General features: G+C 36.8%; 4 protein-coding genes across 4 annotated transcripts; 2 read left to right on the top strand and 2 right to left on the bottom strand.

Moving 5' to 3' along the window:
- Positions 1–3,714: 3,714 nt before the first annotated feature.
- On the bottom strand, positions 3,715–5,043 carry LOC135154179 (uncharacterized protein F54H12.2-like). The gene has a single exon (XM_064099488.1). It carries the CDS (start codon positions 5,041–5,043, stop codon positions 3,715–3,717), a length of 1,329 nt encoding a protein of 442 aa, XP_063955558.1.
- A 2,412-nt stretch (positions 5,044–7,455) lies between these two features.
- On the bottom strand, positions 7,456–10,259 carry LOC129273183 (uncharacterized). The gene is made up of 2 exons (XM_064099419.1): positions 9,980–10,259; positions 7,456–9,740 (listed from the first exon to the last, which is right to left on the bottom strand). The coding sequence occupies exons 1-2, from the start codon at positions 10,166–10,168 to the stop codon at positions 9,417–9,419; spliced, it is 513 nt and encodes a 170-aa protein (XP_063955489.1). The 5' UTR covers positions 10,169–10,259; the 3' UTR covers positions 7,456–9,416.
- A 15,277-nt stretch (positions 10,260–25,536) lies between these two features.
- Positions 25,537–26,427, top strand: LOC135154178 (uncharacterized). The gene has a single exon (XM_064099487.1). It carries the CDS (start codon positions 25,537–25,539, stop codon positions 26,425–26,427), a length of 891 nt encoding a protein of 296 aa, XP_063955557.1.
- A 28,531-nt stretch (positions 26,428–54,958) lies between these two features.
- LOC129262032 (uncharacterized) lies at positions 54,959–110,122 on the top strand. The gene is made up of 9 exons (XM_054900068.2): positions 54,959–55,133; positions 82,795–82,887; positions 83,771–83,843; positions 84,529–84,578; positions 88,508–88,621; positions 88,761–88,832; positions 89,255–89,351; positions 98,993–99,074; positions 108,057–110,122. Exons 2-9 carry the CDS (start codon positions 82,828–82,830, stop codon positions 108,265–108,267), a joined length of 759 nt encoding a protein of 252 aa, XP_054756043.1. The 5' UTR covers positions 54,959–55,133; positions 82,795–82,827; the 3' UTR covers positions 108,268–110,122.
- Positions 110,123–144,179: the final 34,057 nt, after the last annotated feature.

The raw sequence follows: 144,179 nt of genomic DNA, 5'->3' as shown, positions 1-144,179 counted from the left end.
ACTTCATATTCTCTAGAAAAGACGCATTTAGAAAACTTTGCACTAGGTATCTTAGCAAATCACGATCCAAACTCTGGGCACGCAGACTTTGCATATTTCATGCGGTCCAATCATTCCTTTCCAAATTACCGAAATGCCACTTACTGATGTTCGAAAAAATCGGCATACGGTCTCCTGTGATGGGACCAATGTTACAATTTGTTAAAGGTATTTTTGTTCATGTACTTCGTTTTACTTACATGTTGTATGTAGAAAGACGTAATTACTTCTTAGGGTCGTCTCAGACGATGATACTGTCATTTGTTGCAAGGCAGTTGTTGAGACGAGGTCTACAGTTTTTACGACGACGTTGATTAATCATGTCTTTGAAATTTATTCACCCTTTTACTTGCATTATAGCAGGCCCCACGGGTAGTGGAAAGACTGTATTTGTGCGTAAACTTTTGAAATTTAATCAGGATATGATCGAAAAACCACCGCAAAAAATAATATGGTGTTATGGGGTGTACCAAAATGCCTATACGGAAATGTTAAATGAAATTCCAGGTATTGAATTCATTGAAGGATTTCCAAGTAATTATGAAAGTCTTATCGATCCCAATGTTCGTAATTTAATCGTTGTTGATGATTTAATGGAAGAATGTACTAAAGATGCTAAAATGACAAGTTTGTTTACACGTGGGTCTCATCATAGAAATCTATCTATTTGTTTTATCGTTCAAAATCTTTTTCACCGGAATAAGGAGACTCGTACTATTAGTTTAAATGCCCAGTATTTAGTGATCTATAAGAACCCTCGTGATAAGTCTCAAATCATGCATTTGGGGCGTCAACTTTATCCCGGTCAGGTGAAATATGTACAAGAGTCGTACAATGATGCGACGAAGAATCCTTATGGATACCTCTTGATAGATTTGAAATCCAGTACCCCCGAAGAGTATAGACTAAGAACGAACATATTTCCAGATGAGTTCACCACCGTGTACGTTAAAAAACTATAACACCCTTGATTTTGTATTGCAAATTTCATTTCTCTCACGATGGCTCAAAGCGTTAAGAACCATTTATCGGAACTCCGTTTGCTGGCCAAGGGCCCTCCTAAACTGCGTAAAGCTATTTTACAACATGGAAATAGAGCATTGATTAAGTGTTTATCAGAATGTTGTGCCAACACTTTAAAAGGCAATGTGCCACTATCATCGGCTCAAAAGAAAGCATTGTCACGGCACAAGAAACATATCCGAAAACTAGCTGACAAGCGAAACAGTCATCGCAAGAGAAAAGACATTTTGATACAGAAAGGAGGACTTCTTGGCTCATTGTTAGGTCCTGTATTGTCCATGATTCTCAAGTAGTAAGATTTCCAATACCAAAAGCATGGAATTTACTAAAAAGATGACCTTGGTGCCGGAAGAGATAGCACGTGCCGTACAAGCATCTGCTGTGAAAGAGCAACCGATTCGCCATGCCTTATCCAAACTGGACAGTGAGATGCGTGTCATTTTAAATTCTGAAGGACTAACGGACAAAGAAAAGATTTTGCGTTATAACGAAGTATTACAAAAGTTTTTGCATCTCCATAAACATGAAAGCAAACCTTTGCCCATTCACATCGGTATTGAAGATGTTAGTGGTAATACAAATGCCAATGTCACTCAAAATGTCAACACAAATCTTGAACCAGAAATTAGAAATAAAGTATTAAATTTGTTACCCACTACATTAAAGAAGCGGGGAACTTTGTTAATAGATCATTTGTTATCAAATCAGACGCCCTCTTCTCAGCTGTGGAATGACCGTGGAGAACTGTTAGTGGATGGACAAATTGTTCATGGTTCTAATGTAGTAGATTTGATATACGATGTATTGAAGGGACGTAAAGCGTCAAACCCATTAGGGTGGCAACATTTTCTTCGTTTATTAATTGATACTAATGTGCCGGAATCTTTGCTTTCAAATGTTGAACGCCGTACTTTAATGAAAGAAATTAAGAGCAAGACTTCTAACGAAGCAACAGATTCTCCAGGTTCCTCCAAAATATTACCACTTACTCCCGTTTTAACCACAACTGTAAAACCTAGTATTAAACCAATAGTAAAACGAAAGTATACCAAAAGAAAACAAGTGTCTCGTTCTAAAAATCCAGCTTTGAAGTGGGAAAGCTTTTAGTTCATACCTACATGGACTGTATACTGAACTTTAAAGTTTCAAGTTCGATTGTCAGATATCATGATCAATGTATGAATATTCAAATTGTTTCGTGTGTACATTCTCTTTTATTACATATTGTTATTGTTTGTTAAACTGAGTGAAGTACGGACATGGCACCGTAATCATAATGTACAGAATATTTAACTTTTAATGATGTTGTTCATTTATCCATGTGTCAGTCAAAGTAAAGTTGTCAAGAATGCATATCCATAAACATCAAATTGTTTTTTAAGGGTAACAATTACAAAACTCTATACATGCAGAAAGAGTAACAATTTCTCCTGGATAAGTGATGAGTTCTTGTAACTTTTCACTCGTGTGATAAATCCAACTTGGGTTCTATATAATGTCTAAAAATATAAACGGTGATTCTAATTCTTTTCCATGGATAAATGTATAATGTATTCTTAATCAATCCAATATATGTGCGAGGCTAAAAGAATGACGCTGAAACTAGAAGAGTTTTATATTGTAATGCATCAGTTTATTCATGTGCTCAAATACATTTGCAAATGTACATAATAAATGATCAATAATGTAAAATGACATATATAAATGACTATTCATGCAGTCTTTTTTTAAAACGTGTCTACATTATTAAAGCTAAGATTGTGACCATTAGAAGGAGAGAGTGAGAGAGTAGAAGAAAGAGAGAGAGAGAGGGGGGATGCAGAGAGATGGAGAGGGGGGGGGTAGATAGAGAGAGAAAGAAGTGAAAACAGATGAGGCATGCGGAGAAAACGAGGGGGCACATATGTACATCGAAAATGATAATAATAATAATAATATTGATTATACAAAGATTCAGAAGTGAGGAAGTGAGAGAGAGAGAGATATAATCATATAATAATCAAGTTAATATTTACATAGGTATCTATACTCCGAATATGCAATTTGTTTGGGAGGGCAAATTTCGTTTCACATCTTATATTTTCAACTGGGGGGGGGGGGATATGAATAGAATGGGTCATGAAATATTATGAAGCTCTCTGAATATCAAGTCAGCATCATACATGGGTACATTGAGCTTGTGTCGGGAAAGAATATACGCATACACTTTGCGGTCATTTTGTTTACGATTTAATCCAAAACGTGATACAATACTGGACATGCTATTGCCTCGAACTCTGTGCAAAAGAAAATAGAGGCAGTACTGTCCACATACTGCAGACCAGTGAGATTGTATTGACCGAGTATTAAAACTCCAGTCACGAGCATTAATGTCTAGGAAAAGTTTAAGATTTAAAGAACACATCGATGGATGTCTACCAAACGAATCAAAGAAATCCGCTTGACCAAACTTGTTAAAATAAATGGCAACCCAATGACTACCAGGTTGGTCATGGTTATCTAAGTTAACGATGAGAGCCGCTGGAAACCTGGTTACTGAATCCGGTAACCGGTCAACTGGAAAAACTCCTATGAAAGTACTAGTTAATGTAGCATTGGATTTAATCACACTTTGAATTTGTAAGGCATTCATGCTGAAATAGGTACTGTCCTCTAACTTCCAAAGTCAACGATGACATTACGGTTTCGATCAATTTCTATAACACTTTCATATTCTGCGTATACCAGTACATTGATGGTTTCAGACAGAGGTTCGGCAAACTGCATCTCTAGACGTACATTGCCATTTTTTCTCAGATTGAAACAATCACCAGAAGACAAATCAGGGGTTAAATCAAACGCGTACAGGGTATACCCATGACCATAATCTTTTCTGTCAATCTGATTGCCTTTATCTTGAAACATGGAATTGATGCCAGAAAACAGCGTCTGGTATGCCAAAATATAGTTCGGGTCTTGTTCGGAGAACTTCGGGCGTAATGGTTTCCAAGGAACCTGTTCGGAGTCTGCGTACAAGGCCATAAAATTCAAATCGTAGTGATGAAAGTTGAATGGATTCTTTCTGTAATCCCCATTAAAGGCAGTATTGCTGACACATCCAACAACTATTCGTTTTGGAATTTGGCCCAGAATGAGGCTTTCTCTGGTGAAAGACAAATTTCCGCGAGGGATGCTAAACGTCTTGACATCTGCTCGTCTGATAGGGTATTTAGCAGTTTGTGTCTCTAAATGTTTTGCATGACTGAGACATGCTTCTGGGCTCAATCTTACACGTCTAACCTGAAGAGAGGCGCTTGTGATGACAACTCTGTAGTTTGCATTTACGTTGCTTGACATGAGACTGAAACTATTCTTACTACGATTCAGTTTAAGTTTGATATCGACACCGCCTAATAACATTCGCTCTTGAAAAAACATGTCCAAATGCAGAACGCCAATCATGTCGAGTGTCTTACTATTTTTGATAAATTCATAACGTTTCTTCATTCCATCATTTCCTTTCACAGCAGCCAAGGGATTGCCATCATCCATGTATCCTGGCGTGTCCTTGTAGAATAACGATGATGTGAGTTGAGATTCTTTCGCTGCAGGTCCAAAGGTTAGCAATGATTCAAACATCGAACGATAGGGATAGGTATTGGTTGACGGTGTGATCAGTCTATCGTTGAGCATCATGTCCACATCACTGAAGAGAGCGTGCATGAAAAGGTTTGTGGGAGCAACTTGGGCGTCGTCGTCCAGGGGTGTACCGTCACCATTCACTACTTTAATTTGTAGGTGCAACAAACTCTGCGATAGGTCGGTGTACTCATCGGTAGATCCTTGTATATGAAATTGAATAGGAGTAGCATCCGCGATGTTGGTCAGGGGAAAGTATTCGACCCATTTTCCATTTTCAATGGTTGTTTGCGTGGGTGGTAGAGTGAATAAATCAACTTCAGATTTTGAACACTCGCAAGACATGCTGTGGATCTTTTCCATGTTGAGTTGATGTTTCAGAGCTGGTTATGCATCAAATATGTCTGAAGTCTTCCTTCTCTTGGCTTTTGTCACACTGTTGCCTTTTTTCTTTGGACGTCCCCTTTTATTGGGCTTTTTCTGTGCTTTGGTTCGATGATTTTGCGACAACTTTTTCAAGTTAGCTGTAGTTGCGCGCTGTACGCTTTCCCCATTCAAGACATCTTGTGCTACATTTATTCCTGTTTGTAAAGCTTTCTTTCCAAGAATTTTCCCACCTTGCTTAAGATACGGAATGGCAGAACGTAGCATCCCTTTTAGCACACTCCCAAGTCCATAACCACGTTGCGTACGAGCACCACGGAACACTGGAAGAGATCCTCCTCGATGCAAGATATCATAAGCCATGATGAATTCAGTTTACATGAGAAAACTTTGCTTCCGAGTGGATCTAAAATGTAGTTTCACGACTACTTTCCCACTTTGAAATGGTACCTTTTCACCGTAGTCACTCCTTATATTAATCTCTATTGTGTCGATATAATTTGTCTTAACTGGTAAGTAATGTGGATTATTGTAGGACTGAGTAATAATATGTCCAACCTTCTTAGGGTTCGTGGGGACAATTCGTAATAACGGGGCACTCACATCACCCACCCGTTGATTTTCGATGATATCCGTGTACACGTACATTGCAAAGAGTCCGCCGTTGATGTCGGGCAGGTATGAGGCCTGCGTATTTTCAGATAGATTTTTCTGTGAAAAACCAAGAAGTTGGGCTAGTCCCTCGCAAAGGTTAATCTGGGTATCTGTTCCGATGTGAGCTTCGGTCTTGAACGTGAGTGGGTTGATGCTAAATTGCGCATTATTCTTCAAAGACCCCGGAAAGGATTCGTTCAAGGCGGTGCATATACTTTCTGCATCGCTATACTGTCCCTCTGGTATTCGGCCCGGGCCCAAAATCTGCTGCCCCACCGTAAAGACATATTTATTATTTTCATGATTGACATTTAGCCACGAATGGGGATAAATTATATCCGAAAGCGCCACCTCCCATTCCCCCCGCAAAATGAGGGGTGTTGCCAATTTCGTCGTGAAATTGGTAAGAGTGTTACGGGGAAAATAATCGAAGGAACTGTTGCTGGGCAGCGTTACGTAGACTTGATCTTCACTCTCCATGATCGCAACGCCTAATGAATACATTATGACATGGCATTTGATTTTTGAATATTGTCAACCCATTGGTTAAAAGATGGGGGATAACCTAGAAATTTCACAAAATATTCAGTTTTACCCCTTCGTTTACGCTTCTTTAGTATTTTCTCTACTCTATAAATGCCGTCTTTTTTCTTATCGACCTTTTGAAGCTCTTGTTCGTAAAACGTCCCCAACAACTTTTCCCCGTGGTCATCCACTAACTCGTACACGGGCACACCTCGCTTCTTCCCTCTCTTTATGTTGAATATCTCTTCGCTCCAATTTGGAAGATACCCCTTTTCAAATGTCTTTTTGGCTTTGCTTATTCTAACTCTATCTGCCACGCTAAATCTTTTAGGTTTGGTGTTGGTTGATTTAATTTTTGAACCATACAGCGTTTTCCAAACGTCTCCTTCATTTTTTTTACTGACCAATATTGGTTTTGTCTTGATTGATCGATGGTATGAATGGTTGTAAGCATGCACTAGCTTGCTGAGGATGGGAATATATTTCTGAGTATTACGGTGCGTGAAGTATTTGAACATTTTTTCCTTGAGAGTGCGATTGAATCTCTCGACTACGCATGCTTTGGTCATATTTTGGGTCGTATAAAAGGAAATCTTCTTTTCTTTGAGGAACGTTTGAAACAATTTGTTTGTAAATTCACTACCCTTATCCGTGTGAATGTGATAAGGTTCCCTATCAGACTTTTTGATAATTTTTTGGAGTGCTGATACTAAACTTTTCCCTTTTTTATCTTTTAGAGGAACCACCCATGCAAACTTGGATAAAACATCGATGCATGTCAATAAGTATTTATGTCCAGCATTGTATCTAGAGAGAGAAGACAAATCCACCAAATCCATCTGCCATACATCATCCATCCCATAAACAACGACTCTGCTTCTTTTAAATTTTCGTCTTACTGGACGATGCAGAGTATAAGTATCATTCCCTTGCAACCACCTCTTGATTTGTTTTCTCGATATGTCAAACACACCATCATTCTTTACAAATTTATAAAGTTTTTCAGCACCACTAAAACCAGCTTCATGCATCGGATCAAAATAGATTTTTCGCAAATATTCTTCCATCTCGTTCAGCAGTCTTCACCCCTCGACATTCACCAATCACCACGTGCAAAACATAAATGACATTCATCAAACAGTTCATTCAGAATATATATGTTGTTTAAAAAACACACTATGTACAATAAACAATGGACAATATAGGAAGTTTCATGTATTTCATTATTGAGCAAATGTTTTTTCGCTACTTTATTATTCTCAAACATAATTTCAACCATGAGCTGCAAATCATTTCAAGTTTGTAAAAAAAACAAAAAGGTTTACACACATACAAAAAAAAAAAGAATCAGGATTAAAATTTACACATTAAAAAAAAAAGTCCAATTTAGTTTTAAGATCAATATTTACATAACAAAACCATCAATTTAGTTTTCAGATTTACGTTCAACAAAAATTATATTTAACACGATGCATGAAATCAATTTCTTTTTAAATATTCATTCGCAACAACATTCAAATTTTAAAATGAACGATCAAATTTAAAATCGAGGTTAATATTTTCAGAATCAAATTTAGTTTCAAGATTTAAGTTCAACAGAAATTATATTTGACACCATGCATGAAATCAATTTCTTTTTTTAAAAGATTCATTCGCAATAAACGACCAAATTTAAAATCAAGATTAATATTTACATATTAAAAGAATCAAATTTAGTTTTAAGATTTAAGTTCAACAAATATTATATTTAACACGATGCATGAAATCAATTTTTTGTTAAAGATTCATTCGCAACAATATTCAACTTTTACAATGAACGATCAAATTTAAAATCAACATTAACATTTGCACATTAAAATAGTTTCAGTTTTAAGATTTAAGTTCAACAAAAATTATTTTTAACACGATGCATGAAATCAATTTCTTTTTTTTAAAGATTCATTCGCAACAATATTCAACTTTTACAATGAACGAGCAAATCAACATTAACATTTGCACATTAAAAAAGAATCAACTTTATTTTTAAGATTTACTTTTCACAACATTAAAACCTAACGTAAAAAAAAAAAAAAAAAAAATTTTTTAAGAATCATCCGCAACAATATTCAAATTTCAAAATGAACGATCAAATTTAAAATCAACATTAACATTTACGCATTAAAAAGAAAAAATCAATAATAGCTAAAGTAAAAAAAAAAATGAAAAGAAAATAAATCATTCTGATTTACCTTGTTAAACTGAGTAAACAATAGAGCTGGACATACATGTGTATTACAAAAGCGGTCCCATTTTCAGTTCAGGTAATTCTTTGACTTTTCTTTTGACCTGTGATTGTGTGCCTTTCTTTTTAAGTCCGGAATTGAAGAATTCAGCGGCTTCGGCAACGCAGTAGTCGTATTCATCTTCAAACATACCATGCACGTTGTACACTTGATCGGCAAACCAAAAGAAACGTTCTTCGTTGAGCATATTCAATGCTTTATCAAAATACTTGTCAACTAATTCTTCCCATGGCAGCCAGATGCAATCCTCGTGGTCCTTCTGACTTGGATATTTATTTTTGCATCCTTCGCAGGACTCATGAACACTCTCATTGATGAGACCAGATATGGCCTTAACTGCCATGAGGACGGGTGACGCTGGTAGATGACTGCCTGCATCCTCCTTATCCTCATCCTCCTTATCAACATCCATGCTCTGGTTTTCCGTTTCTTGCTCCATCACATCATCGAAAGAAAGTTTCTTGCGAAGGCTTTGTAGCTCTTGGAGAACTTTTTCGGATATATCTACCTCCATCTGAACCGATTGGGTTGGTGGAGTTGGAGGAGAGCTTCGTCTTGTTGTAGGTGTCGCCACTCCTTCTATGATAGCGTGTTGCCTTCGCAGTCGATGACGGCGGGTTGCTGGCGCTTTCGGGGGAGAAGATTTGAGCAGTATGATGTCCGGTGTTAGCATCTCTTGGGATGATGCCTGGGATGACTGGCGGCCAGATACCGTGGGTGAGGTTTCCATAAGTTGTTGATCGAGTTCGGCGAGGGCAGCCTGGGTACAGAAAGAGGATAGAGTGTCGATCAGTCAGGGAAATGTGACCTTACACATACATTTTTTTAATGACGTTTTTAAAAAACAAAATTTGCAAGACCAATGAATGTTAAATTGATGCCAAGTAGAATCTATTTCTTTACATTACTGAATGCTCTTACAGCATTGCTTATTTCAAATTTTGCGCCAACCAATTTCCACCAATTTTCGGCAGTTAAATTGATGCCTTTTTTTCCCGGGAGCATCCTGTTAGACCCATTCATTTTATAGTATTCTCGGACATTCACGTATGGAACGCCTCTGAATTGCTTGACAACGGCAAAGCGTTTTCCTCCTAAATGAAACGGTTTTGAGCCCTCTTCAAATTCACATTCATTGACACGTATTTCCTGACTGAAATGACACCCAGCCTCTTCCCGCATTGTATACCCATTTTCTTTGCTTCTCCCAGATGCCTAATACATAAAACAAGATGATAAAATATATTAAGTATGCGAATCTATCGTAGCTGTTACTGAAAACCATAATTCAAAAGTACACGTCATGCAGTAAAATACTTAACACCGTCATTAGTTTTGATAAAGTTGGTTGTAGTTGTTTGAAATGATTATTTAAAAAAAAACATAAATATAAGTATACACAATAACACATCCCTAATATCAAAATAATATCATACTTGAATATTGAAACTTACCCTTAATGCAAGGATTCCTGGAGGAGTCTTTGGTTTGAGTTTCTCCTGTACTTTCACCGGTGAAAGTGAAAAGTTGGCTGGGCATAGAACATCGTGGGCGTGGTTCTCTGGTATCACAAGCTTAGGTGTATTCAGTTGACTGTTGCTCATGGAGGCAAAAGTATTCTCCGGTGTGTTGGTGGCCATCATGGTACAGGCAGTAATACGTAATGTAGATCCGTGCTCTTCAAGTACTGATTTGTAGCTCAGGGACTCAATGATCCTAGCGCAGAATTTACTTCACTATTTATGTTTTCTTAACTACACGTTCCTATGGACCATCCCTCTCGACCAATCAGAGTACATTTGTTTTTTAATCGACCAATCACCAACAATCACCCTTTTCACGAGCCAATCACAAGCAAGACGGTTAATTAACATTCAACCAATCGCTGATCTCGAAACTTCATTTTCTGACTAACAATTTATAAAATCACTCCTTGATGATGGAAGTGACTTTTAATTGGTCAAACACAAAAGAAAACAAAGAAAATGTTAATTGAACGAAGGTCGCTAATTAAAAACAAAGGGACTTTTAATTGGTCAAAAACAAAAGAAAACAAAAGGACTTTTAATTGGTCAAAAACAAAAGAAAACAAAAGGACTTTTAATCGAACAAAGGCCGTTAATTAACGTAGGAAGGACATTTTAATTGGTCCAATTATGACTAATTAAAAACAAAGAGATTTTTAATTAGTTAACGGATGTCTTAATTGGTGTTAATTAAATTTTAATTAATCACTAATTAACAACCAATTAAAACTAATTAAAAAGTCCCTGTCTGGTTAGACTAGCATAACTACTGATAGGTATCGCGGAAATAATACTGACCAAAAAATTATTTTTGTAATGCATGAACAGAAAGGTTTGCCCTTTTTTATAGCTATATATTTACAGAAGTAGTGAAATGTCTGTCCAACCTGTATTAAGAACATAATACGTTAAAAAGCAAAATGTCAACCAGCATGTTTGTTTTTTTCCTCTTACTTTTAGTTCACACGATGGATTGGATGTTTGAACAATGAATTATTACATGTTTTTATTATAAATTCGCTGTGTGCCTTGTCTTTATTAATACACAGAATTACACATTAATATGCAAAAATATTTAAGTAAAGCATATATTCATGTAACCTGTCATAATACACAATCGGTTACTCTGAACAAATTGATTTTTTCGGAAAAACTTTGTTTTAACTTAATACAGCGGAACAAATAATGAATACAGGCAAGTATTCTGTTCCAACAAGCATGTAACGTTGCAATGACTTATCTATATTTGATAAGGCAAATTGTCAACACAGTAAAATAGTAGAAACCGTACATGAAATGTATAATATAAGCAAGAGAAATGGATGGTACAGCCTGTAATGACATAAGTGCCTAAAACTAAATATAAAGATAATAGTACAAATCACCGCTTCTTTTTTTACCTTTTACTCCTCAATATGCGAAAAAACGTAGAGTACCTAGGGGTGTGGGCTACTAAAACTAAAGCACTAGCCCTTTATTTCTTTTTTAACAAATTGAAAGAAGGGAAACCCCCCTACATACACCCAAAATATTTTTCAGGAGCAATCTTCCAATCGTCTTTTATCTGGAGGACTTTTAGTTCAAATTTACTCATCAATATGCGAAAAAACATAGAGTATATAGGGGTGTGGGCTACTAAAACTAAAGCACTAGCCCTTTCTTTTTGTTTACAAATTGAAAGAAGGGAAACCCCCTCCACCGCCCAAAATATATTTCAGGAGCAATCTTCCAGTTGTTTTTTATCAGGAGGACTTTTAGTTCAAATTTACTACTCAATATACGAAAAAAAAAAACATTGGGTATATAGGGGTGTGGGCTACTAAAACTAAAATACTAGCCCTTTGTTTTGTTTACAAAATTAAAGAAGGGAAACCCCCCTCCATACACCCAAAATATTTTTCAGGAGCAATCTTCCAATCGTCTTTTATCTGGAGGACTTTTAGTTCTAATTTACTCCTCAATATGCGAAAAAAAACATAGAGTATATAGGGGTGTGGGCTACTAAAACTAAAGCACTAGCCCTTTATTTTTTTTACAAATTGAAAGAAGGGAAACCCCCCTACACACACCCAAAATATTTTTCAGGAGCAATCTTCCAATCGTCTTTTATCTGGAGGACTTTTAGTTCAAATTTACTCCTCAATATGCGAAAAAACGTAGAGTATATAGGGGTGTGGGCTACTAAAACTAAAGCACTGGCCCTTTCTTTTTGTTTACAAATTGAAAGAAGGGAAACCCCCCTACACACACCCAAAATATTTTTCAGGAGCAATCTTCCAATCGTCTTTTATCTGGAGGACTTTTAGTTCAAATTTACTCATCAATATGCGAAAAAAACATAGAGTATATAGGGGTGTGGGCTACTAAAACTAAAGCACTAGCCCTTTATTTTTTTTACAAATTGAAAGAATGGAAACCCCCCTACACACACCCAAAATATTTTTCAGGAGCAATCTTCCAATCGTCTTTTATCTGGAGGACTTTTAGTTCAAATTTACTCATCAATATGCGAAAAAACATAGAGTATATAGGGGTGTGGGCTACTAAAACTAAAACACTAGCCCTTTCTTTTTGTTTACAAATTGAAAGAAGCGAAACCCCCCTCCACACACCCAAAATATATTTCAGGAGCAGTCTTCCAATTGGCCCTCATCAGGAAGACATTCATTCTAATTTACTCTTCAATATACAAAGAAACATCCTATATAGGGGTGCGGGCTACCTAAAAACCAGAAAATCGTGTTTTTTTTTTTTGTTTTTTTTTTCTTCTTTTCATTTTGTTTTGTTCTGGGTTTTTTTTTTTTTTTTTTTTTTTTTTTGGGGGGGGGGGGCTTTTGTTTTGCTTTTTCCGGCTCGCTCGCTTCGTTTCTTGCATTAAACAATACAATTTTCAAGGTAGGAAATGTCCCTTTTCTTCTGTGCCCCCCACTTCCAACTTCGCTCCGCCGCCCCTGAACAGGAGTGCTACTAAGACATGGGAACTAGCCCCGTGTTTGATTAAACAAATTGAAAGAAGGGAAACCCCACCGTTTGTTTGATTTGTCCAAGAACGCGTGCTATTCTGCGCACGCAAAATCCTGTATCTGATTTATCTTAGATAGCTAATATTGTTGGCTGGAACCATAGAGATGTATACTATATATATCTCTAGGGCACACGAGAGTAATTCATCTGCGCGCAAAGCATGCCGGACAGGCGTAAGTAAAGATCACATGACTTTATTGATTAAAATAATTCATTAAAAATAGATCGAATGTTTGTATATCAAAAGAAAAACGATAGAGATAATGCTGTGTTATACTGTTTCATAATTAAGGCGTTTTGGGAGGCTAGACTGCATTTTTGTATTTCATTTTAATTATCATTACCCACAATGCAGTTTTGGTTTTTCTGGCAATGAACTGGCCGAAATTATGGTTAGTCTTATTTCAGGCCATTTAACTTTTGATTGAGCTGGGCAAGTACCTGATTAACATATCAAGTCTTAATGTACTGTTAATTGTGACTTATGTCAGTGGATTAAAGCAAAATCTATCGAGGGATTGATTTTTAATGATTTTTTGATGAGCTATGATATAACACGTGAGTGAATGGGGATCTGTAATACTCATGTGTGCCCTATAGCGCGACTACACTTCTACACGGTCGTTGCTATGGCTGAGCGTCGTCTGCTAGAAATCGGTGGTGAGAATGCTTGAGAATGCTTTAAACAGTTTTATACAATGTAATAGGTTATGTTTGACAACAGTTGATAGGTATATAACTCGGCATTTAGTGCATTTATCGCTTACTATGATGAAATGACGCTTTCAAATGCAAATTCAATGCTTATTATCATTTATCATGCAGAAATGCGAGTTTCTACAGCCAACAGGAGATCAGATCTGGTTGGTTTGAGAGTGTGAAAAGAAATAAGTAGGAATTTAAAAATGATAAATAACTACTAATTATCATCAAGGATTCCCTATTTTAGTGTTTAGAGCACGCCGAGAAAGAAAGATGAGCAAAACATTTAAATACATAAACTTGTCTCAGTCAGATGTGTAGATTGCGCACTTAAATTGCGCACTTCGTTGAAAGCTACGCGGGGGGGGGGGGGGGGGGGGGGCTAGCTGAGTCGGGGTACATATACCTCATCCTCCTGGCTTGTAATTGTAAGCAGGGCGGGGTTGATGGTATATATCTATAGCACCCCCCCCCCCATCCAACTTGTGAGTTATGATATAAGGAAGAGATGCGATATGAGAATAAGAATTGCTTACACTCTTTGTTTGTTAATTGGCAATTCTCTTTTATTTACTTTGTTTATTTTTATGCGAATAAATAAGGTAATAATTCACTTCGAACAAAATTAAACATGCAAACAAGAAGTTGTAACTCCACATAATATATATTTTAGCCCATTGATGGACATCAAACAAGAAGAACTTGTAGCTGCAATACCATAGCGTATAGGAAGCGCAGAAAATATATGAATAGAACACGTATTTTTACATTAAAATGAGGGGCGTCTAATGAGACGTTTTCTTTTCTTTTAACGCGTTTCGTCAGATTAGGTATTGAATGCAAGGTATCAATCTATTCAGGAGAACCCACTCTTTCGTTTGAGACCAAAATATTCAACTTTTCTTTGTTTGACCCTCAGTATATGGCTGGAACTGTTGGCTGGCTTGCTGTTGGCTAGCGTATTGTTGGCTGACTCTACTCCGGCCCTATATATAAACAAGGTTGCGACATGCACCAGGGGAGTGTTTCATCAACATTTTCATCCGACAAGTTGTCAGATCTGACATCTTTCTCTGATGTTGATTGGCTGAGAGGTACTGTTACTATGGTAACTGTCGGATAAAATGGGACTTGTCAGATAAAACGTCCGACAAGTCCTTTCATGAAACGCCCCCCGGAAGTAGCCGTCATTTGCTCATGGAGCTTTTGAATAGTTCCAAACCATAGAGATGCGTTAATATTAGTATACATCTCTATGTTCCAAACTCACCGAAGTTTGTGTACAAAGTCAATGGGGGAGATTTTTCGACAGCAAATTTCAGGTAATTGAAATTGTTATTAATAAAAACAAAATGATAGTTTTTAAAGAGAATTTTATGTGCTTCATTTTGATATGATTGGTTTGCAATAATTTTGAATTTTAACATGCTTTTTTACTAATTTTTAATAGTTCCAAGGCGTAAACATGACAGTAAAGATACGGTATGGGACTGGCAACTGTAGCCGGCAGTGCCGCGGCTGGCTCAGTAGCCCGATATACGCTGTGGTTGTGTTTCCTGACGGGTTGGGTGTCCGGAATCACGACATCTCCTTTAATTTTGAAAAGTTTACAAAAGATACAAGCAATGTCTTTGATTTTTTTTATAGCTCAGAATGTAAGAAAATATTATAAAGAACAAATAATGATGGTGATAAGCATTATTAAAGCTATATTTTTTGCTTTATTTTGCTGAGAAGTGAGATAAAAAAAAAAAAAAAGTCAGTGAGATAAACTAGCCAGGCGGCTTCTAGAGAGTAAAAATAATTTACTAACGTAAGGTCGAGAGTAACATTACGTTAGTAAATGATTTTTACTCTCTAGAAGCCGCCTGGCTAAGATAAACAACAGCAAGCCTAAACTTCTACAAATACAAGGCTTCATTTTTCAGTGTCCGGACACCAAACCCCTCATCGATGTTCCACAGATCCAAAACAAATTTCCTGAAAATGAATCCCAAATTTTCTGAAATTCATAGACATAGACAATTCCTGGAATTTTCCATTTTGATTTTTAATGAAAATCTGGCAATAATAATTAATACAGTGAGCCTAAATTTGGTCCAAGAAGTGACCAAAATCAAGAAATAAAACATTTTTGTTCATCATATCCTCTTGAAAAATAGGAACAAAATTACGAAATAACGAGCGCAGAAAATTTTGAGCTCCGACGACGGAACCTATGTCTGGATCCGGAGGAAGATCTAATATGTTAGATCTAAATCTTTGTAAAATATTACATGAATATTTTAAAGTTGGTATGGTAAATTGTCATTTAATTGTAATCATGGGCGGATCCAGGATTTTCCAAAGGCTTATTATATTCACTCGCGTTCGTAATCACTCGCGTCGGGTTGGTAATCACACGCGTTTTTTATTTTTGGCGAATTTTTTTTTTTTCGGTGCGATTTTTTTTCTAACGGTGTCTTCAATGGGACAAACGTACTGGAAAAATAAAATGAAATTGAAATTCGAGTTTCGTTTTATTTTAAGCTGGTAAGTGCCTTAAATAAAACGTTCTCGACCACTGTTTTAAGATAACAAGCAAATTTTGACTACTGTTTTAACATAATCACATTCCACATCTTAAATCTTAGAGCCATAGGCGGCGGAAGCGGGGGGGGGGGGCTCCCCCTAAAAAAAGAGAGAGGGGGAGAAAGGAAGGGAAAGAGGGAGAAAAGAGAAAGAAAAAAAAAGACAGACAGAAAGAAAGAAGCAAGGAAAAAAGGAGAAAGAAAGGAGAAAAGGAATAAAGAAGAAAAAGGAGGAAAGGCTACTTTCGATTTAGCTTTGCCTTTGGAGGATTTTCCTGAAGTCTGTGGTATTCTTTATAAAGCATAGCGAGGTGCTACAATTTCATAATATCACTTTTTATTTGCTTCTCCCTTTCTTTGTGAATTATTTTACACTAACGTAAAAATCAGGGAGGAAAAAAGTGCTGAAGAAGAAAAGCAAGAAGGAAGGAGGAGGAGAAGTAGAAGAAGAAAAAAGAAGATGGAGGACATAAGGGGGTAAAAATGAAACTAAAAAGAGAAAATTGAGGGGAGGATGTAGAAGAAGAGAAAGAGAAGATAAAATAAGGGGAAGACTGAGAAGAGAAAAGGAAGAAGTGAGAAGGGAGATGAACACTAAGGAGAAAGGGAAGAAATTGAGAAGTAGAAGAACAGGGAGAAGAATAAGATGACATAATAATGGGAATAAAAAGAAGACTGAGAAGAAATAGAAGTAGGAGGGGGAGTAAAGTGCACTCTGGTTATAAAGAAGTCCGAGGGACCAACAAAATTGTTCCTTTATACAAATAATTGTGTGTGTGTGTGATATAAGTTTTTTTTATATAATGATGGTGCACTGAACAAAATTTAAAAATGGTAAAATGGATTTTCATTAATCTTGCAGGACGTTGCAGGGTGAAAAATATGAAAAAATTTGGGGGTTATCAAGGACAAGAAATCTACACTGTATTGTAATGTATTTACAAGTGTATATTTGTTGTTGATCACAATGTTTTATTTATGTTTATGTATCCAGCCTACTGTGACTCCCTGAAGCCATGTCTTCTGTTTTCCAATCCATTATTTCTGACTCAATCTGAGTTACCTCGTGCTTGGAGTTGTTTAAGGGGCCTGGATAAATGACGTAGCCGACAACTTCTGTTTTCAGGAAGGCACCGGGACGGTACGGTACCTTGGCTTTGATCGTCGCGCGAATTTTTACCGTGAGAGCGCGCACAGCCACAGGGGCGGATCTTGACCAAAAGCTTTGGTCTTTGTGTCTATTAATTATTATGTTGGTTGTTCCGCTGAACTCCGTTGGCTCCACTCACCAAATACAGAGAAATTTAAAAAAAAATTAAAAATGTTTGAAAAAAACTCCTCGAAACAGACTGCTGCCAGCTGTCTGGGGCGGATCAAGCTTGTTTTCTATTCTTTAATTGCCGGCTTAAAACGAAACTCAAATTTCCCTGCATGTCTGTCCCATTGAAGACACCGTTAAAAAAAAATCGCACCGAAATAAAAAAAATCGCCAAAAATTCAAAACGCGAGTGATTACGAACCAGAACGCGACGCGAGTGATTATAAACTGCCTTTCCAAAAGGGGAGGCACATTTTCCTGAGGAAAAAATTGACATGCAAAAATAAAAGGGACTTCACGTTCAAAGGGGGGGGGGGGGCACACTTCTGCATTTCTACATTACAATTTTAAATTTTGCTTCTCAAGGGGCCCCCCTTGTAATTTTTGGATTTCCCTGAATTTCCTGGAATTTTTTTCATTTCTGGAACCTTTCCTGGAAAAAGTAAAAATTTCTCGAATTGCGGGAAGAGTGGAAGCACCCCATCCTCTTGCACTCTCCAACCACTCTTTCTGTCTTGAGTCTATGCAACATTCATGTACAATACACACTCAAAAAGGCAGATCCATTCAGTTATTTGTTTTCATTCTAGACTTAGAAATCTTTTTTTGTTATTCACAAGAGCGCTCAAAAACTTTTAATTTTGAGCATATTTTTGTGAGGCCCTCTGTGACTGATGCAGATCTTCATCTCCACAGACTCTCTTTTTAATCTCTTTTTAATTAGAAAAAATTTATAAATTTCAAGAATTCAATTAAGTTTTGCATGTGCCAAGGCATTTTTTTATGATGATGAATTCACTGTATGGACAAAATTGACTGTTCCAAAATATCAAGTATTCATCCAGTCTAGATCAAGAGAAAATTGACAATCTTGTTGACAATCTTGTTCACCACACAGGTTCCTGTGGACAAGGTTATCACAACCTTGTGATAAAAGTGGTGTTAGCTTAGCACTGCATTTTTAAAAAGTGGTTTAAGACCACATGGATGTTATCACAACCTTGTAGTATTGGACAAGTGCCCCTATCATACCACTAGTTGCATGTCGGACAGGTTGGGTATCTAGACCAAAAATTTCTTCGACTAGGCCAAGTAATTTGAAATGGTTTGGAATTAAAATCAATTCTTTGTAGTTTTTCAAAGAAACTTTAAAGGCCTAATTTAGCATACATGCACATGTAGACCTCTACTCTGTTGATATGTATGGTGTGATAACTAAGTAATTTCAAAAGCCAATGATAATACGTGCTTAGTTGACAAGATAATCATTGATGCACCAAACTTATCTAAGTTAGATCTAAATTTTTTTCAATTTGATTGTGGAAAATAAAATAGGCCCTACATGTAATTGCTGCCGATTGATCTGTTTTGGATGAGAGGAACTACTGGATAAGCCAGTAAGCTGTGTAAGTATTGTGAAGGAAACCCCTTTTCGTGAAAAGAAAGATCTAATCTTCAAAATAAAGATTTAGATTTCCCCATATTCCATTTTTTTAATATTGAGCTTTGTTTGTTTACATCACGTAACTGAACGCTAGTATAGTCATTGAATGCCGGCGATCAGCTGTTTTTACTATGTGAACTGTGACCTGAATTCCGGAGAGAGACTGGTGAATTTACTCGGATTAATTGCTAGTGTGCGCGCATACGTGTTAGCGCAGAGGAATTGGTATATTTCTGCTGAGTCACGCCATATTCACGTAGAGCCAGCAGTATGATCTATTTATGGGACCGGTATGGTCTGTTATGAAATTTTATGAGCGTTTACATAGCTCTAAGTCAAAATTATAGAATCTTACCTTTTGTGTAGATTCTCTGGAAGTTGATTACAGCATTAATTTATTGCTGGAATTTCTTCATTCATGTTTGGATACTGTTATTTTCCTTTATTCTGAGACAAATACCGCCATGATTTTGAACTCTTCCTTGGATCTAAGACTAAAGCTCTGATGCGCGCATACGCGCTATCATTGGTATTTTAAAGTATTGAATTTGCATAGCATCCCGCCGCGTAATGTTTATGTGAAGAGAGTGGTTTTTAAAGCACTAAAATTACATAACAACCCGCCGCGTAATGCAATGAGCTCAGAAATTGACAAAATCCTGGCTGGGGGGCCAAAAGTCTATAAATAGGGGAAGTTTGAGGAGTTTGTCATATCGTCTGGAAGCTCTCTTGAGTTAAGTTAGCTCTCCTAGTCAATTCACATTCACTCTCTCGAGAATTCTCGTTCTCTGTTTCTCAACGAACGTAGAGGGCAGCAACACACAAGCGTGTTGCTCTAAGGAAGGTCAACTCCGCTCGAATTTTGTGACCACTTTAAAAAATAAGGTGGGGTTTTGGGAAATTTGTCGAGTTGATTTTTTTTCATTTGTTAATTTCAAATATTTTTTAATGAACAATTATTAGATCGGTTATTCTGGGTATAAATATTAAAAATATTACTTTTATTTTTAAAGAAAATATTTAGCTTAAATAATCATGATTTTGACATTTTTCCTCATTTTGGAATATTAAGTCTGTGACGAGGATACCTCATATCTCTTATTTTCTTCTGCTGAATTTCGCTGCACCACTAATAAATGCATAGACAACCACCGTAATAATCGAGGTCATTTTTCTGGCCTGGGCGCGCCGAGTCTGGGCCGGTCGCGCAGCTAGCTAGTGACGTTGATGATGCGCTGGGGCTTCAGGCGACTCGTCATAGATCTAGCAACTTAGACAATGACGTCTAATTTGCCTGGCTTGATTTGAAGTGTAATGGCTTCAGGGCTGATGTTTATCAACGATGATTGTTCAAGGTTAGATTTCAAATTTTAAATGTCATTTGACTTTTAAGTCTATAAATCTGAAATAAAGGCGCTGTATCCCCGAAATCCGGGTCTAAATTTCAACTCTGAGTCCGAGACCATGGCATGGACGGCGAAAAAACAACCCATGCATCGGATGCATTGCATTGGCTGCGCGCTGCGCTGCAGCTGCACTGTGATGATGGGTTCAGCGAAGAGCTCAGAGAAAATAAGGTGGTTATATTCAATCCCGAAATGCTTTGCGAGTGGTCACAAAATCGTCTCGACGCAAATCACCTAATACAGCCGTCTGGTGAAATCGCTGATAACAACAATCACCGATTTGGTAATGATTTTAGTTTCCTGAAACTTATATTTGTAAAGTTTTAAATATCAAAGTATGTTTTTATATGTATGTATATTCCTTAACATATTTTTAAAGTTATCTTTGATATTGTTGTAGTCATATTCTTTCATATTCGTTTTTTGATCGCTACTAATTTGTTGTTGTATTGGATCGGCATTTGATTTCGTTGGCATGAACAATAAAATACGCGCGCAGCTCAGCTGCATGCGCGTATCGAGTTGACCTTCCTTAGAGCAACACGCTTGTGTGTTGCTGCCCTCTACGTTCGTTGCTGTTTCTCTTTCTACATTGTACATTCTTCTGTGAGTACATTACGTCATAATATGACACATAGATTCATTCAGGGAATTCAGCGAGAATAATGATGAATTTTAACTACGAATTCAATTCAATTCAATTCAATTCAATCATTTTATTTTCCACTTTCAATTTCATATTTACAATTTTTGATACAATTGACATAGTAACATATAATCACATTTGAAGTACATACAAAAAAATTGATAACATTATAAAATTACAATAGACAATTATCAAATCGAAATATAAATAATTAAAAGGGAGGGAGGGCCAACTGATAAGCAGAGCTTGTATAATGTAGGCCCCCCTAATGTTGTAATTACGTGTTTATAGCAACTGAATTGCTCTTTTGTAAAAACAAACAAATAACAATATTTACATTATGTAATATATACATTATTATACAAATCATATGCATCATATTAAAAAATATATGAATCACTCATAGTGTATACAAATTATTAAAGGTTTCCTTCTTAGCACTGAAGGCTTAATTTGTAATTGATGAATTAAATATTTAGTAATAATTCAGGAGAAATGATTTAAGTCGTTTTTTGAACATTTGTATAGAATTGCTTTGTTTTATATCAATTGTAAAAGAATTCCATAGCTTAGGACCCATAAAAATAAACGTTTTTTGAGCAAATGATGTTCTGTTCAGTGGTAAATGAAAAGAGTTTGCTTGGCGTGTGAAGTGACTATGAATCGAACTATTTTTAAAAAACATATCAATTAGAGGCATAGGTAGTTGTTTAGTATTAAGCTTGAACATAAACTGTCCAAGTTGAAAAGTGTACAGTTCTTTAATTTTCAGAATTTTATTTTTCAAGAATAGATTATTTGTATGTGCCCGGAAATCTGCATTATTTATTACACGAATAGCTCTTTTTTGCAATATAAATAGTCTATCGATCAGCCAAATTGTTGCATTACCCCAAGCAATAAGTCCATAATTTAAGTAAGGGAGGATTAATGTAGAATACAAGGATAACATAATAGTGTGTGGTAAGAATTGTTTTAATTTACCAAGGATCCCAGTATTTCGAGCAATGATTTTGCAGACATTGTCAACGTGCGGTTTCCAGGAAAGCTTGTCATCTATGATTAGCCCAAGGAATCTAGTTGATCGGACCCTTTGGATGACAGTACCATAAAAAATTACATCATTTGGTAAAGCTTCAAATTTATTACTAAACAGCATATAACTAGTTTTATCAAGGTTTAGTGATAATTTGTTTGCTTTTATCCAATTTGCAACGTTTTTAAGTTCTTTATTTAACATTTGCGTCAATTGTTTTGGATCATGATGTGAGAAAAATATATTTGAATCATCAGCAAAAAGAATGAATTGAAGTAACCTAGACGACTTTTCAATGTCATTTATATAAATTATAAACAAAAGTGGACCCAGAATACTGCCCTGCGGAACTCCGCAAAGGACAGGCTTGTGTTCAGAGAAATTGTCATTAAGTGAAACGAACTGGGAGCGCCCTTTAAGATAATTCCTAAACCATATCAATGGTTTTCCCCGAATGCCGTAATGAGAAAGTTTGAAAAGAAGGATGTCGTGATCAACAGTATCAAATGCTTTAGAAAAATATATGAACAAACCAACCGTATTAGAAGACTGGTCACTTTCTTTAGCTACCTTTTGAACTAAAGAAAGTATTGCATGAGTAGTGCTACTCTTTTCTCGGAAGCCATATTGAGTATTAGAAAGAATATTGTGCTTATGAAAGAAATTTGTTGTACGAATGTGGACCAACTTTTCAAGGATTTTGGACAAAGTTGTTAGCAATGAAATGGGTCTATAATTATTTGTTAGCTCTCTATCACCCTTTTTGAAAACCGGAATTATTTTCGAAATTTTCATTGATTCTGGAATATGTCCAGATGATAAAGACAGATTGAATATATGAACGAGAGGATGAACAATATAATTCATAGTTTTTTGCAGAAGGTTGTTATCGATTCCATCAAATCCTGCACTCTTATTCAATTTCAGCCCATATATGATTTTGATTATTTCTTGTGGGTAGGTAGGAGAGAAAAATAAAGAACTTTCGTTTCTATCAGTCAGATAATTATGAAAAGAGTGATCTGTTGATGGTATATGGCTAGCGAGGTTAAAACCTACATTGGAAAAATAATTGTTAAAAATATTTGCCATTTGAATTGTATTCTCAATTATAGCATTATCATGCCTAAGCTTAGTAATCTTAGGATGCTTTGATCCATTGTGAAGGGTAGAATTTATTATCTTCCATGTTCGTCTTAGATCATTTTGACAGCGATTAAATTGGTCATGATAATATACCTTTTTTGCTGTGCGGATGACACTTGTAAGTACATTCTTATAACTGGTATACTGAATCCTTGTTTGATCAGTACATTTAGACAAGTGTTTATAGTATAACCTATTTTTTTCGATTTATCGATCGCAGAATCGAATTCGTAATCCAAGGAAGTCTTGGCGACTTCTTATAATTTTTAGACTTATGTGTAGAATAAGGAATATTTCGATTTACGTGAGACATGAAAATGTCAATAAATTTATCATACGAATGATTAACATCTTCGTTATTAAATACATCATGCCAAGTTTCTTCCTCAAGGCTTAACTTCAAACGATCAATGTTTTCGTCACTAAACACGCGTCTTTTTGTAAAATCACTGGGGGTATTATTTGGTTCAAATTTATCAGTGTAATGCATAAATATCGGAAAATGATCGGATATATCTGACAGAACAATTCCAGCATTAAACTCTGACTGTATATTTGAAAAGAAGTTGTCAATGAGAGTTGCTGAAGTTCTGGTTATTCTAGTGGGTTTAGAAATGAGTGGCAGGAAGGAAGCAGAGAGGAATGTCTCTAAAAATTCATGTGTGGAAATATTAATATTACTCGATAAAAGATCATAATTAAAATCTCCCATTATTATACACTTTTTGTTTTGAACAGAATGATGATTTAATAAATTATTCAATGAGTCAAGAAAATCAGTATGGTTGCTTTGAGGTGGCTTATAGATAACTCCTAAGATGATTTTGTATTTATATCGGTCAGTAATCTCGATAAACAACGTTTCCAACGATTCACTTAAAAATGACATGTCTTCAATGACAACATAATCAAAGTGATTCGGTACAAAGAATGCAACGCCACCACCTATTCTATTTTCACGATTTTTTGAAAGCATATCATAACCAGGTAAAGAAAACAAAATGTCATTTTTGTCTGAAAGCCAAGTCTCAGTTAAACCTAATATTGTATTTTGTGGAACTCGAGTATTATCAAGAAACATACGAAAACGTTCACAATTCTTATTTAAACTTCTGATATTAAGGTGTAATAGGGATAGGCAGGAGTCGGGCAAACTTTTGAAAACATTTTTTGCTAAGTTCTCAGTGTAATATTTAGAGGAAATAAGACCAGAAGCATTATCATTTGGATCCAAATCACATTTCAACTCATCATATTTATCACAAATCTCTTGACTAAGATCATCAAAATCATTAGAAATGATCGACATTATAATCAAATGTTATTTACAAGGAACATATAGACAAGATAATATTTACTTAATCTTGGCCATGTCTTCTCGAGAATGAATAATGATAGGAGATGCCATATCTTCCTTCCTCAAGTATATCCTTCCATTATATGTCTGTAGTGGTTTTCTTATCATCAAACACTGATTTCAACATGATCAGAGCTTGATCACTTTATTTTACATTGATCATGCAAAGAGAGCTGATTTACAACTTAATTAATTCTTTTCATGGAGCACCTCTCAGTTAGCCTATTCAACTTGATTCTCCTGTCTATCTCTAAGCGGATGTTTTTCTCACTTAGCAACGACTAGCCAATCAGATTTAAGCTGAGAGCAACCTCATGGTTAATTTTTACACTCCAACACACGCGGTAGAAAGTCTTCACCTAGTAAGGACATGTACAATTTCTGCTAGTCATTTTTCTTTGCAACACAACAAATAGCTCTTACTTTGGATTTATTTTTCATCATCAGGATTTCAAGTTCTTCATTTTCCATCCTTTTGATTTTGGACATATGTAAATATATATTCATCGCTTGTGTTATCCAAGTGGACAGCGTGTAATATTTCTAGGAGAACATCTCGTGTCACGATTACCCTATTCGCGACGCGTTTCGCTGAGGCCTCACGTGCGCGGTCGTTCTTCATCGCGACATCGTTCTTCATTCGCATTTATCTTGTTTATGGACATCGCATTAAAGGATCCCGATGAATTAATCGCCACTTGATTTTCTACATTTTTGCCTTCGCATAGAGGACCTCAGTGCTGGTGAGTCAATCAGATATTTTTATGTTAAGAAAGTTCTCATTTCCTACAATTTGGTGACCCCGACGTGATTTTCGAGACGCAACAATTTTCATCATGAATCAACAATCAGCTAATCCAGCTGCTGCGGTATCGCATGTCGCTGCAGTCGCCTTAAAGCTTCCCCCATACTGGCCGAACGATCCCGCTGTATGGTTCGCTCAAGTACAAGCCCAGTTCATGACGAGGGGAATTATTTCAGAGGAGACTCAGTTTGCGTACATTGTGTCTGCACTTCAACCTGAGATTGCGCAGGAAGTCAGGGATATTTTAATGAACCCTCCTAAGGACACACCGTACTCGCACCTCAAAGCAGAATTGATTCGCAGGACATCAGTCTCGGAGCAGAAAAGACTCCACCAGCTACTTACCCAAGAGGAACTAGGGGATCGAAAACCCTCCCAGTTATTACGTAGAATGGAACAACTGCTTGGAAGTGATCATCTTGATGAAACAATCTTCAAACAATTATTTTTGCAGCGACTTCCACATCATGTCCAGACAATTCTAGCGTCAAGCCGCGACGACATGAAGGTGACACAGTTGGCAGACTTGGCTGATAGAATCATTGATATTGGTTCAACAAGTACTGTTTCTGCTGTTAGTTCGCCCTCGTCTTCTACTTCTAGTTCAGAGTTGTCACAACTTCAACAGCAAGTAGACAGACTTACATTTCAAGTGCAGTCATTGACTACGCAACTTCAACATGAACGTGGTCGATCTCCAAATAGGCGCCCTCAACGTCCAAATACTCATTCAAATAGACAACGTAGCAGGAGTAGCAGTCAAAAGCGTCCTCTCTGTTGGTATCACTGGAAACATGGTGCAGAAGCTCGCAAGTGTACACCGCCATGTAACTTTAATCACGCTTCTTTGTTTTCGAGTGATTCTCAACAGCCTTCTTCCAACACCCATGCTCAGGGAAACGACAGAGCCAGCCGGGATTAAGAGCGACGACTCGTGCTGGTGCTAAGAATAAGAATGGTCGCTTGTTCTACATTCATGATCGGATCAGTGGTACTCAATTTTTGGTAGATACTGGAGCGGAAGTCAGCATAATCACGCCATCTGCAGTTGACAGACAACGGCATACACATTCAGAGTTCACATTGGAAGCGGTTAACGAGTCTCGCATTCGTACGTATGGTGAACGCTCCATCACTTTGGATTTAGGCCTTCGAAGGACTTTTCGTTTTGTTTTCGTGATTGCCGATCTTCCTACACCCATTATTGGAGCCGATTTCCTGGATGAATTTGGACTGGTTGTAGATGTTAGGCATCGAAAACTTATTGACTCCACTACAAAGCTCACGATCGACGGCATCCGTGCTCCACTTCACACGCAGTCTGTCAGTCCTATGTTTTCACGTTCATCGACTACAGGCAGTGATGAGTATAACGCCATCTTAAAGGAGTACCCAGACATCACTCGTCCTGACTATCGCCCCAAAGCTGTCAAACATTCTGTTACGCACCACATTGTAACGACAGGACCTCCATGTTCCGCACGTCCACGTCGTTTAGCTGCTGATCGCCTGACGATAGCACGTTCTGAGTTCGAACATATGCAGGAACTGGGGATCGTTAGACCGTCGAGTAGCAATTGGGCATCCCCGCTCCACATGGTTCCCAAATCTACACCAGGTGATTGGCGCCCATGTGGGGATTACCGTGCTCTTAACGCTCGAACTGTACCAGATCGCTACCCAGTCCCACATATCCAGGACTTTACAGCATCATTGAATGGCAAGAAGATCTTTTCGAAGATAGATCTCATCAAGGCATACCATCAGATACCCGTTGAACCATCTGATATACCGAAGACGGCAATTACCACACCCTTCGGACTCTTCGAGTTTACGCGAATGCCTTTCGGACTTCGAAATGCAGCCCAATCCTTCCAGCGTTTGATGGACGAAGTGGTCAGGGGCTTGCCTTTTGTCTTTGTGTACATCGACGACATGCTAGTTGCTAGTGCAACAGAGGAAGAGCATAAGGAACATCTCCGACTTCTTTTTGCTCGCCTTCACGAGTATGGTATTGTGATCAACCCTGCCAAGTGTGTGTTTGGTGTGAGCTCTCTCATCTTCTTGGGACATCACATCAGCGCAGATGGCATTCGACCCCTCGAGAAGCGCGTGGAGGAGATCCGCGAATTTGCTCGTCCTTCTTCTATTCGACAGCTCCGTCGTTTTCTAGGACTTGTCAATTTTTATCGACGATTTATCCCCAAGGCAGCAGCTATCCTCGCACCACTTACCGACATGCTCCGTGGTCAGCCGAAGAGATCAACCAAGGCAGTTGAGTGGACGGAAGAGCGCATCAGTGCATTTGAGCGTGCGAAGGAGGAACTTGCAAATGCTGCTTTGCTTGTACATCCTTCGACAGATCTCCAAACTAACTTGATGGTTGATGCATCAGATGTAGCAGTCGGTGGCGTCCTTCAACAGTACGCTGATGGTATTTGGAAGCCAATTGCGTTCTTTTCACAGCGACTCAAACCTACCGAAATAAGATACAGCACTTTTGGTAGGGAATTATTAGCTGTTTACCTCACGATTCGCCATTTTCGCTATTTCTTAGAGGGACGCGAGTTCACAGTCTACACAGATCATAAGCCATTGACCTACGCTTTGCGATCAAAGCCTGACCGTCACTCTCCAAGAGAAATCCGCCAGCTAGACTATATCTCGCAGTTTACATCAGACATACAGCATGTACACGGTGTAGACAACACAGTAGCTGATGCCTTGTCTCGACTGCATGTGGATGCTCTCCACACATCATTTACTGTTGATTTTGATCAGATTGCAGCCGACCAAATTGATGATGAATGGGAAGAGATACAGAAATCAACTTCACTGACATTTAAGCAAGTACCACGGCCTTCAAGCGACGGAATGATTTGGTGCGATGTCTCTACAGACCACGAGAGACCTTACGTCCCGAAGAAACACCGCCGCATGGTATTTGAAGCGTTGCATAATATGTCACATCCTGGTGTACGCTCTACCCAAGCAATGATTACTTCACGTTTTGTTTGGCCAAGTATGAACAAGGACATACGTACGTGGGCTCGTTCATGCTTATCTTGCCAGCGCTCTAAGGTCCATCGACATATCAAGGCACCACTTGGAACCTACACTGCGCCAGACGCCAGATTCAGTCATATTCATGTAGACTTAGTCGGTCCATTGCCTTCGTCAAATGGATATTGTTACATGTTAACCTGTATTGATCGGTTTACAAGATGGGCCGATGCTTTCCCAATATCAGACATTACAGCAGAGACTGTCGCCAAGACACTTGTGCATGGGTGGATTTCCCGATTTGGCGCACCCTCAACCATCACCACGGACAGAGGTAGGCAGTTTGAATCGCAACTCTTCCAAGCACTCACTTCACTTCTTGGGAGCTCTCGTACACGCACCACTGCGTATCACCCTGCGGCCAATGGTATTGTGGAGAGATTCCATCGTCAGCTCAAAGCAGCACTTCGAGCGCAATCTGATCCCAGCAAATGGCAAGAGTTTTTGCCTATCGCACTTTTGGGCATACGCACAACGGTAAAAGAGGATCTTGGATGTACACCAGCAGAACTGGTGTATGGAACTACACTGAAGGTTCCAGGTCAACTGGTGGCACCAACGACTCCGGACTCTTTCTCCAACCCAGGCGTTCATCGCCTTCGCAACTATATGATTGACATCAACCCTGCACGAACGCGTTCTCAAACTACTACATCGCATGTTCCACCTGATTTGCAAGATTGCTCGCATGTATTTATCAGGTGTGATGCTGTCCGGCCATCACTTCAGCCGCAATATGATGGACCTTACAGAGTTGTTAGTAGGACGCCAAAGTTTTTCATTTTGGATGTGAAAGGGAAGAATGATTCCGTCAGCGTTGATCGTCTCAAGGTTGCTCATCTGCCATCTACTACAAGCATGGACAATTCAATTCAACATCATGCATCATTATCATCGCTACCTACTCCTACTGCCTCTACTCCACCGGTGCGGACAACCAGATCAGGTCGCCGCGTCCATTTTCCAGCTCGTTTTGCCCAGTTTTCCAATGGATGAAAGGACATCTTACATTATCATGGGACCAATGCTTTGTATCGATCAACTTAACTCTTGTTCGTTGATCTAGGAGGGGAGTATTGTAGTGGTTTTCTTATCATCAAACACTGATTTCAACATGATCAGAGCTTGATCACTTTATTTTACATTGATCATGCAAAGACAGCTGATTTACAACTTAATTAATTCTTTTCATGGAGCACCTCTCAGTTAGCCTATTCAACTTGATTCTCCTGTCTATCTCTAAGCGGATGTTTTTCTCACTTAGCAACGACTAGCCAATCAGATTTAAGCTGAGAGCAACCTCATGGTTAATTTTTACACTCCAACACACGCGGTAGAAAGTCTTCACCTAGTAAGGACATGTACAATTTCTGCTAGTCATTTTTCTTTGCAACACAACAAATAGCTCTTACTTTGGATTTATTTTTCATCATCAGGATTTCAAGTTCTTCATTTTCCATCCTTTTGATTTTGGACATATGTAAATATATATTCATCGCTTGTGTTATCCAAGTGGACAGCGTGTAATATTTCTAGGAGAACATCTCGTGTCACGATTACCCTATTCGCGACGCGTTTCGCTGAGGCCTCACGTGCGCGGTCGTTCTTCATCGCGACATCGTTCTTCATTCGCATTTATCTTGTTTATGGACATCGCATTGAAGGATCCCGATGAATTAATCGCCACTTGATTTTCTACATTTTTGCCTTCGCATAGAGGACCTCAGTGCTGGTGAGTCAATCAGATATTTTTATGTTAAGAAAGTTCTCATTTCCTACATGTCCAAAGGAACTTGAAGCCGGCCTTCTTCCTTTCCACGTTCACTTCTCCCAAGAGAGCTCGAGTTGCAGGGATCAGGTTTTCATTGATGAAGATCTTCCCAGCTGGTGCTCCGTGGATTCCAACATCTTTCGTCGAAACGCTTCTCATCTGTCGCCTTCCTTCGTACACAGCATTCCGAGATCGGCGATTCGTAAATCTCACGATGATGGGTCTCGCACCTCGTCAATCTTTAGGGGAACCAATGCGATGGGCGATGTCGATGTCACTCTTCATGATCGTCTGATCCACCTTCTGTGCCACCTTGAGTGCTATCTCCTCCGGATTTTCGTCCTTCTGCTCCGGAATACCCGCTATCTCGAGATTCACCCTGCGATGATACTGATTCAGGTCTCGAACTTCACCACTCAGGTCACCAACTCTCTCCTCCAGATTTCTGTTCTTTGCTTTCAACTCCTTATTCTCATTTTGCAGTATCTCCACAGTAACCTTCAGTTCATCATACTTGTCACTCAGGAACGACAGTGACTGTAGAATTCCTGTCTGTCCTTCCCGAACATCATGGAGCGCAGATTCTAAGAGCGACAGCTTGCCGGTGAGCGTTGAAGAGAGCCTCGATATCTCATCCTTCAGATCAGAGAGGGCATCTGACCCAGTTTTTGCTGAATTGTCTTTCCTCGGTACGTGGCGCCATATCCGGGAAAGGGGCTGTTGCTTTGTTACGTCACTGGCATAAAGAGCGCACTGGAGACAGGAGGATGATGCGTATCTATGGTGAATACCGTTTGCGCACCCTTGGATACGTGAATTTTGTTATTGTTTCTAGGCTGGAAAAGGCGAAAAATACATCAAACATCCGACGATAACACGCGGGTGATTAAATGAGACGATAAAATAGTTACACAGCCGCAGTCCCTGACGAATGCCGAAACAGATGATATAAAAAGAATGACACCTTTCTAAGAATTGACGGAAAAACACTGTGAAATTCAGGAGCCCGCAAAAAGTATGTCCACCTCCTAGTATCTCCTAGTCTTCTTGAAATCATTCGTCACCTTTTTGGTTAGTGACGATTTTTGGCAGCCAATACTCTGTTGTATTTCTTTATAGTCAGCTTGGACTTATCAGTTGTTCTCAGAAATTGGGCAGTTATTGTTACTCTTTAGCAGACTTTGATTGATTTGTCAAGTCTACTAATTGTTTGCTAGATATCTAGAGAAGATATGTGAATGCATTTATTGGTGCTTATTTGTGCTCTTTTTGACATGAAAACAATTGTTTAGAGCAGATAGAAATTAATTGATGGTCACGATAGTGAACATAATGCTGACTGCTAATTTATCTTTCTGGAATCTCCTGAATGGATATTTAATTACCTTATTTAGGAAATTGAATAATTTATGCATTTTATATTATGAATTTATTTCTGACTTGATGACAATATTTAGGCAGTCCTTTTTAGGACTCTTGACAGTCTGAATATTTAATCAAATTATCTAGTCAGAGAAATTAAATTACTGCATTGATAAATTTATTCTACCAACGTGGAAAAGGCTAGTGTCAGATTTTCAATCTCTAAATAGAGATTATCTTTTGGGTCAGTAACATTTGGCATAAAACTGTCAAGTTGTTCTGGAATGTGTGTTGTTTTGGTATAGCTTTGAATATTGATCTGACTTTGGGATTTTTCCACATTGGTCGTTTAAAGGATATTTATTGATAGAGACGTTAACTCAATTCTAATTTCAGGATTAATGACTTTGATTATTTATTTACATTTCTTACATCATATACAAATAGGATCACACTAAACAAAGCTAGTCATCATGAGTGTTCGGATGTTAAGATCACGTGTTACATAGGTGTCAAGCATGCTATTCCCGTAGTTACTAAGACCAGAATACTTAATGTTATTAAGATCAGAATACTTAATGTTATACAGATCAGAATACTTAATGTTATACAGATCAGAATACTTAATGTTATACAGATCAGAATACTTAATGTTATTCAGATCAGAATACTGAATATTAATTCTGATAATCTGACAAATACAATGTAACTAGAATATTGATTCTGACATTAAGATTACAAGGTAATCTATGTAAATAATCAATGAAATGTAAATACCTGATTATCAATCAGAAAGCATTGGTAAACAACTTGTAAATAATCTAAACTCTCTGTGCAGTCATTCATATGTTTTATTAAGAATACTTGATGTTTATAGTCATAGACTGAAGTAAACTCAGTTTATAGATGAAGCTCAATTCTTCATTTAGAGTATTGACGCTGTATTAATAGATGGTTGATTTAGTTACAGTGAAATAGGAATAATTGCTTAGGTGTTGGTCTTTTCGACTTGTTTTCACTTAGCTGTATTCTCAGACAGCAGGGACAGGGTTAAGGTTTCCGGTAGGCTTTAATGCTAAGAAAGGTACTATGTGAGTCTATTCTTGAACCCGTGATGATTAGAGATATTTACGGATTTCTGAGGCTTTTCATCACACAGAATGTTGGATGTTGTTACAAACTTCACACCGACAAAGTGAGTGGAAGTTTTGTAGGCGCTGTAAGGCTGGTAAACAAGGCCCGTTGAGAGGTTGATAGGATAAGGATATTATTGGAGATTGGTGTGTTGTATTGGGTTAGTGACATTGGATGGAGAAAGTTTATGAGTAACTGCTGGCAGTTTAGATAGGATTACTCACATAAGTCAGAACGACAGAGAAGAACCATTGGTCCTGGAACTTTTGTGGAGAGTAGATTACAGTCTTAAGTTGAAATAATTCTTAGAGAGAACACAACTCTACGGAGTATAAAGTACAGAACTAAGTAGGATGTAGTATAGCTACAGCTCGATATTTACAATTGATACGGATTATTGCTTAGTGTATTTAAAACAGTGAATACATAGGATTTATTAAGTTAGTAATTAATTATTATTCTATTTATCATTCTATCAATTTAAGAGTGACATGCACAGACTTACATTTAAGTTATTTACTATGTAGAGTACGTTATACAATTTTATATCGCTCATTCCATATTCAATGAATTTTTATACTTATGCAAATTGATGTAAATATCCAAATTTTATCGTTGAAATGTTTCAGAATTGTTAACTTCAAGTTTTCTTATATTAAAGTTCAGTTGAACTTTACTTGTTATTTCTTAGGAATCAGTAATTGGACTTGCACACTTGAATAGAAGGAACATGATTAGTGACCAGTGTTTGTTGAGAATGATGAATCCAATAAATTGGATTTGTTGTTAAGTCTTAGAATTAGAAATGGTGATCAATTGATTAGTGATGATTGATTGATGATGTGATTAGGGATAATAAGTACCGTACAATTAGTTTAAGCATCATTTGAATTAGGTTTCTTAGTTTATTTTTAGACCAACCTTGTATATTGCAAGAAAACGGAACTCGTCATCGAGCTTGGAAAACTACGCTTACCTAGTGAGACCCAGTGATAGAGCCTGTGCAGACCGGCAGAGATAGCGCGATCTAGCGCGCGCTAGATCGCGCTATCTCTGCGGTGTGGAAGGTACAACGTCGTTTCGGTCCGCCCAACAGCGAGCCACGGCGAGCCAAAACGGCGTGCCACTGGAGCACCTCTTGGGGGTGGTCCACGAGAGATAGCGCGGTCTAGCGCGCGCTAGATCGCGCTATCTCTGCCGGTGTGAACCCGAGCTACGATAGCACGCCGGAAGTCATCTACACGCGGGGAATTTTATACTCATTCTATTTTGGTGCGATCTGAATCTGAATCGGTACAACTCAACACTCCTAATTTTATGGAGTAAAACGCGTCGGAACATCGTGAAAATAGAAATATAGTAATTAATTAATGCGTCATGGCAACAGGACCTCTCAAAAAAGGGGGTGCTACGATAGACCGCCCACGGTCCCCCCTTGCGGTGTGAACAGCCTCATAAAGAGCAGATTTGAGAACTGAGGAAGAGACTAGAATGATTGATTGCGAAGCAAGGACTGACCGCTTCTATGATTGCCTATGTGCATACAACTGCACGTGTGTGATGTGGATATGCCTGATCGTGTGTGTGTGTAGAACACGAGGCGAACAAACGTTTTGTATGTGAGTGAATAGAGATTTGGTTCATGGCTAACTCTATCGATGAAAGATGAGAAATATTATGGTTATATCTCACTTAATCACTCAGTGAGTAAACTCACCAGTTAAATTCTGCTGTGAAGGTCAGGACGCTGGAGTATGACAGAAGTCTTGTGATGGGAGAAAAGACGGTTTTCTTCAGATCTTCGGAGCTCCTTCAACCTCTGTGGTTCTGGCAGAATGGAGAGGCTAGAAGTTGGCGGTCGATGCAAGAAGTTGGACCAATCACGGACCTCGTAATAGAACTCAGATATTATGGATCGTGAGATGGCTATTCTGATTGGTGGTTCACTAGCTCTTTAAAGTTCTCATCGAAGAAAAGTTTCTTCATTACGGTCAAGTGTTAAATTATGCTTGGCTAAGAGCTCAATAACTCTATAAACTATTGTGGTGGCAGCATACTATTTTTGAAAGGTTATTTTGATAGGGTCTCACATTACATTTTTGGTGGCACGGCGGTGGGATGGTCTTTTCAAAGAACCCCTCCACTTAAAAAAAAAAAAAAAATACCAGCACATTTTTGTCTGCTAAGTAGTAGAATGATCTGTATTAAGTATATAAAAATTTTGCTATTATTATGTATAGTTGTGTACGGTACTAGTAGATATTTAGGAATGTATTGTTTAAGCTATAATAAAGAAGTTGTGTTTTGAGTTCCTTATTACAAGTGTGCATTAAATAAGTTAAGATTGAATAAGGAAAATGAGCATTTATATGTCCTGTGGACATAATAATAGTGAATCAATCACTGTAAATAATAAGGAAATCTATTCCTTTTACAATGTAAGGGTATGTGTGCTTGACATGATAAAAAAGTATTATATTAAACCAGAAATAAACAAACATCCAAATATATCAAAACTATAACACTCAATATGGTGAAACCAAGCGTCGAGCTACAGTCTGAGTAAGCAGCTGGATAGAGGGGAGAAGTTGCGGAGGCTGAATGGTTGAAATGACACTGACGCTGGATAGGTTCTCACCGTGAGGCTCGTAGAGGCAGAACTGGAGGTCTCAAACAGTCTATATGGTCAGGAACTCACCTACCCAATCTGACTTCACTTTGGACAGATGACTTGGTCCTGGAGAGAATGCTGAAAACTTGTTGCTGAAGTTTCGGACTAGGCATCGACAGCTAAGGATAGTCTACAGGAACTAGGTCAGGCAATTAGGGAACTGACTTGCCTGGCATACCCAGAGCGGAGCATTGATGCTGGAGAGGCTTGCTCGTGGACACTTTTCAGAAGCAATTGACGATGGTGAATTCAGGGCCGCCATTTTTCCGAGCTCACCCCAGGACGCTAGATGAGGCGATGGCAGCTGTACTGACAAATGGAGTCTTTTCTACAGACGGAGAAGGCAGGAGAGAGGAATAAGCCACGTCACGTCGGAGCAGTAGGGGATGGAGCGCAGTCGTCACCTGCAGATGAGAGAGTAAAGGAGATAGAAGAATTAAAGTCAAGCCCGCAATGCGAGAAATCAGACTGATGATAGAACAGAAGAGTGTGAAAAGGATTGGAGGCTAACCATGAGTTGTGTACTTCAACTGGAGAAGCTGGACACATCAGTCATGATTGCAGCAAAGTGGAACAGAGAGGTCCAGAGAACTAGGTGTTCAGATGGAGGTAGTGAATCTTTCGAGAAGCTAACTAAGCTGGAACAGATGTTGATGAGATTATTGGAATGGACTTCTTACAGGAAGCAGATGAAACTATTGATTTTGAATGGATGATGTTGGGTATCAACTCACCTTGGAAAATTGTGCTGGACATGTCCACTTGAATGCTGATGGGTTATCCAGACGACCTTGCACCGATTGCCGACATTGTAGGAGATTTTAGAAGACTGGAAGTGAAAGAGAAGAAAATAGACTTTATTTCTATTTGATTGTGAATCTGTGACATTAATTGAATTTATATTATTGTTTTTCGATAGTGAACTATATTGGATTCTATCGTGCTTGCTTAACACGAGATTTTGACATGGAGGCTGGAGAGTGTGATGAAAAGGAGATGTCTACCATAACATTTACGCCAATAACTGAAGAGGAAATCAGGAAGGCACAGTTACAAGATGGAGACATAAAGCATATTTTGAGATGGAAGGAAATATGCAGTGAGCGACCGAGCTGGAAAGATGTTTCGCACCTATCATCAGCTACTAAGGTTTACTGGGTAAACTGGACTTTGCTAGAGGTACAAAAAGGTGTCTTGATGAGGAGATGGGAATCAGAAGATGGGAAGGAGATAACTTGGAAAATTGTACTCCCTCGTTCCTTGCGAAGTACAGTACTGGAGGAATTACATGGTTCTCAAACAGCTGCTCATCTTGGAGTCAATAAGACATTGCATAAAGTACAGAGGAGATATTACTGGGTTGGACTTGCTGCAGATGTGCGATTGTGGATTAAGAGATGTACTATCTGTGCACAGCTGAAAAAAAACCCAAAGAAGAATAAAGCTCCACTTCAGAAATATAGAGTTGGTGCACCACTAGAAAGGGTAGCGATGGACATTTTGGGCCCTTTACCCGAGACGGACAGTGGAAACAAGTATGTGTTAGTCGTGGGAGACTATTTCACGAAATGGATAGAATCGTACCCATTACCAGATCAGGAGGCGGAGACGGTTGCTAGGGTACTAGTGGAGGAGTTTATTTGTCGGTATGGAATACCAAAAGAACTACATAGTGACCAAGGGAGGAATTTTGAGTCAAGGCTGATGGCAGAGATGTGTAAGATGCTTGGTATTAAGAAAACAAGGACTTGCCCACTACAAGGAGATGGATTTATAGAAAGATTTAATAGAACCTTACTGGGTATGGTGTCGTCATTGCTCAATCCAGATGACGAACAGAAGGACTGGGATGAGAGGATTCCGTTCGCGATGTTGGCATACAGATCAGCAGTCCAGGAATCAACTTTGTACGCGGGCTCCTAGCCGGCTGGGAATCGAGAGATAATCGGGCTGGTTTGGTTCACCTCCAACAAGGACCAACCCACGATTAATTAAAACAAGAAGAATGTGGCTTCTTTTTGTACACTGTAACGTTAGATCTAAGTTAGAGGGAGATCTGCATCTATCTTCAGTAGATCGAGACTCAGTCAGGAATAAACTGTGAAGCGGAGTGTGGATGAAGATACGCCTGTCAATTTTTTGTGTCGATCCTCAGGCTCAGTCCTCACTTTGTCTTTGTTTCAGATATCAAATTTAATTAGCATAACTTCAGGCTTCTGCAATTAGCCCCCACCCATTTTAACTCTTATTGTTATTTATGAATATAGGGTAATTCCATGCCAATTCACCCAATGAATGTGCAATTTTGCACCCGACCCTCTGAGAATTCGTTGTAAATTGGTACACATAAAATTCACCATGGCCCACGCACAAAACAAAAAAAATAAGTCCAACTGGTCCGTCGGTTCTCGCGCTACGGCCCGCCCTTTTCTCCTTGTTTTGACAAAAATGGGCGTGACCTTCAACTTTCAATGGCCACTGCGTCGTAACGTGTTGACCAATTTTCATGAAACAGGTACCATTTATTAGGAAATTCAGAGAGGAATCCAAAACATGCATCAAATAATGTATTGGAGCGATTTATAAGGTCGTGACCTTTGACCTTTACTTTGACCTTGAGTTTGACCCCCAGACAAATGATTTTTTAACTTGATTTTCATGTATGTTAATTATTAGTATGATATTGACAAAATATGTTAAAATCAATGATGATATTTTATTTCTTCACCTTTTACAACTCTTCCAAAAATACCATGAAATTTCACTCTAGTCCCACATACTGATATTCATGTTAGGAAAGTGTTTACCAGTTACATGATTTCTTCCAATCTTAAGTTACAGTATGCATGCACATGAAAAGAAATTAAGCTCATCAGTTCACAAATGAAACATTAAACATTTATGCTCATGAATGGGTATCTGTTTAGGCATTTTGATGTTCAGCAATTTATCATATACTGTATATATATATATATATATATATATATATATATATATATATATATATATATATATTCTTGTTAGTAAATAGGCATATTATACTCAACAATTTGATGATAAAAGTAAACACTTTACTATTAAACAAGTCCTAATTCGTGAGGTCTAAGAGAGGCATACTTCTCTTGATTGCGCAACATTTCATATCATTCAAATACGGCGACTTTGAAGACCCGTAGAAAAAAAATAAGCACATGAACCTATATTATCTTATGCATTTTAATAATGCATATGTACCAAAGTAACTCTCTGCAAAATTTGGTGAAAATGACATGGACTTCATTTTAACTGTACCCTGTGGAACGTCCTTAATGCATGAGTATGGCAGGGGGTCCTAATGCTGCGCGGGTCCTAAAGCTACGCACAACGAACGTAGAGGGCAGCAACACACAAGCGTGTTGCTCTAAGGAAGGTCAACTCCGCTCGAATTTTGTGACCACTTTAAAAAATAAGGTGGGGTTTTGGGAAATTTGTCGGGTTGATTTTTTTTTCATTTGTTAATTTCAAATATTTTTTAATGAACAATTATTAGATCGGTTATTCTGAGTATAAATATTAAAATATTACTTTTATTTTTAAAGAAAATATTTAGCTTAAATAATCATGATTTTGACATTTTTCCTCATTTTGGAATATTAAGTCTGTGACGAGGATACCTCATATCTTTTATTTTCTTCTGTTGAATTTCGCTGCACCACTAATAAATAAATGCATAGACAACCACCGTAATAATCGAGGTCATTTTTCTGGCCTGGGTGCGCCGAGTCTGGGCCGGTCGCGCAGCTAGCTAGTGACGTTGATGATGCGCTGGGGCTTCAGGCGACTCGTCATAGATCTAGCAACTTAGACAATGACGTCTAATTTGCCTGGCCTGATTTGAAGTGTAATGGCTTCAGGGCTGATGTTTACCAACGATGATTGTTCAAGGTTAGATTTCAAATTTTAAATGTCATTTGACTTTTAAGTCTATAAATCTGAAATAAAGGCGCTGTATCCCCGAAATCCGGGTCTAAATTTCAACTCCGAGTCCGAGACCATGGCATGGACGGCGAAAAAACAACCCATGCATCGGATGCATTGCATTTGGCTGCGCGCTGCGCTGCAGCTGCACTGTGATGATGGGTTCAGCGAAGAGCTGAGAGAAAATAAGGTGGTTATATTCAATCCCGAAATGCTTTGCGAGTGGTCACAAAATCGTCTCGACGCAAATCACCTAATACAGCCGTCTGGTGAAATTGCTGATAACAACAATCACCGATTTGGTAATGATTTTAGTTTCCTGAAACTTATATTTGTAAAGTTTTAAATATCAAAGTATGTTTTAATATGTATGTATATTCCTCAACATATTTTTTAAGTTATCTTTGATATTGTTGTAGTCATATTTTTTCATATTCGTTTTTTGATCGCTACTAATTTGTTGTTGTATTGGATCAGCATTTGATTTCGTTGGCATGAACAATAAAATACGCGCGCAGCTCAGCTGCATGCGCGTATCGAGTTGACCTTCCGTAGAGCAACACGCTTGTGTGTTGCTGCCCTCTACGTTCGTTGGCTACGCACCACTCATCGCGCATGCAGTTTTTATGGCAAATGCGCACTCTGTGTGTGGAACTGTGACTGCAGAGTGACGAACGACTCCTATTCAATTTTTTTCTACAGAGGCTGCAGTAAATCTCTAAATGCAGAGAAAACCCACACCTGTTTAGAATTTTAGAGTTATATTCGCTTAAATTTCATTTTACCCTATAATAATATGAATATATTTTAGAAATTGAGGCACAGGAAATACTATTTTTTTGCATGATAAATCGTGTGCGTAGCTTTAGGACCCCTTCTGCATCGGGTGGCGAAATCAAGAGGTGTTCGGAAAACACGGCGGGATTTTCGTATTTGTGAGTTTTGCGATATTTTCTTCTTGGTTAATGATCTTTAGAATGTTTGCCACAAATTAGTGAAAGATATTTGTTGAAATATTAAAATTGGGATAGTTTTTATTGTTTGAAAACAAAGTGCGTAGCTTTAGGTCCCCCCATCATACATGAATAACTTTAGCGTTTTATCCAATCATACAAGTGCATTATGCGTATTTTGACGTCATTCTCATGAATAAAACATAGACTCTCCAAAATCAACCTTCAAATTGTCCGCCGGTGTACCGGCGGATCCTGCGCTTGGCAGATACTGTTCTAGGCACCAAATCCGCCGGCGGAAAGTGTTCTACTCCGGCGAATTCAGTACCAAAAAAGGCCACTCTCTTCGGAAGATATCGTTCTTGCGCTATCGCGATATCCTTCACTCACATACGTGGAGGTGCCGTGGCCGAGTGGTCTAGGCGGCCTGGCTATACATAGAAAGTCCGGGGTTCGATCCCCGGCCGCGGCACCTATGCCCGTGAGCCTGGAGGCATTTAATCTGCAACGCTCTTTTACCTTGCTTTCAAATAAATGGAAATGCTATATGCATTAGTGGTAACTATATAGGTGTGCACTGTAAAAAAAAAACGTCTTGTAATAACAAACAATCATTTTTATTTATTTTATACCTATTAAATCCTTCTTATCACAATTTTAGGGATAAATTGGATACATTATGCACCAATTATGATTGATACAGAGCATGGGCGGAAATCCCAGGGGGGACAGGGGGGACGTGTCCCCCCTACTCAAAATAGTAGGGGGGACACAATATCAAATGTCCCCCCTACTATTTCTGGTCTTTTATGATGGTAAGAAATTCATCATTCAAAATCGAAATAAAACGTGTATCTTAGGACGAGATGACCTTAATTTTTGGATGATAACCTTTCTTTTTTTTTTGCTTGTCAAATTTATTTTCGTCGAAATGACCTGAAATTTGGGGTGATAACCTTTTTTTTTTGCTTGTCAAATTTTCCAACCCCTTGTCCCCCCTACCTTTTGGGAGAGATTTCCGCCCCTGATACAGAGTATTAAATAAGGGCAAACAATGGCAGGATTTTGTAATAAGTTTTCTAAAGGGAAGTATAGATAATGATCATTGCAAATGAAATTCTTGATTTGCGAAATTCCTATGTATTATTATTATTTCCTCCACATTTTCTCGTATATTTTTTTCTCCCTTCCCTCCTCTTTCTATTTCTCCCTTTTTGGTGCTATATCACCCACGCGTATACGCCCCAGATATATTCATAATGTGCCAGAAATGCCAGGAAACTGGAGAAGAGGCAAAAGGGGCGAAATGAGCAGGGACAGAAAGAAAGGCAAAAAATAAAGAGATGAAAATCCAGAAGGGGGTATAGTAATTAAGAGAAACAAAAGATATAAAGGAGAAATTATATTTCACTAAATATCCCATATTGATCTTAAAATTAGATGACTGAGAGGTAAAATAAGGAGCATACGATACGTGGCGTATCTAACTTTTGTCAGGGTGAACTTCCGGTCCCCAAGTTCAGATTCCTTAACAAAAATATTGAAGAAAAAAAGAATTAAAAAAAATACATGATAAATTAAAAATAGGCCTACAATAAACTACATAAGAAATAAATCATGTTTTGACATTTTTTTTTGGGGGGGGGGATTTTTGTTAGAAATGTCAAATTTATGTTTTCACCCAAAATTAGCATTCTACAAGCAATAATATGAGTTAACAGCAAAACATATTTTCATACACTTATTTGCATCATTTATTTGGAAATATGAAGTTTTAATTTGTTGAAATTTTTCTAAACATTTGTAGTTAGTTTCAAAAACCTATATGCCTATACAGTGCGTATCGAAAAAACGGGACAGATTTGAAGTCTATAAAATTTTTGTTTCAAATTATGACATCTATATATTGGTGTTAATAGGTGCTCTGAGGTCTTATCTTTCAAATGCCATTTAAAAAAATTAGTTTTATTCATGCTTGAGCGAACACGGAATGTTTTTGTTTGGGGTTAAAAAGGAATCTTGCGCCAAAATGGCATAACATGATAAATATGATGATCGGACTTCTTGCTATTCAGCAGACTTCCTTTTAACCTTTTAATTATCTTTGACATAATTTTCGAATTATGCTGTTAAAATTCATTTTCGAATCTGTTTATTTGCCTGAATTGTTCTGTTGTTTCTTTTTAATATGTTCTCTTTTAGCTTTCAATATTCTATAAGCAAAAACAAAATTTTTAAACCGAAGTATGGGAAAGCGTGTATTTTTTTTAATCCTTCCATTGTGTGCTACAAAGGTCATGGTGCTTTTGAACAGTGGCATACAGATGGGTGGGGGCTCGGGGTGTTACCCCCCCCCCATAAAAAAAGTGGAAAGGGAATACAAGGAAAGATAGAAAGTGAAATATTATTTATTTTCTAAATATTTTGTCAAAATCTATCACAGAATTGGATATTTAAAAAGTGGAAATTTTTGCTTGCTCGCTCACAACTATTTAAATACATTTTATCCGATCTGCCATATCTAGCTCCTTCAAAATTTACTCAATACATTGCCATTGAAAGACATGAATCCTTTCCTGTTTGCCCTGTCAAGCACTTAATTAAACTTGGTCAAGGAATCAATGACCCATTGAAAAAAGGATTCATGTTTTCTATTATAGAGGTACCATAACGTAATTTTTTCACCTAATAAAATACGATCTGAATAACTACAACTTCTCCCAATTAACATGATTAATAACGCAGATCTTCTTCCTTGGATTGACAAAAGTCTTCTTTTCTTACTTCAGGAAAATTCAAAGGTTAAAGAAGTTTTAATGAAAAAACAAAACAATTCAAGTAAATAAATACATTTGTAAATAAAATTTGACAGCATAATTCGAATATCATGGCGAAGATAATGAAAAGGTTAAAAGAAAGCCTGCTGATTAGCAAAAGTCTGATCATCAAATTTCTAATTTCTAGCTGCCATTTTGGCGCAAGCCTCTTTTTGAACCCCCGACCAAAACGTCCCGTGTTCGCTCAAGCATGAACAATTTTTTTAAAATGGCATTTCAAAGATAAGATTTCAGAGCATCTATTAACATCAAAATATAGATATCTTAATTTGAAACAATTTTTTATAGACTTTTCAAAACTGTCCCGTTTTTTTTATACGCACTGGGGGTGCACATTTTCGCCAAACAGTCTGGCAAACTGACACTAACATTAACTTCACGTAGGGCGTACAAAACAAAATGATGAAAATTTCATCAAAATCTGATAATAATAAATAGCAAAGTTTTGGCGCATGTGCCAGGTCTAAGTATACATGAAATATCGAGTCATTGTTTCTCCTATTCCCTCACCGGGGTGAGGGAATAGGAGAAACAATGACTCGATATTTCTCACCCCCATCGAGCCCTTCGTCAATCTGTACGTTATATGCAAATGTTATTTAAATGAGGCTTTTCCGCGGGTGCTTCCTTTCCGTTTGTCTATGACAAAACCATAGAGATATATACTATGTAATTAGTATACATCTCTATGGACAAAACCTATAACAACGCGCGGGAAGAGTTCCCTCTCTAAAGGCCACCGCACACCTTACGACCCGACCAGTCGCCGACTGGCTTGCGACTGAGTGAGGGGAGATGTGACGTCACAGCGCATGTCAGCTTCAGAGTCGCAGACCGGTCAGAGACAAGTCGCAAGGAAAATCGGAAGGATTTGACATGTCGAATCCTTATGACTGGATCGCAAGCTCAATCCAAATTCCAGCCAATCAGACAGCAGAGTTGCACGACGCGTATATGATAAACAACGCGCATACGCAGTAGTAAACGCATTTTCTTTGTTGTTATGCCAAAAAGCAAAAAGCGCATGCGTGAGTCGCAAATCGGATCGCAAGGTGTGCGGTGTCGTGGCTTATGACTGCCTTGCGATTCATCTCCCCTCTCTCAGTCGCAAGCCAGTCGCCGACCAGTCGGGTCGTAAGGTGTGCGGTGGCCTTAACGTACATTAGCTCCCTTCGGGAGCTTACGTATACACGTAAAGGCCACCGCACACCTTACGACCCGACCAGTCGCCGACTGGCTTGCGACTGAGTGAGGGGAGATGTGACGTCACAGCGCATGTCAGCTTCAGAGTCGCAGACCGGTCAGAGACAAGTCGCAAGGAAAATCGGAAGGATTTGACATGTCGAATCCTTATGACTGGATCGCAAGCTCAATCCAAATTCCAGCCAATCAGACAGCAGAGTTGCACGACGCGTATATGATAAACAACGCGCATACGCAGTAGTAAACGCATTTTCTTTGTTGTTATGCCAAAAAGCAAAAAGCGCATGCGTGAGTCGCAAATCGGATCGCAAGGTGTGCGGTGTCGTGGCTTATGACTGCCTTGCGATTCATCTCCCCTCTCTCAGTCGCAAGCCAGTCGCCGACCAGTCGGGTCGTAAGGTGTGCGGTGGCCTTAAGATCGTATCTCTGTGGTCGCAACTAGTGTCCCTGCAACTAGTGTCCCACTACCTGCAACTACAACCTTCAAGGCCCTATATAAACAAGGTTGCGACAACAGGGGTCAAAGGTCAAATTTGAAGGATCTCGAATAGTTCCAACCGGGCCTTTTTGTCGACTGCTACCATTGGAAATGCGTGCAAAATTTTGAATCATTTTTTATAATTATATCGGAAATCGACGTTAGAAATTCATTTTTACACTGCACATCCATATCAATATATTAGCGACCACCTAAATTTATCAAATTTGTACAATCTTATAACAAAATCCGTGAAATATCGTTGATTTGAAAAATGGCAACCGAGTTCGTCGCAAGCCGCAAATGCCCACTGCTGCTGGTAGCGAGCGGGACGCTGCACTAATTTTCCCCGGAACTGTCGGGCTGGATGTAAGGTTCTGCTGGCCCCCCACGGGTCGTTTGGAGAGCGAGAGGTGAGCTATGTACCGGAATGTCATGTGGTGCCATAAATACTAGTTTCATGTCCTAAATTCTTATTGTAGATGTTGCGCCGTTGTAAATTTAGCTGAATTTGATTTTTTTTTACCAGAGCACTCAAAAACATGAATGATTTGAGCATATCTTTGTGCTTGTCTTTACTAGTTTGAGTCTGACTGAGTGGGCCCTTAATCAGTTAATTAATTTATTTTTTATTTTATTTCTGATATTTAACATGTTTGAATAGGCCACAGGGCGGCACATATCATCAACTTGGTGGTTTTCCATGTGGCCCTATTAACAAAAAGTACAGCAAAAAATGTTACTAGATGATAGATCTATTAATAATTAATACAAAATACTAATAGATCTAACGTTAGATCTAGTCTTTCTAGATCTACATGCAGTGAGTTGAAATAATCATGACAAAATGTACAGGCAAAAAATGTATGCAAACATGTTATAAGAAAGATTATTGGTATCCTTAATTGGGAATTATGTTCATTTAATATTAAAATCAACTATGACAATTTGAATCAAGCTTGTGAATTTAGATTTTGAAGATGAAACATATATTGCCTATTAATTGATGGAAAGTGAGATAAGTGCTGTGCAGAATGCAGATATTCAATTCTACTAACCTTATTTTTAATAAGAACAAAATTAATTTCAAGAATTCAATTCATTTTGGGGGCTTGGGGCCAATGCATGAAATGAATTTACAACCAGGACTGTACCAAATAGTGAAGTGCTTTATCCAGTTTAGATCAAAAGAACATAAAAAAAGAAAGTAAATATTTATTCATTTCAATCACCACACAGCACAAGGTTTACAGGATAACATTAGGTTACTTAAATATAAAATTTTACATTGGATAAGTGGTCTTGTCAGTTTTCACCAGAATAAGGCTAGTGCTAGTTTCCCCTTATATTCCTATCGCTACAGAATTTTTCATAGCGTTCTTAATATTTCTACCCTTTATGCCCTGTAAAAACATACCATGGTGTTCTTTGGATTTTATACCATTTCAATGCCTTACATACATGTACCTTGTTGCTCTCGAGATCAACATGCTTTATTTTATTTTCATATATGATACAGGCCAGGGTTATCCTTATAGTTGCCACCGTGATGTAATAACTATTCCAAAGGAAAGTGAAATACCCAAGTAGGCCTAGTACAGTACTAGACCAAAAGCTTTAGTATCTGTATTTGGTTGTTTTGCTGAACTGTGTTGGCTTCTCTCACTTAGTAAAATGTCAGAAATTGTTAAATAAATCCCTAGAAATGGTTATTCCTGTCTAGCCTAGTACCAATTTGGCTATAAACTCTTTGTTGTGTACTGGGTGAGTTCAATTCTCACGAGGCATATTCGAACATCATTGACCACCAAGTCTATGATAACCCTAAATGCTTTCATGGTGTCAGTACATGGACAAATGAGTTTAGTAATCCAGTTGGTTTGCATGTAGCTTCCTTTTTTTTTAAATATTACTTTCATTTCTGCACTGCCAATACTTTGCACATTTTCTAGACCAAAAATCTTCAATCTCTGTACCATCTCAGATGTTGTTCTGGAAGTTTCCATGGCAAAAAAGAATAGTGTAGCAAAAAACATCTGAGATAGTGTAGTAGGTTTCATGGTCATCATGTATCTTTCTTGGGCAAATGTTGGTCCTGAAAAGGACCACCCAATCTTGACGTTGCGACAAGTGTGTTCTTGTCGTCCTACTCATGCCTTGTGTACTGAAAGCCCTCTCGCTCAGACAGCAAGTATTGTATGTGCTAGTCCTTACGTGGAGCCACACTTAGAACAAGTTTCAATCGGTCTGTGCCTGCAAACTAAACTAATGTGGCCATGGCACCTCCTCACCCATCCAATGCCATATAAGTTCATATTGGCATTAAAATGTATTTGCTTAATAAAACAACCTCTTTACAACTATCTAAATTAACGCATGATCCAACTATATTATCATTACATGTACACTAAATATGAAATAAAAGAAACAATTGGTAGAGAGTGAGAGATTGACCCTCATTTTATGCTGTTGCCACCAATGAAAGTTCTTAATTTAAATTTGGAACTTCATGAGAGTCGAACTCATCCAACATTGCACAAAATGCGGTCAGAAGACAGGCGGAATGATACATGATGAAAGATTTAAAGGAGAACATTTCAAGGAAATAAGAAAGATTGACTGCACAATGCAGCCCTACATGTATGTAATATAATCACATCTTATTACAATCATGATGAAAATCAAACAATCATACTTACACAGCTTACTGACTTATCCAGTAGTTCCTCTCATCCAAAACAGATCAATCGGCAGCAATTACATGTAGGGCCTATTTTATTTTCCACAATCAAATTGAAAAAAAAATCTACATTTAGATCTAACTTAGATAAGTTTGGTGCATCAATGATTATCTTGTCAACTAAGCACGTATTATCATTGGCTTTTGTAATTACTTAGTTATCACACCATACATATCAACAGAGTAGAGGTCTACATGTGCATGTATGCTAAATTAGGCCTTTAAAGTTTTTTTGAAAAACTACAAAGAATTGATTTTAATTCCAAACCATTTCAAATTACTTGGCCTAGTCGAAGAAATTTTTGGTCTAGAATTTTACCCAACCTGTCCGGACATGCAACTAGTGGTATGATAGGGGCACTTGTCCAATACTACAAGGTTGTGATAACATCCATGTGGTCTTAAACCACTTTTAAAAAATGCAGTGCTAAGCTAACACCACTTTTATCACAAGGTTGTGATAACCTTGTCCACGGTTAGTAACCTGTGTGGTGAACAAGATTGTCAATTTTCTCTTGATCTAGACTGGATGAGTACTTGATATTTTGGAACTGTCAATTTTGACCATACAGTGAATTCATCATCATATAAAAATGCCTTGGCACAAAACTTAATTGAATTCTTGAAATTTATAAATTTTTTTCTAATTAAAAAGAGATTAAAAAGAGTCTGTGGAGATGAAGATCTGCATCAGTCACAGAGGGCCTCACAAAAATATGCTCAAAATTAAAAGTTTTTGAGCGCTCTTGTGAATAAAAAAAAAAGATTTCTAAGTCTAGAATGAAAACAAATAACTGAATGGATCTGTCTTTTTGAGTGTGCATTGTACATGAATGTTGCATAGACTCAAGACAGAAAGAGTGGTTGGAGAGAGTGCAAGAGGATGGGGTGCTTCCACTCTTCCCGCAATTCGAGAAACTTTTACTTTTTCAAGGAAATTCAGGGAAATCCAAAAATTACAAGGGGGGCAAAATTTAAAGAAGAGAAGCAAAATTTAAAATTGTAATGTAGAAATGCAGAAGTGTGCCCCCCCCCCTTTGAACGTGAAGTCCCTTTTATTTTTGCATGTCAATTTTTTCCTCAGGAAAATGTGCCTCCCCTTTTGGAAAATCCTGGATCCACCCATGATTACAATTAAATGACAATTTACCTTAGCAACTTTAAAATATTCATTTACTAATATTTTACAAAGATTTAGATCTTCCTCCGGATCCAGACATAGGCTCCGTCGTCGGAGCTCAAAATTTTCTGCGCTCGTCATTTCGTAATTTTGTTCCTATTTTTCAAGAGTACATGATGAACAAAAATGTTTTGTTTCTTGATTTTGGTCACTTCTTGGACCAAATTTAGGCTCACTGTATTAATTATTATTGCCAGATTTTCATTAAAAATCAAAATGGAAAATTCCAGGAATTGTCTATGAATTTCAGATAATTTGGGATTCATTTTCAGGAAATTTGTTTTGGATCTGTGGAACATCGATGAGGGGTTTGGTGTCCGGACACTGAAAAATGAAGCCTTGTATTTGCAGAAGTTTAGGCTTGCTGTTGTTTATCTCACTGAATTGTTTTTTTTTATTTTATCTCACTTCTCAGCAAAATAAAGCAAAAAATATAGCTTGGATAATGCTTATCACCATCATTATTTGTTCTTTACAATATTTTCTTACATTCTGAGCTAAAAAAAAATCAAAGACATTGCTTGTATTTTTTGTAAACTTTTCAAAATTAAAGGAGATGTCGTGAGTCCGGACACCCAACCCGTCAGGAAACACAACCACAGCGTATATCGGGCTACTGAGCCAGCCGCACTGCCGGCTACAGTTGCCAGTCCCATACCGTATCTTTACTGTCATGTTTACGCCTTGGAACTATTAAAAATTAGTAAAAAAGCATGTTAAAATTCAAAATTATTGCAAACCAATCATATTAAAATGAAGCACATAAAATTCTCTTTAAAAACTATCATTTTGTTTTTATTAATAACAATTTCAATTACCTGAAATTTGCTGTCGAAAAATCTCCCCCATTGACTTTGTACACAAACTTCGGTGAGTTTGGAACTATTCAAAAGCTCCATGAGCAAATGACGGCTACTTCCGGTGTCGCAACCTTGTTTATATAGGGCCGGTGTACCGGCGGATCCTGCGCCTGGCAGATACTGTTCTAGGCACCAAATCCGCCGGCGGATATGGTTCTCCTCCGGCGGATTCAGTACCAAAAAAGGCCACTCCCTTCGGAAGATTCGGAAGATATCGTTCTTGCGCTATCGCGATATCCTTCATTCATCACGTTCACACGTCATGCATGCACGCGCACCGCGCGTGAATAACGTTGCGAAATGAAGTTCGAAGAAGAGGTGGGTTAGCCTTAGTCTAATTGAGAGCCAGCTACCTTTCGGATTCTAGTTACATTAGGCCTTGAAGAGGAAAGCCTCAACATTTTGCCTTTATTCTGATGATTAGGGACAGAGTCAGACTCAGACTGACGTTAATCAGATATTAAGTTTGCACAAAGAAGAATCTAACTTTGAGCTATTTTTTGGCATTATATTCAGTAAATAAAATCATATTCTACACTTTTCCTTTGCTTTTCTTTCCTCCTTTCTTTTTGTTCTTGTTTGTAGAACTTTTTGGGACCATAGCCCAACCCTTCCATACGCAGTGCTGTGCGGTTGGGGTCCGGAATTTCTTGATATCAAAGCCATTTAAACCTCGCAGATTGCCGCTATTTTAATCAAATCGCGGGCATGTACAGGATATAGCTTTTACACAACACATTTATTCAACCCAGTTGCGTAATGAACCAAATATTTTGAGGGGCAAAACATAGTAATGTGGGAAAAATCTGTAAAAAGTCGCAAAGCGATCGAGCTGGAAAAAATGCCTTTTGAAATTAAATTCTAATTATGTAATTGATTTTTCCATTAGATTCAGCAACTAACAAATTTCATTGTTTCCATTCATTTCATTATACCTTGTCTCCTTTAATTTATTTTATTTCTCTTGGGTGTGGAACCAAGACCCCCCCCCCCCCGGCGCATGTGCAGTAATTGAACGTGATTGTGAACGGAAAGCGTTATAGAGCAATTTGAGGTTCAGTATAAATGAAGAGCCCCTACTGTGTGGGGTCTGGGGCAAAGCCCCGGTAGCTTATTTACATAAAATTTGGCTAGCTTATAGCACAATGTTGTATGCAGTCCATCTTTCTTCCCGCTCTTTAATTTCAATCATCGGAAGCCCGGTCGTGTTATTTTTTTTTTCTTGTCCCTTTTCTTTGTTTTCCAAAAATTAGCTTTTGACTAATTGCATTTTACCTTCGTTTCGCGCTATTGTTTGCCATTTTGTCATCTTTTAATTTATTTCCCACCGTGCTATTGCATTACATATGCCTGTTTTGGAATGATTTGTTCTTTCTCAAATGTTCATTTTCCCGATTTCCCGTCCTTTTCCATTAAAAAGGGTTTTGTTCTTCGTTTTCTTTTCACTTTTTCCTTTCCTTTTCCCCTCATTCCCCTTTCCCTTTCTTTCTCCCTCCTTTTTTTTCCTTTCCCGTTTTTCTTTTATTCCTGATGGTTAAATCCGACAGGGGGCAACTCCCCCCCCCGCCTGTTACGTCATGAATATCCATTAGGTGGACTGATGATGTCACATCTCCACTTGTTCTTTTGTAATTTATTATATGAAATTAGGTTTATTCAAATTTTTTCCTCCAAGAACTAGAAAATTTGGATTGACAACTGATTTAGTGCATTAGATATTTATTGCTGCAACTTATTTCATTATAAGGGAGACATATTATTCACACAAGTATGAAATAAATGAAAAAAATATGGTTTTGTGTGATAACATAAGAAAACGGAAAATGGGGATGTGACATCATCAGCCCAACTAATGAATATTCATGATGACTGTTTTCACAAAATATTGCTTAACTTTAAACTTCAATAACTTTATTATTTGTTATCCGATTTTGATGAAATTTTCTGCATTTTGCTCAGTGAATTCTACTCTATGTATTAAGATATAAATATTTTCAGCCCGGACCATCCCTTTAATTCAGATTCCTTAACAAAAATATTGAAAAAAAAAGGAATAAAAAAAAAACAAATTAAAAATAGGCCTACAATAAACTACATAAGATATTAATCATGTTTTGAAATTCTTTTTTTAAATGTTTTCACAAAAAATTAGCACTCTACAAGCAATAATATGAGTTAACAGCAATATATATTCATAAACTAATTTGCCTCATTTATTTTGAAATTATGAAGTTTTAACTCGTTGAAAATCTGTAGTTTTATAAAAACTATAGGCCTATATGGGGGTACAAATTTTCGCCAGTCTGGCAAACTTACACTAATCATGGTGTGAAAAAGCACAGTTAAAGATTTCGATGCATACTGCGGACTTAAAGTAGTATAAATTTTCACGCCCAGGACCAAAATCCAATTGAAAGCAGTTGGATTTCCAACTGGTTTCAATTGGTTTCAATTGGTTTTAACTGGTTTCAATTGGTTTTAACTGGAATTCAACAATTTCCAGTTGAAACCAATTGAAACCAGTTGGGCAACTGGAAATCCTAACTGGAACCAGTTGGGTAACTGGAAATGACTTCCAATTGGAAATGATTTCTAACTGGAACCAGTTGAGTTACTGGAAATCCCAACTGGAACCAGTTGGGCAACTGGAAATCCTAACTGGAACCAGTTGGGTAACTGGAAATGACTTCCAATTGGAAATGATTTCTAACTGGAACCAGTTGAGTTACTGGAAATCCCAACTGGAACCAGTTGGGCAACTGGAAATCCTAACTGGAACCAGTTGGGTAACTGGAAATGATTTCCAATTGGAAATGATTTCTAACTGGAACCAGTTGAGTTACTGGAAATCCCAACTGGAACCAGTTGGGCAACTGGAAATCCTAACTGGTACCAATTGGGTAACTGGAGATGACTTCTAACTGGAAAGATGGGTAACTGGAAATGAATTCTAATTGGAACCAGTTGGGTAACTGGAAATCCTAACTGGAACCAGTTGGGTAACTGGAAATGATTTCCAATTGGTTTCCAATTGGAAATTTTCCAGTTACCCAACTGGATCCAATCGAAACCAGTTGGGCAACTGGAAATCCTAACTGGAACCAGTTGGGTAACTGGAAATGACTTCCAATTGGAAATGATTTCTAACTGGAAATCCCAACAGGAACCAGTTGGGCAACTGGAAATCCTAACTGGAACCAGTTGGGTAACTGGAAATGACTTCCAACTGGAAATGATTTCTAACTTGAACCATGCAGTTGTGTAACTGGAAATCCTAACTGGTACCAATTGGGTAACTGGAGATGACTTCTAACTGGAAAGATGGGTAACTGGAAATGAATTCTAATTGGAACCAGTTGGGTAACTGGAAATGATTTCCAATTGATTTCCAATTGGAAATTTTCCAGTTACCCAACTGGATCCAATTGAAACCAGTTAATTTGCATATTATCTGCCAGTGTGCACAGATTAATGTTTTATGAGATTCATCATCATTAAAGGAGAATGAAACTCTTGGAGCAAGTTAGCTTTTGTGAAAGCAGAAAAATCAAAGAATAAGATCAACAAAACTTTGAGTAAAATAGGACTAGTAATAAAAGAGTTATGAGCATTTGAATGTCGAGATCACTAATGCTATGGAGATCCTCCCATTGGCAATGCGACCAAGATCTGTGATGTCACACACGTACAACTCTCCCATTTGGACACTGAAAATATACCCCAAAACATCTCTTTTTGTTCATTCTAATCATATGACAAACGATTCATCAATGATATAATGTTGTGAAACCTCTGTACTTGTCATCTCATAAAGAGAACACCTCACCTTGTGATAGACTCTATAAAAGTGAGAATATAAGTGAAATAAGTACTAAAGTAATGAGGGAGTTGTACGTGTGTGATATCACAGATCTTGGTCGCATTGCCGTTGGGAGGATCTACATGGCACTAGTGATCTCAATATTCGAATGCTCATAACTTTCTTATTATTCATTCAATCTTCCTCAAACTTTCAACAATATGTTTCTTTGATTTTTCTCTTTGATATGGATTCAGCTGGTTTCAAGGGTTTCATTCTCCTTTAACAATGTATCTATTTAATTCTTTTCAATTTCAAGTACCACACTTTTTAAAGATAAGTATTTAGAATACTTAGCAGTGAAAACCATGTTCATAAATGTTATAGATTATAATTAAAACAGATTAAAGGATAATTAGTACACCACTAACTGTTACCAAATTACATCAAATAAAAATACATATATTTGAAGATCTTCCTTATTAATATATACATACGAAAGTTTGTATTTTATCAATGCCCTTTACATTGGTATTAATAGACATAAAACACTGCTTCTGTGTTGGCATGAGCAGTAGTTAGTGCAAATGCTAATTAATTTGTAACTAATTAAGATCATTCCAACTGGAAGTTCCAATTGGATCCAGTTGGAAACCAATTGGTTTCAACTGGTTCCAGTTGAAACCAGTTGCCTCCAATTGGATTCAATTGGTTTTAATAGGGAAATTGGAACAACTGGAACCAATTGCCAACTGGTTCCAGTTGCCCAATTGGTTTTAACTGGAACCAATTGGCAACTGGTTTTCAATTGGAACCAATTGGTTTTAACTGGAACCAATTGGCAACTGGTTTTCAATTGGAACCAGTTGTTCCAATTTCCCTATTGAAACCAGTTGGCCAACTGGTTTCAATTGGTTTTGCCCTAATTGGTTTTAACTGGATTTTGGTCCTGGGCGTAGGGCCTACAAAACAAAATGATGAAAATTTCATCAAAATCTGATAATAATAAATAGCAAAGTTTTGCATGGCGCATGTGCCAGGTCTATGTATACATGATATATCGAGTCATTGTTTCTCCTATTCCCTCACCCCCATCGAGCCCTTCGTCAAAAGCGGTATGGATCCGCCCCTGAATAAAAATTCACTAAAAGTCTAAAGGCGGACGAAAATCCCCTCCCCCCATTGGTAACGACATTGCCAGAGCCGCGCATGCGCGCGCTGCCGAGGTTGGACGTCTGTCCAAATAAATATTACACGTATCGTCAATAGAACCAAATCCGCCGAGGAACCAAATCTGCAAACATCAAGCCGCGTCAAACCCGGCGGATATGGTTCCGATTAAAAACGATATCGGCCATTCAGAACGATATCTGCCGGCGGATACGGTATCCGCCGGTGGAACCGAATCCGCCGCTACACCGGCCTTGCGTAGGGCCTAGCTAGCCTGGCCGCTCTTGTATGTAACGTAGCAACGGGAATTGTAGTTGTCTAGCCCGGCCCAGGCATTGCTTCCCTTTGCGTTTTTCTAAGACTTAAAGGAGGTCGTTTTCCTTGGTGAAACATCGTTCGGCACGTCATTTAGTTTCTTGCAAGTCATAGGGATCTATTTCATTAATCACAGTAAGTTTTTTACGAATGAATAATTGGCAGCCGGTACCGTAATTTACACCGTCGTGCAGACGTCCTATTAACTAAAGTCTAAGATTAGGGTAACCCAGAGAGCTCCCGCCCGCGCAGCGGGCGGGAGCTCTCTGGGTTAAGATTAGGGTGTCTGAAGCCACACTGAAAAGTGTCAGCATAAAACAGGCTAATTTAGGGGAAAATATGGCACATTTTTTCGGGGATGTTCAGGGGTGGTATTCTGAGATCCATTTTATCTCAGATAAAATAAAATATTTTATCTCCGTTAAAATCAGTGAGATAAAATACCCTTAAAATCTCTCCGAATTGGTATTCTGAGAACAATTTTATCTTCATTTTATCTCTGTAAGACACACCTATTTTTTAATCAATATCCAATTAGAAATGCGCTTTTATAGCTCTCTCATACCACTCAACCAATGAAAATCCATTCCGCCAGGAGGTGTGGCAAAGGAGTGAGATTGCGTCAATTTATTGACTTCAAATACGCTTGCAAAATACGCTTACGGCTTGCGCGTCTTTACAGAGATTTCTTTTTAAAAAATGACAATACTCTCATCTTTTTTTCGAAGTCTATATCACATCTTTTCAAGCATCATTTCAAAGACAATATTAGTCAAGAAAAGTCTTATGAAATACTTCCTGATTGTACAGGAATAACGTTAAGGTATTATTCTCAATAAATATATAATTTTTCTTAATTTTTATGTCAACATTTGTAGTTAATTCACCAAGAAATAATGATGAAAGCAACGTCGCAGAGATAAAATAGCCCCTACCCTCTTTTAAGTTTATTTTATTGTTTCTTCAAAGTAACATGGGCGCAAGCACATCATCCGCGTTGCATGGCCAGATACGCGATGGGTATGTCTACGCAGGCACTCCTCTGTTGCGTATCATCTGTAGGCCTAGATACGCAAGATAAAATTTACATGCAAGATAAAATTCAAAATTTTATCTGAGAGATAAAATGTCATCTCAGAATACCAATTTCATTTTAAGAGATAAAATAAAATATTTTAAAGATAAAATGACCTCAGAATACCGCCCCAGGCTACTAGAAAAATGTGATCTGAATTGATTATTAATTTGTGTTTGGCATGTATGGAAAGAGAAAATTCAGGGGCTTCTTTTGACAGTAAGGACAAGTTTATATGATCATTTTAAATAAGGATTTGCAGATAAATTGCAAACCCTTATTTTTGTGTGTGTTGAGATTGCCATTTCTCCATGCGTTTTCTATGGGAAAATGAAAATTCTGTTTTGCACAATTTTTTTCACTTTGTCGCAATTTTATCATTGTGATCTGGTTTCCAAATCTTTATAAAAATCATACCATCAGATAGAGCATAAAAAATCCTATTGGACTCTTTATGGACAAGTTTTTGGCATTAATAATAAATTTATAACAGCTCTCGGAAGCTAGAAATTTGGATTTGTGTGTGTCCATTTCTTAACTACCGGTAGGGTGTCTGGAGAAATTTTTTTTTTCTTATTTCAAGAAAATGTCACATTTTCTTTGTGAATTTGAAGAGAAATGACCTTCAGACTGACAGAAATGTAACATTTTTGAAAAAAATCCAATTATTGGCTGCAAAAAGGAAGAATGAAATTAGGTAAATTTTCAGCATTTCTCTGCCATAGACTGTGTAGTTAAGAAATGGACCTATACCCAGTTGTTTTGTGTCCGGACAGGTTGTGTGTCCGGACGATCAGTTTTAGAAAGTCATTTGAAAAAATTTACAAGCAAAGTTTCATAAATGTTTGGTACAAAATGTTAGGAAATATTATAGAGAACAAAATAGAAGATGATTACAACTATCAAATTCGTATTTTTAGTGTAATCCAAAGACAAAAAAGAAGGCTTCAAAAATATAAAGTGTCCGGACACCCGACCCCCCATCCTACTCTCTAACTGTTAAATGCAATAAGCCAATAGGCAATAGACTGGGTTACAGTCTCTGTAAGTCTGTTACAGTTTATTGTTGGTTGTTCCGCTGAACTCCGTTGGCTCCACTCACCAAATACAGAGACCGAAGTTCTAGCTCGATCTGTACAGCCTACAGGGGACTCAATGGGTGATTTCAAGTACGGTGTTGAAATCTGGTGTTGGTGTTGTGACAACACCAACACCAGCCACAACACCGTACTTGAAATCAGGCTGGTGTTGGGATCGACCTCGGAAAATATGACGTATTTCCGGCAGTTCGTGTTGAATGCTGGTGTTGAATGTCGTCTGCTGAACCCAGCACTGCGGCTGGTGTTGACGATCTACGTGCAATTTCCCCATTCACCAACACCAACTCCCAGGGATTGGGAAAATCATGATTTCAACTTCGGTGTTGGTGTTGGTGTTGGCAATCTCAAGCTCGTGAACGGGCGGCGAACACGAAGAAACATCCCCGTAAAATCAGCTTTTACAGTTAAGATGAGTACAAATCATTTGATTGAGCTGTATATATTTTAATAAAGAATAATGTTTCGAATTCTTGAATTAATTAAATCATTGGTATTCTGTACGATGAGAATTTAATGCATTTATCTCCGATTTCATTTTCGTCGTAGAGACTTCTCGCGTGAAGTTGAGATGATTTAGCAGCGCAGAGGCGTGACGTCATGTGTTATCGATATAGCAATCGGTATCATTCCTCTGAACCTAGCTCGGTGTTGGAGCTCGGTTCAGCGGCCTTTTTACGCTCTCAACACCAACCCCGAACACCGAATTTGAAATCACCCAATGGCCATATGTTTTGGAATGCACTTGATCCTGACATTACACATGCTGTCAGTTCTACAGTGTTCAAACGAAAATTGAAATCTTATTTACTGAATACTGAGTATGGAAGTGATTCGCAAAGCCTATTTTTCGTGTGTTATTTATCAGTTAATGCTAAATTTTCAATACGTTTCGCCCCCCCCTTTCCCGGGCCTGGCTGGTCTCTCTGTCCTCATGTCCCCTTTTTTGTCCCTTTTGTACATAAATGTGTCCCTCGTCTCTCCCCGCCTCTCTCTTTAGTTATATTATATTATATTTATATTGCCATTTCTGTGTAGTTTATCCTATGTTCTTTGAATTAGTAATGAGGAACCTTATTTTACAAGCATTGCTTCACTTAGGTCTCCTCGTCTTTAAAATTATTTCTTTTCTGTCTTAAGCTGTATAATATATTTAAAAACAATATTTTCTGCATACTCTGTTTTATGTATACCGGTACCTGTATGTTTTATACACACTTGTATGTTTGTCATGTATTCAAACTCAAAGTTGGAACTGGAAGACAAATAAAATGAACTTATGAACTAAAAATGAACTTATTAAGTTCGGATAAAACGGAAGTAAAGTTGCGCGACAGCCGAAGTAAGTCACTGTTTTTTCTCCTTAACTTAGGCTTAGACTTTAGTTTAGGTTTATTTTTCCCCGTTTTGGTTTAATTCAGGCCAAAACGGAATAATAATCTTTATTTTGGTACAGTTCTTTTTATATATTTTTATGAAATAAAGACAAAAATCGATGAGCCCCGTTGGGGGGATTTTGCATTTTGTACGACTACGAGGAGAAAAAAAAAAATGTTAAAAAACTCCTCGATACAGACGGCTGCCAGCTGTCTATTCTTTTCCCACCCATGGGTCCAATTCATCTCGCGTGTGAAGGATTATCATATTCACCTGGTGCACGCGAGAGAGGCAAATCTTTCATACCCTTATTGCTCAAATAACGTATCATTACATTATAGCTAAGATTTCAAATTGTGCTATGACACTTACTGGACCATATGGATCATTTTTAATAAAAAAGGAATTTTTCTTGATCTTCACGGAGATGCCTCTTGATCCGCGTTGATATCAATTTTTGCCTAGTAAAGAGGGTACGCGATATTCATAAGCCGGTTTGTTTACGGTTCTGCAGCTTGTACTGCTAGCTGCATTGTAAGTGCTCAGCATTATTTTCTTGCTCGTTCAATCCACTTTCATCATCATCTTGTCAAAAGATGGCGTACTTCACCTATAAGTATATGCATGAGATGCAACCTGTTGATGTTCCATTTTCAATTTTTAACATATTTTTTTTATTTAAAAAGTACACAAAAAAGAGCAAAATCGCTTACCTCGGCCTGGAAAGTGGCTTTGCATGTCTCTTCCACGGAAATAAAAGGAAGGCTGTTGGTGGCGCTAATACAGTTCACAACCTTAATTCAGCTTGTCGGTATTTTAAAAACTAGATTCTTGATTCATTGTATGCGCAATTCCAATGATTGTTTGATAAAATAGAGACACCAATAAATGCGATAACTTGAAAAAAATACTTTTTTATTATTTTTGCTGACAATAATACTTTTTGGAAAATATTCAAAGCAATGACAAATTAAACAAAATATATAGAAAATTCTATGTACCTTGAACGAAGCCCCGCAAGTGCTACCGTTCGTTTGTCAATTAACGTTCCACCAAAGTCTTTACAGTAAAAAGATTGGACACTATGCCGACTTCGCGTAACGCTTTGCATCGATTTACGTGTAAGATAGTTTTTGTGTCTAGTCTTTCCCTTGTAATGTCTATGATATGAAGATAAATCGCGCGCCCTCTTTCGCTCATTAGACGAAAAATTTTAGAACTCGCAAGGTTGGTTTGTATTTTGTCAACGAGTAGAAAAATCAACGCTTAAATGACGCTTTTTGAGGGATATTCATCATATTAGTAGGAATTGACTTCACATCATTTGGTAAGTTTCGTAGGAGGACTTCATTCTATAAGTCCTCTTATTAAATTTACGGAAATTTATGGCATTGTTGAATGCGCCGTGCCTTCAATTTTCCTTTACACAGCGGCAGAGATGCACCCATGGGTGGATTTTTTGTACAATTTCCTATTATGCGCTGACTACTTGAATCGAGAATGTTCGATAGGAAAAATTCGCATTTCGATTGTTTACGTAATTTCCACCGCAGTATTGAGGATCTAAGGATGGATCGAACGGAGTATCCTGGTCGAGATTCGGAGGTAAGCGTTAAAAATCATTTTTATAAATAATTTCAACTCTAATTTTAAAATTAACTTATTTCATAAGATTGACATTAACGTAGTGAAGAAATATTGAAAGTTTTGGCGTGTTTTATTCCCTCACATTCGTGTGATGAATGAAAACGTCAAAATGCACTATGAAATCACATGCATTGTGCGAGGTTAGTATACTAATTGGAAAAATCCAATATGGCCGCCAAAATATGCAAATTACCCATAAAAATCATAAGATTGTCCGCACATTGGCTAGAAAATCCTTTGTGTGGCAGGAGTGAAATAATACTATCTAAAGAAATTATTTTGATAATTATTTGATATTCAAAATGGCTGCCATAGATCCCTGTATACTCTATTATGTACAATATGAATGGCGAAAACTAATTTCACAAAAATGAGCACTATATTACTGTAAGTAATTGTGATCTATGAACGAGGTTATGTATGAAAATCATTACTAACAAGATATATCATTTATTATGTCATGTATGGGATAAATGCTGACATATTTTGATATTCAAAATAGCCGCCATTGGCCCTAACAGTATCATGTACAATGGAAATGGGGACCCCAAAATGACAGGAGTGAGCACTAATATGGATGTTGTTGTGATAAACTAGTGGAATACTGACTAAAAACAGAATTGTTAACGAAATATATTATTTAATATGCCATGTTTGTGATAAATGCAATATTTTGAAGTTCAAAATGGCTGCCAAAGGCCCTAACTGTATAAGGCCTATGTACAATGTGAAAGAGGACCAAAGATATCACAAGAGTGTACTGAAATGCATGTATTTGTGATGAATAAATGAAATGGGATTCTGTCTAAAAAACATAATTTAACGAAATATATCATTCAGGTTTCATGTTTTTGTTAAAATACTGTATTTGACTTTCAAAATGGCCGCCATAGACATTGACTGCATTATACAATGCGAACTGGGAAACCGATTTTCATAGGAAGTAGATGCACATAATTGTGATCTACAATGTATGAGTAAAATATGTTTGAAAACATAATTTCTAACAAGATAAATCATTTCTTCTGCTAGATTGGTGATAAATACTGTATTTTGAAAGTCAAAATGGCCGCTTCGGGCCCTAACGGCATTGAATGGGGACTAATAATTGTAATAGAATTTGACTTTTCTTGAGTAAATGGTGTTGTATGAATAAAATATTGTCTGAAAATATGATTCTAATGAAATATATTATTTAGGTGATAAATGCTATATTTCAAAATTCAAAAAGGGCGCCATATGCCCATATGCGATGGATTTAGTTATGAAATGGTGTTTAAGACAATGTTTTCCTCATGCATCACAGTCATATGCATTTTATGGTTCCGCTCATTCTTGTGAGCAGGTTACATAATTCAGGTAGGGTTTGTAGCGGCTATTTTGAATGTCAAAATACAGTATTTATCACCTACATGGCAGAAGAAATGCTATATTTCATAAAAATAACGTTTTCAAACGACACTTTATTCATAGAACTAAATTATATGCATTTCATAGTCAAGCAAATCCAAATTTCTACAAAATTACCTGTCCCCATTTACATCGTAGATAATTCTGTAAGGGCCTATATAGGGGCCATTTTGAATTTAACAATTCAGCATTTAAAAATAGATGATATGTTTTGCTAAAATACATGTTTTCAGAAAATATTTTACTCGTAGCTCACAATTACACATATTTTATGGTTCTTATTCTTGTAAAAAAATAGTTTCTCCATTCGCATTGTACATAATACGCATAGGGCCCGTGGCGGCTATTTTGAATTTTAGAATACAGCATTTATCACGAACATGGCATATTAAACAGTATATTTTATTAACAATTATGTCTTAGTCAGTATTCCACTCATTTAACTTAATATGCATTTAAGTGATAACTCTTGCGATTTTTTGTTGTCCCATTAACACTGTACATACTGTTCGGCCGTTTTGCGGCCATTTTGAATATCAAATACACCATTTATCACATATACGACATAATAAATGATTCACTTTGTAAGCAATCCTTTTTGTCTCGCCTGCATAGCAGAGCGAGACTATAGGCGCCGCTTTTCCGACGGCGGCGCCGGCGGCGTCAACATAATATCTTAACCTAAGGTTAAGTTTTTGAAATGACATCATAACTTAGAAAGTATATGGACCTAGTTCATGAAACTTGGACATAAGGTTAATCAAGTATTACTGAACATCCTGCCTGAGTCTCAGGTCACATGACTAAGGTCAAAGGTCATTTAGGGTCAATGAACTTAGACCATGTTGGGAAAATTATTTTCAAAATCTTAACCAAAGGTTAAGTTTTTGAAATGACATCATAACTTAGAAAGTATATGGACCTAGTTCATGAAACTTGGGCATAAGGTTAATCAAGTATAAGTGAACATCCTGCTCGAGTTTCAGGTCACGTGACCTAGGTCAAAGGTCATTTAGGGTCAATGAACTTTGGTCAAGTTGGGGGTATTCGTTGAATTACTATCATAACTTTGAAAATTTATGGATCTAGTCCATGAAACTTGGACATAAGGTTAATCAAGTATTAGTGAACATCCTGCCTGAGTTTCAGGTCACATGACCAAGGTCAAAGGTCATTTAGGGTCAATGAACTTTGGCCAAGTTGGGGGTATTTTTTGAATTACCATCATAACTTTGAAAATTTATGGATTTAGTTCATGAAACTTGGACATTAGGTTAATCAAGTACCACTGAATATCCTGTGCGAGTTTCAGGTCACATGACCATTGACAATGGTCATTTAAGGTCAATGAACTTTGGCCGTGTTGGGGGTATATGTTAAATTACCATCCTAGCTCTGAAAGTTTATGGATCTAGTTCATAAAACTGGACATAAGAGTAATCAAGTATCACTGAACATCCTGTACGAGTTTCAGGTCACATGACCATGGTCAAAGGTCATTAAAGGTCAATGAACTTTGGCCGTGTTGGGGGTATTTGTTGAATTACCATCCTAACTGTCAAAGTTTATGGATCTAGTTCATAAAACTTGGGGTATAAGAGTAATCAAGCATCACTGAACATCCCCTGTGAGTTTCAGGTCACAAAACCATGTCAAAGGTCAGTTAAGGTCAATAAACTTAGGCCATGTTGGGGTAATTGTTGAAGTGCCATCATAATTGTGAAAGTTTATGGATAGAGTGAATGAAATGTGGACATGGGTGTAGTTGACAGTCTTAAGTCTCCGTTCAAATGTCATTTATGGTCAATGAACGTGGTATCATGTCATTATATGAATGATGTTTTTATGAATGATTATTAGGTGGTCTGTCTATGACGGATCACCTCTTAAGGACGTTCCACAGTTAAAATGAAGTCCATGTCATTTTCACCAAATTTTGCAGAGAGTTACTTTGGTATCTATGCATTATGAAAATGCAAAAAATAACATAGGTTCATGTGCTTATTTTTTTTCTACGGGTCTTCAAAGTTGCCGTATTTGAATGTATGCAATCTTGCGCAATCAAGAGAATTATGCCTCTCTTAGACCTCACGAATTCACCAAATGAGTTTAAATCACCTTTACTCAGTGAATACCGCATAAAACTTTATCAAATTTTTAAGATATATAACAAAGTGTATATTAAAGTAAGAGAAAGTCTTTTAATTAGTAAAACTCTATCTATTTGGAGTAAGCAGCGCCCTCATTTGGCAAGAATTGTGCAAAAACTCGGAAAAAACAAATTTTCAAAAACGTGAATCTACTCAAAAATGAAAAAAGTATTTTGTAAGCTGCACTTTTTTCAAAATCCATGTCATTTTCATCAAATTCGGCTAAATAGTAGAGGAATGCATATCAAAGGTGTAGGGAAGTAAAAAATGGGGTCCATGTGCTCGTTTTTTAACTATGAGTGTCCAAAGTGAGGCGAGTTGGCATGAAAATCGCCCAAAATGCGCCCAAAACGTGCAAAAGTCTAATAATGCCGTCTAAAATGCGAATGGTTCCGTAGTTTTGCCCCCAAACATTCAAAATCCATGTCATTTTCATCATACTCTCTAGATTTGTACAATAATATATTTTGAAGACATTGAAATATTAAAAATGTGGGGTCCATGTGCTCGTTTTTAAACTATTGGTGTCCGAAGTGTTGCAAGTTGGCTTGAAAATCGCCTAAAAAGCGCCAAAACATGCAAAAGTCTCTTAATACCCTCTAAAATGCAAATGGTTCCATATTTCGCTCCCAAACATTCAAAATCCATGTCATTTTCATCATACTCTCTAGATTTACAGACGAATATATTCTGATGACGTTAAAATATTAAAAATATGGGGTCCATGTGCTCGTTTTTAAGCTATTAGTGTCTAAACTGTTGCGAGTTGGCTTGAAACAGCCCAAAATGCGCCGAAAACAAGTAAAAGTCTGATAATATCGTCCAAAATGTCTAAAATACAAATTTTTCCGTAGTTCTGCTCCCAAACATTAAAAATCCATGTCATTTTCATCATACTCTCTTGAATTGTAGAGGAATATATTCTGAAGACGTTAAAATATTAAAAACATGGGGTCCATGTGCTCGTTTTTATACTATCAGTGTCCAAATTGTTGCGAGTTGGCTTGAAACAGTCTATGCGCCTAAAACTGGCAAAAGTCTAATACTGTCCAAAATGTCTAAAATACAAATGTTTCCGTAGTTTTGCTCCCAAACATTCAAAATCCATGTCATTTCATCATACTCTCTAGATTTACAGACAAATATATTCTGAAGACGTTAAAATATTAAAAATATGGGGTCCATGTGCTCGTTTTTAAACTATCAGTGTCCAAAATGTTGCGAGTTGGCTTGAAACAGTCTATAATGCGCCTGAAACTGGCAAAAGTCTAATACCGTCCAATATGTCTAAAATACAAATGGTTCCTTAGTCCTGCTCCCAAACATTAAAAATCCATGTCATTTTCATACTCTCTAGATTTACAGAAGAATATATTCTGATGACGTTAAAATATTAAAAACATGGGGTCCATGTGCTCGTTTTGAAACTATCAGTGTCCAAAATGTTGCAAGTTGGCTTGAAACAGTCTATAATGCGCCTAAAACTGGTAAAAATCTAATACCGTCCAAAATGTCTAAAATACGAATGATTCCTTTGTCCTGCTCCCAAACATTCAAAATCCATGTCATTTTCATCATACTCTCTAGATTTGTAGCGGAATATATTCTGACGAAGTTAAGACATTTAAACTATAGGGTCCATGTGCTCGTTTTCAAATTATCCGTGTCCAAAGTATTGCGAGTTGGCTTGAAACTGCCCAAAATGCGCTGAAAACAAGCAAAAGTCTGTTTATACCTTCTAAAATGCGAGTGGTTCCGCAATCTTGCTCCCAAATATTGAAAATCCATGTCGTTTTCATCATACTTTGCACATAGATACTTTAGCACCTGAATACTCCAATTATTCAAAAATTAACGTGGGTCCATGTGCTTGATTTTTTGCTATAGAGCTTAAAAATTTAACCCAAACTGGATGATGTTCTTTAGAATTGCGCATCCAAAATAATTTGGCATTTTTAGACCTCACGAGATCACAACATTGAGTTTTAAGCCCTATTAATCAGTCAAAATCGATGAAAATTGCAAGTTGGCTTGAAACAGTCTATAATGCGCCTAAAACTGGTAAAAGTCTAATACCGTCCAAAATGTCTAAAATACGAATGATTCCTTTGTCCTGCTCCCAAACATTCAAAATCCATGTCATTTTCATCATACTCTCTAGATTTGTAGCAGAATATATTCTGACGAAGTTAAGACATTTTAAACTATAGGGTCCATGTGCTCGTTTTCAAATTATCCGTGTCTAAAGTATTGCGAGTTGGCTTGAAACTGCCCAAAATGCGCTGAAAACAAGCAAAAGTCTGTTTATACCTTCTAAAATGCGAGTGGTTCCGCAATCTTGCTCCCAAATATTGAAAATCCATGTCGTTTTCATCATACTTTGCACATAGATACTTTAGCACCTGAATACTCCAATTATTCAAAAATTAACGTGGGTCCATGTGCTAGATTTTTTGCTATAGAGCTTAAAAATTTAAACCAAACTGGATGATGTTCTTTAGAATTGCGCATCCAAAATAATTTGGCATTTTTAGACCTCACGAGATCACAACATTGAGTTTTAAGCCCTATTAATCAGTCAAAATCGATGAAAATTTCATCAAATTTTGCAATATGATTAATAATTTTATCTGTGAGATAGATAATCTATCTATATTGCCGTCAATTGTTTGCTCATTTAAGTCTAACAACACTCTCAGTTCTTAGAAATTGCGAATAAGATACTCAACCTCAAAAATTTCAAATTTCAATAACAAACTTGAGAAGTAAAAGAAATGCTGCACTTTATTCAAAACCCATGTCATTTTCATCAAACTTTGCAAAGTTGTCGAGGAAGGTATACCTAAGAAGCGCAAACATTAAAAAATATGGGTTCATGTGCTTGTTTTCAAACTATCAGCACTCTTATTAGAGCAAATTTGCTTCTTAAAACACCTGAAAACGCGTCAAAAGCAGTATCTATGTGAGGACAAATTCCGAACCACTTTTTCATTTATTCATACTCGGCATGCTCGGGGTCATATTCATCATACTTTGCAGCACTACAGAGAAACTATTTTGAAATTGTAGAGGAATAAAAAAAATGGTCCATGGAATATTTCCAGTTCATTAGCTTGATAAAATAACGCATCAGATCTGCAGTTAGTGCAGATAAGGAGAAAAATCTGCTCTCTTCACCTACAGCTGATTAAATCACAAGTTCATCCTTTGTGACGTCAGCGCGCAGAGTGTAAAATATGCGCAGTTCATGATGCGCACAAACATAACTGTGGAACGTCCTTAATTTCGTCAGAATTTTCTTTATTATTTATTTATTTTTAGCACCTATGTTTGTCGCCAACTTTTCTCTGAATTGGCTGAATCAATTTAGCTGATTTTTCTGTCATATATAGAGTCTATCATAGAGACGGCATACTAAGCTTTTCAAGGTCATCTGGTCATGATGACGTCATCTACGCGCCATTTTGTAAAATTCTCAATTTGATCATATCAACATAACAGATCATCAGTAATCAACCATATTCACATCAAATAAACTTTACATCAAAGGTCATCTGTCAAGGTCATCAAAGGTCATGTAAAGGTCATGACGCGTTCGTACGCGCGCGTCAAAGCCAAAAAAAATCTCCAAATGGCCTATAAAAATTTTTGGGTACGTTTCAAGTCATTTTAAGCATTTCAAAATTTTGCGCGCGCGCACGTATGCGCGCGGGTTTCTGCGCGTAACTCCTTAACGCAACGCAGAAACATTTTTTTTTTTTTATACCATTGCATTGATAATATAATTCTGAGCAATTTGATACCTTGATCAACCTTCTACAACCATTAATAACGAAATTAACACCCGTTAAAGTTTGCAGCACGTGTTCGCGCGAGCTCTCACTACAAGCCATATACAGGCAAAAACATGCCTATTGAAAATTTACTGTATCTCTTTAAATAGTCAGTTGACCCCAATTTTTTTTTTCATATATCGATAGAGTATGAGTTGTAGATTTGATTTCATGTCATTATTGTCCCTCAATTTGATCATGACGTCATCAAAATTGCGCCTAAACTGAAAACTTCATTTTTTTCGAAAATGACGTCATCAAATTTATGCAAATTTGAATATAACTCCGTAAATGTTGATCGTTTTTCGCCCAGATTTCGATATATTGTAGTTTAGAATGTACTCTTTCACCTTAGTTAACATGAATTTTCATTTTGAGAAATGCATCATGGCGTAAAACAGCGATGAAAAGAGGCATGTCATTTTTCCTCATTTTGCGTGTAATCTCTAAGGGACATGACTTTTTCTCAAAACTAGATTCTACATTCCTCTATTTCGTGAGCCATATCTCCATTTTTTCTTGTTAGTTTTCCCTGAGCTTTTAGTATGCTGTAGCTGAGATTCTAAGCTTTCGGGAATGTGCCCTCCAATTTTTGATCAGATGCCGGGATCATGCCCGTTTTTCGCTTACAAAATTGGATTTGCAATTCTCAAATTTGCTTACGTGTTAACTCTATGGGGAATATCGTGGTTGAATGGATAACGCACTTGACTTGCGTTCTCGGGGGCGCAGGTTCGAGTCCTGGGGTGAACAAGATGATTTTTTTTTTGTTCATTTTTTTTTCTTTTTACCACCTCGTACATGATCCTTTATGATAATTAAAAGGTATGAAAGTTAAAATTTAGCAAGATAAAACAGATTATAATTACTTTTTTCATATCACATGTATTTTCATATATCAAAGAGACTCTTTTCACAGTGCTTTATCATCTCCCGTCTTTCACAAGTATTCCATCCATAATGAACATTCCGTTGTCATCATGAAGATCATATTGATCTGCATGAACATAGCAATAGTGATCATGATGGCGAGAATAAGGACAGACCACCTAATTCGTCCGCATGACGAATTAAATTCTAGTTTTATAGTAGTTTTCAAAGTTAGCACTGCTGCTATATTAAATTGCGTAATGCAGGCGAGACTGCCAGAGGCGTTCCACTTGTTAATTTATTGCTGCACTCATAGATCACAATAACTTGCATTTAAATGGTCACTTTCCTGAAAATTAGTTTTTCCATTCATATTGTACATTTTAGATTATTGGCGGCCATTTTGAATATCAAGAAAATAAAATTTTAGTCAAAAATCTCTTTTAATAACTATTTCACTCCTGTAACACAATTACATTGATTTTATAGCCAATGTGCTGGCAATTTTATGATTTTCATGGGTAATTTACATATTTTGGCGGCCATAGGCCTAGGCTATGTGCAGAAAAGGATAAAGGTTACACGAGTGGCATCATTCAGATTCGTAATCAGCACCCTCGAATTGACAAGAAACCATCATAAAATATATATATGAAAAAACAAGGTTTAGTCCGTTTGCTATGGGGCCTATCCTGGACTAATAAGCAAGATTTATCCAAATACTCTCGTAGCTCAATTCATCTCCCTGCAGAATCTGGTGAATTGTGAAACTTTTTTCTCAAAGACTTTTTAAAACCACTTTATCCTCAAGTAAAATTGATTATTTTTGTACCATAGAAAAAGAGTAAATCTTACTCTTTTATATTGGTCAATCCTTTTGAATAAAAAAAGTGTGCTCTTATATTTTAAAGCTTGACAAGTCTGTGTCTAAGTTTGGAACAATTAATAATAGAAACCAAGGCCATCATTGAAGTAAACAATTGCATACAGAATTCTACAAAGAACAATACAATCCAAGGTAACTTTAAAAAAAAGATGAACTGCCGTTTGCTATATGATCAATGATATACCTGAAATCAAAACCAATGTCATGATATTCACCATAGTTGAGTTGTTATGTACACTTTTATTTTATACCTGAAGATCTCGAGTTGAAACACTCACAAGGAAATTCCTTCTCGAAGATTATATATGGATTGCAAGATTTCCTTTCATATAATTTTCATATTTATATGAATAATTTTCCTTTCACTTTTTATTGTTGTAAAGCACTAGGGAAAATATTTGGATAAGTGCAATATTTAAACAATCAAACAATTATGAAGAAGTACAGCCATTTGAATAAGGTTGGAAATAATTTCAAACTTTCTTCAGCTAAAAAAAACAAAAAAACATACGCCTCTGGCAGTCTTGCCTGCATTACGCGATTCGATATGGGCATTTTCACCACAGATGGACACAGAGGCAAAAAAATCAAATTGATATTCATGTCAAATGCTTTATGTTTTTTGATAATACAAGACCTGAAGTTTCTGGGACAATTTTTTTTTCCGACTCTGGCAGCATTTTTCGACTCTGGCAGCCATTTTATATTTCAAAATGGCCGCCAAAGTATGGATACAAATTAGTGTTGAAAATGGTATATTGATACATATTTTGTTTTGACAGATTTTTAAAGAACATGTTTGATCATGATGTTTTCCCCTGTGATTTAGCTTGCTATTATAACACTTTGTAAAATCCCATAGAAAGAAACACCAGTAATTCATTTATCTGATTAAAAAATATTGATGAAGAAGGTGATATGGTATGTAACGTCAGTTACCAAAAACATGAACTTTTTTTTCTCATTTCCCAGAAAAGAGTATATATTATATGAAACTTGGTAGATTTCCTTTTTAGGTAACACCCTCCCTTCTACACCAAAATTAAAGATAATCAATTAACAATCAAGCCATAGGGTACCATTAAATATTTGTAACGTCAGTTACCAAGTGGAAAATGTAATGTCAGTTACCGAGATGTAATGTCAGTTACCATGATAAAACGGTCACCAATAGTGAAATGCAAATGCGGTCAATTTTATGGTGAAGAATTATTGTATACTTGTTATTGAAGTATTAGTTAAATCACACCAGAAGGAGCTTGCTATTGACTTTTAAAAAGTATAGTTCACAAGGAATACTATATAAAATTCATGAAGTTGCATTCCAATCGTGCAAAAAAAATTACTGTGAAATTGTTTGCATACATGTATGTACATGTACTTTTTTTTTGGGGGGGGGGGGTTTCGAGGGGAGGGGGTAGTTTTCCCAACCTATTGCCTAAATCTGCAACATTTGATAAGCTTAAAGGACAAGTCCACCCCAGCATAAAGTTGATTTGAATAATAACAGAAAAATCCAACAAGCATAACACCGAAAATTTCATCAAAATCGGACGTAAAATAAGAAAGTTATGACATTTTAAAGTTTTGCTTAATTTCACAAAACAGTTATATGCACATCCTGGTCGGTATGCAAATGAGGGAACTGATGACATCACTCACTATTTCTTTTGTATTTTATTATATGAAATATGAATTGTTCTAATTTTCTCCTCATTGTCCTGTGAGACAAAGTTTTATTCCTCCCTAAACATGTGGTATTACCATTGTTATAACATCTTATGGCTCAGTTAGTTGGTCCTTAATGTCAAATTGTTAAAAATTGAAATATTGTATAATTCAAACAATAAAAAACAAAAGAAATAGTGAGTGATGGACATCATCGACTCTCATTTGCATGTCACTGAGTTGTGCATATAACTGTTTTGTGAAAAATAAGCGAAACTTTAAAATGTCATAACTTTCTTATTTTACATCCGATTTTGATGAAATTTTCAGCATTATGCTTGTTTGATTTTTCTCTATTGATTGAAATCAAATTTTTTCTGGGGTGCACTTGACCTTAAACATTGCAATGAATGGGGGTTTCCAGGGCCCCTTTTTTAGTTTCTAGGATTCTTTTGAGTATTGCCGGGCTAAAAGTAAATTCCTGGTTTTTATACCTGTTAGTAGTGCAGATGTGTGATACATTTTTTGTTTTTGGTTTACAAAATGTATAGATGAAAATTGAAATTTGACAGTTCTGATGAATGTTGCATGGATCTACTAAAACTGTCTCTGAAGAAAATTGAAATTCGACAGATATGAACAAGCATTGCTTGCACTGACCAGAATATAAATCAATAAAACTGGATGGCTGCATGAGATTCAGGGGAGGGGTAGCCTAGGGGAGGAGACCCTTATTCATTTTGCCTTTTTTGAGGGGAGGGGGAGGTTTGATAAAAAAAACGTTTAAAAAGTCAATATAAAACTAATGAATATATGTAAATGGGTTTATAAGAGCGATTCCATACGTGTCGTCGGGACATTTTGACAATAATTTTTAGTTTCCTAGCCGAATGCTTTTGCAATAAAATATTCTTTTTTTGTCAATGATAAAGCTATAGTTGGTAGTCATGTAAAAAACTAGTAACCGACACAAAAATAATTGATTATGGGTAAATTATAGGTGAAAATGTTGTGTGTCGTACGGGACGCAGAAATGTCCCGTACGACGCGCAACTAGTATATTTTTGTTAGTTGTCAGATTTTTGCATGTCTACCCAGAAGTTCTTTAATATTACCACAAAGCAAATTTAAGTTCTTCGTTCGTTTGGACAGCAGGTTGAAAAATGTTGTGAAAATGGTTGATTTTTCTATCATGGAATCGCCCATAATCAGAAAAATCCATGTGTACAGTCAATGCAATATTAAATTACTATAGGAATACATGTAGCTGCTATGACCCCCCCCCCACCCCCCGAGTAAATGAAACATACATGTACATTTCTTATCTTTTGATAATTTAAAATATGAAGTATTTTGAAACTTGTATGATTTTAAAAAGCTTTACATATAACTACCAAGAAAATTATGCCTTTGAAAATTATGTAGTACTTGTAAATGTTAATGTGTAATGTCAGTTACTGACTAGTAATAATAAAATGTTCAAATCAAAGAAAAGGAATGAAGAAAATAATTTTTTTTTTCATTGAAATGTTCCTAGAAACTCAGGTATACTTCCACATCAAGCTCCCTTTCATGTGAAGCCCTGCACAGAAGATACAAAGCAATGATTCCACATAGTTGACTTCCATATGTTATCTCTATGGCAAATTAAGTGTAACGTCAGTTAGCATGGTCGAGGAAAAATTATCATAGCCCCCAAAAGACAAAAACAAATTATTTGATATTTTGACACATCTTAACCTAGTAACGAAGGAAATATATACATATTCAAATTATTACTCTATCTACTCAGGGACATGAGATATTTCAATTTTACGAAACACCCTGAAATTGCATGTCCTTTTTGCGTAACGTCAGTTACCGACACATTTTTGCTTGCTGATGCGTAGCAAATGTGGTTACATTAAAAAACTTAGTATCCGAGTATACAGCAAGGTTCACTTTATTAACTCTATCAAAAGCAAACTCCCATCATTTATTGTTTTAGAGATACACACAATGAAAGGTGTGTAAAATTGTGCCATGTAACGTCAAGTTACCGTGAAAATGCCCATATACATGATATAGAAGTCAGTGTTGACTTTGAAAGCACTTATTGAATAAATGTTCACAAAAAACATAAGAAAATACTATGTTCATTGACCCAAAATGACCATGATCATGTGACCTAAGACGTGTGCAAAACAATCATTCATACTTGAATACCCTTACATGTATGTCTAGATGTTTCATGAACTAGATCCATAAACTTTCTAAATTATGATGCCAATTAGACAAATACCCCCAACACGGGCAAAGTTCTTTGACCTTAAATGACATCTGATCTTGGTCATGTGGCCTGAAATGGGCACAGGATGTTAAGGGATACATTGTTGATCTTATGTTCAAGTTTCATGAACTAGATCCATAAACTTTTAAAGTTATGATGAAAATTCTACAAATACACCAAACATTATCAAAGTTCGTTGACCCTAAATGACATTTGACCTTACACAGGATGTTCAGGGACCATGTGATAGAAACCAAAATTATCCACTCTTCATAACTCGCTATACTCTTGCAAACCTCATGGTTAGCTCCCAAGTGACTCAGCAAGCTCGTGCAGAACTCGCAGCTGGTCGTATTAGGATCGCGGGAACTCGTGTATGGAAATTTATGGTAATTTATGCAAATTTCCCCGATTTCTAAAGAGTTGCAAAGAGTTTATGACGAGTTTCTTACGAGTTTAGCGAGTCTACGTCGAGTTGTTCCAAGTTTGATCGAGTTTTTCAAGAGTTCTCGAGAGCTTGACAAAATTTTGAAATTTTTAAAAATTGCACGAGCTTACTGCGACATCACTCGAGTTGCGTCGAGCTTCCAAGAGTTGTTAAGAGCTGTGCCGAGTTGCTGCCAGTAACAGAGAATTATCAAGAGTTGAATGAAGAGTTACCACGAGAAGCCCCAAAAATCAACTTGCCACACCTCGCACAATCTCTTACACTCAACTCGGCTCTGTGTGAACAATGCATGAGGCGCTGAGCTCGGACCCTCGCGCATTCGATGTTTTGAAATCGGCAGCGAATTATTTATAGTTACACGTGTGATGAACTCCATGTTGGCTCTAAATCACCAATTTTGAGACTGATAGAAGCATGGAAAAGAAGTGAAACTTTGTGTAAAGTAAGAATATTAGTTTTAATTGTTTTTAAAGATCGTGATGTTGCATTAATTTTATATTTCCCCACCATAAAATCCCACCTTTGTCACTCGGAATATCAGAGCGAGTTCACGGGCTCGACGTTCGGGTAGGTGGAGCGTAGTGTAGCGGTAGTGAAGTGGAGTGGAGCCTGCACGAACATTGCTTGAGGTAATGTTGTCCCACACGTACGTAGTACGATGGGGGGACCTAAACCTACGCACTTTGTTTATAAATGATAAAAACTATGCCAATTTTGATATTGGAACAAATTATCTTTCACTAATCTAGACTGTGGCAAAAATTCTAAAGATCATTGACCAAAAAGAAAATAGCACAACACTCACTAACGCCGTGTTTTCCGAACACCTTGATTTCGCCGCCCAATCTTACGTTAGAACTGGTCACTCTAGGCACCATGCCCATCCTTTTCCCTGTTAGAAAAGTGAGTGCATGCGAATAAAAGTTGGACATAAATTACCAGATCTCACCATGGAGCTCCGTGGTGAAATTAATGTTTATATTAGACCCTACTACTTATGGAGTATAATGAATGAATAGTACTAGGGATGCCACCCCAAAAATTGAAGTGTTGTAAATCTAGTTTTAAATAGTTTAACTGAAATAAGCTCTGAAACAGGAATAAAATGACACCAAGATCATGAAAATTGGACCAGGGGTTGCCGAGATATGGCAAATTCAAATTTTGAAAAAAGGCAGATTTCCTGCCGAAAAGTGGCCAAAATTGCAAAAATGTGTTTTTTGCCATTTTTAAAGCTACCTATTTTAAAACTTGATGAAGTATAGAGGTTGCTTTTCCTTGGGGCACCTAACATGTTAACCACCAACAAGTACCTGAAAAATTGGGTCCGAACTACTTTTCGTTTTCATATTAACGGAGTTCAAAATATGGGGAAAACCCAAATTTTCAACTTTGGAACCAGAGGAAATTGGCAAAAGTCCAGCTAATTAATATGCGAAAATGGCTTAATTTGAAAGTGGATGGGCAATTAATCATAAAATTTCACAGAGATGTAGTGTTTGTAATTTTGATTCATGTATGTTGCTCTTGTGAGCATATATACAATAATATGCAAATGAGGTAGTAATTACATATTCATTTGTACATAACGAATGGGAAAATTGCCTAATTAATATGCGTAAATGATATAACTTGAACAGGGATAGGCAGATAATCACCAAATTTCGCAGAGGTGCAGAGTTCTTAAGTTTACTTCATATCTGTTGTTCTTGGGACCATAAATATAATAATATGCAAATTAGGTAATGAATGAATATTCATTTGTACATAACGAATGGGAAAATTGCCTAATTAAAGTTATAACTTAATGGAAAATAAATGGCAAAAGCCAATGTTTAATACAAAATATTATTGATTAAGACTCCTTAAGACTAGGAAATTTAATATTAATCTCATATTGATGTAACTTCCAATCCATACTAAAAACTTTTTTTATATCAGTCTTTATTTATAAAGTCCAGCTAATTAAAAGGCGAAAATGGCTTAATTTGAAAGTGGATGGGCAATTAATCATAAAATTTCACAGAGATGTAGTGTTTGTAATTTTGATTCATGTATGTTGCTCTTGTGAGCATATATACAATAATATGCAAATGAGGTAGTAATTACATATTCATTTGTACATAACGAATGGGAAAATTGCCTAATTAATATGCGTAAATGATATAACTTGAACAGGGATAGGCAAATAATCACCAAATTTCGCAGAGGTGCAGAGTTCTTAAGTTTACTTCATATCTGTTGTTCTTGGGACCATAAATATAATAATATGCAAATTAGGTAATAAATGAATATTCATTTGTACATAACGAATGGGAAAATTGCCTAATTAAAGTTATAACTTAATGGAAAATAAATGGCAAAAGCCAATGTTTAATACAAAATATTATTGATTAAGACTCCTTAAGACTAGGAAATTTAATATTAATCTCATATTGATGTAACTTCCAATCCATACTAAAAACTTTTTTTATATCAGTCTTTAGTGAATACTTCATTAAAAAAATTCAATAACATTTCACACTACTAGGGTGTAAATACAATAAATGGATCGGCAGATTAACGTAAGTGCGCACGCGCAGTAAAAAAATCATTGAGCTGGGGTACGTGGTATCATTTATAACATACAGTGCAATGTACTTCACACATGCCCCCGGCCTCGCCCTTGCCGTTAGCCTTGGAAGTTGGAATGTTAACTACTTTTCCTCAAATAAAAATAAAATAAAATCGATTGAATTAACTCGAAGAAAATACAGCTCGTAATTGTCGTATACAAAATAAAACGTTCAGGATACTTTGCAAAATACCTATGAACACAGCCACAAACTCAATACAGTACATGCACCCCACCTATTCACTAGCTCCCTATCTTTATATCACACAACAAAATCATCCGATGACATGGGCAAAATCTTGAACAAAAAAGAAATTTTCTTATCTAAATGACCGCATCTCGCACTAAAAATGTCACAATCGCATTTCCTTGACATCATAACAGTCAGACCGCAGGTCCCTATGCTAATGAGCAAAAAGGCCAGATTCATCCAAATCATCTCGTGGCTGAATCCTCCTCCTTGCCAAATCTCATGATTCTTGAGATTTTTTTTCTCTAAGAATTTACCTGTTTAAACTCAAGTTAAATGAAATATTATTGCACCATCAGATAGAGTAAATGTTATTCTTTCATATTGGTCATTTATTTTGTATACAATAAATTGATAAAGAAGTAAATTTCTGGCCTGAAAATGTGCCTCAAAACTGAATTTTCTTCCTCTGTTTTCTTTTGCAAATTGTGCAAAACTTTTTATTTTGAGCCTCAATGATATATACATCACCATGAAGCTGAACTTCTGTACTTTCTCACAATGCCACTCTTGATATGCGGCACCTTTTAATCGGGTCAAGATCACACTTTTCCCACCAAGGTACAAGACGAGATTTTTGAAATTTTGTACTTGCATGAAATCCAGAGTTCTGATTGGCTGGATAAGGTTCACAGAACAGCAGGCGCGGGTAATTTGAGGAGGTTACCACATGGGAAGTGTGATCTTCCCATGAACCCAGGCACTGGAACCGTTGGAATTTGCCAGTGTGCGGTCTCTTTGACCAATCAGAGTGCAGTATTCTTGTTTTCAAGCTACTTTATGTACTTGGCCAATGAAAAGTGTGATCTTGACCCGATTAAACCAATTCTTATTTTGAAACCTATACCATTTTAAAGCATACATATTCAGCTTTATCATGATCTAAAAATCATTTGGGCTCAAACAAAAAAAAGTGTGAAAATAGCAGCTTTTTTCAGGGGAAAATAATTATTTTGTAGCATATTTTAGATCAAAGTTTTAACCTATAATACAAATCTTTGAATAAATTCAAACACATGACCTGAAAGAATGTTTCTTCTTCTTTACAATGATACCAAAATCATGAAATTTGATGCACAATTAGAGCAGCAATGACCGAATGAAAAGAGGTGTTTTGGTCCGCATCAAGCTCATTAAATATGCAAAACATCTCAAGTCATAAATATCACTTGGATGAAAGAAGCCACTTTCTTTGGACCTGCCGTCTGACTGATAATTAAGAAATAAGGGGTCTAAAAAAGTGAATTTTTCGGCAATTTCGCAATGTTAATGGATTTTGGAAACATGTCCTCGCATAAAATGGACACTTCCGCGAGCCAATGCGGGTCGCCATTTTTTCCCGGAAGTCATTCACTATAACACACAGGTTCATACGAGAGAATGTGCTGACTCGGTTACTGAGAAAGTGAAATCGGCATACCTGTATCGGCCGCACAGAAACGCTGTTAGCATAACATTTCGCTAACACTGCGCTCTGTTAGTGAAAACAATGCGTCAAGGCGGTGGTCACCCGTGAAAGGTGTGACTGGCCCTACTGTTAGCGTTCTGTTACGCTAAAAACGCTTCTGTGTGGTCGCAACTGGTTTTTATCTCCAATAGCAGAGTGATCAAGTTATCAGATCATCATGAAAATTGCTGGGTATGAAATGTGAGAAATCAGGATTGTGCAATCACAAGCGAAATTGACGAAAGTTCCTTGAGACATTTAGAAATCTAAGTACTAATCAACCTATCAACGATAGACATCGTTCTGGTCTTCCATACTCCAATTGCCTGCCCTGGGGATTTTTTTCATTGTCAAGGACATAAACTTGGAATGTTCCACTTTGACATGAGGTTTTAAAAAATGAAATTGGGCAATATAATAACGTCGCTAATAGAGTTTCAAAATACCTTTCACATCCCGATCCCCCCCCCACGTAAGACCAAATTCTTCGTTTATGTAATCTTGGTCAATGGGAATCAGCTGATCTTACGTATGAATGGGTTGATTATGCTAGGATTTCATCGAAGCCGTAGTTGAAATATGTGTCAGCAATGGGTATGAAAATATAGGAACTTAAAAGAGGTCGGTTCCATTGAGACTTATGGGACATTTGATACTTTTTTCCATTTAACTGAAGTGCATATCTGGAATAGTAGCTGCACAAATATGGATTTACTTTATTAAACTATAAGAGGAATGCTGAAACTTACCATATACAAAAATGTATGCTTTCAGCTTGGTTGCATAGGGTGCTAAATCTTCAGAAATGTCACTGTGACTGATGGGACGTCGATGGACCACACAAATTGAGCTCTTTTGTTCAAGTTGCCATAACTATCTCAGTTTGTTTTATGATAAAGTTTTTAGATTTGGGCTTGAAGATTAACCAGTGATAGGGCTCACTAACAGTACTTGAATTGGACTTGATTCATTTCATTTGTTTCAGTACCGTAAGTAACGGTGTATTAACCGCACCCGTGTATTAACCGCACCCCCCATTTTCGGATGGAAAAAAAAAAAAAAAAAAAATCATTAAAAAAAAAAAAAAAATCATTAAAAAAAAATTTAATCAAACTTACTTTCTATCTCTAATATGCGTATTTAAGAAAGAGTCAAGAACCAAAAAATATCGAAGAATTACTGGTAAAAAATGATGGGAAATCAGCGCTTCATCACTTATCTGCAAGTTGCCGATATTATTGGCCACTTCCACACTCCGAGTCACCTCACACACACACATATGGTACCGGTGTTCATTGCAAGTACCGATACCAGCATCAACATGGGGGCTCACCCATACGAGAAGATCGTTCATATCATATTTCCTGCATCACAGCCCCACTTTTGCTTTCAGAATTCTGTCTAGCATTCAATGTCTTGACATGAATTTTAGACAAGGGAATACGGGAAGGTTCAAGATACGAGAAATTTGCGATTTTGTTCAGGTGTTTTTCTTGTCTGCTTTGAACCACTACCGGTAGTTCTCAGTACGTGTGTGGCGGTATCTTACAGACAGCAAAATAGGAAAAAAAAATGCTAGTACCGGTATACCGTATTTTCAATGGGAGCTCTGGGCGGGAATAAAGTGAATAATAATTAAAAATAAAAAGTCGGAAGGAGTGAAGATGGGGATTGAAGATTGATTTTGAGATGATGGATGATAGAGAGAAATGAAGGAAAGGCAAATGAAAGAAATTAATTGTCAAATAATACCAATAATTTGTCAAACAAAATAACTTCCACGGAAAGGTAAAGCGCCAGCTTACGTTGACGTTGCGATAAACATTACACATGCATGTCTTATTCGGCTAGCTGCACCGCGCTGTGCGATCGATTGGCGTCTGAACTTTGCCGCGATGACTAAAAAATGACAACAAAGACAGAGTCACACCATTAAAAAAAGTCAGTTTCATGAAGGTAGGTGCGTTTGTTACCGTGATATAACTTTGAGGGACATTTACGGCAGATACCGGTAGTCATAATTGCTTCCCTTTTATACCCGCGGCTCATACCCCTCTAAACGGGATTGCCCCAAGCGGCTATGCTCGGCCACCCGACGCGAGTTGAAAACTGGTAGTGGTATCGGGCTGAGATTGGCTTGGCTCAGACCTGTCACCGTGTATAAACCGCACCCCCGACTTTTGATTCTGTCCCGCCGAGAAAAAGGTGCGGTTAATACACCGTTACTTACGGTTGTTTGCAATCGTGTGTGACTTGTGGGACTAGTGAATGTGACTGATAGGACTCTATCTTATTTCACGGAATTTACATTTCACCTCAATGACTTTTTAAGTAAAACTGAATTTCAGCATGAAGAAATATTCCCTAATAAGATGACACCTTTAATAATACATTCCATTGTGTCAGAAATAAATCCAATAGGCAGAAACATCTTTTCATGCACTTCACATAAATAAAGGGAACATTAACCAAAATAAGCTTCTTAACTAGCCAGCAGGCTTTAAGAACTGTAATCAAATAAGTACAAAAATCAATAAACAATTACAATCATTAATATTTAGTACAGAGATGAACAATGAAAAATTATATTAAGAATGTACACACTTTTCATTGTGACTGATGGGACATAATGATTGGACATATTTGTGATAGATGGGACAAATGAATGTTGCTTTTCTAGGGACTGATTTTCCGTTTAAAAAAATTGTCTTTTCCGTTTCAGAAAATCTCAAATTCCGTTTCAGCATGTCAGAAAACGGAAATTCCGTTTCTCCATAGACTTTGTACACACGGAAAAGTGACAATTCCGTTTACACATTGAATAGCAAAATCACAACACGTACCGTACACTGCACTCGCACTGGTCAAAATTTGTATCTGCTACTGTACCAACAACACAATAGAATCCGTTCTAATCGGATCTATGCGGGTGCATAAAATATTTTTCGAACCCCATTTAGCATGCATACATCCTCACCTTTCACATTATTAGCATTATTTCACGGTGAAATGATATTTCATCGATAATTTTTGGGTTTTCAGTCAACGGCTTTTGCCAATCCGCCATCTTGGATTTTAAGACCACGATATCGTGCTGTTACATCTTCAAACGTAGAGGGCAGCAACACACGACCGTGTAGTGAACGATATGTGTGCATGTGAAGCCCAACCCGGCCGGCCGGGTACGGGTAGTCTACAACTGTAGACCCACATCTGCAGTGTGTGTATCACAGCTGATTCAAGGAGTCTGCATAGCAGACTAGGTCTACTAGAGCCTGCAGACCTGGAATGGCTCGCTTCGCTCGCCCTTTCAGGCTGGTTTGCTTCGCAAACCAGCTGCAGATCCCACTTCACGAGCCATTCAGAGTCTGCATAGCAGACTAGGGTACGGGTGCGGGGTACAATCGAGTACGTGTGCTGATGTCGAGTGTAGTCACGATGTGTGAATTGTCATGATAGTAGCGAAGTGAGATCGTGTTTTCTGGGGTTTTGTGGCCATTTGATATTCTCATTTTGTTGTGATTTTGGAGTAATTTCTGTTGCTATTCTGTGTATTTTGAGGGAAAATACGTTTTCCGTGATTTTCCATTTGAAATGCCACTTTCCGTTTCAAAAGGCCCTTTCCGTGAATTCCGTCCGTTTTCCGCGATCGCGGAAAATCACTGTTTCTACTTTTCTCTATCCATCTCGTACAGTATGGTAAGAAAATTACTTGTCGGTGTGTTACATGTAAGCAAATTAAGACATTAAATACTGTCATGAAGCATATCAATATTCTCGTTAAAATATCCTCTTTCGTGTTGAATGCTGATGTTTTTCATTAGTTGTTGATGTTTATGATAAATGCACATGCAAATTTTTGACAAAAAACATGAAAATTTTTGCGTAAATTCTTGCTAAAAAAAAAATTATTAAGTGGACTGTCCAGAAAACTATTTCAATCAATTTCTACTATCTAAACTATAGTAAAAAGCGTATTAATTAACGATTTTCCCCCATTGTCTGTGCAAAAAATATGAAAATAATTGATTTTCATGAAAAATCCAAGATGGCAGCCAAAATTGCAAATTTGGAACCCCATGGGACACGATTTGTCAAAGGGAACATTAAGATTCATTAACTATACACTTCACAATGAGTTATTACAGGCAGACTTAGATCGTCTTGTTTCCTGGTCTGACAAGTGGCTGTTAAAGATCCACCTAGATAAATGTTGTGTACTTACAATTGGAAAAAAGAATGATGAATATAATGGCTACACAAGGACACATGGTAATGCCACAAATAATCTATCACAAGTTGAAACAAGTACAGATTTAGGCGTGATCATTGACACAAAAGTTAAGTTTTTACCAACATTTTCAGGCATTTTTATCTGAATTGAAATACCCTTGATACTCTTCTTTCTGACTCATTAATATGAACCAGAATAGCCTGGTGGTTGAGTCGCTGTCCGGAAAGCAGTACATGTAGATGGCAGGTTCCAATCCCACTGGTTCGAATTTTATCTGACTTATGATTTTCATTACAGATCGAGCATGCGATCTTAAACACATAGGAGTAATGCCGAAAATTTGTTTACAAGAAGTTACATTTGACTTTATAATGCTAAGCGTTTGACAAATTCAGCACATCACATCTGTTTATTATTAGAATTATTATTTTTTTTTTAGTTTGAGTTGCAGTTTCCACATTGTACGTGTGCTTCAAACCAACAGTATGTCATAACCATTCTTGTCTTTTTATGATGTGCAGTACTTGATCCCAAAGTCTGATGTGAATGTCAACATGGCCTCTAACATTGCCAAGCAAAGCATCTATCCTATTGAGAAGATCGCCTTTGGATCTGTAAGTTTTATTCTTAATCTTTAATAGCTCATTAGGAATTTTCTTAGGATTTCCAAGCTCATTTGAAATCATTCAGGGCTTCATCTGTGATTTTCGTTTGGATAAAGAATATTTTGATTTTAGATGAAGGAAGGTTCAGTTATCCACGTACCAAAGTAAACATGATTTTTTTTTCATTTCTTGTGTATTCCATGGGTTAATATAATATTGTAAGTACAGTTGCTATTCTGAGCTCCCTACATGTATATGATGGTTACATTAATTAGGTATAGTTTATAAAATACTCCTTGGATACCAGAAAATTCAGGATATTGCAGGAGAGAAGTTTGATTGATATTGCTGCCTTAAATTTTGCTTTTATCATCTATCATAACTTTTTCTTAATTATTGTTTTGTGTCCTCTTATATCAATTATTTGTATATCCACAAATATGGCAGGAAATGAGAAACAGAAAGATTCCCTTTATTGTTGTCAGTAATTTTTATGAAACTCATTTTTTTTCTACATTGCTCCATTTTCGTAAGGAATTTGAAATACGTAACCCCTCATATTTTTTAATGCTGAAAACTTGATCTTCTATATTTTGTTATCATTGCTTTTGTAAATGTTGTTTATATTGTGATTCTTTTTCTTCTGTAATTTACCTAAGTTGTTGCCCTGCATGTAATTTATTAGTTCATGACCTGGGCTTATTTCCTTTTTATTATGTATTCACCTATGTTCCTTTGTTTGATTTTGAATATTGAATGAATTGATGAAGAAAGTGATCACATTTTATATTGTATCATGTTACATATCTTTTTTTATTATTCTAATATGCAGCAGTTAGGCTTTTGTAAACAATGTTAGATTGGTGTATGGATTTACCTTTTAATATTTCAGCGGGATCTTCAGAAGCGATATGAAGAAATTCTTGGGCCTCTCACCTTATTTGCCCCCAAGTTTGATGAAGAAGGTAACCTTTCTTGTATTCTTAATTTGTAAAAGAATATAGAAAAGATTGGTGATATGTTTTGGCAAATATTATTTAAACCTTCAATTTCATGTCTTTTGATCATATTAACTATGTAAAATTAAGGTATTGAAATTTCTTAATACTTTAAAAATTTGACATTCTTTAAAATGTATGCTTAAAGATATAAAGTGTAGTATTAGTTCTGAGTTTGAATTGGAAGAGAAACTATGCCAAAGTGATTGGTAATGCACTTACATGTAAGAAGTGGTATTTGCAGTAAGTCATTGAAACCACCAAAATTATTCTGCTGCAAGTCACATGCATTGCACATAGATATCATTTTATGGGACTCTTCACACAAATATCACTCTGACCATTGTAACTGTTCATAAAGGAAAATAAGTATGTTGGTATTTTAAAGGTACAATTATTTGCAGTGGAGGATTTTTCTATGGCTTTTTCTTCAAAATTTCATGAAAATAATTTGAAAGCTCACAAATTTTAGTTGTGCTTTAAATTGGAATTTGATAGAGTTTTGCATTACCTAGATAAGAAAAAAAAAAACATGATAAGTTTTCTCTCATTTGAAAATATTGATTTTACATTAGGCCTACAGGGTAGTGTATTTTGTACTTTTTTTTTTACTTGATGATATTTTGTTACTTGATATTATTTTGTTAAACAGCTGCAGAGAAAGTTGACCTCAAGGTTGAAAGGCCTGTCACACCAATTGATGTAAGTGGAAATCATGAAATTCAACATTTTAAATTGTGAATATTCATTAAATTGTCCTGTAATTTGTGGTTGATCAAACATAAACTGTGATTTGAAATTAGTATGCCATATATTTATTTTCATTTGTGTGAAATATTTACTGGGGTTCAAATTAAAGAGTGTTCTAAATCAGACGAAGCAAAGGCATTAAATTTGTGATCATCTCATACTTAGTGTGGAATGTACAGTTGGAAAGTATGAAACAAAAAGAACAAAATTGTCATATTTTCATTTTTCATAATTTTGTGTTTGTATGACATACTTAAATATTTTTGCCATCATATTAAACTTTGAAAGTTTATGGATCTAGTTCATGAAATGTGGGCATAAGGGTAATCAAGTATCACTGATTGTCTTGCACAAGTCTTAGGTCACATGATCAAGGTCAAATATCATTTAGGGTTAACGAACATAGTCTTTATTATCATATGGATGGTGTTTTTTGTGAATGAATATTCTGTAGTCTTTGTTGAAGTCAGCACTGCTGCTATATTGAATTGCATAAATAATGCAGGCGAGACTGCCAGAGGCGCTCCATTTGTTATGACAACAGTTATGACATCCACCAGAATACTGATTCTGTCATATCTCTGAGAAAAGACAATGTTCAGAATACTGCCCCAGGATTTTGTTGCATTGGTAGCATGAAAAATAAAAGACACATACCCGGTACCCATATGGTCATTTTCAAACATAAGTGGACATGGGGGTGAAAATTGAAACTTGCTAGAAATCAGTAGGCTTCAATGGTTTTTGAAACTAGACATCTCAAAGTATGTTTTTCCATTTCAGTTACATAAAATTATTCATTGTGTCTTGAAATACAGTGAATTTAGTGCAAGGGAAATTTAATGTTACAAAATGCTGATTTTTGCATTAAAATTCACATATTGCCTATCACAATATAACATTTGTATTAGAGGCATAATTGTTAGCAAGATACAAGCTCTGTATTGTATCTAACTCCTTAATAACAAACAAAATATTATCTGAAGTGCTTTTTTTTGAAAAAAGTAGATCTTTAATGTTTTCAAAACTGGTTGTCGTGTCACTCACGTTTTAAAGACAAAAAGTTTTCTAGAGCTGTGTATTCTGAAAATTAATTTATCCCAGTACAGGAGCAAATACAGTTTTCCCATACCTTATTGTATATAAAGTTACTTGGTCCAATGTGTTAAGGTTAAGCTAAAATTAACTGTTAAAGTTGTGTCGTGTCACTCACAATGTCGTGTCACTCACGAAATGTCGTGTCACTCACGGTCTCATATTGTGTATAAAAAGGACATCAAATAATTTTCAAAGCATTTTATGATATAAATTCAGGGATGGAGTCAAAATGTTGTTCCTGACATCATTTAGGCCTATGTAAGGCTAATATTTTTTTTCCATTTTCCCAACTTCACCCCCATCATTGGAAATATTGAATTTGACGTTTAGTTCATCTATTTTCTTTCCTCTCCATGGTTTCCTCAGTTTCAAAAATCCTGACATCTTTCCATTCATGTGAAGACTCAGATCCTAATTCATATTTTAATAATGTACTGAGATAAATGAATATACTAACATAATCAACACAAAATTATGAATATATCAAGAGAAAAACCACTATACATAGTAATGAACATATTTACAGACGCATAAATATTTGGTGATGGTTCAAGTTAGTTAGGTATGACTTGAACATTCTCTGTCTCCATTTACAGAAATGAGCAGAACGTTCACCTATCTTTTTAGGAATGTTATTTCTTTGTCTTACTAATTAAGAAAGGTTTAAAGCTAGCAAGGTCAGGGATCTTATTTTGAAATTTGCAGAAATAGATAAAATATTCTAATGGTAGAAAAGTGTATGAAGAGATCTCCGTGAACACCAAACATTCTTTCAAAATCAGAAAAAACTCTTTCCCTTCTTATCAATTAAATTTAACCTTTTTTGCCACAAAGCTTGTATTGGAGGACATGAAATAAACAATTTTTTTGTAAGAACATCTCAGGTGAGAATATTCTGAGATTTAAAAGAGCATTTTGGATATTGCTTGAAGTAGCTACATGCCTGGTTCAAAATCATTCTTTGTTCGGCCACCATTAGTACCACTAGTGATGAACTAGGGTCTGCACAGCAAACTACCGTGAGCGGGCCGATGTGGGTTCAGAGCAGATTTGCATTACACATAACAAATTGATAGAGTAAATTATGTACTGTATATGTAGGTCCCAACAAGTCCCAACCAAGACCGAATTTGCATTTGAGCAACTTTGGTGAGTTGCCATGTTTTCATGAAGATCAATTTTTCTTGGGGGGTACCCTGGTTAGAATTGAGCTGGACCTTGTGGGGGAAAAAGCTATGCCATATGGAGGTATTTGATGGTTTGGGATGCTGAATTGAATTTCAGTGTAACATCCAAGGGCTCATCAAAGGAAAGGCTAATGACTTGTAGTTGTAGGTAATACCAACAGACTGTGCTGTGGCTTTTTGCAAGAATCAGGTACTGACTGGGCGTCTTTCACCTCGTGGCTTTCCATGTATTACCCGTGGTTTGGTTTATTATCAAATATAATGATAATTACATGTAGCAATGAAAAGCAGCTTGCAAGATTCCTGCTGAAAATCATAGCTCTGAATTTTGGTCCAGTGCCTTTGGAGGGGTCCACATACAAGCAGTGTTCAGGAGAAAACCAATGCTTGATGAGTTGAACTTGATCCCTATTATAGTCTCTCAAGGATTTGCTAATAGTCCATCTGAAGTGTGCAGCCAAGTAACTGTGGTTTGGTACAGTGTACAAAAAAAGACATTGAAGCTGCCATGTCCTATTTGGACAATGCCTAAAATATTTAAGGAGGATAATATTGTAATCCAATATTTAAAGAAAAAGGAGTCATACAATGATACATGACATCATTGGCTACCAGACCATGCCAGATGATGCGAGTTACTATTGAGAATACGTTTCTTACAAGGAAAAATTATTCCATCAGTTGTGGATGCTGAATTGTAAACCCGTAAACTGTCATTTATAGATAGGGAGAAAGAGTTAAAGTTTTGAATGAAAACAGGCCACAAAAAGAATGTTTGAGTTGATGTCAATGCCAAGACCACATAACACCTCCTTCAAGTGCCTCCTCCTCCAAAGAGGAGTGTGGTAGAAGCCCGAGTGTGACCATAATGCGGTATGGTATAGGGAATGTGAGTTGATGGGCAAATATGATCATAAACCAAGAATAAATCATTAGGATAACACATTATCAACTTGAAGAAGGCAGTTGTTATGTAATTAAGCTTGTTTTTTGGTTGATGGGATTTCACTCTTGTACATCATGCCAAAAATACTTTCGTTGTTGTGATAAATGTTGTATTTTTGCACTTGTCGTGTCACTCACGTTTTGGATGTCGTGTCACTCACGGTATATAGGAGGGCACCATTTTCCATAGATAAGGTTTGATTGATTCTGACTATATGTGCTAGATAGGTACACTATTTACGTACATGTATGGGTACTCACAGTACTCCTGGAGAGCTACTTGGGCACGAATCCAATCATAAGTGATAATGGTCCGAAACCCATGTCCAAAATTTGTCGTGTCACTCACGCATCATTTTTCAATCATATCTACTAAACAAATTGTAGAATTCGAATCAAACTGTTAGTGGCCCATGCCAGTCCTACATTGTATATAATATAGTAGTCATGATTGATTCATAACCTTTAAGTTTTAAGATATGAGCCCTTAACCCTCTCCGATTGTCGTGTCACTCACGTTTGAAAATGATATATCCTAAATAACTTTGTACACACATCTTTTTTTGCCTTTTTTCTTTTTTTTAGCTGAGCTTTGTTGCACTATATCTCTGTGATTCTTAAATGTCTGCATTGCCTTTCACGTTATAACAGGACAGCATCAAATCACCACCCATTACGTTTTCTGAGCTGGCTAAATTGATCAGACGTAGGATTGCTGCACATTCAGAATGTCCAGATCTAACAGTGGAGGAGCAACAAATGCTTGTAAGTCATTTAATCTGTACCCTGATATGGGTAGCACCCCCCCCCAAAAAAAAAAAATGTAGAGCGATAACATTTTCAATTTTGACTCAGGATAGTTTAAAACTTCTTTCTTTTTCTCTCTTTCCCTCTCACTCACCAGGCTGGTGTAATAATAGGAGAGGTAAACTCCATCTGGCCAGACATCAGAAGACAAGTTGATGATCCTTTCTTGGTAAGATTAAGATATTAGATTACTTCCTTCTTCCATTATCATTGTGATCATCAACATCATAATCATTATCATCATCATTATGAGTACTGTAGTAATCATCATTAATAGCAATGCCGCCACCTCTTCATCATTATCTTCATCAATGCCACCACCACCACCATCATCATTATCATCATCATCTTGACCATGATCATCACTACCATCACCATCAACACCATCAAGATGACTAAGTTTGCCTTGTAGTGATTTAACAAATTATTTGTATATCGAGAACATTCTGGGATTTATTATCTATATTGATTAATCTTTTCTGCTGTGATTTACATGTAATTAGATTTAAATGAAAAGTAATAATCAAAGAAATTAAATTATAATTATTTAGCCCAAATTCCTTGTAGATTTGTTTTTCTTCCGTTTTTCAGACTGTTGAGGAGAACAAGGAGCTTCAGCGTCGTATTACTGTTCATATTGTGACTGTATGTCAACAACTTTTTCAGCACTATGTTGAAAAGGCTAAAAGTAAGTCAATATCAGAAGATTCCTGAATTTTTAAACTATGGTTTATTTCTTGTGAGTTACATATTAGTCAGGCAGCATATGTCATGATTTACCGGCTACTTCAACAAATTGGCTAAGTCTGATTTTTCACTTTTATGTGATTTGTGACATCACAAGGAACAAGTTTTAACTTGGTGACAAATTTCTAATGGTCATCTTGACCATGTTACATGTAGGTGTCAGTAGGGGTCAATTTTTAAAATTGCCCCAATTCTGTCGAGTGACACATCAAATTGTTTGTCTGGTTATACTGAACAAAAAAGTGTACACAATCATATACTCTTGACCTCCTGTTAAAGTAGAAATATATTGCAAATCCTAAAAATTGAGAATTATATATCAAATTAAAGGAGAAAATAAGAATACGATGGTGTAAATCATTTATCATGGAGACCGATGGAACTCAGTTAATTGATAGTTTAAAGTTCTCTCTCTGAATGCTTCAAACACGCAGAATTACATCCGCGAAATTGGGGGTTTTTGATGACGTGCATGAGTGTACGAGAGACGTGATTGGCTCTCCCACGTCAAGCTCCACTTGCATGCAAAACCTGTTGCGAGTGTACGTTTTCTCCACACTGTCACTGAATACTTCGATCACGAAATGAAGGAAAACCCAGAAGTTTATCTAGATTTGGATTTTCAAATGGATGATTTTGAAGATGAAGAGAATGATGATGAAGTTTCTTGCTCTAGAACAACAAAGTGACGTAGATGGAGGTAAATTAGGGGAATTACGCCGGTGATGATGAGTTGGACAATTCAACTTGCATGTGGATTCGCTACCAACTCATGCAGCTGCTGGCTGCACCGCGGGTCAAATCCATGAAAATGAATTCCAGCATGACCACATCCAGACAGAGTCTCTTCTCTCTATCAAAAAAATAATGAGAAGGAAAATAATGATATAACTGTACTTACAAACTAGTGAATATATCCGAACATGAAAGCAAATCAACTCAACGAATAGCAGCAGACGATATGCACCGACGATGAACTTTACGTGGCTGGGATAGATTGTCACTCATTCTGCATGCGATTGTAAACAAACAATCACAAACACAGAGCTAGATTACTCGCCTTGCTGATTGTTTACAATCTTTTATATCTAATTTTAATTTACCTCAATTTTTTGCTTCAAAAAAGGTTTTATCGTAAATTAAAAAAGCGTACCAGGTGTTACTATATTTTTATATAGAAAAATAATTCCCAGAGTTTCGTAATTTTGTGAAAATAATGAGATAGAAATTTTATCTAACAGAACGAGTGACAATGGATTTTAGCAATGAGCGTGCAAATCCCTTGACAAGTTCACTTCTCCTGTCTTTAAGAGATGACACATTCATAGCATGTAGAAGTTCATTGTATGGCAAGATACGCAATGCCCTCTTCTGGAATTGCTCAATGCCATCAGATATTTGGCGGGTAGCGCTAGAAGCCCAAACAGGCACAGCAAACTCAATCAACAGTCTAATGTGCATCTTGTAGATAGTGTTCTTGACATATTTCTTGACATGTCACACCATTTCTCTTAAGCTTATTAAGAATGAACTTCTTACGAGAAGCATTACTGATGATTTGAAGAATATGCAGGTCCCATCTAAGGTCATCTTGAATGATGACACCAAGTAATTTAATAGATGACAATACTTCCAAGTCCTTATCATTGATCCTAAGCTGCAGAAGAGGTGGATTAGCACGAAGAAAGCTTACTCGCAACGCTTTACACTTAGCTGGATTCAACTTCATCTCATTATCGTTGCACCACTCGACCAGATTATCAAGATCATGTTGTAGGCCAGAAGATTGATCTCTTAGGACAATTTTGATGAGGTCAACATATTTCCATCGATTCTCTGTGGAGCAGGCAACATCATTGACCATGACAAGAAAGAGGATTGGGCCCAGTTTCGTACCCTGTGGAATGCCACAGGTGATGTTAAGTCGAGCAGAAGTTGTCCCTCCGTATCGAACAGCCTCTGAATGGCAGGACAAAAAGTCACGTATTGTTGGAATAATAGATCAATCAACACCTGTCCTGATCAGTTTTTGTCTCGCCTGCATAGCAGAGCGAGACTATAGGCGCCGCTTTTCCGACGGCGGCGACGGCGGCGTCAACATCAAATCTTAACCTAAGGTTAAGTTTTTGAAATTACATCATAACTTAGGAAGTATATAGACCTAGTTCATGAAACTTGGACATAAGGTTAATCAAGTATTACTGAACATTCTGCTTGAGTTTCAGGTCACATGACTAAGGTCAAAGGTCATTTAGGGTCAATGAACTTAGACCATGTTGGGGGAATTATTTTCAAAATCTTAACCGAAGGTTAAGTTTTTGAAATGACATCATAACTTAAAGTATATGGACCTAGTTCATGAAACTGAGGCATAAGGTTCATCAAGTATTAGTGTACATCCTGCTCGAATTTCAGGTCACATGACCAAGGTCAAAGGTCATTTAGGGTCAATGAACTTTGGTCAAGTTGGGGGTATTTGTTGAATTACTATCATAACTTTGAAAAGTTATGGATCTAGTTCATGAAACTTGGACATTAGGTTAATCAAGTACCACTGAATATCCTGTGCGAGTTTCAGGTCACATGACCATGGTCAAAGGTCATTTAAGGTCAATAATAATAGGCATTTATATAGCGCCATCTATCTAGAAATATTCTATTCCGAAGCGCACAAGAAAAGAAAGAAAGAAAGTTTAGATGAGTGTCAAAGTTCCAATAACTAATACTGTTAGAAAATATAAGACTTCAGTTTAGATTTGAAGGTCTCCAGTGATGGTATCATTCTTAAATATATGGGCAAATTATTCCACAGAGAAGGTGCTGAGGCAGAGAAAGCTCGCGCACCATATGCAACTTTGGCCATGTTGGGGTAATTGTTGAATTGCCATCATAACTTTGAAAGTTTATGGATAGAGTGAATGAAATGTGGACATGGGTGTAGTTGACAAGTCTTAAGTCACCATTCAAATGTCATCTATGGTCAATGAACGTGGTATTATGTCATTTTATGAATGGTGTTTTTGTAAATGATTATTTTATAGTAGTTTTCAAAGTTAGCACTGCTGCTATATTAAATCGCGTAATGCAGGCGAGACTGCCAGAGGCGTTCCACTTGTTCAATAAAAATTGTGTGGTTGATATGGTCAAAAGCCACGCGAAAGTCGATAGCGCACAGATTGGCGATATGACCTGGTTGATCAAGGCCTTTAACTATGGTATTAACCATACTGATCAGGTAATGATGAAGTGAACTTCCCTTCATATTGCCAAACTGTTTGTGGTTGTTAGAATTATATATGTCATCCATGATCCATCCTTTTAAAAATCCCTCCAACAATTGGGCGTTGATAGGTGTTATTAAAATCGGTCGAAGTTGGTCAAAGCTGGTGACTCGAGGACCCTTAGGAATGGGGCACACAGAAGCAGTCTTCCATAGTGTCGGAAAGCAACCCTTTTCAAGACACTCATTGAAAATTTCAGTAAGGGCTCCGATATCTTAAAAGCAAACTACTTTAAAAGGCGTGTTGGCAATCAGCAGGATGCCCAGCTTTGGATGCATTCAGATTTCTCAGGTGTTTATACTGTTCATAACGTTGGATTACCGGAAGCGAAACTGGTGCTGGTAAGTAAGCACTCGGGTTAGAAGTGTTCAAAGGAGGCAGGCTTGAGCAGATTACAGAAAAGAAAGAGTTCAAGTCATTAGCCAAATCAAGAGGAGATCTATCACCAGCAAATAGGGTTGCTTCTTTTTTGGAGAGTCCACTCAGTGTGCGAATCTGTTGATGCCATTTCCCAGGCTCAGAGTCCATCAAATTGGCAACCTTGGTCCTGTAGAAGTTTAATGATGATGATGATGCACAGCATTTGTATAGCGCCATATATCTGTCAAAAACATTCAAAGGCGCATTTTATGGAGGAGCCAGCCAATCTGGGTCTCCTAGAATGGCGCACACACAGAACTATGACCCGCAGGTCTCTCCTCCCGATATAACTGGTTGGGGGGAATGCAAGTGGACCACTACACCAGGGTTTCCCCCTACTCTTATTGGAATAGTGCAGTGGGTTCTTAACGTGCAAAGGTGGTGACTCTCCTCTACACGGGGCCTCCATTTAACGTCCTTTCCGAGGGACAGAGTATTTTCCACTGTAACATGGCCTGCATCTATGAAACGGGAGAGACATTTACACATAACGCACTGGCTTTAGTCATCTGCCCGGGGTGGACTCGAACTCACGATCTTTGGTTCGACGGGCAGACACTATACCGACTGAGCCAACTTCTCTCTCTAAAGTCTGCTTTAGATGATCTGATAGCTCTCTGAATTTTGTTCTTAAGAGGCTTGTATGAGTCCAGTTTCTGTTTGAATGCTCTATCTCGTTTAATAATGAGACTGCGAAATCGGCTATTCATCCATGGCTTGTTGTTCGGTTGTTGCTTGAAAGTCACCTACTGAAAGTGTCGTCTATATTGAGCGTTGAGCAGATCCTTAAATTGCTCAACCTTGTCGTTAATGCTGATGCATTCATGAAGTAAAGACCAATCCATCTGCGTCACCCATTGACCAAAGGAACACACTGATGATTCACAAAAGGGACGAAGAGAAACTTTCCGTCTAGTCCTTTTCGGGGTGGTTTCAACAGGTAGATAAGTGATAACAGAATCGTCACTGGATGATATGGAAGCAGAGATGACTGGGTCATGGTAATATTTGGTAAGGTTTGTCAATATCTTGTCAAGAAAGGCTGACCCACAGGTAGCTTCCTTTACAACTTGGGACAACAAGGCATGTTGTTCAACCTCAGTTGTAGAGAAGTCATTGAAGTTACCCATGATGAAAAAAGATGCTTCTTCTGACTTGGCTTTGATGATGTCAACCATTGCAATGAGATGACCGGTGAGATACTCCTTATATTCTGATAGAGGTGGGGAATGTAGCACACAAAAATAAATATTATGAGAAAGACGAACTAAGCTGGATCGTTTCAGGTTAACCCTTAATAATTCAAGGTTAGCAAGATCACTAAAATCTTCCCTTGCATTGAGGTCCTCATGGCAGTAAATTGCTACACCTCCTCCCAAGCTTTTTATTAACTCGGCGTGGACCAGGAGCCACATTTGAAGGCAAGTGGCTCCTGGTCCCCTTTATTTCTTGGATGACCAGGCGCCACATTGGTGGAACCGGGAGTCAATTTTTTTTTTACATTCAGTCAGTTCGGACGCTTTTAAACTGTCAACTGCGCATCAAAATTGTAAGAACTGTATTAAGATGAAGGAGAAGAAGGATGAGGAGAAGGAGATTATTTCATTGGCAGATCCAAGGGGGGCCCGTGCCCCCCCCCCCTTTTGAGAAGCAAAATTAAAATTTGTAATGTAAAAATGCTGTTAGAACAGAAGTGTGTTCCCCCCTTTTTTGGAAAATCCTTAATCCGCCCCTGGAATGTTTTATATATTTTATCAAATTCAAAGATGACTACTGGAGTACCTTGTAATTGTATTTAAATTTTGTCTATCATGACCAAAATAAGAAAATAAAGATAGAAAAGGAAAGAAAGAAAAAGAGAACAAAAGAAAGGGAGAGGGAAAAAAAGAAAGAAAAAGAAAAAAAAGTGATCATGAAAGAAACAAAGGAAAAAAGGTAGAAAGAAAGAGAAAGAGAAAGTAAAATGAAATTATAAAAAAAAGGATGGATGGAAGAAGGTATGAAAGGGGGAAATAAATGAGCATGAAGGAAATAAAAAGGAAGATGAGTGAAAATGAATGGGGAAAAGAGTCATAAGCAAAACAAAATGAAGTGAAGAACAGGCAAAGAAAGAAAGAAAAAAGAAAAGGAGGGAAAGGGAATTAAAGAAATAAAGGAAGGATGGAAGGAGGAAAGGGGCAAAAGAAATAATGGAAAGGAGAATTAGAGGATTGGAAAGAATTGATGACAGGAAGGAGAAACAGAGAAGGAAGAAAATTGAACAAATGGGAAAACGATGAAAAGAAGGAGAGGAAAATGGAGAGAATGAAAAGTGAAAGGAAGAATAAAAGAAATTAGGAAAGAAAGATTGATGAAAGGATGAAGAAAGGAAGTTAGAAAGAAATCGAGAAAAGGATTGATGGAAGAATTGATTGAAAGAAAGGAAAATGGAAGGAAAGAAAGACAAAGGAACTGAAAAAAAAAATCGTGTTTCATTTTGGCTCAAACTGATACCTAGATCTAGTTACGTATGTAACCAACATTATCAGCACACAGCCCCACACACAAATGCATACATCGGACTAAAATATGTACTCCCGATGTCACTCGAAACCTGATCATTTGGGGGCCAAGAAAAGAGTGATAATTTTTTTTGATTACTCACAAGTGACAGAGTTGCACCATTTTTGTCTCGCCTGCATAGAAGAGCGAGACTATAGGCGCCGCTTTTCCGACGGCGACGGCGTCGTCAACATCGAAATCTTAACCAAGGTTAAGTTTTTGAAATGTCATCATAACTTAAAAAGTAGATAGGCCTAGTTCATGAAACTTAGACATAAGGGTAATCAAGTATTAATAAACATCGTGCCTGAGTTTTAGGTCACATGACCAAGGTCAAAGGTCATTTAGGGTCAATGAACTTAGACTATGTTGGGGCAATCAATATCAAAATCTTAACCAAGGTTAAGTTTTTGAAATGTCGTCATAACTTCGAAAGTATATGGCCCTAATTCATGAAACTTGGACATAAGGGTGATAGTGTATTTTTAAAGATCCTGCCTAAGTTTCAGGTCATATGACCAAGGTCAAAGGTCACTTAGGGTTAACGAACTTTGACCATGTTGGGGGTATTTGTGGAATCATCATAACTTTTATATTGTATGGATCTAGTTGATAAAACTTAGACATAAGAGCAATTATGTATCCCTGAACATCCTGTGCAATTTTCAGGTCACATGACCTAGGTCAAAGGTCATTTAGGGTCAACGAACTTTGATAATGTTGGGGGTATTTGTGGAATTGTCATAACTTTAAAAGTTTATAAATCTAGTTATATGGAAACTTGGGACATAAGAGTAACCATATATCCCTGAATATCTTGTGCTTGTTTCAGGTCACATGACCAAAATCAAAGGTCATTTAGGGTCAATGAACTTTGGCCGTGTTGGGGGCCGGTATTTGTTGAATTGGCATCGTAACTTAGAAAGCTTATGGATCTACACATGTAGTTCATGAAACATAGACATAAAGGTAATTGAGTTGTTTTGCACATGTCTGAGGTCACATGATCATGTTCAAAGGTCATGTTGGGTAAGTGGATATAGTATTTTATTATCATATAAGTGTTTTCTATTATGAGTAATTATTTAATAGCTGTTTTCAAAGTCAGCACTGCTGGTATATCAAACCACGTAATGCAGGCGAGACTGCCAGAGGCGTTCCACTTGTTTAGGAAATATAGACTTTCATGTAATAAGAGCATTTCATTGGTGTAAAATGTGCAATTTTACAGTTCTTTAGGAGAAGTTACTTTATAGCTGGGGTTGGCAGGACAGTGCATGTTCAAAGCAGCACGCAGTCGCGATATATGTGGCAGGCTGCCAGGCTAGCTGTGTGTTGATTTTTGTGTGTGTCTGTGTGTATATTAAGGAAAATAGCGCAAAAATATGCTACGTCTATCGTCCGAAGCGGTGGGGTCAACTGGGCATTCTTGCCGTATGGTAGACCGGGCGCCAATTTGTGATTTTTTCTGGCGCCCGGGCATACTGGTTTTCGGAGGAACCAGGCGCAAACCCTCCGAACCGTGAGCAAAATTGCACCCGGTGCCCGGTTAATAAAAAGCTTGCCTCCTTGATTGGGACGATCTCGATGACATGCTGATGCTAGGTTCTCTAGTGAGAACCAGGTCTCTGTCACCGCAATAAGGTGAATGTTCCTATATTGAGTCACAATACTGGCTTCCAAATCACTAAATTTGTTATTTAGTGAGTGTGCATTGCATAACATAACTGATGGAAGATAAGTTTTATGATGCACATTAAGAGTATCAATCAAGGCTGACCTGTCAATATTAGAAGAATTTTCTTTCAACTTTCTCGGCAAATGGTTGATGATGACAGGAATTCGATGTTGTCGCTTTTCAAATGCACGATGGCCTCTCTTAGTTGGTGGAACTCTACCAAAGTCCTGCAATGTATGGGATAACTTTAAAGGCACTCGTGTAGAAGTACATGTAGTTCCAATAGAGAGGAGCTCCTCTCTGGAGTATGAATACCATGAAGACATTGTAAGGTGTAAGATCTAGAGGAATTAAGATATAAAGTTGGACTAGCCTGGACATTGGCATTGTAACTGTCAATAGAATCACGCAAGCTGAATGAACACAAAGCCTGTGTAGAGCACTGTAGCACTGAAAGGGATGGTCCGGGCTGAAAATATATCTAAATATAAATAAATAAATAAATATAGTAAAATTAAATTTCATCAAAATTGGATAACAAATAATGAAGTTGTTGAATTTGAAAGTTTATCAATATTTTGTGAAAAGTTATATGCACATCATCATGAATATTCCTTAGATGGGCTGATGATGTCACATCCCCACTTTGCTTTTTCTTATGTTATTACATGAAATCATAAATGTTTTATTTTTTCTTAGATGTGTGAATGATGTTCTCCATTATGATGAAATAAGATTCAGCAGTAAATAACTAATGCACTTAATCAGTTGTCTATCCAATTGTTTTAGTTCTTGGTAGAAAAACTTTGAATAAACCTAATTTCATATAATAAAATACAAAAGAACAAGTGGGGATATGACATCATTAGCCCACCTAATGAATATTCATAAAGACATGCCTAGAACTGTTTCAACGGAATAATGCAAATCTTTAAAATTCAATAACTTTGTTATGTGTTATTTTGATCAAATTTTCAGCATTTTTCTTTGTGAAATTTACTCTATCTATTGATATATAAACATCTCCAGCCTGGACCATCCCTTTGAGAGTAATGGCATCTGAAAGTCTACCAATAACTGTACATTTAAAAATAAAAGAATACTTAATCACAACTAAATCACAACTACGCTGAAATACCTAAAAATTGTCTAGCATTGTCCTGAGATGGAACATGATATATTGGTAACAAAATGAAGACATGATTCAAATGTGGAATGCAAGAATCTCAGTTGAGATGCAGAGCTCAAAATTAGTGCAACATAAGCGCAACCACCACACCTGTTACTGTGAAAGTCTTGAGTTATTGTGTTGTAGAGGGTCTTGACCAGACCAATATAAAAGGGGTTTACTTCTCAGATTAGAGATTGGATGTTAGATTGCAGTTTATTTACATTTTATACTACATCAGTTTGTAGAGTTTATATTATATTCATCTTCAGAGTATAGTCACCACCAGACTTATGGATTATTTGTCATCATCAACTTATTTATAATCTGTAATAAATGTATATATAAACTGTACATCCTGCATTGCGTTTTCTTCATTTAAGACTGATTGAAAGTTAAAGTGCAATAGATTCCAACGATAACATAACAATATACAGCTGATATTGGGTTAACGAGGTGCAACCATCTTTCCAAATAATTATCTTTTCTTGCAGTTCTTGCAGATAAGAATGTATTCAGTGAGATCGCCAATATGAGCAGATTGAAGGCCCAGGTCTCTCTCGATGCTAATAAATTGTAAGTAAAAAATGTTTTGTAAGATGGTTGATTCAGGTAGTATCACCAGTGTGTTGGCTCGGTGGTAGAGCGTCTGTCTCACAACCGGGAGGTCGAAAGTTCAAGCCCCTTAAGCCCTAGTTGTGTAAGACCAAAAGACGTTAAAAGATGGAAGTTGCTGCTATCTTATTTGACGTTCAATAAATTAAAGGTCGAGTCCACCCCAGAAAATTTTTATTTGGATAAATAGAGAAAAATCAAATGAGAATAATGCTGAAAATTTGATCAAATTTGGATGTACAAATAAGAAAGTTATGACAGTTTAAAGTTTTGCTTATTATTCACAAAACAGTAATATATGCACAACTCAGTGACATGCAATGAGAGAGTTAGTAATGTCCATCACTCACTATTTTTTTTGTTATTTATTGTTTGAATTATACAATTTTTTAATTTTCACCAATTTGACAGTAAGGACCAAATTAATTGAACGATAACATGTCATTACGTCTTACCCCCGTTTGAAAAAGGACCGCAGATCAGATGGCAAACTGCGGTATTTCACCCCATTTTGCATTTGAAAATCTAAAACATCATTTCCAAGCCCTGGGGGTCGTTTCATAAAGCTGTTCGTAAGTTAAGAGCGACTTTAACAACGACTGGTGATCATCGCCAATGGTTTGTACCATTTACCGCAAGACATGATCACCATGCAGTCGCTCTTAACTTACGAACAGCTTTATGAAACACCCGCCTGATCAACCCCGCTTGGCCAGGTAATCCCCACAGGCCAGATTATGAGCATTGAGCCAAGGACGAAATGATAAACAACAGCTGTGTATTACGTAAGTCTTCTCTGCCTGTAGAAGGACCTTCGGAATTAAATTATTGTATTCGATATTTAATCACGTTTTCAAAGGCATATTGTATTCAGAAATTCAATGCTAGCCCATTTTCAATTTCGAACGAAGAAAATCAACTTTGAAATAAGGAAAGTAAGAGAATAAAAAATGGCGACATGTTTTCCCGGACCGCACTCGGGCTGTTGTGTTATCTTCGGACCGAGGTCAAGAAACAGGTGTTTTGATAATTACATTGCATGCCTGGCGGCAGTATGGTTTTCGTATTCGGAGAAGAGAATTCATTGAGAAAAAATGGGGGTATAGTGTTATCAAATGGAGGTATTTCGTCATGTTATAACAATAGTAATGCCACATGTGCAGGGAGGAATAAAACTTTTTTTCACAGGACAACAAGGAGAAAATTATAATATTTCATAATAAAATACAAAAGAAATAGTGAGTGATGTGTCATCAGTCCCCTTATTTGCATACCGACCAGGTGGGTGTTTCATAAAGCTGCTCTTAAAGCTACGCACAACTTTGCAAACGACTAGAACATGTTCTTTTGTCCTAAATGAATGACATAGGGATTTTTCATTTAGCACAAGAAGGGGTCACCAGTCCAGCGTAAAGTCATTCGTATCTTACGAACAGCTTTATGAAACACTCCCCAGGATGTGCATAGAACTGTTTTGTGAAATTAAGCGAAACTTTAAAATGTCGTAACTTTTTCTATCCGATTTTGATGAAATTTTCAGTGTTATGCTGGTTGGGTTTTTCTCTTTTTGTCTCCCCCATCAGAGGTGAAGGTGAGACTTAGGGATCCAAATGTCGTCCGTCTGTCACAAACCTTATGACGCATAACTCCACAACCGTAAGTCGCTTTTCAACCAAACTTGGATGGTAGATGGACTTATAGTCCAGTCAATCTAGCCAGAATAGGGGGGTAACCCACCACTAATTGCAACACTGGATATTCCACTGCAGTGCTTTCCAGGAAGGTCCCCTTAACAACATACTAAAAGTCCCCAAAAATCCAAGCAGTGGAAATTTATGAAATTTGCATATTATGCAAATTAGCCATAAAAAGTAAGAAAAATAAGGGAAATAGTCCAAAGATTACAAATTCAGTGTCCAAAACAATTTTATTTGAATGAAAGTTCATGATAAATAACTTAATTCAATGTTTTCAATCAAAAGTGCAAAAAATTCTACCTCATTAGCATAATATGCAAATAAGCATCCTTATATGGAAAAAATCCCAAAATATTGGATTTTTCTCATATAGACTGCTTGAAAACATTTAATTAATGTTGACATTTACATGCTACTATCACTAAGCATGAGAATCCATCCCAATTCCTGAACATTAATTTGCATATTATGCAAATTAGCCATTAAAAAATTGAAAAAATGTCCACCGCAAGTAATTTGAACAAAAGTTCATGATGAATGAATTTAAGTTCAATGTTTTTATTTTTAAAAATCTAGCAAATCTGACTCAGCATAGTATGCAGATAAGTGGAAAATGTCAAATTTTTATTTTCTCACATTGATTGCAGTGAAAACATTTCAATTCAAATTAATATACTGCTTTCACTAAGCATGCAAATTTATCCTTATATAATTTATATATATTGAAGGAAAAATACTGAAAATGTGTTCTTTGCTTCCTAAAGCCATGTTGTTAGTCTGAGAAGATGATGAGATTGGCAAGAACAAAGCACAGTATTTGAATTGGTGTGTAGTTTGTAAGAGTTGACAACCCTTTCTTGTATGGATGGGAACAACAAAGACTTTATTGAAATTTCACCGTTTAAAGAGGGAGGCCAGGAAAAACAAATTTATGGCAGGTAAGATCTGATGAGTAGTCTCATTAAGAAGTGTAGCAGAGATTCTATCTGGCCTAGTAGCTTCATGCAGGTTGTTTTCAATTTCTTCAGTAGTTTGGCTACACATGCTTGACAAAACATTATGTTATCTGGTCATGTCTGGGTCAGGACTGGGTCCCAGGACCCAGAGCAGCTAGCGTCATCACCAACATGATCAGTGGTAAATACTGAGACAAAAAGTCTCTTGCCTTCCTTTAATAATGCTATTCCAATGTAGTCATAGCACATGATATCAAGGGCTCCCAACATGCTAATTGTTACAGCCTGGATCATTGTCAATCCAGTCAGCAAATTATGTATTATAAGCTTGTCTGCAAACGCTTTTATGGTCCTCTTCAATGCATTGTAGCAATTCTGAGCTTTACCTTACTGATGCTTTTGGAGCTCTAAGATGCGCAAGCTTTCCTAGCCTTCCTATAAAACTCTTTGTCTTCTTCCGACACAACTTATGTCAAGTGTCTCATTGAGGCAACTTGTGTCGGAAGAAGACATGGCTAACGGTTTGGTTCTTGTCAAAGTCCTCTTGATTGGCATTCAATCTCCTATGCTCGACTTGTCAGTTTCAGAACAGAGAGTTGTATGATTGTCCAAAGTACATCTGCATGACACTATCGAAGTCAGCATTCCTCCAGAAGAACATCCTTAGGCTTAGTCGTACCATAATTACTGAAAGGTTTATTCCTCTGTATACCCTCACAGTATACCCATGAGTAACACATTGTGGTAAATAAATCCTGCAATGGGTACACACTGTTTAATCAATGTTGGATAGTATTTGATGGTGATCCATTATATTGTGTCCTCCTGTTGGAAAGGCAATAATCTGGCTTAGTCCTTCATCTGTTAAAGTCTACTTGGTTGTTCATTGTCTCACTGAGGAATTTCTATTTGCCATAAATATCAAGAAATTTGTATTATTTGCATACGAGTTTCTTTAATAGCTACAATATTTGGAGATAGTTGTCATCCTTAGGAGATTTATCAAAGAGGAAAGAACAGAAAATGGATGCTTCATCCTGAAGCAGCAACTGGATTAAGCAAGCAGGTCTAATCACGATTCCTGTTTCTGAGAAAGATGTCTACGTACACTTTAAGCCATTTCATGACTTTATGAATGGCTTTAATGTCGCTCGTATGGGCAAATGCTCATTGGTACTCTTATTAACAATGCCCAGATATCTCGTGATCCAAGCAAGTACTCATATTCACCACCAAGACAAGTGGTGTGCTACAAGGGCCAAATGTTCGAAGCTAACAGCCATTTATTTGTACTGATTTGTACTGGGTGTGACATCTTGTGCTGATCACTTGACAATCTAGGAGCTTGCTAGCGTGAACTATACTAGACTCTACCAAGTCCAGAGGAGAGCAAGACTTGGATGGAAATATGAAGCATTCAAGCAGTGGGACTCATGTAAAACTGACTCATCCTTGCACAATATGAGTGGAGTAACTGCCCTGGGGGTAACTGCTCCCAAAAAAATTCAATATCAACCAAGCAAGAAGTGTAGGGATGGTCATCATGGTTACACATAATCTACATGGAATTTTAGAGGAAAGTATCACAAGTTTTCTTGAATATTTATAACATGGCGGATGCTTATTTCATAATATGTAAATTACACTTCAGATATTAAGCTGATTAGTAATATATTGGGCATTCTTAGTGATCACATCATATTGATCTAGACTGAAATGCTTTCATAACTGTTTGTGTGGGTAAAATCAAAATTTCTGGATTTTTTTTCATATAAGGATGCTCATATATATATGCAAATGAGGTAGATTTTTTACGATTTGTTTTTATTGAAAGAATAAATAATTTTGTAAAACTTTTCATGAGCTTCCTTTCAATTAATGATGTTTTCTGCACTTGATTTCCAATATTTGGACTATTTTCCTATTTTGCAACTTATGGCTAATTTGCATAAAATGCAAATTTTGTGATTTTCCTATGCTTGTCTATTTTAGGACTTTTGATATGGTGTTTAGGAAAACCTAAAAGGCATTGTCATATTCCAATTTCAATAGACAATCTACTTGCAATTTTTGAGGAATGTATCACCAGTGTGTTTTCTTTAATATTTATAGCATGTTAGATACTTTTTTGCATAATATGCAAATTACACTACAGACACTAAGCTTAATATAAATGTATTCACCGTCCTTAGTGATAGCAGCATGTAAATTTCAACAATAATGACATTTTCAAGCAGTCAATGTCAGAAAAATCACAATATCTTGCGATTTTTTCCGTATAAGGATGCTTATTTGCATATTATGCAAATGAGGTAGATTTGTTTGTACTTTTGATTAAAAACATTGAATACAGTTATTTATCATGAATTTTCGCTCAAATAAAATAGTTTATGACACTTTGTAATTTTTGGACGATTTTCCTTATTTTTCTAACTTTTTATGGCTAATTTGCATAATATGCAAATTTCATAAATTTCCACTGCTTGGATTTTTTGGGACTTTTAGTATGTTGTAAAGGGGACCTTCCTGGAAAGCATTGCAGTGGAATATCCAGTGATGCAATTAGTGGTGGCTCAAACCCTATATTGACTGGACTATTGGGGGACCTGCATATTATGCTGCAGTCGGAGGTCATATGGTAAGGTCAAAGGTCATTTTCAGGTCAACGTTAAAGTTTACATGCAAGACTCTCTTATGACACCTAACTCCGCAACCGTAAGTCACTTTTCAACCTAACTTGGATGGTAGATGGACTTGGGGGACCTGCATGTTACGCTGCAGTTGGAGGTCACATGGTAAGGTCAAAGGTCATTTTCAGGTCAATGTTAAAGTTTACATGCAAGACTCTTATGACACCTAACTCCGCAACCGTAAGTCACTTTTAAACCAAACTTTGATGGTAGATGGACTTGGGGGTTCTGCATGTTATGCTGCAGTTGGAGGTCACATGGTAAGGTCAAAGGTCATTTTCAGGTCAACGTTAAAGTTTACATGCAAGATTCTCTTATGACACCTAACTCCGCAACCGTAAGTCACTTTTCAACCAAACTTGGATGGTAGATGGACTTAGGGGACCTGCATGTAATGCTGCTGTCCGAGGTCACATGGTAAGGTCAAAGGTCATTTTCAGGTCAACATTAAAGTTTGCATGCAAGGCTCTTATGACACCTAACTCCGCAACCGTAAGTCACTTTTCAACCAAATTTGATGGTAGATGGACCAGTCAGACGGCAGGTCCCAAGAAAGTGGTTTCTTTCATCCAAGTGATATTCATGACTTGAGATGTTTTGCATATTTAATGAGCTTGATGCGGACCGAAACACCTCTTTTCATTCGGTCATGGCTGCTCTAATTGTGCATCGAATTTCATGAATTTAATATCATTGTAAAGAAGAAGAATCATTGTTTCAGGTCATGTGTTTGAATTTATTTCAAGATTTTGTAATATAGGTTAAAATTTTGATCTAAAATATGCTACAAAATAATTATTTTCACCTGACAAAAGCTGCTATTTTCACACTTTATTTTTGTTTGAGCCCAAATGATTTTTAGATCATGATAAAGCTGAATATGTATGCTTAAAAATGATATAGGTTTCAAAATAAGAATTGGTTTAATCCGGTCAAGATCACACTTTTCCTTTGCCAAGTACATAAAGTAGCTTGAAAACAAGAATACTGTACTCTGATTGGTCAAAGAGACCACACACTGGCAAATTCCAACGGTTCCAGTGCCTGGGTTCATGGGAAGGACACACTTCCCATGTGGTAATTTCCTCAAATACCCCGCGCCTGTTGTTCTGTGAACCTTATCCCGGGGGGGGCCACTTACATTGACGAGTGGATACCATGCGCGACCAAAAAAACACGTAAAAAGGATGTCTTTTTCACGATAGGGCACGTTACGTACGTAACGTGATAAGGGTGTCAAAAACACAAAAATAATGAAAAAAGGGTATCTATTTCGCTAGGACAATTACGTGTTTAGGGTCGAATTTGCGGGGATGATAAAACAAAATTAAAATGTTTTATAAAGGATGTCCTTTTTTGCCCCAACACTTCGTGTTTAGAGTCCAATTTGCGCGAGGTGTAGAAGGTGGGTTCGTACTAAACCAAACAAGGTAAAGCCGACGACCGAAGGACCCGTAACAATAAAACATTCCTGTACTTGTTTAGGGGTTCATTTCAGGGAATATTTGCCAACAGTATCGTTTTCTTTCCAATACTTGTTAAGGGTAGGGTTTCACACGCCAATACTTGTTAAGGGGTGCATTTTCAGAATATGGAAATTACGTGTTTAGGGTGCTTTTCGAGACCCCATGTTCGCGCATGGTATCCACTCGTGAATGGAAGTGGCCCCCCCGGGCCCGTGACATAACAATAAAATATCGCTGTACTTGTTTAGGGGTTCATTTCAGGGAATACTTGCCAAGAGTATCGTTTGTTTCCAATACTTGTTAAGGGGTGCATTTTCAGAATATGGAAAATACATCGCTGTACTTGTTTAGGGGCTCAATTCTGGGAATTCTTGCCAATAGTATTTGTTTCCAATACTTGTTAAGGGTAGGGTTTGACACGCCAATACTTGTTAAGGGGTGCATTTTCAGAATATGGAAAATACGTGTTTAGGGTGCTTTTCAAGACCCCGTGGTCGCGCATGGTATCCACTCGTCAATGGAAGTGGCCCCCCCGGGACCTTATCCAGCCAATCAGAACTCTGGATTTCATGCAAGTACAAAATTTCAGAAATCTCGTCTTGTACCTTGGTGGGAAAAGTGTGATCTTGACCCGATTAAAAGGTGCCGCATATTAAGAGTGGCATTGTGAGAAAGTACAGAAGTTCAGCTTTATGGTGATATAGATATCATTGAGGCTCAAAATAAATGTTTTGCACAATTTGCAAAAGAAAACAGAGGAAGAAAATTCAGTTTTCAGGCACATTTTCAGGCCAGAAATTTACTTATTCAACAAAATATTGAATACAAAATAAATGACCAATATGAAAGAGTAACATTTACTCTATCTGATGACGCAATAATATTTCATTTAACTTGAGGTTAAAACAGGTAAATTCTTAGAGAAGAAAATCTCACGAATCACGAGATTTTGCAAGGAGGAATATTCAGCCACGAGATGATTTGGATGAATCTGGTCTTTTTGCTCATTAGCATAGGGACCTGCGGTCTGACTGGGACTTGGAGGACCTGCATGTTATGCTGCAGTCCGAGGTCACATGTTAAGGTCAAAGGTCATTTCAGGTCAACATTAAAGTTTACGTGCAAGGCTCTTATGACACCTAACTCCGCAACCGTAAGTCACTTTTCAACCAAACTTGATGGTAGATGGACTTGGGGGACCTGCATGTTATGCTGCAGTCCGAGGTCACATGGTAAGGTCAAAGGTCATTTTCAGGTCAACATTAAAGTTTACGTGCAAGGCTCTTATGACAAGTGTTATTCCCATCCCAGTCATTTCACAATGAAGTTTCGATACAATTCTATTGTGTGCCCTCGCAAATCACGATATTTCTGGTTATTTTCATAAGTGGGCGAGACACAAAATCGCTTTTGCCTTGTTATTCAAATCTACTTTTTTTGGGGGGTGGACTTGTCCTTTAAAGGATAGGACAAAGTTGATATGGCACTGCTCAGTGGCTCCTGGGCCCACTATCATTTCATTTCATTTATTGTGTAAAAATAATACAAATGTATATTTACAATGTGTACAATTAAATCAAGCATTGATACAAAAGGTGTGGGCCCCTTAAAGAGCTAAGAGCTTATCACCAGGGGCCCAAGCATGGCATAAAATATGTATAAATTAAGATCGGGCAAAATAAATTTCCATATGATTATTATTTAGATGTCTTTTTTGAACAACAGAATATGGATTGTACCTGTATTTAATTGAATACATTGATGAAAGTGATGGTACAGTGAATAAGATTTCCCTCCTTTGTTGTTAAAAGTCAGCACTGCTGCTATATTGTATCATGTAATGCAGGCAAGACTGCCAGAGTCGTTTGCCTACTTCCTTGTTTAACACACAAGCATGTTTAAGCTTATTACTAGAATGCCAAGAAAAGTTGAAATTCCCACCTAAAAAATATATATTGAAGAAAAACGAAAGTATGTGATGCAATGGAGCAATGTCATCCTCCTTAAAAAGGTTCTGTCCCGAATCCTCTTTGTATATATCGCCTTCATACATGTAGCTTAGCAAGACTCTAAGAGCCGCTCTTCTGACGGCGGTGATGCTTTTAATATCTTCTTATATTCATACTTTTGTCAGTCTGAATATTCTTGCCATACGTCGTCACATAGTTGCTGATATCAGAGAAGATCATTCTGATTCTGAGGACAGCCATCATCTTATCTCATCACCAAGACCTGCACCAAAAATCGCTAAGGAAGAGAATGTTCCACTCTCTTATCAAAAACTGGTGAGTATACATTTGTATTTGCGTTTATTTATTCTCCAAAATTCGCAATATAAAACATAAGTGTACATAGGAACATAATAGAAGCAAGATATAAAATATCAAGAAAAAACATATACACACAAAAAAAAACAATGCCAAAAGAGACATTAGGATAGTGAAATCGGAAGGACACCCAGTTCAGCTCTGCCCATAGACAGTACTTTTCTTCCATTGGGTCCAAGGATTACTGTATATCACAAATTGATATAAGAAAAGTTTTACAAAGATTTCTTGGAACAAAAGGGGAAAATAAGGGATATGGGGAGGAAATCTGGTATCAAATTCAAAATACTTGATATATCAGGGTGGAAGGCATTGAGCCTATGTTAAGAAGACCTTGAGACTACAAGAGACCTTCGGATTTGAAGGGAGGTTATTAAACTGAGAAGAACCTGTTCACGAGGATGAATGTTTACAATAATTTGTTTTAGGTTTTGCTAAGGGATTGCAAACTTATTATTTTTTTCGTCCTGACGCTGCGGGTCGACGTGTTGCGGGAGGGACGATCCAGATTTTTTCCTGTTCAGAAGTTGATGAGGAAAAAATAAATATATCGCGTCCCGCCGCGGTTGGGGCGATTAACGGCCTGCCGCGGTTGGGACGATACTCGCGAGCTGGCCGGTCCCTCGTCTGATTTGAGCTCACATGAAAGCAATGCCAAACCACACTCAGTCTTGCCCCTGCCCCTGTGTAAAAGATGGTATCAGAAAAATTATTTTTCGATCTCTAATATTGATCGAACAACACCCTGACCTACAAAAATCCGCAGACTATCAAATTAAAATACGATAACATCGCTTTACATTTAAAATTGAGGTTAGAATCGCCCGATATTTTCCACTCGAAATACGTCTTGAAACCTGCCTGATAGCACGGTGCGCGCTGCCATTTTGGAAGCGAAGAAACTACAACACTGTACGTACTGCTTGGAGCAGTTTGCTCCTTTACAAATTCAGACACAAGTTTTCGACTTCGACCACGGAAAAACTATTGGATGGTATAATACCACATGGTCTACTTTAATATCAGTTCGTCCAACCTTACATAGATCTAGTCTAAACTAATTTTGTCTACAACCAGTTCGTCTAAAGGTATATCCAATTCGTCTAATTCTCACTTGGTCTAATAACCAATTCGTCTAATTTCCACTTGGGCTAATCAAATTCGTCTAATGAGCATCTGGCTGAAAGCCATTTAGTCTAATTTTCAGTTGGTCTAACACCACTTGGTCTAATTTCCACTTCGGCTAATGTTCACCTGGTCTAATTGTCATATATGGTATAATGACCGTTTGGTCTAATTTCCACTTGGTCTAATATTCAATTGGTCTAATGACCACAATAATCAATTGGTCTAATTTACACTTGGTCTAATAGTCAGTCTAATGACCACTTGGTCTAATGCCCAGTTGGGAAAATCGTCACTTGGTCTTATTTTCATTAGGTCTAATTGCCATTTCGTCTCATGTATTTAATTGTCACTTGGTCTAATTGCATTTGGTCTTATACCAGTTTGTCTAAATAGTCGGTTGGTCTAATACTAGTTGGTCTAATACCAGTTGGTCCAATCCTCACTTGGTCCATTATTCATTTGTCTATATTGCATGGTCTAATGTGCAGTTGGTCTAATCCTCACTTGTATACCGACAAGTAGGTGTAGCCCGAATGTTGTTAGCCCATCTGATGATTAGACCAAGTGATATTTGACCAAATGTCAGTAAACCCTTCTACTTTGGATTGTTGGATTACTTTCGCTCCTAAATTATGTCTCAAAATTTTATTGTGAGATCATGATTCGTTGAGATTTTTTTACTGTGAATATTAGAATGAATATACAATTTTGTATGTTGACCCTGTAGGCCTATACCACCACCCCCAAGAAAAAAACCCTCCGTACAGCCGACGGTAAGGGGACTTAAAATTTGTTCATTCTGGTAATTTAAGGGGTCAAGCAAGATGAATGCGAAGAGAGTGAGAATAAATGTGGCTTCACTTTTGGTAGAGAGGAATGGATCTTGCTTCCCAATTCTCCGGGGGGCCACTTCCATTCACGAGTGGATACCATGCGCGACCATGGGGTCTCGAAAAGCACCCTAAACACGTATTTTCCATATACTGAAAATGCACCCCGTAACAAGTATTTGTGTGTAAAACACTACCCTTAACAAGTATTGGAATCAAAACGATACTCTTGGCAAGTATTCCCTGAAATGAACCCCTAAACAAGTACAACCATATTTTATTGTTATGTCACGGGTCCTTCGGTCGTCGGTTTTACCTTTACACAAGGTTTAGTACGACCCCACCTTCCACACCTCGCGCAAATCGGACTCTAAACACGTAGTGCTGGGGCAAAAAGGACATCCTTTATAAAACATTTTAATTTTGTTTTATCATCCCCACAAATTTGACCCTAAGCACGTAAGTTTCCTGTAGCGAAATATATACCCTTTTTTCATTATTTTTGTGTTTTTGACACCCTCATCACGTTACGTCCCTATCTTGAAAAAGACATCCTTTTTACGTGTTTTTTGGGTCGCGCATGGTATCCACTCGTCAATGTAAGTGGCCCCTCCGGGCCAATTCTACAGTTTGCATGTCACGTTTACTACATCCCCATCCTGATCTGACTGGCCCTCATTGCGAGCCCGCCCATTTTTTTGTGGGGGGGATGGTTTCCTGTCCATGCTAACACACCCCCATCCTGATCTGACTGGCCCTCACCCGCTTTGGAGGGTCCCCGGGAGGGTCCCATTTTAAATAGTCAAACCAGTTGGGACGGATCGAATAAAGTCTGTTCATAAGAAACAGTCTGTACATCATTTATATTTTAGTCATGCTTAATATTATCGTAACGAATCTATGTGGATTAGGCCTACAAATGACTTTTCTGTCTTTTTGGTTTTCTCTGTATTGTTATCAAATACGTACCGATTGTATCTCCACATTGCTCTTTATGCTCAATTTCCTACCACTCTTTGTTTTATGTAGAAAATACGGTGATCAGCCTCGACTGGTCTTTGGCCCCTGTTGATTTCTCACATCCACTGCATTAATTCTGTGTGTTCATTTATCATTAATAGGACCATTATGTTTCAGTATGTGCACTTTATACATTTGGACACTTTTGCCTCTTTTAATGCATGTGAAGAAAATTGATTTTGAGTTTGAATTTGAATTGATCGTTTATTAAATCAGGAATGTTGCATGAACATCAGCCATCTGCATTTTAACCTTTTAAAGGTCAAGTCCACCCCAGAAAAACGTTGATTTGAATAAATGGAGAAAAATCAAATTAGCATAATGCTGAAAATTTCATCAAAACCGGATGTAAAATAAGAAAGTTGTAATTTTAAACTTTCGCTTATTTATCACAAAATATATGCACAACTCAGTGAGTCATGCAAATGAGACAGTCGATGCTGTCCCTCACTATTTCTTTTGCTTTTTATTGTCTAAATAATTATTTCATTTTTGTCTCGCCTGCGTAGCGGAGCGAGACATAGGTATCACTATTTCCGGCGTCGTCGTCAACAATTGTGTTGTACACCCAATAACTTTCTATAGCTTCGAGGTGGGATCACCAAATTCATACCAGAGGTACAGTTCGAATATGAGTCGAATTTGAATAAGGTCAAAGGTCAATGAACTTTCCATGACTGGCACTGTGCTACGTTGTACACATAATAACTTTCTATATCTTTGAGGTGGGATCACCAAATTCATACCAGAGGTCCATCTCCTGAAGGCACAGGTCAAGTTCGAATATGAGTCGAATTTGAATAAGGTCAAAGGTCAATGAACCTTTCAATGACTGGCACTGTGCTATGTTGTACACATAATAACTTTCTATATCTTTGAGGTGGGATCACCAAATTCATACCAGAGGTCCATCTCCTGAAGGCACAGGTCAAGTTCGAATATGAGTCGAGTTTGAATAAGGTCAAAGGTCAATGAACTTTCCATGACTGGCACTGTGCTACGTTGTACACATAATAACTTTCTATATCTTGGAGGTGGGATCACCAAATTCATACCAGAGGTCCATCTCCTGAAGGCACAGGTCAAGTTCGAATATGAGTCGAATTTGAATAAGGTCAAAGGTCAATGAACTTTCCATGACTGGCACTGTGCTATGTTGTACACATAATAACTTTCTATATCTTCGAGGTGGGATCACCAATTCATACCAGAGGTCCATCTCCTGAAGGCACAGGTCAAGTTCGAATATGAGTTGAATTTGAATAAGGTCAAAGGTTAATGAACTTTCCATGACTGGCACTGTGCTGTGTTGTACACACAATAACTTTCTATAGCTTTGAGTTGGGATCGCCAAATTCATACCAGAGGTCCGTCTCCTGAAGGCACAGGTCAAGTTCGAATATTAGTCGAATGTGAATAAGGTCAAAGGTCAATGAACTTTCCATGACTGGCACTGTGCTGTGTTGTACACATAATAACTTTCTATATCTTCGAGGTGGGATCACCAAATTCATACCAGAGGTCCATCTCCTGAAGGCACAGGTCAAGTTCGAATATGAGTTGAATTTGAATAAGGTCAAAGGTCAATGAACTTTCCATGACTGGCACTGTGCTGTGCTGTACACACAATAACTTTCTATATCTTCGAGGTAGGATTGCCAAATTCATACAAGAGGTCCATCTTTTGAAGGTGCAGGTCAAGTTCGATTGTGAGTTGAATTTGATTAAGGTCAAAGGTCAATGAACTTTCCATGACTGGCACTGTGCTGTGTTGTACACACAATAACTTTCTATAGCTTCGAGGTGGGATCGCCAAACTCGTAACAGAGGTCCATCTCTTGAAGGTGTAGGTCAGGTTCGAATGTGAGTTGAATTTGATTAAGGTCAAAGGTCAATGAACTTTCACACTACTTTGTTTCTCTAATGACATGAACTTTATAATTTTATACTTTTAACACTAACATTTTACTTCAGAACTCAGTACTCTCTATACCTGAACTTTCAAACTTCTTACTCATACCCTATTACTTATTTTATCTTGTAGTACTTCACTCTTGCATCATTTACTTATCATATGCACACAGATCAATTTAGAAAACCCTACTGCTAAAGTGAAGGCAAGATGGCTAAAAATCACACACAATAAGTTTTTATATTTATGTTTCATGCACAACCTTTCCTCCATTTTTTCAAACAATGAGTTTGCCACAACACCTTAATAATTAATTTAATTTTACAATTGTACTCACATTATTATCAATTACATTATTTTTCACTAACATTCATTTCCTTACTTGCATGGAAATAATTATAGCTTCATAGTATTAACAGCATTCTTAGTGTTATCTGATTTTCTAGGGATAAAGTAGGCCTATACCATTAATTCATATGTAAACTGTCAGAACAACAATTCACCCCCTAAACTGCTGACAGCCTCAGAAGTCATGTAGCATAGTTTTGACATGCAGTCTCTTCATGACTGTAATATGCAGGCGAGACAACGCTTGGCGTTTGCCTTGTTTTTTTACAAATAGGGTTAAAAATATTGACTGAACCATACAGTATTATCAATGTTCAGGGAGGAATTCATTGTTGTTTCACTTGATAATGAGAAAATTAAGTATTTCATATTTCATATAATAAAATACAAAAGAAATATTGATATCATCAGTCTTCTCAATTTGCATACCGATCAGGATATGGATATAACGGTTTTGTGAAATCAAGCAAACTTATAAATGTCATGACTTTCTTATTGATTTTGAGGAAATTTACAGTGTTATGTTTGTTGGATTTTCTCTTTTTATTCAAATCAATTTTTTGTTGGGGTAGACTTTTCCTTTGTCACTCCTATACCGGTACTTGAGAAATACGTCAATGATGGTTACATGTAGTTGTCATTTTACATCTGATTTTGATGACATTTTAGCATTGTGGTAGTGTGATTTTTTTCTCTCTATTTATTCAAATCAAACATTTTTTGGGGTGGACTCGACCTTTAATAATGAGCGCGAAGAATGATTAGAAGAATTAATTGCTCTTTAATAATGTTGCAACTTTCAAATCAGCATATTATTTTTTGGGGGTGTTATAGTATGTTGTTTACTTAAAAATCTCAATTTGTCATATCACAGAAAATACAAAAATCGGCTTGCCCATTAACTTCGCTCCTGCATAATAAGGGCCTTTTCATCATTGCAAATGTGCATAGAATTTCCTGTTTCGGGGTCTAAATCTTAGAGAATGAGCTCCCGCTTCGCGCTCGTATTAGTAAGATGCATGCCGTTCAGCATGTTTAGAATGTCCGTTTCTGTCAAGACATTAAATATGAAAAAAACGAATAATTTCATGCTTCACGGCAATATTGCATCGTGTTCACAAAAAGGAATTAGTGTCCAGTTTCAAATGGTGAAAATGAAATATATCCGCTCGCATCATTGTGTAGATAGGCATACTTTACCTCCCTATTGGAAAAATTGGATCCGCCCATAGCGACCCTCTTCTTATAAGGTCATAATATAGGCATAAATACGTACCCTTATATTATGAATAGCGATATGACTAGCATACTTCCCCCGTATTAATAGCGGCTCTCTTTGTTGATTATTACTGGCAGGTCTTTTTTCACGATTGATGGCTATTGTGGTCAATGATATTGTGACTTTCGGTGCCGACTCGTGACCCCTTTCCCTTCTATGACTAACAAACGTTTGCTTTTCACACTGCATTTCCTTAACCCCATTCTATATCATTAACCCCATAATATCTTTTTTTTTATTCACACTGTCTTTCTTGAATCCCATACTATCTGCTTAGCTGTGGTTAACGCCTTAACCCCGGACTATCCCACAGCTCATGAATATTGATTATTTTACCATACAGAGCGTGATTAACGTGCAATTTTGACTTTTGTGATTGGCTATTGCTTAGCCCCACTTTTCCTTAGCCCAGGTTCGTTTCACACTGTATCTCTTAGCACCGCAATGCTAGCACCACAATAAGCCGGCTAACCCTGCTTTTTTGAAGGGCCAGGTAGTACCGTACTATTTACCGTGCTAGCCCACTTTGCTAAAACATAGTGTGAAAAAGAAGTGGGCTAAGCTTAACCCCAGGAAATTGGTGGGGCTAAGCCCCCCCCCCTTAGCCCCACCGATTTCCCGGGGTTAAGGAAAAAAGTAGTGTGAAAAGCATTCACGTTGACGATATTGTGACTTTTGGTGCCGACTGGTGTCCCCCTTTCCCTTTTATGACTAACAAACGTTCGCAACTTAGTGGCCCTTTGACTAGCGGTCCTTATGACAAGTGGACTAACCCCGTATTAGAGGGTTGAAAGTATAACCTTATATGCACTCAACGTAACCCCCCCTGGTCAGGATGAAACGAGGGTTATTGGGATGGTGAAAGCGGTAAACATTACGTGCGTCTCTTTTGGATTGTATTGGAGAACTTTCAAGGGGCTATTTTTATTTCATCTTCCAGCCGTATAGAAAAAATCACAGAATCATTAATGACTTACAAGATGCTTAGTGTAAAAATTGAATGAATCCATTAAAGGTCAAGTCCACCCCAGATAAATGTTGATTTGAATAAGAGAAAAGTCAAACTAGCATAAAATTTCATCATGATCGAATGTAAAATAAGTTATGACATTTCAAATTTTCACTTATTTTTATGCGATATGCACAACTCAGTGACATGCAAATGAGACATTCGATGAGCTCCCTAACTCACTAATTCTTTTGTTATTTATTGTTTGAATATTATACAATGTTTCTTTTTCAAGGTTCCCACAGTCAAGGAAAATCATGGAAAAAATGTGTGGTCATGGAAAATGTCAGGGAATTTGGAAAAATTGTGAAAAGTCATGGACCTCTTGGCTATGGCAGCTTTCCAGTTTGTTGTGTCTCGCAACTCTCATTTCTCTTCGATCATACTCTGCTATTATAATTGGTGTTCATGATTTCCATTTTTCCCAGTTTTGTTGACATCTCAAATTCTAGATAACTCCCGGGGCGTCACGAGAAGCCATGGAAAGCAGCAATTGAGTCATGGAAAGTCATGGAATTCTGTCTTCAAATTTCTGTGGGAACCCTATTTTTAACAAAATTTGATAAGGATCAACTTGACTGAGCCAAATGAAACAATGCATATTCAGGAATAATCGTTCACTTAATGAGGAAATAATATTTCATATTTCATTTAATAAAATACAAAATATATAGTGGATGACGTCATCAGTCTCATTTGCACGCCGACCAGGATGTGCATATAACGGCATATAACCTTTTGTGAAGATAAGTGTAGCTTTGAAATGTCATAACTTTCTTATTTTGCTTCCGATTTGATGAAATTTTCAGTGTTATGCTTGTTGGATTTTGGGTTAGACTTGTCCTTTAAGTTTTTGTTTTCTGAAAGGGAATTTCATGAGAAATTCAAATATGACAAGTAAAAGCTTGAGGGGCAAATGAAAATTGATATTGACGTTTGAAATCAAGTATTTCGGGGGTATTGAAATGCAAATATTTTCACTCACTATACATGTAAGATGTGAGCAGTTCATCCTACCCCTAGTGCCATTAGAATTCTCATAAACTTTCCTTGCAGAAAAGTAATTTGGTATGGATAGGGTTAACATCAAAGTAATGATCATTAACCGATAGGTGCGCTATCATTAGATTTGGGTGACCTAACAAGAAACATGACAAGGAGCATGACCACAAGTTTCGATATATACTTTCTCATATGAATTAAGCTAATTAGAAGTGGCGAAATTGACGTAAAAACATGCCAAATGTAGACTCTATATGGTTTTATCGAAATCCATTTTGCATCGATTTGGGTTGTTACATTTACACTGATTCTGAAGAGAAAGTTTTAAAATATTCTGACAACGCAGATATTATGTAGTTTAAGGATTTTGAAGAAGTGGGTGCTCAATGTTAAATAAGGGCATTTCGTCTCCCAAAAATTTGACATGCAAATGAAAAAAAAATGTTCAACAAAAATGAAGGGTAGGCCTAAATTTTGTTTCCTTAAAACAAAGCTGACAAGCAAAACATATAGGCGAGGGAGGGGGGGGGGGGGCAACGTCATGAGTCTTAAGACAAAACAGTTCAGTACTTGAATGGGGTATACTTTTTTTCTTCAAATTTAATATGCCTGCAATGGAAAATAGGGAATTTGTCATCTGGGGCAAAAAAAGAAATGTAGCCATAAGACCGACTAATAAAAAGTGCCCTTGTGAGCTGCTCAATATACCTACGTGATGATTCCGATTTTATGTTTTTAATATATGGAAATGATGCACTTAATTGTGTTTTCCTTTATGATGCCAAAAAATCCCTGTAAGCTTGCATGAAAAGTATAGGCGTGAATGGCCGCGGTATAGGATTTTAAAAATTATTTTAGGGGGAGAACCTACCTTAAACTGTCCAATGGAGTCTGGAGGTGCAGTCATCATCGTCGAACCTAGGCTTAATGATCCATCGTTGGGCCCGAGTTAAAGCCATTTGTAGTTCATTCGCACACTCTAAACACTGCAAATCCCCCCTCCCCCCCCCCCCAAAAAAAAAAAATTGCTTGGCGGGGGGGGGGGGGGTTCTATTGAAATTGGACGGTGGGTAAAAAAGGAAAATGCGTGATTATCGCTGGTCAGTGGCGGGGCTCGACCCCAAAACGACCAAAATGAGAAAGCAGCCCCTTGATCACGACGGCCTATTTTGAGCAAATAGAGGACGTAATTTGCAAAATTGAAAATTTGGGATATCTGCACAAAAAATCCTTGTCATAGAGTGTGCAAATTAAATCTTAGACATCTGCTCTAAATCGGGCACACAATATCAATGTTTACAGTGTCCTAGCGGCCTGTCTTTGAAACCTAATTAGGGCGGGTTTTTTTTCAGGACGATTTCCGTGGCCGTGCCTATATCCACCCTTTAATCATGTTAACATGGTTAATGGCAGTGCCCCCCCCCCCCGACTGAATTAACAAAAATTTGTGGTCCCGAACATCTTTTATACCAGCTCTCAATTTATTTCAACTTCCAAACACAACACAACACAACACACCCTTACAACACCATAACCAATTACCCGGAATACCATATGGTCGGATTCCATTTGATATACTGCACACTTTTTGAATACCCAGTCCAGGGGAGCGTTTCATGAATGGAGTTGTAGGATGTTTATCTGACAAGTCCCATTTCATCCGACAGTTACCATAGTAACACTGCTTTTTAGCCAATCAACATCAAGGAAAGTTGTCAGATCTGACATATTGTCGGACAAAAGTATTGATGAAATGCTCCCCCGTGTACAAAATTATTTTTCATTTGGCATACTCCTATTGTCTTGTACGGCTAATGGAATTTATAAAATGAACATTTTATTCACAAACAGTTAATCTAATATAGGCTAAGAGATTTGAAATTTTAGAAGAATATTTGAAGGTATCCAAAGAAATGGGTATACATGATTGTACATATATGTAGCCTTAATACTGCATGGATTTCAGTCATGATCATAGTAATGTGTTGTATTCAATGTCCAAGGTGTAAATAATTATTACCGAATACTACCGATTGTGGGCGAATTATGATTAGAATCTAAACCATACCAGGAACGGGAGGTTCTGATAGACAACGTGGGTGTACACCAAGTGGCAATTTCTCTTGAAAACCGCTTCTAGTAAAAAAAAACATGAACTACATACATGTAAAAAGAGACTGAGGGAAAGAGAGAGGGACCGGACGGATGACTGAGACAAATTAAATGAGGAACAACACAATAGTTTTAGTATTTCATTTTCATTCACGAATTAAAAAATCAAGAGACCTGGCAGTTTGTTAAAGAATTAAAAAAATCAGCAGTCTTTAAAGCGACTGTACTTCAGTCCATTGATTACCTGATGCGATTGAGGGAACTTGTCATATAATGTAAATTGTACATTTGCGTGTAAATGTTTGAATCTTTTATCGTACATTTAAAAAAATAATTTTGTTGTTTTGTAATAGTATTTATTAAAATCATTCAGTTCAGAACCATACAAGTAATAGTTTATCAACAAAACATTGTTCACAAAGTCAAATAATTATTCATAATACACAAAATTGTAGCAAAAAAAACAGAATATAACATTCAAATCATCTAGAACAAAGTAAATACTTAGTCTGTAGACAAATAAAAAATACAAATATAACAAAAAGGAATTTATAAAGACGCAATTGAACTGAATGAGTATTAGAAGTAAAACACCCTTTCATCCCAACTGCCCCCCTGTTACACCCACAAATGTAATAATCGCCCACAAATGTAATAACGCCCACAAATGTAAGAACACTTTACCCACAAATGTAATAACGCCCACAAATGTAATAACACTTTACCCACAAATGTAATAATTTCACCCACAAATGTAATAATGTACTTTACACACAAATGTAATAATTTTTGATCGCCCACAAATGTAATAATGACTTTACCCACAAATGTAATAAATTTGAAGGGATTTTTGGCGAATCTGTTCTAAACTAAAATCTTATAGTAATGCGTTCATATAGCACAAAAGTGCAGTTTTTTTCTAGACCCGGATAATAAAACATTATAGTACAATTCCAAAGTCTTTTTCCAGACCCGGTTGTTTCAAAATTGTATTATACGTCCAAAGTCTTTTTTCCAGACCCGGTTGTTAAAAAAATTATGATATAAGTCCAAAGTCTTTTTTCCAGACCCGGTTGTTTCAAAAATGATAAAATACGTCCAAAGTCTTTTTTCCAGACCCGGTTGTTTCAAAAATTATAATATACGTCCAAAGTCTTTTTTCCAGACCCGGTTGTTAAAAAATTATAATATACGTCCAAAGTCTTTTTTCCAGACCCGGTTGTTAAAAAAATTATAATAAACGTCCAAAGTCTTTTTTCCAGACCCGGTTGTTTCAAAAATTATAATATACGTCCAAAGTCTTTTTTCCAGACCCGGTTAATTCAAAAATTGTTGTTGTTGTTGTTGTTTTAGCTTATACGGCGCGTATAAATTATAATATACGTCCAAAGTCTTTTTCCAGACCCAGTTAATAATAATAATAATAATAAATTAGTAATAATAAAAAAGCAAACAAAGTCCCACGACCCTATTTATGTTGAATAACATGGAAATATAGCGTAGTCTTTCCTCCAGACCCAGATCTTTCAAATAAGAAATGATGAATAATAATAATAAATTAGTAATAATAAAAAAAGCAAACAAAGACCCACGATCCTCTTTATGTTGAAATACATGGAAATAAAGCGTAGTCTTTCCTCCAGACCCAGTTATAAAAGTCATTTAAAACACAACAACAACAACAAAACAAAGACCCTGCAATCTTATCAACATTGAACTACATGGAAATATGGTGTAGTCTTTCCTCCAGACCCAATTATTTCAAAATAACCAAAATCATTAAAAAAGAATAACAGAATCTAAGGCCCAACTATCCTTCAAACTAAGAACCTTCAATAAATAAAAGTTTAGAGAGTTTTCTTTATTCCAGACCTTGTCATTTCAAAAATAAGATAAATGAAATCCTCATAACTAAGACTCAATCATATTCTTGTGCCTGTTCAACATGAATAAGATGATTGGGGGAGTATTTCATCAACATTTATGTCCGACAAGTTGTCAGATCCGACAACTGTCCTTGATGTTGATTGACTAAGAAGCAGTGCTACCATGGAAAGTGTCGGATAAAACGTCAGACAACTCCTTTCATGAAATGCTCCCCGGGCTCTAAGTTTTGATGTTGTTTTTTATTATAAATTTCTTTGCCTGGAAGAAAAAATGAATGTTTAATAACATCTTTTATTACATGATGTTAGGCTGGAATAGGGTTACATTTTTTTTTTTGTTCTGTTTATTTTTAAAAAACTGGTCTGGTCAAATTAAGTATGCGTTATCACAAGGGTTTTATAGTTTGGAAGATACCGTGGTCTAAGTTTTAAGATTAATGTTTTGTTTAATTTGTATTTTAAAGAGAACTTGGTGAGGGGTAAAGACAACACTCTAAGCCCAAGCATTGTAAATGGGTTTAATTTTGAAGATTGGTCTTAGCTGTGATTTTTTTTCAATATTTGTTTATCTTTTAAATAACCGGGTCTAGACGAAAGACTAAGCATAATACTCGTGTTATTCCACAAGAATAAGAATATGACAAAGTCTTTTGTTTTTAAGATTGTTTAAATAATTTTTAAATTACTGGGTCTGTAATAAAGACAACGCTCTAAACATGTGCTTTCTACATGCATGGTCTTAATTTGGAGGATTGTTGGTTCTAAGATTCGTTTTGGGGGCTTGTGTTTAATTGATTTTTTATTCTTGAAATAATTGTGTCTGGAGGAAAGTCGATCTTCGACAATCAGTCTTCATGTTATTCCACAGTAATTAGATTATTGGGTATTCGTTTTAGAATATTTGTAGAAACTATTTTATTTTTTTCAAATAATAACCAAGTCCGGAGAAAGGGTGTTTGCTTTACCCATGCATTATTACAATGTTTTGTAGGGGTCGTAGTATTATTTAAAAAAAACTGGGTGTGGGGTAAAGACATATTTTTTTTACTGGGTGAAACTTTGGAAAATTGGTCCAAGATTTGAAGTTTTTTCAATTCATTTTTTAATAGCCGGGTCTGGAGGAAAGACTTTGGACTTATATTGTAATTGTTTAATTATCCGGGTCTGGAAAAAAATTTGCACTTTTGTGCTATATGAACGCATTGCTATAGGGTTTAGTTTTTAGTTCTAATTAACTGGGTCTGGAGAAAAGACTAAGCTCGATTCTCTTTTTTTCCACTGGAATATCAATATCGTATCTTAGTTTGGACTTATATTATAATATTTGAAATAACCGGGTCTGGAAAAAGACTTTGGACACATCTTATAATTTTTTAAACAACCGGGTCTGGAAAAAAGACTTTGGACACATCTTATAATTTTTTAAACAACGGGGTCTGGAAAAAAGACTTTAGACTTATGTTGTAATTGTTTAATTATCCAGGTCTGGAAAAAAACTTTGCACTTTTGTGCTATATGAACGCATTGCTATAGGGTTTAGTTTTTAGTTTTAAGTAACCGGGTCTGGAGAAAAGACTACGCTTGATTCTCAATTTACTCTTAGAGCATTTATTCACAAAATACCCCGTATAAGTTGAAACAACAAAGACATTAATTCCACCAGTTCTAATTAACTGGGTCTGGAGAAAAGACTAAGCTCGATTCTCTTTTTTTCCACTGGAATATCAATATCGTATCTTAGTTTGGACTTATATTATAATATTTGAAATAACCGGGTCTGGAAAAATACTTTGGACACATCTTATGATATTTGAAATATCCGGGTCTAGAAAAAGACTTAGGACACATCTTAAAATTTTTTAAACAACCGGGTCTGGAAAAAAGACTTTGGACTTATGTTGTAATTGTTTAATTATCCGGGTCTGGAAAAAAGACTTTGCACTTTTGTGCTATATGAACGCATTGCTATAGGGTTTAATTTTTAGTTTTAAGTAACCGGGTCTGGAGAAAAGACGACGCATGATTCTCAATTTACTCTTAGCGCATATATTCACAATATACACCTTTTAAGTTGAAACAACAACAAAGACATTAATTCCACCAGTTTTAATTAACTGGGTCTGGAGAAAAGACTAAGATCGATTCTCTTTTTTTTTTCTGGAATACCAGAAACGTAACTTAGTTTGTACTTATATTATGATTTTTTTAAATAACCGGGTCTGGAAAAAGACTTTGGACTTATATTAAAATGTTTGAAACAACCGGGTCTGAAAAAAAACTTTGGACTTATTTTGTAATTGTTTAATTATCTGGGTCTGGAAAAAAGACTTTGCAATTTTGTGCTAAAGGAAAGCATTGCTATAGGGTTTAGTTTTTAGTTTTAAGTAACCAGGTCTGGAGAAAAGAATACGCTTGATTCTCAATTTACTCTTAGCGCATATATTCACAATATACGCCGTATAAGTTGAAACAACATCAAAGACATTAATTCCACTAGTTTTAATTAACTGGGTCTGGAGAAAAGACTAAGCTCGATTCTCATTTTTATTCCACTGGAATATCATTATCGTATCTTAGTATGGACTTATATTATAATTTTTTCAATAAACGAGTCTGGAAAAAGACTTTGAACTTATTTTTTAATTTTTGAAACAACCGGGTCTGGAAAAAAGACTTTGGACTTATATTATAATTTTTGAAACAACCGGGTCTGAAAAAAAGACTTTGGACTTATATTATAATTTTTTTACCAACCAGGTCTGGAAAAAAGACTTTGGACTTATAGTATAATTTTTGAAACAACCGGGTCTGAAAAAAAGACTTTGGACTTGCATTATAATTTTTGAATTAACCGGGTCTGGAAAAAAGCCTTTGGACGTATATTATAATTTTGAAACAACCGGGTCTGGGAAAAGACTTTGGACTTGTACTATAATGTTTAATTAACCGGGTCTCGAAAAAAGACTTTGCACGTTTGTGCTATATGAACGGAATACTATAGGATTTTAGTTTAGAACGGATTCGCCAAAAATCCCTCCAAATTTATTACATTTGTGGGTAAAGTCATTATTACATTTGTGGGCGTTCAAAAATTATTACATTTGTGGGTAAAGTGCATTATTACATTTGTGGGTGAAATTATTACATTTGTGGGTAAAGTGTTATTACATTTGTGGGCGTTATTACATCTGTGGGTAAAGTGTTATTACATTTGTGGGCGTTATTACATTTGTGGGCGTTATTACATTTGTGGGTGCAACACCCCCCCATATCCCATCCAAGCCCAGGAAGCGCGGCCTGCATGTAGCTGCTTCCCTCCCCTAAACCACGGCTACCCTCCATTTCAATCTGCCTTCTGTATATGTACTGTAATATAATACCAGATCGCGGCGCGGCTATCGCATCAGGAAACTGTGTGTATGGTGTATGTTTGTGCATACCCTGCATGTGGTGTGTGCTGCTCGATATACTTATACGCGCTCGACCTATCATCTATAAATAGAAAATATGAATACATAATTAGGTAGTCTTAAGGCCACCGCACACCTTACGACCTGACTGGTCGGCGACTGGCTTGCGACTGAGTGAGGGGAAATGAATCGCAAGGTAGTCATAAGCCTCGACACCGTACACCTTGCGATCCGATCTGCGACTCACGCATGCGCTTTTTGCTTTTTGGCATAGCAACTGAGAAAGTGCGCTTACTACTGCGTATGCGCGTTGTTTATCATATACGCGTCGTGCAACTCTACTGTCTGATTGGCTGGAAGTTGGATTGAGCTTGCGATCCCGTCATAAGGATTCGAATCCTTCCGATTTTCCTTGCGACTTGTCTCTGACCGGTCTGCGACGCGCAAGCTGACAAGAGCCGTGACGTCACATCTCCCCTCACTCAGTCGCAAGCCAGTCGCCGGCCAGTCGGGTCGTAAGGTGTGCGGTGGCCTTAACGTAACCGAGTCTACATACACTAGCTAGCTGCGCATGCATGCTGGTTTGGTATATAAAGCACAACGTGTGTATTGCATAGCCAGCTTGCTAGACCTATACGGTTTATACATGTATGTATTAATTAATTATTGTTTCTTTCTTTTCGAGGGAGAGGGGTCGAAACCGGGGATCGAAAGAGGGAATAGGGAAAATGCATACATGATTTTTGTCTTGCCTGCGTAGCGGAGCGAGACATAGGTATCACTATTTCCGGCGTCGTCGTCGTCAACAATTGTGTTGTACACCCAATAACTTTCTATAGCTTCGAGGTGGGATCACCAAATTCATACCAGAGGTCCATCTCCTGAAGGCACAGGTCAAGTTCGAATATGAGTCGAATTTGAATAAGGTCAAAGGTCAATGAACTTTCCATGACTGGCACTGTGCTATGTTGTACACATAATAACTTTCTATATCTTTGAGGTGGGATCACCAAATTCATACCAGAGGTCCATCTCCTGAAGGCACAGATCAAGTTCGAATATGAGTCGAAATGTGAATAAGGCCAAAGGTCAAAGGTCAATGAACTTTCCATGACTGGCACTGTGCTGTGTTGTACACACAATAACTTTCTATAGCTTCGAGTTGGGATCGCCAAATTCATACCAGAGGTCCATCTCCTGAAGGCACAGGTCAAGTTCGAATATTAGGCGAATGTGAATAAGGTCAAAGGTCAAAGGTCAATGAACTTTCCATGACTGGCACTGTGCTGTGCTGTACACACAATAACTTTCTATATCTTTGAGGTAGGATTGCCAAATTTATACAAGAGGTCCATCTTTTGAAGGTGCAGGTCAAGTTCGAATGTGAGTTGAATTTGATTAAGGTCAAAGGTCAATGAACTTTCCATGACTGGCACTGTACTGTGTTGTACACACAATAACTTTCTATAGCTTCGAGGTGAGATCGCCATATTCATAACAGAGGTCCATCTCTTGAAGGTGCAGGTCAAGTTCAAATGTGAGCCGAATTCGAATAAGGTCAAAGGTCAATGAACTTTCCATGAATGGCACTGTGCTGTGCTGTACACACAATAACTTTCTATATCTTCGAGGTAGGATTGCCAAATTCATACAAGAGGTCCATCTTTTGAAGGTGCAGGTCAAGTTTGAATGTGAGTTGAATTTGATTAAGGTCAAAGGTCAATGAACTTTCCATGACTGGCACTGTGCTATTTTGTACACACAATAACTTTCTATAGCTTCGAGGTGGGATCACCAAACTCATAACAGAGGTCCATCTCTTGAAGGTGCAGGTTAGGTTCGAATGTGAGTTGAATTTGATTAAGGTCAAAGGTCAGTGAACTTTCACACTACTTTGTTCCTCTAGTGACATGAACTTAATAATTTTATACTTTTTAACACTAACATTTTACTTCAGAACTCAGTACTCTCTATACCTGAACCAGATTTTGTATTATACTTGTGTATTCTTTAAAAACTGTTGTTATTTATTTAATGAGCTATAGTTCTTGGCACCATTTATAATATTCACACAAATTTGCCAATGGTACAATAGAAAAGCTGTCAAAGTTTCTTAAATGTTACCCTTCAGATTTGACATGCAGTCTCTTCATGACTGCAATATGCAGGCGAGACAACGCTTGGCGTTTGCCTTGTTATAATCATATACGATAAATTCTTAATTGGTCTAAAACCAATTTAGTTGGTCAGGACAGTCTCGACCCATTACCTAGGCCTAATAGCATTTAGTCTACCAAACAATGTACAGTATGAAATGGTGTCCCTGGACTGAAGCTCAGAATGTTTCTGCTCCATCGTCATTACCACCACTACCATTACCTCGTTTATATTTTTTTAATCATGAATTATAAAGTTATGAAAATAATATTGTATTCTGCATATCAATCATATTCTCTGCTTATGATAATATTCCCACTAGCTTTGCTAAAAAACAGAACATGAAAATTGTTCGCAAAATCCAAATCTCCTTTTAACGTTAGAAATAAAAGAACACACAAAACAGGCATTAATTTAAGTAAAGGAAAGATGAATTAGATATGAAAGTAGATAAACGCAATTCTGCGGAAAAGATGAGAGGTACAAACAACTTAAGAATCAACTTGACGTATTATCACTCAGTTATGTACCACTATAGCAAAAGTTAATTACGGCATCCCCCCCCCAAAAAAAAAAAAAATTATTCAAAAGTTATTACGGGCCGGGCGCAACCTTAACTGATATTTTGCGTTGCTCTGACGTAATTTCGTCCCGACCGCGGGTTGGACTAATGGCCAGGGCTGGCTCTGACATAATTTTGTCCCACCCGCGGCGGGACAAATCTCGTATAAGGCTAGGGCTGATATTGCAGAGCTCTTGGATCTGTCATCCCGGGCGCGGCGGGATGAATCGTGGCGCGCTGCGCCCGGGGCGCGCTAGGAGAAAAAGGGGCTCACTGAATTGCCACATCGTCCCGGACGGCAGGACTTCGTCCGGGGCTCGGCGTCCCGCAACCAATAATAAGTTTGCTGGCCCTAATTATATTAAAATTCCATGGAACCTGTGAGATGCTTTATATATACAAGCAGTTAGTCTGATATTCAATGCGCTAGTATCTTGTCGCCAATCTGGTATCGGGATGACATCTCTGTGGTTTCAGGCCCTGAGAAATTTTTAAAACAGTGAAATTTCTTTTTTTTTTATTGCCACTTCCAATCAAAGGTGATATTCCAGCAAGAGTTGCTATCATAGAAACTTTCAATGGGGGCCCAAGTATGGTTCTGGGATAAATATATTGCAATCGTACACTGGTAAAAGCAAAAAATAAATAAATTAATAAATCTCTGCCTCATTTGTTCATTATTTTCCTATTGCACTGTTAATATACAGTGCAAGAGAAGGAATTCAATTCAGTTCAAGGTTTACTAATAACAAGAGTTGCAGCCAAATTTTTATGCAAAGTACAAACAATAGACTCATTACATATTTCAAACAAAAAAGCAGTAAAATTTGTAAATACTTATACTGTCTAGTTGATATTAAATGCAAGGCTATTTAGGCAATGCAGATAAATATACACCTGGTGAGTGTTTCATAAAGTTACGCACGACTGGAGCATGATCTTAAGTGCTAAGTGAGCTACATGTACATAGGGATAGTTTGGTACAAGAAAGGTCACCAGTCATGCGTAAAGTCTTTAGTAACTATGAACAGATTTATTAAACACCCACCTGTACATAAGATAATGAGGAAGTGGTAAAAAAAAGGGCAATAAAAACAATATTAGCAAGTTGTAAAAGATCATTAAACATTTATTGATATCAAATTAAGTGTTGATTTCCTCATTCTGAAAAAAATAGACTGGGATAGGTATATTTTGCTTTCATGAATTTTTGGCCTGGAGTATATAAACCCTCATGTATGAGTTCAACATAAGTGTAATTCCACATGTACTACACCATTTTGGTGAACTTTCAATTTGGTAATATTGCTGTTTGGTCTATGCTACACTTGGTCTTTATGATTTCACAAGGTTAAGAATAATATTTATGAAGTGTAATTTAGATCATATGGGCATACGACTAAGTGATAATGGGGTAAATAGGTATATATTAGTCCATTTAACACTTAGTCTAATATGCTAGTTATTATTTTAACCTTATTATTAAAAATTTGGTTCATAAACACTTTATTTAATCATAGACCAAGTTGTGTTAGACCAAATGGATATAAAGGGTACAGCTTAATTGACAGTATATGGCTGTAATTGATCGTAGTTGTAATCGGTCATAGTTGTTTTTTTTTGTCTCGCCTGCATAACAGAGCGAGACTATAGACGGCGGCATCGTCAACATTAAAATCTTAACCAAGGTTAAGTTTTTGAAATGTCATCATAACTTAAAAAGAATATGGACCTAGTTCATGGAACTTAAACATAAGAGTAATCAAGTATTACTGAACATCCTGCCTGAGTTTCAGGTCGCATGACCAAGGTCAAAGGTCATCTCGGGTCAATGAACTTGGACCATGTTGGGGGAATCAATATCAAAATCTTAACCAAGGTTAAGTTTTTGAAATGTTGTCATAACTTCAAAATTATACGGACCTAGTTCATAAAACTTAGACATAAGGGTAATAGTGTATCACTGAAGATCCTGCCTAAGTTTCAGGTCACATGAGTAAGGTCAAAGGTCACTTAGGGTCAACAAACTTGGGCCATGTTGGAGTTAATTGAGGAATTGTCATCATAACTTTAAAAGTTTATGGATCTGGTTCATGAAACTTGGACATAAGAGCAACCGTGTATCTCTGAATATCATGTGCGAGTTTCAGGTAACTTAGGGTCAACAAACTTTGGCAATGTTGGGGGTATTTGAGGAATTGTCATCATAACTTAGAAATTTTATGGATCTAGTTCATGAAACTGGGACAGAAGAGCAATAAAGTATTCTTGAACATCCTGTGCAGGTTTCAGGTCACATGACCAAGGTCAAAGGTCATTTAGGGTCAACAAACTTTGGTAATGATGGGGGTATTTGTGGAACTGTCATCATAACTTTAAAAGTTGATGGATCTAGTTCATGAAACTTGGACATAAGAGCAGCAATGTATCCCTGAATACCCTGCTGTGCACATTTCAGGAACATGGCCAAGATCAAAGGTTATTTAAAGGTCAATGAACTCTGGCCGTGTTAGGAGTAACTTTTGAATTGGCATCATAACATAAGTTTATGGATCTAGCTATCTTTTTTAACCATATGACCCTGGGAGCAACCTCGATAGGTATTTGACCTTTGTTGCTCCCCCACATTCTAGACATATATTACTATTTTTTTGTTTTGTTCATTTGTCTGCTTTGTATTCTGATGTATTATGTAAGTTTTCTATGTACTGGTGTCTTTGACATCTTTTTATGTATACGAATGTGGAAATAAATTTTATGAACTTATGAACTTAAACTTAAGAAACATCGACATAAGGGTAATTAAGTATGAATGATTGTTTTGCGCATGTCTTAGGTCACATGGTCAAAGGTAATAATATTTTATCATCATATTAGTGTTTTCTTCTGTGAATAATTATTCATTAGCTGTTTTCAAAGGCAGCACTGCTGCTATATTGAATTGCGTAATGCAGGCAAGACTGCAGGGACGTTCCACTTGTTTTTAAATAAAAGAAAATAGACAGGACATAAATTCCTTTGTCATAACTTACAAAGTAATGGTAAAATTATTTTTCTCCTGATGAAATTTCCAAATGAATAAGAAGCTAGATTTTAATTCGTCATGCGGACGAATTAGGTGGTCTGTCCTTATTCTCGCCATCATGATCACCATTACCATGTTCCAGCAGATCAATATGATCTTCATGATGACAACGGAATGTTCATTATGGATGGAATACTTGTGAAAGATGGGAGATGATAAAGCACTGTGAAAATGGTCTCTTTGATATATGACAATACATGTGATATGAAAAAAGTAATTATAGTCTGTTTTATCTTGCTAAATTGTAACTTTTATACCTTTTAATTATCATAAAGGATCATGTACGAGGTGGTAAAAAAGAAAAAAAAATGAAAAAAAAATCATCTTGTTTACCCCAGGACTCGAACCTGCGCCCCTGAGAACGCAAGTCAAGTGCGTTATCCATTGAGCCACGACATTCCCCATAGAGATTACACGTAAGCAAATTTGAGAATTGCAAATCCAATTTTGCAAGCGAAAAACGGGCATGATCCCGGCATCTGATCAAAAAATGGAGGGCACACTTCCGAAAGCTTAGAATCACAGCTACAACATTTAAAAGCTCAGAGACAACTGACAAGAAAAAGTGGAGATATAGCTCACGAAATAGAGGAATGTAGAATCTAGTTTTGAGAAAAAGTCATGTCCCATAGAGATTACACGCAAAATGAGGAAAAATGACATGCCTCTTTTGATCGCTATTTTACGCCCTGATGCGTTTTTCAAAATGAAAATTCATGTTAACTGAGGAGAATGGGTACATTATAAACTACAACATATCGAAAATTGGGCGAAAATTGACCAATATTCACGGAGTTAAAGCCTAATTTGCATAATTATTATGACGTCATAACAAGGAAAATTGATATTTTAACTTCCGACGCCATTATGATGACGTCATGATCAAATTGAGGGACAATGGTGACATGAAATCAAATCTACAACTCATACTCTATCGATATATGAAAAAAAAATGGGGGTCAACGCACTATTTAAAGAGCTACAGTGAATTTTTAATAGGCATGTTTTTGCCCATATATGGCCTATAGTAAGAGCTCGCGCGCACACGTGCTGCAAACTTTAACGGGTGTTAATTTCGTTATTAATGGTCGTAGAATGTTGATGAAGGTATCAAATTGCTCAGAATTATATTATCAATGCAATGATATAAAAAAAAACGGCGTTTCTGCGTTGCGTTGAAGGCGTTACGCGCGGAAACGTGCGCGCATACGTGTGCGTGCGCAAATTTTTGAAATGCTTAAAATGACCTGAAACGTACTCTACTTTGGTCAAAAAGTGATTTTGAGCAATTTGAAATTTTGACGAGCGCGCGTCGTGACCACCAGGTGACCTTTGATGACATGAACTGTTGACCCTTGACCTGAAGTTAATGTGATGTAAATATTGTTAATTTTTGATAATTGATAATGGAGATATGATTGATAAAGTGATTTTACAAAATTTGATTTGATTTGATTTGATTTGAATTTATTTTTCTTCTACATAACAATATAATATAACATAAATGTAACAAACATACATTGACAATAAATCAGGTATAAATCATTTAGCATAAAATTAATAGCAGAAGATGGATTGCCATAGTAAGCAAAAAAATGCTTGAAAATTATGACAAACCGAAACATATTTCAACCATATAATCATATTATGAGCAGAATGGACAATAACAAATTATTAAAGTATCAATTAAGTATAATATAAAAAGAGAAGAACAAAATCTAACAAGCCAAAACTTGCTATAATATATATAATCAAGTAAAAAAAAAAAAAATAATAATAATGATAATGACAAATGAAGATGATGATGATGATGATGATGATGATGATAGTGGTGACGGTGGTGGTGGTGGTGGAAATAATGTTAATGATGATGGAAACGGAATATTAGAACATGATTATGACACAAGAAATTTTATTTTACATATTCCGATAGTAACATGACCTTAACTTTAGCTTTGAATGAGTGTAGGGAGCAAGAGGATTTAATTGAGTCTGGGAGAGGATTCCAAAGATCAGGACCATGATGTCTTACGGATCTCTGGGCAATACGTAGTTTTGGATTGACTAAATGTAAATTAGAGGAATTACGGGTGGGGTAATCATGAATGGTTTTATTCAAAGTGTAAAAATTTTGAAATGAATTTGGTAGCATCCCATTTAAATACTTGAAAATGAACAATAAACTTTGTAGTGTATTAATGTCAAATACTGTCAGAGTTTTTAATTGGTAAAATAATGGTTTGGAGTGAGATAAATATTGTGAACCGGTACAAATGCGAAGCGCTTTCTTTTGCAATAAGTGAATAGAATTTATTTTTGTTTTGTTTGTTGTGGCCCATACTAAATTGCTATACGTTATATACGGTAAAATCAATGAATTATAAAGCAACGCAAGTGTTTTGCAAGGAATACATTTCTTTAATTTATATAGTATACCAACATTCCTAGAAATAGAAGTTATTATATGGCGTATATGTTCGTTCCAATTTAAATTTTCGTCAATGACGACACCCAAAAACTTCGTTTGATGCTTTCTATCAAGAGGAACATTATCTATAAATATGTTGTAATGTACGTCATTTATATGAGATTGTATGTGTTTAAAATACATGAAATTAGTTTTGTTGATATTGAGAGACAATTTGTTACATTTAAACCATAATGATAATTTCAGTAACTCATTATTTAGTGTGTCAACTAGAGTGTTAAGGTTGTAATGTGAGTAAAATATGTTAGTATCATCTGCAAATAATATAAACGATAGAAGAGAAGTTGTATTAGTTAAGTCATTGATATATAATAAAAAAAGTAATGGGCCTAATATCGATCCTTGTGGGACACCGCATCGGATTGGTAGAAAAGTTGAAGAAACATCATTAAATACAACATATTGTTTTCTATTGGTTAAATAGCTTTGAAACCAGGAAAGAGCAACACCACGAATTCCATAAGAGTAAAGTTTTTGAAGTAAAATTTGGTGGTCAATGGTATCAAAGGCCTTTGATAGATCCATAAAAAATGGCGTCTAGATGACGTCATCATGACCTGATGACCTTGAAAATGTTATTGTCACGTCTTATGACCTTTGACTGTGCCAAAATTGAAAGAAATTGACAAAACCGATCTGGAGTTATCCTTGGAACAAAAAATTGGCGGAAATAAATAAAAACTAGATTTTAATTCGTCATGCGGACAAATTAGGTGGTCTGTCCTTATTCTCGCCATCATGATCACCATTACCATGTTCCAGCAGATCAATATGATCTTCATGATGACAACGGAATGTTCATTATGGATGGAATACTTGTGAAAGACGGGAGATGATAAAGCACTGTGAAAATGGTCTCTTTGATATATGACAATACATGTGATATGAGAAAAGTAATTATAGTCTGTTTTATCTTGCTAAATTTTAACTTTTATACCTTTTAATTATCATAAAGGATCATGTACGAGGTGGTAAAAAAGAAAAAAAAAAAGAAAAAAAAATCATCTTGTTTACCCCAGGACTCGAACCTGCGCCCCCGAGAACGCAAGTCAAGTGCGTTATCCATTGAGCCACGACATTCCCCATAGAGATTACACGTAAGCAAATTTGAGAATTGCAAATCCAATTTTGCAAGCGAAAAACGGGAATGATCCCGGCATCTGATCAAAAAATGGAGGGCACACTTCCGAAAGCTTAGAATCTCAGCTACAACATTTTAAAAGCTCAGAGACAACTGACAAGAAAAAGTGGAGATATAGCTTACGAAATAGAGGAATGTAGAATCTAGTTTTGAGAAAAAGTCATGTCCCATAGAGATTACACGCAAAATGAGGAAAAATGACATGCCTCTTTTGATCGCTATTTTACGCCCTGATGCGTTTTTCAAAATGAAAATTCATGTTAACTGAGGAGAATGGGTACATTATAAACTACAACATATCGAAAATTGGGCGAAAATTGACCAATATTCACGGAGTTAGAGCCTAATTTGCATAATTATTATGACGTCATAACAAGGAAAATGGATATTTTAACTTCCGACGCCATTATGATGACGTCATGATCAAATTGAGGGACAATGGTGACATGAAATCAAATCTACAACTCATACTCTATCGATATATGAAAAAAAAATGGGGGTCAATGCACTATTTAAAGAGCTACAGTGAATTTTTAATAGGCATGTTTTTGCCCATATATGGCCTATAGTAAGAGCTCGCGCGCACACACTGCAAAATTTAACGGGTGTTAATTTCGTTATTAATGGTCGTAGAAGGTTGATGAAGGTATCAAATTGCTCAGAATTATATTATCAATGCAATGATATAAAAAAAACGGCGTTTCTGCGTTGCGTTGAAGGCGTTACGCGCGGAAACGCGCGCGCATACGTGTGCGTGCGCAAATTTTTGAAATGCGTAAAATGACCTGAAACGTACTCTACTTTGGTCAAAAAGTGATTTTGAGCAATTTGAAATTTTGACGAGCGCGTACGTGTGCGTCGTGACCACCAGGTGACCTTTGATGACATGAACTGTTGACCCTTGACCTGAAGTTAATGTGATGTAAATATTGTTAATATTTTTGATAATTGATAATGGAGATATGATTGATAATGTGATTTTACAAAATGGCGTCTAGATGACGTCATCATGACCTGATGACCTTGAAAATGTTATTGTCACGTCTTATGACAATGACCTTTGACTGTGCCAAAATTGAAAGAAATTGACAAAACCGATCTGGAGTTATCCTTGGAACAAAAAATTGGCGGAAATAAATAAAAATAAATAATAAAGAAGAAAGAAAATTCTGACAAAACTAATAGGTGATCTGTCGTTGACAGACCACCTAATAAGGGTAGAAATATAATAACAGAAAAGATCAAAAAGCCAAAGCAAAGCAACGCTATGATCGCGTTTGGGAAAAGTTGATCTGGAAGAATATGGCCATAATTGATCATAGTGGTAATCAGTCGCAGAAGAGATTTACGGTATACCATGTGTAAATTCTTGGAGCACTGAGATCAGAAAAGTGGATAGAAATGGAGATGAAATGGACAGGAGAGAAAGTGAAGATTTGAAAGTAGAGTATTCTTTTGGAGATGAGTGTAGTCCTCTAAAGGACTGTAAACCAGGAGTGGAAAGCTGAGAAGTAGATAGGCGTGATTAGAAGACTTGAGTAGGTGAGAGAAGGCTGGCTTGAGTCGGCAAATGGAGTAGTAGCAGTGGAAGCAGAAGAGTAGACTCAACGTTTCGGGCAGGTTGACTGTCCGTCTTCAGGATTGTCCTTCAGGAGTTTTCTGAAGTCGATTTGGTAATCAAGTATCACTGATCATCTTGCATTAGTTCAGGTCACATGAGGGTCAATGAACTTTGAACATAATTTAGGTATTAACATTGAAATCTTAATGTCGGTTCAGTTTTTTAAAAGGTATATATCATAACTTTGAAAGTAAATGGAGCTATTGCAGAGTAATCAAGTATCACTGATCATTTCACTCGAGTGTTTGGTCGCATGATCAAGGTCAAAGGTCATTTTAGGGTCAGCAAACTTAGTATAAAGGTTTTTTTTTGTGAATGATTATTCATCTCAGTATTTAAAGTCTGTTTTCAAAGGCAGCACTGCTGCTATATTGAATTGTGTAATGCAGGCGAGACTACCAGAGGTATTCCACTTGTATTCCACTTCGCCTGTTCTACATGTATATGTACCTTTTTTTTTAAGGTATTGCATTGGCCTGATGTATACCGAAGTGATAAGTTGAGCCATGAAGCAAAACAATCTTTCAGATGTGATAGTTTGAAAAGCAATACCAATGACATTATTACAAAGAAAAATAAGTTTTTTTCAAGTGAGTCTCCCATCATATGCCCATGTGCTTATTGATAGTTATGATATCTATACTTTTTCTTCAATAAAATTGAAATGTATTGTTACTTTCTGGTGAAAAAGTAATGATGACCATATTTCCAATTAAAGTTTAGAAATGTGCCTGAAAATTGTAGTCATTATGTTCCCTGGAAAATTATTATGGTAAGAATCTTGAGAAGAGAAGTGCAGAAAATTATTTATCCTACTAGTGGGGTATACCTACCGCAAGACAACATGATCCGCACACTGCACTTTGGGTTAGGATCCATGAATGATGTGAGTTTTGGACTTGAGTTGATGCCCAGTGCTTGTTTTTTCATTGCTTTTTACATTGTTTCCCCGCCCTCCAGATTGCAACAAGCCGTCCTAAACGACGTCGGAATCTCCGTCCCACTGTGGATCAGCAGATTCGTGATATGACCTCACAGTTCCCTGCTATCCATACATCTAAGGTATTAGACTACCTACCAGACCTTCCTACATTAGAGAGAGGTGTGATGGCTTCAGCAATGAGGATGGCAGAGGAAGCGGATATCCTGGAAGGAGCTGGAGAAGAGACTGATACTCTACTTGAATCACAGGCAGGCATAACTGAGAGTTTGGACCTCACACGGTTCGTGTCTTACCTAATATATACTCAATTTAACTCATTCTGTACAATTTATTATTAATTCCACTGTTAAACTTTATAACAAAATATGATGATTATAATAATAATAATCAATTCAATTCAATTCTTTATTCCATTTCCATTCAAAACATAATACAAAGTAATATAAAGTAATACAAATCAAATAGAATTTTACAGACGAGCATTCTTACTTCGTAAAACAAAAAAACAGTATAATATTGAGCATGAATGGAAATGAAGGGGGTCCACTAAAAAGCAAAGCTTGTAAAGTGTGTATCCCCCTTGGAAATGAAGAAAATATAATCCACTGATTCATATATGCGTTTATATACAGGAAAGAAGAAAGAGAAGGAACAAAAAGGTCGAAGTCATATTGATGTAAGCATTATTACAAAACAAGTGCAAAGTTATTAATAATAATAATAGGCATTTATATAGCGCCATCTATCTAGAAATATTCTATTCTGAGGCGCGTTGTTATTATTATTATTACCCCGGCTTTAACTCGAGCTGCCTCTCAGCGCTCATGCATTCAAGGAATAAATCCTGCCGGGTACCCATTCACCTCACCTGGGTCGAGTGCAGCACAATGTGGATAAATTTCTTGCTGAAGGAAATTACGCCATGGCTGGGATTTGAACCCACGACCCTCTGTTTCAAAGTCAGAAGACTTATCCACTGGGCCACAACGCTCCACATAATATTACATTAATATTACACATAACATAATATTCACACAAAGAGGTCTTCGCTGTGAAGGATATGTTGCGCAATAGACAGAAGGAAAAGCAGAATAAGAGAGGGAATGACAAGACATAGAAGACAAGACAAAAACAAGAGACAAGACAAAACAAGAGACAGGACAGTACAAGACATAAGATAATAAATAAAAATAAATAAATAAAATGAGGAAAAGTCAGAATTGGGAAGGGCTGACCACAAACCAGCTTGATCTGGTGAAGTAACAAAAGATGATATAACTGGACAATATAAGATGAAAAAAAGATAAAACAATAAAAATGAAAAATGTAAGGATGATAATCAAGATAATGTCTTAGTTCCGTTGCGAAATGATAATGATAATAATAATAACAATAATAATAATGATAATGATAATAATGATGATAATAATATTAGTAGTAATAATAATAGTAATAATAATAATTATAATCATAATTATGAATATAAGTATAAGGCACGTTATGAAAAATCCCTTATGCGTCGCGAGTCGTCGCCAGGCATAAAGCGGATGTAAATTAAATGCCTCGTCGCACCTCGTCACTTACCGTCGCTGTCTGTCATGTTCCTCCTCAATTAAGGCAAATATTACCGGTAATTGGTTTCGGGACGAAGTGCGACGGTCCAATTAATGCCACTAATCCAATCAATTCAACCCGGATGCGAGGATCGCGGGGAGGGTCGCTAGCGATGCCTCAGTTTAAAATCTGTCCATGATAGAGAAGACTGCTAATCTTTATAGATTGATGGATATTTTTTTTCACGGGCAGCTTATAATAAATCTACACCCGAGAGGCCTGCATCTAGATCTATGTTTATCTTTTATTTCATACCTTGACATCGTTTACATGACTGTAAAATAGGTTTTGACGTCGGAGAACTCATCGATGTTGGCGCTATCTCTCCGACATCAGATCAGGAGCAGAAGTCATCCCCTTATCCTTGACGTTTTTCTTCCTGTTCTCATCTTTTATTTCATACCCTGAAATCATTTACATGAATGTAACATAGGTTCTGACTTCGGAGAACTTGCCGATGTCGGCGCTTTCTCTCCGACATCAGATCAGGCGCGGAGTCGTCCTGTTATCCTTGACATATTTCTCCCCGTGGTCATCCTTTATTTCATACCCTGACATCGTTTACGTGAATGTAAAATAGGTTCTGACGTCAGAGAACTTGCCGATGTCGGCGCTTTCTCTCCGACATCAGATCAGGCGTGGAAGAGTCCTCTTATCCTTGACATATTTCTTCCCGTGGTCATCCTTTATTTTATACCCTGACATCATTTACATGAATGTAAAATATGACGTCGGAGAACTCGCCGATGTTAGCGCTATCTCTCCGCCATCAGATCAGGCGCGGATCAAAGTCGTCCTCTTATACGCCTTCTGTTTATAAGGTGGTCTGTCTGTGACAGATCACCTCTTAATTTCGTCAGAATTTTCTTTATTAGTTATTTTTCACACCTATGTTTGTCCCCAACTTTTCTCCGAATCGGCTCTATCAATTTTTCTGAATTTTTCGTCATATATAAAGTCTATCATAGAGACGCGCTACGTAGCTTTTCACGGTCATCTGGTCATGATGACGTCATCTTTGCGCCATTTTGTAAAATTCTTAATTTGATCATATAGTACATAATGGATAATCAATAGTCAATCATATTTACATCAAATAAACTTTAGGTCAAAAGTTGTCTGTCAATGTCATCAAAGGTCATGACGCGCGCGTCAAAATGAAAAAAATGCTCAAAATTGCCTAAAATTCATTTTGGGTACGTTTCAGGTCATTTTAAGCATTTCAACATTTTGCGCGCGTGTTTTCGTGCGTAACGGTGTTACGCAACATAAATTTGCTGTTTTTTCTATGCGTATCTATTATTGATATAATTCTGATTAAATTAAATCACAAGCCTTAAAATAAGCACCTGTGAGCCGGGGGCAATTTTTTTTTTTAATTGCCCCCAGCTCGCGGGCTTTTTACAGGAACCGGGGGCAATTTTCTGGAACCAGGGGCAATTAAAAAAAATATATATGGGTCATTCCACGGGGTTGGGGCAACAGCACTTTTTTGTGTTCCCTATGAATTGTTGGCTTTATCCTGAAAATGTGTTTGGCGTTTGGATGTTGCAATGTGGTTTTGTTGGAAGGCAGTTATGTAAGCAATTACTTGATGCAGAAATAAAAATGTTGAACCTCAATTTTTTTTTATGGTGAGACTTTAAATGATGATGTCCAGACTCTTTTTTGGGGTACCAAGTGTGACATCCAAAATGGTCATTTTCAGTTGAAGATATCTAATCAAAAGATAAACTTAGTCAAATTCAAATGGCCAGGGTTGATAAAGCAACATTTGTTTAATAACAAAACAGTAATGGGATAGCAAATGAAAAGAGGCTTCATATCATAAATCATTCCTACAACATCGCATACCACCGTTACATGCAATGTCCGCGTTTATTTTTTCTGTAACGGCGGTAAAGTGGTAAATAACTAAAAGTCAGAAATCATTCTTTCCAAAGTTATGTGTCAGAAATAAAGGGCAGGCAGTAAGCAACTTTTCATCAAAAGATTAGCTTTGAAAACCAATGTTAATGTCGTGTAAATTAATCGAGGGTCGCCGATGTTTTGGGCGATGTCCGGGCCAAATTTGTAACGGTGGATCACATTTCATCGCGTATGTAAAAAGGAGAGACCGGAGAAGAGACCGTCGTTGTATCAGACGGACGGGATGTTAGCCGAAATCCACGTGCACATGAACGGCTATGATATCGGGTGTTTTGCAGCGTTGCAATTGGGAATCTTCCCGCAATGTCCGTGTAACGGTGGATTGGATCTCCACGATGTTTTCCCTTTCAAAACGACGTAAGTACGGAGATTTATCCCGATACTCGTATTTTTAAATCAGTTAAACCTTATCTTAAAAATGTGAAACTATATTATCATGCAGAAAGTGTTTTTAAGTTTGAAAAATCTCACTAATTTTCCATAATCTTTTACTACAGTCCCACATGTATCTTTTCGTGTAAGTGAAATATGTGATTGAGACATCGCCGTGTTTGTTCCAGATTTGCTAAACGGCCCCAAAGAAATAATGTTTTTATTACTGTGATTCCGTGCAAACATGTTTTGAATGTTAGCTGACATGATTCAATCGCAATTTAGTTGATTTTTTTAAACACCAAAATATGTTATTTCAATAGGCCAATGGATACTCAAAACTGCTCTATCACCGATGATCATGCTGACATCTCAGATTTGGTACAAAATCTCGCCTTGTTTAAATTGGCTCCTACTGATTTTACGTAATATGGGTATCAAAGACCTGATGATCAAATTTGAATTTCCCCAAAAATGAGAGTTTAGAACCAGTGGCAGCGCCACGGGGGAGGCAGGCCCTCCCCCCCCCCCCCCCCCCATTTTTTTTTTTTTTTTTTTTTTTGCTTGTCAGAGCTGATCCCAATCTGAAAGAAGGGGGGGGGGGGGGCAAAATAATTTGTCTGTTACTACCCCCTACACATAGTACATGTGCTTTGTGTATGATGAAGCATGGCCATAATCCAATTACTAGTAATTCTTGGCTGTAGGCCTAACCTTCCCAAAACTTTTCATCTTGTTGAATGTTATACTTTTCAGCACATTCTTTTTTTCTCTCAATATTTTTTCAATATTTTGTATTTTGATTTCTATATATTCAATTGTAAGGAGAGGGGGGGGGGGTTCGTTTTATCAGAAAGCAAAAGCCTGTGTGATTGTTTTCAATGTGATTTTTTTTAATTGCAATATAATGAGATTTTTAAAACATGTACAAGTGAACAAAAGAAAATGTGACACAATCAAGTTTGTTTCACAAGAGTTTATTTGCTGTATCAGAAGGTAAATTGCAGATTTGAATTCCATTAATTCATTTAATTCCAATAAAACATACATATATTATGTAATTGCTTGAACAATTAAACTTCAGTGATGAAAATTAAATAGGATGGTCATAAAAAACTAAATGGAATTGTCTAGATAACCACCCTTGATTAGAATGCAGAATAAAATTAGATTAAATTAATCCATTGAGAAATGAAATTGAAGTACAGATAATTTATGAAAAGGTAATGGGCAAGTAATTGTATTGTGAAAACAAAGTAGAACACAACAACACAAATACAAAAACCTTCTATAAAACGTAACTTTATATTTAATTTATGAACTATGAAATGATGAATTCTATTTGCTATGAAAAAATACAAAGTGAAGGTTCCTGTGTATTTTGCAAGAACAGATCAGATTCATTGTCCCTAGTAATCCACCCCTTTAATGAGAAAATGTCAAGACATAAATAAGTAAATGATTTGATATAATATAAAAAATATTTGCTTATTGCTTAAAAAATATAGTCAAACTTCCAAATACTATTTTTCTCAACTACAGGTAGCCTCTGTTCAAGGTGAAAATGTATATCTTCAGTAAATGAAGTGTCAATCTGGTGACCTGTACTCCTGGCCTGATGGCGAGGCACAATTCTACCTCCATCCACTTTGTGACATTGACAGAATCCTCTTCCAAACTGAAATTTCTTATTGGGTCACCAGTCTTCTTGAAGTTCATAAACTTGTAACCTGAATGTAGAGAGAAATATTGCATGTTAATTTTAATAGTCAGGTTTAGTGTACAGTGTAATACATTTTTTGCATTGGCCAGTAAGAAGTTTACCAAAGAGTTCTTGCAGTTTTATTTTTTAACATTAGAATAGCTTAGTACATTTTACTTTCTCGCTTACAACTCTGTTAAAAAACAGAAGATATAAAGGTGGTGAGTTTTTTAAATTAAATTTGTCCACTAAGTACTTTACAATTGTCCTTTTCGCATGTTGGAACTTAATGTTTTATCTATGTATGTAAGTTCCAGTGATGACATGATTATATTTTAATTAATGTCACTTCTACACTACCATTTTGAGGACATGATGTCCATGTAACTGAGGTAAAAAAAATTAGAGTTAACAAATTGAACAAGTTTATATGTGTAAGGTATAAATGCGTTGTCCATGTCTTCCATTTCAACTTTGTCTTGTTTTGTCTTGAAAAACCATAGCTTAGAAGAACTAAACTAGTACCTTTTCCCTACATATTTTTCACCTGAATATTGTATCAAAGGTATCAAAAAATTTTATAATTGTGTATGAATAAAAAAAACATTTTACCTGTTCATTGATATGAATTACAGAAGCTTGCTTGTAGATGTTGTATTTCTACACTTGAGTAAGATGAGTTAACTTGCATTTAGTGTGTTGATACTAGAAAAATATGTCAAATATTCAAGTAATGCTATTCAATATGACCATTACAAGGACATGATGTCCGTGTAACAGAGGTATCTACATTTGAAAGTAATATCTTTAAGGAGATATTTCAAAGTAATAAAAGATTTGGAGATCGTAAGATAGCACTGTTTCGTTTTTTCCCCTTTAGACAGAAACATAAATGTTTCCAGAGACAGACGGAAGTGGAACCTTGAGGATTAGTATGATTTTAAATATAATGTCAATAATTTTGTACATTTTTCCTTGTTTAAACTCTAATTTAAAGTGCTTTTACTTGCAAAGAATTTGACATGCAAAATGTTTTTCTTCTAGTATAATCAATTGAACTTGTGCAAATATTCTAAGGCAGAAAGGGTAATTTGGTATGTAATGACCATTAATGGATCTTAACTTACAATGCTTCAAATTATACCTCTGTTACAGAGACATGATGTCCATGTAACGGTGGTAACACCAAACAAAAAAAGGTTAGGCCAGAGAGAGTAGTTGAGTTTTTCCAAAGAGAATATTCCATTCTGTTGAGGCATGACTTCTCTCAACTATTTAGTTCTACATGCCATCATAAATTGAATTTTCTTGACTGGTGAGAAAAAAGAACGACACATAATTTGTCAATAATTTTGTACATTTTTCTTTGTTTAAACTCTAATTTAAATTTCTTTTATTTGCAAAGAATTTGACATGCAAAATGTTTTTTTCTAATATAATCAATTGATCTTGTGCAAATAATTTAAGGCAAAAGTGTAATTTGGTATGTGATGACCATTAATGGACCTTAACTTACAATGCTTCAAATTATACCTCTGTTACAGAGACATGATGTCCATGTAACGGTGGTAACACCAAAAATAGAAGGTTAGGCCAGAAAGAGTAGTTGAGTTTTTCCAAAAAGAATATTCCATTCTGTTGAGGCATGACTTCTGTCAACTATTTAGTTCTACATGCCATCATAAATTGAATTTTCTTGACTGGTGAGAAAAAAGAACGACACAGAACATGGCACTGGTATACACACAGAGCATCAAGTTCCATTTATTGATGCTAAATCTTTCAAAATATACATGCCATGTTGGAAAATGTGGAATAAAGTGACTAAAAATGTTGTTAGCAAAATATTTATTAAGAGGAATTGAGATCAACCCTTTTATTTTGACAGTGGGAGAGTATAGTCTAAGTAAGGATGATAAATGATGTCCGTGTAACGGTGGTATTTTGTCAAATCTTGTTTCGCAATTTACTCAAATATGCAGGGTGGTATGAAATGCCTGTAAGTGGATTTAGTTGAAGAATTGTCCCATGAAACATATGAGAAAAAAAACTTTTCATTTATTACATTTCTATTTTTTGACCCTGATGTCACAATTTTTGCCCCAACCCCATGGAATGACCCCTATATAATGGTGAACCACACTGCAATTTGTTTATAGTAAGCGCAGCTCCTGCAATTTTTTAATTAGTACATGAATAGCATATGCTAAGTATTAGGCTTATTCAAACATTTAAGAAATCAGATTTAAATGTTTAAGTGTTTTGACACCCTCACTCCACATCCCCTTTACAACCACACACACATGGGCTTATTTATTTTTCATCTTTAATGAACCACGATCAATGAACCCCCCCAAAAAAATCTAAATAAATGAATAAA

This window comes from Lytechinus pictus, chromosome 5 (genome assembly GCF_037042905.1).
Source record: "Lytechinus pictus isolate F3 Inbred chromosome 5, Lp3.0, whole genome shotgun sequence".
NCBI lineage: Eukaryota > Metazoa > Echinodermata > Echinoidea > Temnopleuroida > Toxopneustidae > Lytechinus > Lytechinus pictus.
The sequence above is the reverse complement of the archived record's forward strand: the minus strand, read 5'-3'. Positions and strand labels throughout refer to the sequence as shown.

Coding starts and splice junctions, on each gene's coding strand:
- LOC135154178 (XM_064099487.1), top strand. CDS start 25,537: ATGAATCAACAATCAGCTAATCCAGCTGCTGCGGTATCGCATGTCGCT.
- LOC135154179 (XM_064099488.1), bottom strand. CDS start 5,043: ATGGAAAAGATCCACAGCATGTCTTGCGAGTGTTCAAAATCTGAAGTT.
- LOC129262032 (XM_054900068.2), top strand. CDS start 82,828: ATGGCCTCTAACATTGCCAAGCAAAGCATCTATCCTATTGAGAAGATC. Junction 82,888..83,770: donor AGAAGATCGCCTTTGGATCT/GTAAGTTTTATT, acceptor TTAATATTTCAG/CGGGATCTTCAGAAGCGATA. Junction 83,844..84,528: donor CCCCAAGTTTGATGAAGAAG/GTAACCTTTCTT, acceptor TTTGTTAAACAG/CTGCAGAGAAAGTTGACCTC.
- LOC129273183 (XM_064099419.1), bottom strand. CDS start 10,168: ATGATGGCCACCAACACACCGGAGAATACTTTTGCCTCCATGAGCAAC. Junction 9,741..9,979: donor CAGGAATCCTTGCATTAAGG/GTAAGTTTCAAT, acceptor TTTATGTATTAG/GCATCTGGGAGAAGCAAAGA.